Source organism: Sander lucioperca, chromosome 5, assembly GCF_008315115.2.
Source record: "Sander lucioperca isolate FBNREF2018 chromosome 5, SLUC_FBN_1.2, whole genome shotgun sequence".
NCBI lineage: Eukaryota > Metazoa > Chordata > Actinopteri > Perciformes > Percidae > Sander > Sander lucioperca.
In genome coordinates this window covers 7,436,323-7,575,008 of record NC_050177.1, presented here as the reverse complement: position 1 = coordinate 7,575,008, position 138,686 = coordinate 7,436,323, and the positions used below count along the sequence as shown (strand labels likewise).

Here is a 138,686-nt window from a genome sequence, read left to right as displayed (position 1 = left end):
GGTGTATTTACAAAAAGTTGTTGTGGGAAACAAGAAGCATGAATCGTGTTCTCCGTATAGAAGCGTGTGCTTTGCAGCCGTTGTCCTGCCGCATGCTGCTCCTTTTTGAATCAACCTCCTGAATGAATCTCATCTCTACCTGCCACTTGGGCCGGGTTAAATCAGCTTTACACTAGGGGTGCAAGATATATCGACTCAATATCGTTATCGCAATATATCGAAAGTGTCGCAATAAGTATGCAATATTTTGTGGAGCGCTGCGTCCCGTCCGTTGGCTGTGTGACTTAGTTGTGTTCGATTTAGAGCTCGCTTGAAACGCTATAATGATCATGTTTCATTGGCCAGTTAACGTGCCACTTGCCCATGTTAATGCACGTCAGCGCACGGGTCCACTACGTGCCAAACCTATGTTGTGTACCACGTGTGTGCAAATTTCGACAGAGTGACAGTGTAAGTGAAGAAATAGATAGAGACAACAAAACGGAATGAATCAGAGAAGCAAAAGAAAAGTTGTGTCCTGTTCTCTTTATTTATTTATTTTATACTGTACAACCAGTGAAACATGTCCTGTTCTGTAGACATGGTCCTTATTTATTTATTCATCTTGTACCAGTCCAATATGACTTTATGAAAATAAACCTTGTGTTGTAAGAAAACTTTAATTGTTTGTTTAATTTGTTATGAATCTATTTTGATGTTTTCCCGTAACTTTTGTAATTTTACATATGTTTAAAAATATTGAAATTAATATCGATATCGCAATATTCATAATCAATATCGCAATATCACATTTTGTCAATATCGTGCAACCCTACTTTACACAAACATGCCCCCTTATGTGTCATATCAGTTCTGACCCTTATCAAAACTAATCACATAACTTGCTGAAACTTCCAACACAGGACAGAGATGCAGGAGGACCTCCAGAAAATGCCACCAGGTTTCCCTCGCGGTGCAGTGCCCCAGCCTCCATTCCCCCCACTGGCCCCTATTATGGGCCAAATGCACACTCTCATGCCCACACAGAGCTTGCAGCCCACGCAGCAGCTGGAGTACAAGGTACAGTCAGTTGGGTTAGATTGTGGGGACTTTTAATTAGCGTTAGAACACTTCTGAAAGTCATCAGTTAATTTGCAGAAACCTGGATATGGAGGGTCTGAATATCACCCAATCTGAATTCCATTGTCTGCTGATACACCAGGAGCAGTCGTTGCTGCAGCCACCCACCCTGCAGCTGCTTAACGGCATGGGGCCTCTTGGTCGAAGAGCTTCCGACGGTGGGGCCAACATTCAGCTACACGCTCAGCTCCTCAAGAGGCCCCGGGGGCCCTCACCACTTGTCACCAGCCCGGTGAGGATCTGGATTTCTGCATGTGTGCAATTTTTATATTCTCCCCTCATATAAACTGTAGTAGTGATGACTGGTAAACTCTTTGCCTCTCTTAGCACCCTATCCCTGCAGTAGCTCCAGTGGATGAGGAGGGTTCAGACGGAGAGCCAGACCAAGAGGCAGTACAGAGGTAACCCACGATGACAGTGTTTGGTGAAGGGGTATACTGTACAGGGGTGCTGTCTAAACTGGATACTCTGGAGGGCCCATAACCTGTGACAACAGGTCGGTGGGTTCTGTATGAATGTTGAAATAAGAATTTGACTAGCTTAATAGTAATTATTTCAATGCATCACTTTTGATACATTTTGTATTATTATGTACTATACTATGTAATCAAACCTTTTTTACAAGCATAACATACATTGAGCTAGTGACATGCAGGATGTTTCTTGTAGCAAAAGCTTAGTCAGCAAATTTTAGAGTAGGAAGGATATGCCAAATCCAGTTACATGAATAACTTTTTGAATACAAAAAAAGCAAAAACACTGGGCTTACCCAACATCACTAGAACCACACAGTGGAGGTTAATAGTAGGGATGCACCAAATCCAGATTTTTGGGGTTCGGCCGAATACCGAATCCACTGGTTAAGATTCTGCCGAATCTGAAACTGAATACCGAATCCTACTCTTATCCTCAGTCCATTAACACAGTAAACACATTAATGAAGTAAACAACTAAAATAGTTAAATATAACAACTTAATGTTGAATTCACATCGTAGGAAAGCACATTGCTATCGCCAGATGAGTGACAATTTAGTTTGGCAAATTTTCACTAACCAGTGTATGATGAAGGCATGTTCGGTGGGTGAAATTAGAAAGCTAACGTTAGCTAACGAGCAGCAGCCGGCTGTTCGGTTGCTCCGCTCCCACTGTAGGGACACTAATTTGCTGAGAGAACAGCCGACAGCCCGGGAGAGGCACTGTCTGGTTAACACAAGTTTTTAGCTGTGACTGTCCTTCCTTTGCCGTACCTGGGGTTGCTGCGTTTTGGCTGCTGTCTGTGGATTCCCTCATGCGCAGGTGTTTTGGCAGCGGCGATGTTGTGTGTTGTTTGGGTTCCTTGCCGCCGCGGGACAGGTCGGCATTGCGTGTTGAACGTGTGGCTCTGCTTGGGTCGCCTCGCCTTCTTTTGGCAGGGGGTGCTTTTTCTGCTTGCGAGTTCCATTTTCACTTTCTCACAGCCTACTGCATTGAACGGTCAACCTACATTATGTCGACCAGTGTAGCGCGCGCAGTGCAAGCGTAGGGTTCGGTGAAAAAAAAATTCTGAGGTTGGGCACAAACCGAACCACGTCAAAAAGCCCAATATTCAGCCGAATCCGAACCTGAATCCTGGATTCGGTGCATCCCTAGTTAATAATTAATAATATTTATGCAAAAAGTCCGAAAAATTGTCCAAAATAAGAGCTTTGACATAGAAGGAGATGAAATCAGGCCAGGGTAAGGATAGGCACATGTTTAGTATATGTAGTTGTGATTGCTTGTTGTTGGAAGTCCAGGTTAGGGTTTACCAGCTGGTCCTCTTTAGACAGCATCTTCTGTACACTTTGCTGGTGTCCTGGGTTGCTGGGAGGGAGTGCCTCTCGGTTGCTTTGCTTTTTACCACGGGAGGTGGCCACTCTGCTGTGGTGCTTACCCCATCTCTCCTCCTTTCTCCATCGCGCAATTGCCTTCTGCCACAGTTCCAAACTTAATCTGCCACCAAATCCATGTCTTTCAAACTCTTTGGCCAAGAGCTTCTTTATCTCTTTTATTTCAGTAAGTGCCAAATTATTCTCTGGACTTCCTCACTCTTTCTCACACAGCTTTGCTAACTCTAAAGCTTGCAAAATCAATGATTTAAAAAAAAAAATGGCATCCAGTCCAATCCTTAAAATGGGTGGTTGTGGGATACCCATAAGCTATAACATCCATCTATGGTGTAATTTTATTTAATGTTTTTCTGATTGGCTAAGATGATATGAATGATGGCACCCATTGGCAGAAGTGGGAAGGGGCGGGCCTTTCCCCCCGTCTCCATTAGCCAATGAGGACAGAGAGCTGACCAGCGCTACTTCCTGTCTCCCACCCTCACCCCCGTCCTCCCCCCTCCCTGCGGCCCAGGTACCTGGCGAACCGCTCCAAGCGGCACACGACGCACGTGCTCACGAGCACATCGCATGGCGAGCCCTCGGCAGAGTCGCAGCGGCTCCAGGGCCTCCGCCAGAGGGGGGGCTGGGCCCCCGACACACACACCCGGTGAGGGGACACGCCCGCTCCGAGCTGTATATGCACAAACACACACAGACTCACAATTAATGAGGGGCATATTAAGCCTTACTCTTTCTCTCTCTTTCTCAAACACACACACACAAACACTCACTCACTCACACACAGCTGATTTCACACACACTTTGGTGAGGATGAACTCTTACCAGGTGAAGGTTATGCACCTTCTGAAAACAAAGGATATTTTGTCAGTAGTGGTGTTTGAGTTGGAGCGTGGGGCATATATTTATATCTATATATATATATCTCCACATCACAAGTAAACCACAATTCAAAATAACTTTTTCTTTTCCCATAAACCTGGTAAAGCAGGTATGTGACCGGTTCAGATTTAGCAGATTGTTCGTGTATGAGTAATTTCTCTTTAATAGCAGTCATATTTTTGTGTTTTGGTATTGTTCAATTCAAGCTGTTGTCCCCCAAAAGTATCATCTTCCTCCAACACAGATTATTGAAAATTATATATTATATATATATATATATATTATTGAAATACTAGGAAAGCATTTTGCAGTGCTTAGAAAAGAGCTCATTTGTTGAAAAAAATCCTCAAGAACCTTTTTTTAACGTCCTATATTGGCAGTGTTGCCTTTAGATGAACTTCCATTAACAATGGTATGTATATAATGTAACTTACCTTTTAGTCTGATTATCAGCTGTGGCATTTATTATCCTGAAAGATTTAGTCTCATTGACTGCTAATGAGGTGCAATGACCTCTGAGACAATGTGCCAAGGGTTCACAAGTGATATGTCCAACTCTCAAAAAAAGTAGGACCAGCTTCCAAACACTTTAGTTGCATCCAATTATGCACAATTCCTCTTCAAAGTTCCCTCCATAACCTGTCTCCTCTTCTGTCATGATTGACAGGATGGATGACATCATTTAAAGGATGACTGCTGGATTATGTTTGACGTATGAGTTTTGTGAATTTTGGGCTACCAATGTATTCCTACACTCAATATATCACTGTCAGATACTTTTAACTTGTAATATTTTGTGCAGGTTTAAAGAGCTCAAGCTTCTCATGTATCTGTTTCTGTGTCTGTATGACTGAATGTGTGTCGATGTGTTTGTGTTATCTGTCATGCTGTGAATTTGCGTGTGTGTGGGTGCGTGTGTACACACATGTTTGTGTCTGCTCCCTGTGGTCCCCTCCTCAGATCCAGCTATAAGGACTGTAACACCCTTCATCTCCCCATGGAGCGCTTCTCACCTGTCAGACGGTTTTCTGATGGCGCAGCCACCATCCAGGCCTTCAAGGCTCATCTAGAGAACAGCAGCCTCATTAAACAACTCAAACAGGTTTATCACCCTACTTCAAATTTATTAATATCATCTGCTTTTTTCTTGCTTGCATAGCTTTATGAAAAGATACATTGAGTTATTTTTTTCTCAGTGTCTGGAGGAGAAAATAAGGCAGCATTTCTGTGGAGGATCAATAGCGTTATTGATCAATACCAATGACTCTGCTAAGATTTCAGAAATTCCCCTCTGGTCTGTACTCTGCTATGCCCTAACCCCCCTGCCTTTTCAAATGCTCATAAAAGGAAGGCTGCTTGGCGCTTGCAAACAGTGACGCACATTTGGCTCTCAAGGCAAAAAGTGCAGAAATAGTGATACATTGCAGCTAGTCTGATGCAATTGGGACACTTTTGGGAACACAAACCAAAGTCCCCTGGCACTGCAAATCTGCTTTAAAAGCTGAGGTCAATTCAGTGATGCAGCAGTTGGTGTAATAGCAATCACCCCCTTGAGGTGGACTACTGTGATGAGTACCACCCCCCCACCCCCATTGGTTGACTGTTGCATTCTGCCTCCTCTGGTCTCGGCTACCATTTCAGTGCAGAACAGTCATGCTACAGTAAGAAGCTATTGGTCATGGATTTCAAATAGATCTACAGTGCTTAGTGCCGTTATTCATCTGCGTTTGCTCCTGGAGTTCAGACCAGGTCTTCAGGAGCTTCTGGTGTCCTAGCATCAGTAATAAAGTCTCTTACCCTGTGAGCTGCATGGTGATGGTACACTAAGATTAGAGCAGGGGTTAACAAAGTGGGAGGTAAAACAGGGTCATGACAGGAGGAAAGTCCATTGTCCAGCAATGCTACACAAGAGACCAGGATCGACTTTAAGTAGTAAAATTGGACAGGATATGATGGTCAGATCTGGGGACGGAAGATTAGGATATTAGGGCAATGGTCACAGAAGAGTATGTATGATTAATTGTGTGGTGAGACCAAGCAACAAAGTAGCTACAGAGCAGGGACCTAGCTTTTGGGAGTTTTGATAGAAATGGTGGTCAACAGGGAAGGAAAGTGACAAATAGAAAATGTCTGTTCTTTTTCAGTAGGCAAGTATTATCCAATACAAAACATAACCCCTCTTGCTTGAGCAGTCACCATATAGGGACAACTGTCATATGTTGAGAGATGTGCAGTATTTCTTTTTCTTTTTTTACAAATTTACATATTTGTTAGCACTTAAAATACATTGTAAAATGAAAGAGATTTGTCCTACGGTGTCTGAAACACTACCACCCATACAATTTTTTTCCTTCAAATAAGGGCAAGTGTCTGATGATCCTGATTAAAAAAGGCCTAGAGATACAGCAAGAATTTTGTCACATTTTATCCAGATGTCACTTGACTAATCTTCATCCTACTTTTCCTGTTAGTAATAAAGTGATGTCCAAAGTGTAAACTTGGCGAACCAATCTGAGCAGTGTTATTAAACACTGATACAATTTAGACTTCCTGTAATCTTGAAGCATAGTCTTTCCTAAGTCTTACCTGAGTTTTTCACCTGTGAAAACCCCAAGCTGTAATGGGATTACCTCACCCAGTAGGAGGGTTAGGTAGGGAGGATAATCATCATGTTCAGTCAGTGCTTCATTTTAGGCATGCACTGACGTGCTGGGATTATCATTGCAAGTGTTAAGATGGTTAATATGGGCAGAGAAGAAGTTAACACACACATGACCCAATGGACCCCTAATGACATAACGTGAGTAAACAAGTGCAGGGGCGATTACATGACCTCACAGTACATCATATATGTTGTAGCTGGTCATACAAGCATGTTGTTTTCATGAGTTTGGACTTCACAAAGTGCTTTGAGACAATAGGTTGTAACATCTCACTTGCATGTAGCAGAAAGTTGGTTTGGACTTTAGCTTTTTGCAGTACAATTAGTTTTGTTAACTAAATGTGATTAATATCATTAAACAAAGCATTAGCTTACTTGTATGAGTGCACCAGTGTTGTAATAACACTTCCACTGGGAGATGTAAAGTATATGAAAGTGTTGCCTTTAAACACTAAACACCATGGGCTAATTGATCACAAAGCATAAATTAGCATAGAAACTGTTTTGATATAGCTGGTAAATGCTAAGGTTTACTACAGTTATTATTGCTAGCAAGATGGGGATTTCTTACAAATATAACATAACAAAGGTTACATATTGCCACTTGCTGTTGATGAAGTCAATAATTACTGTTGATATTTTTGACTCTGGCAAGACAAGAATGACATGCAGTAGATTTTGTTATTTATTAATCAGCTATTTCTAGTGAGCTGAGAAAAACTAAATTGCAGCCTTTGTTGGAACCCTTTTTCCCTAAAGTGTTGGCTACTTTTCTAGATCCAACACATTACCATCAGTTGAAATGACTCCTTTGTTGGCATGTAAATGTAATATTTGGGGACCATTTCTGTGTTTCCAATAGGAGTGTGAGCAACTCCAGAAAATGTATGCTGCCCAGCAGGATGAGCGATTCCTGGAGCACACCCAGCAACAGCATATCCTCTACCAGCAAGAGCAACAAATCCTCCACCAGCAAATCCAGGTATTTGAAGCTAACAAATTAGCACTTAGCTTACGGCAACTTTTACATCATGCATGCATTATGTTGAACTACGCAGGTATCTATAAATCATAGATGTAAGCTTTGTAGAAAGTGCTATTAATTTGGTTCACCTGAGTCTGGGCCTTCCTGCGCTGTGGCCTCATGTTTCTCTTCAAATTGATTCCTTTCTTTGGGACATGCACACTCCATTGCTGACGCTTCAGAATCAGAAAGGAGTTTATTGCCACAGTAGTTATCCCACGTGGAATTTGCCTTGGTGATAGGTGCATACATACACAAACAAACCTATTAAACATTAATGAGAAATAAACAATAACTACGGAAACAGAAACTAATGTATACAAAATAGCTGTTTAGTATAAGAAAGGAGGCTGAATGGGTTTAGTGCAGAATGCTAAGAAATATATAGTATGTGCAATGGGCAGATGTATAGTCCAGGATGAAGGTTAGTGCAAAGTGTAAGCTTTGAGTCAAAATGAATTTCTTTTTACCTGCAGAGTCTGTCTTTAGGCCATGGAGAGAACCAGCCCAGTCACCTAACCCACCAGCTTCAGAGGTGAAAGCGCGCACACACACACACACACACACACACACACTACTCGTCAGCTATTGAACGGTGAACAATGAATCTTGATACTGTGGTGCAGTGCTATCGACTGAAGTGTTACATCATTGTCGTTTCTCTCTCTTCTCTTCTCCTACTCTGTCCCGTCCTCCCTCAGGTTGCGTATCCAGCCCTCCAGCCCTCCGCCAACACATCCCAGCAACCACCTCTTCAGACAGCCCAACCAGAGCCCTCCGCCTGGCTCGGCAGGCATAATGCAAGGGCATGGTTAGTAATACTATGGCTAGAGTGTTTAAAATGCTTCTTACCTTGTAACTGAACTGTAGACGTGGTGGCTAGAAATAGATAGATCCATCTTCCTCTAATCATACTCTTCTGACAGATTTTATACATTGATGACCGTTTATGACTGTTCCGTCACATTTTACCTTACATTTGTTATTAATGGTTATATGACGGTTGACTTATTTGTGTTTTGAAATGGACACTTGGCTTCAGACTACTGTAGCTGGGGGTGTAATTACTCTTAATTACTCACTGGCTTTTGTCATCTGTACACAAACACTGACATACATTCATTCTTGACATTGTGTTATGAATGATGTACTAGAAGGTCTAGTTTATGCTGACTCATGGGACATGTTTTTTCAAGTGTGATCCGGGGCAGCAGGTGAGTAAACACGTCAGTCATCAAAAACACAATAACCTGTGATTACTGTGTTAAGATAACAAGTGATCTTATTCACTCATTGTAACAGTGCCATTAGTTATGGTGCCAGTCAGGACCAATCCTAACAATTAATTGAAAAGTAGTATTACAAATTTACAGCTGAACTATGGAAACTTCACAAATAAAATTAAGCAAGGGTTTATAAATCGATCCATGCAAGATTTTGAACTTGCTCAGGTTAAACGTTCCGTTGGGGAAAACTTAATTTTTCCCTCTTTGTAAAAGTCTGCTCTCATTGCCAGAGGGATTTTGGTGGGTGAAAGAAAGTTTGGCCAGAGATTTTGCCCTCATGACTCCTCTCCTCTCCTAGGAGGTCCGTCACCGGTGCAGTACCAGCACGGTTCTCCAGCGCTCTATCAGGGCCAGAGTGGCAGCCCGCCTTCCACAGGCCTGCCTCAACAAGCAGCATCTGCTCGCCCATTGGCACAGGGTGTACCTCAACAACAGCAGGTGACTGCTAAGAGCCAATCAAATTGTCTCTCTGCTGATGGTTACATATATTGTTTTTAAATATATTCTCTGAAGGTGAAGGTCTAAAGGTGATACTCTGATCAATAATGAATATTATCGTTGACTGTTTGTACAGGTGACCATTCAGGTTCAGGAAGTGGAGCTGGGAGGTGTAGCGCAGAGACAGGGCGGCTTTTTGTCCACACCAGGGCACAGAGTCCTGGGGAAGCAGCTTAGCGCAGACAACGCCGAGACGCACAGGTGACCCCACCCATCCTGTCACCACGTCCCCTGATGCCGGCCAAACCCTCCCAACAATATCAATGGACTGTTTCTGTGTCTTCTTCCGTTTTTTTGTTTTGTTTTGTTTTTTTTGTTTGTTTTTTTAATTTTTAGTTCCATAACTCTCCATGACCTTGCCGCTCTGAACAGACACTTTCATGCTATTTGCTGTAATTTTATGTTCATCATTGTATGTTTCTCACTGTTTTGTTGGTGTTTGGTGTTTCTGCCATGTATTTTGAAACTTGGACAGTAATACAGTTTGCTCAGGCCAGAGATCTTGTGTGTGAGATTACAGACTTTGAGAACTTTATTTGTTAACAGTATTTAAAAATAAATGTAAATCCCCCATCGACTTTGCTGAGATGACATCCTCAACAATTCTCCACCTCAGTGTAGCTGGGTGAGTGATTGGATGTAAGTGTTTTAGAAGTATATGCAGGGGTCAGTTGAAGTAGGAGATTAGTGATCCTGTGATCCCTGATATCATCCTATAAACAGTCCTCTGTAACCAGGACTGTCTCCACTGAGAGAACATGTAACAATCTTTAAATGCACACTTAATCAAAATGTATCCTTTTGGAAATGTTTTTACACCTCTCAGTGAATACTTAAACCTGGACTTGAGCTGTGTTTGCTAGGCCGTCTGTGTGCTGTGATTTAATGAAGGCCTTCTGTAGATTGTTGAAAGCTAAAAGCAAATACATCACTATTTGCACTGTGTATAAAGGTTTGGGAGCATGTTGATGTTAGACAACAAGTAGCTAATTATCTTCTGTATTTCCTCCTATCTAGTCGCAGCCTTGGCCGCTTCACATCGGGCTATGACCAGGCTCAGTTCAATCCCCACCTCTTCTCTGGCGACGCTGCCTCCCGGGGCACCTCCGGAGTGGTCGGCTCCTACAGCCACTACCTGCAGGGAACTTCCCTCAATGTCCCTGGCCTGGAGGATTACCAGAGCGGGGTGATAGGGACCAGCAGCTACGGTACCCCCTCTACACTACAGCAGGCCCTGCTCTCCCCGACTCCTTTGGACTACCGCCCTCCCCAACAGCACGTCACTCCCACCCTGCAGGGCCTTCTGTCCCCACGCCACTCCTTAACAGGCCACGCCGACCCCAGGCTGCCGCCCCCAGACCTGGCTGCCTTGCTGAAGAGGCAGAGCCCCCGGCCGTGCCCAGCAACCCCCACACCACCCAGCGGTGCACCCCAAGAGTATGGAGAGATGCTGCTTCTCCACCAGATGAGCCAGGGTGAGAGCTTGGAGCCACCGACACCGCAGGGTGCCTCTGGAGGCCAACACTACCACCACCACCACCACCACCACCACCTCCTCCAGATTCGACCACCGGAGGTCCAGCCACAGCAGCACCCGGCCCAGACACCTTGCCCCAGCTTACCTCACTCGGAGAGCATGGAGGAGGATGATGCACCCGCTAGCTACCACCACCCACACGAAGGCCTGCTGGCCAAGGCAGGAGAAGGTCATGAGCTCCTGGGGCCTCCCCGAGGAGGCACCCCGCCCTACAGCTCCCCTACACACAGGCATGGTGCCTTCATAAGGAATGCTCCAGCAACTAGAGGTAAGACCTGTTTACGCAGCCGTTATAAAACTGGCTACAGACATTTACAGTGTCTGTCTTTACTGACTGACTTTTTGTTTACCTTTTGTCTTTGCGTTGCTGGCTTACATTAGAAGATCTCAGACATTAAGAATAGCATCAGAGCAGTTTATTTTTTTACTTTTCTTGGAAAAACCATTACACAGTACAATTTATTCAGTGTCCACATATACTACACATACATTTTTTTTTTTTTTTACTATTAGAATCTGAGCATGTGGAGTGCAGGCCCCAAGGGCAGGCCATGGAGGTGCCTGATCATAATGGTGTGGGCTATTCGCGAGGTCCCCAGGGTGACGCCTATAGGTCCCGTGGACAGCTACAGCGCCACCACACCATCCAGACCTGTGACGATGCCTATGTGAGTAAAACTTTGCTGCTAGTTTCTACAGACCATGCTGATCACACTTTGCTATTAGCTGTAGATAAGCCTGCAGCATATATGATAAAAATGGGATTTTCAGTGTACTATGAGTATGATACTTTGCAAAAGGGATGGTAGGAACAATCTCACATTTGTATCTCATATTAATATTGGCTGGGTTTATTTTAGAGAGTATAATGTATCCGCTCATCTTGCTTGCCAGTGCAGTGCTGGAGAGAGCCTGGTTAGTAGATTTATAGCTGAAGGCAGAAAGCAAATGTCTGCATGACTGAATGAGCCTAAAAGTCCTATTTGTTTAGATGTTTTTGGGGGCATCGACACACTATAAGCTAGGGCTGCTTGATTATGGAAAAAAATCATAATCACAATTATAAGAGGTTGCATTTATTGAACTTTAAAAAAAACAGTGAAACAGTTAAGCAAATCAACAGTGAAACCACCTGAAATTTCCATTCATTATCTTCCCATTGAAGTTTTTGAATTCCCCTTCAGAACACAAGACAAAAGAAGAGTTTACTTGCAAAATGTAATGTGCAAAATAATATAATAATTTTATATAATAATTTTCTTGATGATGATGTTATGATTGTTAGGAACCAAAATCGCGATCAAAATTTGATTAATTGCACAGCCCTGCTATAAGCATACCAAGTCTTCGACTCTTTATGACTCATCACAGCTGCTAAAAGCCACTCGTTAAGTATCAGTACGCTTTTTTTTTTCTGTCTAAAACTGTTTTTTTACTTCCTGTCCAGGATCAGGCAGAGCCCATGTCGGGGATGAGCCTGTTGGCCGGGAAGGCACTAAGCTCCGCTCGCATGTCGGACATTCTCAGCCAGACGTCACTGACCGGAAGCCAGCAGCTGCACCAGCGGGAAGAATTGGGTCAGTAGGAGACATGCATTCGTCTACCTGAAAATACACCTTTTATATATGCTTGTACATATTGGTAAAATATGTGATGTTTCTCATGCAGTGTGTGATGTCGAAGAGGAGCTCCATGCAGCAGCCTGCTACCCATCTTCCTGCACCAGTGACATGCTCCTCAGCTACAAGCCCCCTGACCTGCAGTACAGCATGGAGCAGGCCGGGGTCTAGCACAGGTACACACACACACACACACACACACACACACACAGAGAGTAAAGGCTTGGTAATGGGAGATTATCTTCAAATTCTGTCCAGGAATCATTTAAATAGCTATGAACGCATTTAACAGTCGCATTGCAAATATTTTTCCATATCTTTAAGGCCATTGTGTGGCCCCAAGCTGTATCACCTTTTTAATCCTAAATGAGCAGGATAACAGCCAAAGATTGTCCAACAGGTTCCTTCTGGCACCCCATAAATGACTTTGTGGAACTCATTTTAATAGTTTATAAAATTACGTACCACGTAGTAAGTGCTCTTGACCTTGCCTTTATGGTTTACTTAACATTTAGTACCTGTCTTTTTTTCCGCATTTGTCCATTTTATCTGTTTATGTTAACTCATTTGCACATTTTTATGTGTGAAAAGTGACAATGTCTATAAAAAATGAATCCCTCCCTATCAATAATCTAAGGATTTAAAGGAAGTACAATTAAGTTATAGTGGAGGCCAGATGATTCGAAATATTAATTGTTTCTTCTTTCCCTCTGTCTCCTTTAAGGAAGGGGTGTATCCTGTGTACAGCGGTCCATATCAGCCATCCTGAGTTGTGTAGACTTGAGTTGAGCAGCATCACGCCAAACCACCGTTCTCTACCCAAACAGGGAGGGGGGGGGGGGGCTCTACGTCCATATGTCTGTCTCCATCTGTCCTTGGGAGGGCAATCTGCGCAAGAGAAGGGGAGTGCGGGTGGGTGTAGACATTAGAGGGCTTGGGGTCACAGGTGGGGCCTTGGGATTCAAAGGTCAATGTGCCAGCATTTTCTGCACAGACATCCAGCATTCATTGCCGCAGGTCGTCTCCTCTTTTCACCTCCCATCATGGGTAGATTGGGGTTCCACTCCTCCCTCTTTCGACTCAACCTCTCTCACCCCCTCCCCCTACAAACCTGCCCCCCACGCCCACCTGATGCCCTGACTTAATCCTCCCCTTTCACCCTTCGTCTTCTCTTAACTGTTGGCATACTTCATTATGTGCCTTTTTGGCCAACGCATTGATACAGTCATAGTTGCAAGAACATAGAGTCCAACAACACAAATAAACATACACAATGCTGCCACAAACCCAAAGTATTCACATTAGGTGTGTGTGTGTGTGTGTGTGTGTGTGTGTGTGTGTGTGTGTGTGTGTGTGTGTGTGTGTGTGTGTGTGTGTGTGTGTGTGTGTGTGTGTGTGTGTGTGTGTGTGTGTGTGTGTGTGTGTGTGTGTGTGTGTGTGCATGACTGAGATCAAGAGGTGAGCAGAGGAGAAAGGTGTCTTCGAGGTTCAGTCTGCTCCTCCATCTCTCCCCTCTCTTGCTGTCCTGCAGCAGATCATTCCGGAGCGGCCTGGAATCTCATCAGCGGCGCCCCCTTCATGGCCGGGTGGCGGGTGTTTAGGGTCAGGCTCCAACCGTGCAACAAAATCCGCTCTCTCCAAAGATGGAGCTCAGTGACATCGCACAGGACAAACAGCTCTCTCATTGTGTTTTTTTTTCTTTCTTTCTTGTTCTAGCATTCATTTTCTTTTTTTCTTTTCTTTTAAAATTCATTTTTACGGCTAATCTTTTATTGTTATAACTGTTTTCTGTAAAAGAGGTTTTATTATAATGCTTATTATTATTATTATTATTATTATTAAAGGAAAAACAGTTCTGTGTTGCAAGGAAGACAACATTGTTCTTTGATTACTTAAGTAATTCTGCACTTTCGGTTAAAGCTATCCTCTCTCCGTCTGTTTCCACCCCTCTTCGCAGTTCCTCGCTCTGTCATGCTGTTACCCTGCTTTTCTAATCCTGCCTCTCCTCCTCCAGCCCTAATGTTCCCCATCTTGGGTTCCTGCTTCCTCCTATCCCATGTCAGTGACAATGTATTGCATTGTGGGTAGTTTTAACAGACATTCGCTCCTTTCCTTATACAGTTACGGCATGTATAGAACGCTATTGCAATTTCTGTATCATCTTTTTTGTTTTGTTTTTAGATGTTGGGGAGGTTTTTATATTGGTATTGTTTATCATTTGTATTTTTGGATGTCAAAATGTTTTCCTTTTGTCTTTGTTTTATGAATCTTGAGATTTCTAGCCAAAAGAGGACAGAGAGGAAACAGACAGTGCTTTCTATCTGTCTCGTAAAAAGAGATTGTTCTTATTTGTTTAAATATTATTATATCAAGACACTTGAATAAGAAGAGAGTAATTATTTTGTTGCTTTTTTAAAGTATCATTTCAATTGATGTTGTGACTGTCATTCTTGTTGTTAGGCCTGTTTTCTGTTAATGGGTTAGTTGTGGCAGGCTATACAGGGTCAGGCTTTGTCTTTGTCTGGGTTGGTTCGGGTGCTACAGAGACTTGCTTCTCTAAAAATAAAATAAAAAAAATAAAAAAGAGAGACACAAGAACGAGGGAATAACTTGTAATATAGCTGACATATCATCCTAAACCTTCCCAAATGTGTGGAGACGGACAAACCCACTTCTCTTTCTCGCAGCCCTACCTATCTGCTGTGATCCTCCCAACCACGTTTTACTACAACGGCTTCTGATTGGATGACACCTTAGGGACACATAGGCTACGCTTGATACTATGCCGACCAAGGAGGAAACTACAACTACTATTACTCGACCCCCTCTCCCCCTTTTTTGTTTTCTTTAACTCTTGTATCAGCTTTGCCCCTCCCAATCCTGGAAGTGGAGGAGACGATGGCTGCGTTTCATGAACAGTCAATGGATCTTGTTGTAGTTGGATACACCTGGACACACCTCCAAACCATAAAAAGGGATACATTTCAGGAGGTGACCACAGGAAGGAATAGCTTGAAATGGCCTTTTACAGCAGAGGAATACAAGGTTGTGGCCAGAGTGGGGGCGGGGTGTGCCCACCTTAAACATATCTACCAAGGCGTGTGCCCTAAGCTGAGTTGGGCTCAAGCACAGCCAGATGGAGGCTACAGCACACTAGGGACCACAGCAGAAGATCGAACCTCCCTTTTTTTTATTTATTGTTTGATGTCTATTTATCCTCTAATACACAATACCCCTGAGTCTATATTGGGCCTGCAAGAGACTGTGGAGAAAAAGCTCCACTTGTATGTGTTCATGCTGGCCAAATTTCACAATACTTGGCTGCACGGTTGACTTTTCATATGCTATATACATCTTGAGAGCTGTAGATGGTGTCATGCAGTGCCTGTGCTCTCCATTTGCACCATGTCACTTCCTGTTTACCAACATTCGCTCCCCTTCAGAGCAGATGGGATCAGCTTTAGCGGTAAATCAAAATCTCTGAAACCATACAGAGTGCATACAGAAGTTAACGGTGAAGTAGGTTGGATTCATGAAATTAATTGTTTTGTTTCTTCCCAAACTTCCCAGTCAGTGTCTCATTGGGCAGACAGCTTGTTTTCATTCCATCTCAGTATTCCCCCATAGCTCTCATTCATTCCTCTTGTAGCTCTTTCCTCCTGTTTTTCTTTCATAGTTTACACCAAGTCAAAAGTGAGATCTGGAAGAGAAAGAATGGACTACTTGGCAGGTATCGTAGAGGAAACAGCTGGAATGGAAGACATTGCATGGTTGGTGTGCCGTGCCAGGATAGAAACTGTAAAATTAAGACCAGAGGCGCCACCTTGTCTAATATTGTGACCAGAGCTGTTGTTTCAGATCTGTGTTAATGGAGGGAAAGAGCAGAGGCACACAGGAAGAGACCGCTCGAGTGAATGGAAAGCACTACAGATGATTGAGAGCTGCTTCACACACATCTTCTGCCTGATCAGACTGACCTTTCTCCCCTACTTTTTTCTGTCTTAACTCTTCCATCCCTCCCCTCCTGTCTTTTAGCTCCACCCCAGCCTCCCTCCTCAGCAAGATAGCTCTGCTCTACTTCTGTTTCTTAGGTTCATTTTATTTTCTGTTGGTTCATTTTGTCCTTTTGTTTTTATGTTTATTTCTGTTGAGTACAAAAATACTAAAGTGCAACAACAGTGATTAAAAAGAATATCAACCAAACTGAGATGAATAAATAAATATATATAAATAAATAAATTTAAAAGGTCATGACTTGTGTGTCTTTGTTATCTACTACAAGCCTATATGGAGTCACGATAGAGCATTGTAGTAGAAGTACTTCAAAAGTTACTGAGACAAATTTAAGCAGTCACAATATTACTGGAAGACCACAAAGTACAATGCCATGTTGTAACCCATAAGTCATGTTTTTATAATAAATTTATATTTTTTTTCCAGGCAACTGTTCATTTAGTTTGTTAGACTTCGCAATTAACATGTCTCGTTTCACAGTTGTTGAACTCATTGATTAATCTGCCTATTTTTTTTTTTTCCCGATGTATTGATTTACAGTATCTGTGATCAATAGAATGTTGGAAAATTCTAACAAAAATGTCTGTCAGATTTCCCAAAGATACTCTGTTTATTATCGCATACGAAAAAGAAATGCAGCAAATCCTCACAGTTGAGAAGCTGGAACAAAGACATGTTGGGCTTTTTTTTTTTGCTTAAAGAAATATTGATGATTAATAAACGGAACAGTTCCTGATGAAGTTCCTGTCGATTGACAAATCGATTAATCAACGTATCACTCCATCTCTCACACTCATCTCGTGATGATGCAGTTGAAAGTGCACATTGATTTGCAGATTTACCACTCAGAGTAGTTTTTGCACAGGTAACAAAACACTAATGTAAAAAAAACTATGTCATGGTGACGGTTTCTGAATTACTGCAAACCTATTATGGCATTTCTGTAATGCAATTTCCTGTTAGCCAATTTATCGGCTGGCATATACACTGATATTGATTTATCTCCAATAAGCTAATCAGCTCATATCTCTGCCTGGCCGATTTATCGTCTAGCTCTTGTCGCAATGTGATGCTTTTTATTACACAGCTGAGGTTCCGTCCATCAGATGGAGACAGAAAGTAATTTTAAATCTTTGGAGATGCAAAAGATTTTCCCATCACCACAGCTTGGTTGTAATAGGATGTACAGAAATAATAGGAAAAACAATAATTAATTGTCCTTGAAACATACTGTAACTGTAGGCTAGATCAAATTTGTTTGCACGTTTGCAGTGGTGGAATAGCAGTTTTTATTATGAGGGAATGGGATTAAAAGTAAAATTACCTGAAGAGTAATTCCAGTTTAAATGTCATTAGCGCAGAACATATAGCGTAGTTCTATGAGCTTGTTTCTTTTGTCTGCCTTTTGGCTGCAGTGCTCTGCATGGCACTGCTCAGGTCTGTACAGCTGCACTGCAGAGGATTTTCAGTCTGAAGTAATTGAGCTCAGACACTGTGAGCCATGTAGAGTGTCTGGGTTTGTATATCAGGGGTTACTTTAACATGCCTGATGACGGAGAGAAATGATGGATGACAGGAAGGGATCTGTTTATCCCTCTGAACTGACAGTTTACTCTCTATCCACCACAGTCCCATGTAGTAGATTGTTAAAGATTGATGTTTTGCACTGAGCTCCTCTTGTTTTCAAGCCTGTACTGTATATTCTCCTCTCCCACATCAGCTCTTTATTCTTCCCTCACGACTCTGTGCCCACTCTCCTCTCCCTCTCTCTCTGCATCCTCTGCTCCTTTCCTTTTCTCCCACCCTTGTTTCTCTCCATCTCCTCATCTGCCCGCTTCCCCCCCTCCCTCTCATCCACTCCTTTCCCTTCCCACTCTCTCCTCCTGACTGCCTGCGTCAGCCTGCTCCTGCTAGCAAGTGAACGCTGCTACTGGAGCTGCTGTACCCTGCAGAGAGCCGTGTGTGTGTGTTTAAATGTATGAGTGTACGCAGATGGGAAAGCAACTGAGTCAGGGAGAGCTGCCTCGCATCTCTACTCTGTTATCACCATCCTTCACTCTCCCTCCTCTCCACCTCCGCTGCCATGGAGCTCCAGCAGGCTGAATCACAACAGCATCTACAGAAAGGGCTGAGGTAATACTGTGTGTGTGTGTGTGTGTGTGTGTGTTGTAGAGGGATTTTGTTCTGCAATTGAGTGCACACATCTGCAAATGCCTGCATGCAGCCTTACAAAGTGCAGTATCGGGTCTACAGTGTAATGTGTATAGCCCCTTGTTTTTATTGTCAGTGCAATCCCAGCATATTCAACCTGGGGGCAAAGAGCCACATCTTCCATCATGCGTGTTAAAAAGAAGGTTCTTGGTCGTCTCCATATGTGTAATGGGATTATGAGTGTTTCCTTGATAGCTCAGTTTCTGCTTTCGTCAGGTGCGCACACATATCACATGACCCAGACTGCAAGCAAGCACTAGACATTACTCATTCCTCACACTCTGTGCATGTGCACAGTCAACCTTGATCCAAGCAGGCCTGTGAATGTGTGTATTGTTGTGATGGGCTAAGTCTGCAAATCAAAGCTAACCAGGCAGTGAATTATTGAAGAGTAAGCGGCATATGACAAGTCTTGTGTCCTGTGTTTTTGTCTTTAATGCATTGCATTGAAAGTTTCATTTCAGTAGCTCTGTCTGCTTCTTTACAATCCTTCCAAACAAGAATATATGTCTTAAAGGGGTAATTCACCAGAAACCAAAAACCTTTGTCCTCATGTACCCCCAATGGAATTTAGCCATGTAGAGTTGTCCACACATGTACTGTATGTAACTATGTCCACATTTCTCCTCAAAGCAGGTAGATGTGTATGCGTGTGCTGTGCCCCATTGGGCCAGTATGGAGTGTGTGTGTCTGAGAAGGTGGGCATCAGGCTCTGCTGTCATCTTCCTTCACACACTGGCCTTATCTTGGACAGGTAAGGCACACTGCAACTGTAACCTATATGACCTGTTCCTTTTGCTTAATTAGAATTCAAACTAAAATGACCCCAAGGTTAATGCACTGCACCTATTTTAATGACAGTGTTGTTAATAATAGGTCATAAAGCTTCAAACGGTTAGCTTGGCTCTGTCCTGGAGTCTCTCCTTGGTTTTTGTATGGATTAAACAAATGAAATATAAGGTGTTAATTAGTGAACTTTAGATGTGTTCGTATGAGGATTTAGTTCATTTAGACAGAGCCATGCTAGCTGATTTGCCCCTGCTCCCAGTCTCTGGGCTAAGCTAACTGCTTCAACTTCATAGTTAAAAAAGTATTTGACCACTGGAAAAAATGGTTCATACATTCATAAAGCTGGGCTATCTTTGCAGTAACAAGGCATAGATATTTTTGAAATGGGTGCTACATCACCAGAAAAAAGAGAGAAAAGGGGCTGTGGTATTCCCTATTCCCTTTTAGAAAACCTACAACAACCAAAATGTTTATTTTTGGCCTCTGTGAAATTTGCTGCAGCACAGCGACTTCACTTTTTCCATCAGTGTACCAGCACCTATGGGCAGCACATATGAAAAACTGAGCTGGCATTCTCAGTCAGTGACACTAATCACTAATTGAGGAATTTCAAACAGGAATGTGGGCGAGGTGTTTCACACAGTTGAGAATAAATGCTGACTGTGGGAGAGACAGCTTCATTTAGAGTGAAATGTGTTTTTTTTTGTACTTTATACATCTATTATATACACAAACTATATACTATACTACTATATACTATACATTATATAAACACACTGTAAGATGGAAAAAATCCAAAAAAGCATAATAGGGGCTCTTTAAAATATTGTTTATTTGCAACTACTATCCACATTGTAATGATACAAAGCTGGGTGAAAGTCAGCAAAGTTTCCCTTTAAATAACAAATATTAGTAGTATCAATAATTTCATGTAACTCTGCAAGAAAAGTTTATTTCCCAAATTCCTTTAACTTTTAATATTTGTGTGAGGTGAAAGGTTACGTATAAAGTCATACATATATAGAAATACTATATATACTATACTATTTTTGCTACCTTTTCAGTCAGGCTAGGTAAAGGTTGTTTTACCTTTTGTTAAATGTTTAAATTTTGCCCACAGTGTCCTATTATATCCACATCAACTAATCCTTTAATTGCAGGTGCAATTGAGCCCGCCCCCAAAATTGACGGACAGCACCGGGCAGCTGTGACACTGCAGGAGAACATGACACACTGGTTCAACTGCCAATCAGACGGCTGGGATCCCCGTGCCCCTCCCTTGCTAACATGGTACCTGAATGGGGAGCAGCAGAGAGAGCCACCGCCCAACCATGGGCGCCTGGTGATGACGTCGCAGGAAGGTTCTGAAGTCGTGAGACCGGGGACCAATCACAACAGCACCTTCTCTCTGCGGGCCAGGAAGTGGGACAGGGAGCTGGTGTGTGTCGCATCAAACCCCAGGACAGGAGAGAGCTACAATGCCACGGTCACACTCAATATCCAGTGTGAGTATCTGTGACATATTTCAGGACTGTGGACCCAGCTATTTTCTGTTTATACAGGGAGTAAAGTTATTCCTCTCCTCTGTCTCCCAGTTCAGCCAGAGATCCTCAGGCTGAACGCCCACTACAGTGAAACCTCAGACCCTGGCCTCTCCCTGGTCCTCTTTGCCTTGGTACGGTCCAACCCGCCTGCCACCATCACCTTCGTGGACCAGTCCGGCCAGCTGGTGGCCAACACCTCAGACTTCCTCATCCTGGACTCAAGGAGCTACCCCTGGCTGACCAATCACACGCTGAAGGTCACGCTCGGTAGCCTATCAGGGAATATCTCGCTGAACGTCAGCAACAGTGTGGGAACGGTGCAGAGCAACCTCACACTGGCAGGTTGGTGATGGCAAATGGCAAAAGGAAACTGAGAACTCTTATGCTAAGCTCACTGTGTCCTAGCTAGCTTCATCTTTACCATACAGACGTGAGAGTAGTATTAATCATCGCGTCTAACTTTCGAAGCGAATAAGCATAATTCCCAAATGTTGAACTATTCCTTTAACTCTCTCTCCAGAGTTCCTGCAGTCTCGTGTGGAGGTACCTATGCTGGGAATAGTGACTGGGGGAGCCATGGCCTTCATGGCCCTCCTTGTCCTCAGTCTGATTGTTCTCTGCCTCATGCAAAAAAACAAGAGCAAGTCCTTTGGTAAGACCAGAGTGTGTCTGTGTGTGAAGTGAGCAAGTCAGCTAGAAAATGTGTGACTCTAGCATTGTGGTATATAACACTAATTCAGCAGGATAATACATATCCTTGTATGATGTTACAGATGAGCCAGTGGAGATTCTGATGACCAAGAAAAGGTAAATAAATGAGTCAGACTTCTGTCAGTGAAATCAGAATGGAAAGCAAGTAAAGCAGGCCAACAGGATGGGTTGAAATCCAGTAGATCAATATGTTTTGGTAGACATTGTCTTTTTTTTACCACCAAGTGGTGATAAGTAGGGTTGGGTATCGTTTTGGATTTTTACGATTCCGATACCAAACCGGTACTTTTAAAACGATTCTGATTCCTAAACCGATTCTTGAAAAACTGAAAAATGACATCAAATAAAGGCTCTTTTATAGAGTTTTTTTATTTATTTATTTTTTTTATTTATTATTTAAATTTAACAGTATATTAACATTTATGGTAGCTAGCTAATGGTAGACTACAGAGAAAGTGTGATATTTTTACGTCCGTTTCAGAGCGAAAGAGGGAAAATATTTCAGTCGACACATTAAGTGGAACCGAAATGAGGAACCAAAATGTGCGTTCTAATCCTTTCCGATAGTGGAACCGGGTTTCGGTACCCAACCCTAGTCATAAGTGGTGAAAGTGTCCACTGTAATTGATATCAGATATGTGGCTTCCGTAAGGAAAAAGGTGAAATAAGTGCAGGTCTGATCCTGTTAATTGGTCAAATTAAAGTCATAAGACTGACTAATGGAAGAAAATTGATTTTGTTCAAAAAATGTCACTGTCTCTCATTCTCTATAAGTAATAGATTTATCTAATATGTTAATTTGCAACTTAATATTAACTGTCCTTGGAGGCTCATTTAAAGGAATTAATTGACATCTTGGGGAATCCATTTATTGCCTTTTTTGCTGCGAGTCAGAGGAGAAGATCAACACCACTAATGTCTATACTGTAAGTATGGAGCTACAGCCAGTGGCCAGTTAGCTTAGCTTAGCATAAACACTGGAAACAGGGGTTAATAGCTAGCCTGTCTGTGTCCAAAGGTAACAAAATCTCCCTGCCCTGAAGGAAATGTGACTGCGCCAGGTCAAGAAATTATCTGGCACATGAACCCCGTAAAATGTACAACTTCATTTCATTGTACAATCCTGTATTGTGTAATGACAGTAATAAATCCTTGAATCCTTTTTGTACAGATTAAACAAACAATATATAAAGTGTTACGTAGCACGCTTTAGAGGAGCTGGTAGGTGGATTTTGTTACCATTGGACAAAGCCAGGCTAGCTGTTTCCCCCTGTTACCAGTCTTTGTTAACAGTTAGTTAACAAGCTGCTAGCAGTAGCTTCATATCAACATTCAGCAAGAAAGTGAATAAGCAAATTTCCCCAAACTGTTGAATTATTCCTTTAAAGCGTCATATATTCAGTCATGACGCTGCGGAGCGGAGGAGGGTCTGGCTTCTCCACATAGCATACCGGGATGGGAGGAAAAGTGCTCTGGTTTATTGCCATTTCTTTAAACCAATCACAACTGTCATGGGCGGCGCTAAGCTTCGCACGGAGCCGCTGTAAAATAGTTGTGCGAGAGAAAACTCAGATTTGACAGATAGTCTAGCTAGCTGTTTCAATTTACCCTGCAGAGATCTGTGGAGCAGTTAACCATAGTCCTCATAAATCCACCAGAGTTTAAAATTACAACACAATGAAAGCGAAAAGGAAACGTACATCGGCGAAAACACATGCATCCAGCGGAATTTCATGCGGCACCGGAGCAATCCCGGAAGTGGAACGTCAAGGATATAGACTACATTACACATAATCCACTGTTAGAGAATGGAAACTTGTTTGAGGGTTAAGACTTTTATGTTAGGTAAGGGTTTGTAACAAGTGCGATATCCCCAATCTGCTTTTATAATCACTACATTACCTCTCTTTTATTGACACTACACTGGCACTGTATCACACACTTATCTAATAATTTCCATCTCAGCATCATTAGTGGATTGAAAGTAAAACACTGATGAAAGCATTTTTGTGCTCTTATGAATATTTGATGTCCATCCTGCCGACCAATAATAACATGTCTAATCCAAGTTGATATCTCTCCTCCATATTTCCTTCACAGCAGCTCAGCCAATCTAAAGACCGATAAGACCTCCATCCCCAGAGAGAACATGTCTCTGCCTTCCAACATGCAGCTCAACGACCTCAACACTTTGAGAAAAGGTACAAATTTATGGAGATTAAAAAGACCCTCACCTCATACACAGATAAGTGGAGCTTTAGGGGCGACAGACATTGGCCTAGTACAGTATATATTAAGATACACTTTAGTATCTTTAGTATCTATATCATATGTGACACTGACAATTTAGAAGTACGTTTTAAGCCATAAATACATTTAGTGAACTTGCAAACTCATGAGATGGTACAGTATGCTAGTTTTGCTGAGTTTAAATAATATGTCACAAGATGGCAAAAGTCTGGAGGTAAGCTCAATTAAAAGTCAGTCAAAAAACACCACTCAATACAAATATTTTAGTTCTTTCAACAATCAGTGCTCAATGCTAAAGGTTGGCAAAATGGAGCCTTTTACAATAGGGTGCCTTGCATGCTGAACTATAGAGGGAACGTCAATCGTTTTGTTGTAAAATGCGATAAATTGCTGCCCAAGTTTCTTACGAGCAAGCAAGTTATTACTTCCATATTTCCTACAGGTCTTAAATGCAGCATAAAATGGCTGTTTACAGTATGACAGTGGGTCCCAGACTCTCAGGGGCCCAATTCACTGTGCTTCAGTAGTTTGTGCTAATGTTTTAGCTCCCTGGCCCCCTAGTGGGTAAATCCAGTCATGCTTGTAGAAAGGAACAACCTTTATCAGAGAAGAAAGATTGATAAACATGGATTCAAAATATTTTTCTTGTTAAACCCTGCATTTAGAATAGTAATAAAGCATAAGTACAAATGTATTCAGTGTGAAGTATAAAAAAATTAATAACATAAAAATGTGTAATTATGAAGCATATTAATGTTGTACTTAACTACTTCATAGACTGCTGTTGAATGGGTTCTGTTTTTAGTCATATGAGAATAATGTGAAATTAATTAAAAGTATCACAGAATAGAAATACTCATGCAAAGTATTATTCAAAAATCACACTGAAGAACGGGCTGCTTGAGTACTTGTACTGTATGTACTTCTACAGCTCTATTAAATTCATAATTTGATAATAATTTCCCTTGAAAATAACTGACATGTTATTGTAAATTCATAAGGGAGTGTTCCTGGAAGGAACTGTAAAATTGAATTACAATTATAGTGGATTGCTTGCTAGTGTAACCAATAGAGTCTTTTAGTCAGTGTATATATCTACTGAATATTCAAATATGTAAAATGTGTCCACAGGCAAGCATGATATTCAACATAAATGCAGAGTAACATTTCAGATACAACAGATATATAGAGACCTCAGAAGTTGTACTGCATGGCAATGATAAATCTGATTGTCATCAAATGGGATTTAATGATGCACTAAGTCCAAACACTATGTTCTTATTCTAAAAATAACCATGTTGGGATCACATGGATGTGAGGAATGATACATATGGTTTCACTAGGGGCTGGATAAATGCCTCATGAACAGCTTTTACTCCTAAATAGTTAAACATTTTGAGAAACACCCTTATTTACTTTCTTGCCCAGAGTTAGTTGAGAAGATAGATACCACTCTCTGAAATTAGATTTGTATCAATCTTCTCAATCTTCTCATTTTACCAGCAGCAAGAAAGATTAAGTGTATTTCCCAAGAACTGTCCCTGCAAACTAATCCACATACATTTCTTTTTGCATTCTGCTGTGTATCCATTCTTTTTGCATCACATCTTGTAGCCCGAGAGGCTGCCCAGCAGAGCATTGTGGGAGAGAAGAAGGAGGAGGAGGAGGAGGAAGATCTGTCTTTAGCCTATGCTGCCAGAGGTCAGGCAAATACACTCCGATACTGTTGATTTTTTTTGTAATTCTTATTTATACTTTAGATTCAGTGCGGAGGAACAGCAGTGAGTATTTTATCAAAATGCTTCTACCCCCCCTCCCCCTTATGATTCTCAGGTTTTGCCAGATATCCGATGGTGGGCTACATCTATAAGGTGAACAGCACAAGCAGTGAAGAGATCTGGCTCTGACTGACCTCAAAGTCACACACACACACACACACACACACACACACACACACACACACACACACACACACACACACACACAGTACGTGCATGTGTAGCTACTTCCAACAGTGCAGCTGTCTAAGAGAAGACCCAGAGCAACTGCCATTCAGTCATTGAACCAATCATCAGTCACCTTTAAGCTGGACCAGTATGACTACTATCTCTAGTAGTCTAGTAGAAACTATCTCTGTCTATCTGGGCCTCATACAGTACCAACACACTTTGTTTGTCAAGTTCATACATGAACTTGAATTTCTTGTTCACAAAACAAAACTGTCTATGTTTTTTTGTCTCTCTGAATCAAGTGCTCCGGTCTATACACCCCTGGTGTGATGTCTCAACAATGCAATGCAATGAATTCTACATAAAAATGCTCATATTCTGTATGTTTCGACATGATTTACACCTGTAACCACATGCTCATGATGTCCTCCTCCCTGTTGCATTTATGGAATGCATTAATTGTTCTATACTAACACCAGAATGTCCAAGATAATCTACTGTACGTGCGATTTTACATTTTGACCAATAATATTCAAATAAGATGGTACATATTTAAGGAGTACGTATTTGTATATGGACATTTAACATGTCATGTACTGTATATTTGTATGCATATGTATATGTGTATAAAAGAGGACATCTAATAAAGATAATATCGAAATTGTATGAAGTAAATGCTGGGCTTGCTGTGGGTTTTCAGGCGCTCACCAGGGGGTGCTCTAAGATACGTTATATGATGGGAAAAAAAATGGAGGATAGTCATGAGCGTGATGTGTGTTTTTGAGTGTGTTGTGTGGTGGTGAAAGCATTGCTGCATTTGGTGATGAAGAAATTTGATACTCTGCTTCTTTTTTGAACAGGTGCAGGAGACAAATAATGCATGTTTGACTTTGTGTGTATGTGTGTGTGTGTGTGTGTGTGTGTGTGTGTGTGTGTGTGTGTGTGTGTGTGTGTGTGTGTGTGTGTGTGTGTGCGCCAGGTGTTAGCTCTAGGTCACAGGTTGTTGTGGCTTTTCTTCAGACAGGAAGCAGAGTTGTGTTGTGGGAGCATCTCTTTGCTTTCTCTCTCTGCTGCTTCTGTGCCGAACAGGGAATGTATTCTGCTACACACAGTGGGACAAACACTCACAACAAGCAGGGAATTAAAATATTAATCTGAACACACATGGTTGTGTTCATGTCTTTGTTTTACCAGCTGGAGCTGCTCTCCGCATCGCACACAAAAACAATCAAAGAGCAAGTAGCATTCAGAGTTAATCAGTCAGTTCAGTTAATATATGGCTGGTAGTGACTTTACTTTCATTGTCAATGTGAAGACTTTCCTTCACAGATTGCTACGCATGTCTTTTGGAAAATGTGGAAGCTGCTTTGACAAAATGAATTATGGCATAAGGGTAAAATCTACAGTGAAATCAATCACAAGTTTCCACAATGGTGATACATTTTAAATCCCTGAACATGCATAACAATAATATAAAGTCCTGTTCAGTGGTTGATAGAGAATTAATTAACAATTCACTGCAGTTTTCCTGGTGCCAATGTAGTAAATATTACAGACCAGGTTCATTTAAATCCACTAACAGTACATCCTGACATCAGCAGTGGAGAAAATAATGAGATCCTTTACTTGACTAAAAGTAGCTGTAAACACACTCCATTACCAAATAAAAGTCCTGCAGTACGTGAGTACAAGCACATATTGTAACACGGAAGAAAAAATGCTCAATTCAGAAAACAAGTCCCCTGTTGATTGCTATTGCTGGTGAAATAATGTAGTAATGTAGCACTTCATTGTTGCAGTTAGTCAATTTGGAGCTAGTTTTAATTATCTTTAATAACGTTTGCATATCTAAAACAGAGCCTCATGTGATGAAACATGTTTTTGTATGTAAAATTAATTAAATATGAACTATTACTGTAGTATAGCTGTCAAACAAATATATTGGAGTAAAAAGTCCAATATTTCCCTCTGAATTCTGGTGGAGAAGAAGAATAAAGTGGCATGAAATGGAAATACTCAAGCAAAGAACTAGTACTTCAGTAAATGTTACTTAGATATACCACCAGTGTCATTTGCTGGAAGTTACAGAGACACAGAGTCCCCAAGATGTAGAAATCAACAAAGCCTGCTGGGACGGAAAATAAACCAATCACACTCACTTCCTTCTCACACGCACACACACACACAGTCGCACACACACACACACACACACACACACACACACACACACACACAGCAACACTTCAACAGACGGAGACTGGATGCTTTGACAACAGGGACACGGCAGCTCTTTACTTTCTCTAGGTCAGTACTTTTCAAATTTCCTGTGGATATCATATTGTATTTTTAATTAATCTCAGATTGTGTTGCGCACCAGTGTATGCTTTGATGGGGACCAAATATTACAATTCATTGTAGTAAAATCATCTAAACCCCAAATCTGAAATCTAATTATAGATTAGCTAATATTACTGTCTTGCAATAGCAATTTAAAAATATTTTTTGTCCGTCATCATCAGTTATCTGTTATAATAGTTTGAACAAAATGGATGACAGGGAGCAGAAAATGGCGCCCTTCCTGTTTTCTGTTGCATGTTCTCTCTGAAATATCTCCTTCTGTCATCAGCAGAACTCAGAGGAGTAAACACACGATGAAATGTCAATTAGTTTTGCCAGCCTGTTTGCTGCTGCTTTGGACACTGACAGGTAGGTCTTGTTTTAATGACATGAAATCAAAATGAGGAGAAACTGTGCTCAAACATCTTACATCAATTGGGTTTTTAAGAAAAAAATACCATTTTATTATTTTAATGGTAGCAAATTGTTCGCCAATTTTATTAAAGTAAATGTGTTTATGTTTTTTTACTCCATCAGCATCTGTCAGTTGTAAAGGTAAGACGACTGCTTTAACAGTTTTATTGAGTTGCATAATAGCAACTAGCAAAATGCCTGAACCTATGTTTAAATCTCTCTTTTTTCCTCACAGATGTTAAGATTACAGTGAAAGATGTCTCTAATCAGTTTACGTTGGCTTGTGGGGACAACCTTAATATAACATTTAACGAACAGTACATGGACAAACCCGTGCCATACGACGATGTGTACACAGGGGAGTACACATGCATCAGTGCAGATAACAAAGAAGAATCAAAGATCTATGTGAAATTTCGGAGTAAGTTCTGCAGCAAGACTTTTTTTGTTAGCTTTATGTGTACTTTTATACTTTTGTTTTATTACTTGTATTTACACTGTATCAAACACAGTTTTTTTATAGTAATCATGCTTACAAAATGTCAGATTCTCAAGCCACCGGTACTATGTGTGTGTGTGTGTGTGTGTGTGTGTGTGTGTGTGTGTGTGTGCGTGTGTGTGTGTGTGTGTGTCCAGCCTGTAACAACTGCATAGAGCTCGACGTGCCTTCAATAGTGGGAATAGTCATTGGAAACGTGGCAGCTACGATTGTGATAGGAGTGGCTGTCTATCTCACTGCATCTCAGAACCGGATCGGTCCAAACACTGCTCACAAGAAAAGTAATATCTATCTATCTATCTATCTATCTATCTATCTATCTATCTATCTATCTCTCTATCTAACTATCTATCTATCTATCTATCTATCTATCTATCTATCTATCTATCTCTCTATCTCTCTATCTATCTATCTATCTATCTATCTATCTATCTATCTATCTATCTATCTATCTATCTATCTATCATTCATTCATCCTTTAGTAAAAGTAGCAATAACACATACACAAAAAGCAAGAAAAAGTCATGCATTCACAATTTATTAACTTAAATAAAATAACAAATCAAAATGTGTTTGTAACTTAACCCCGTTTGTTGATTTGTTATATTGATATTATCAATACATCTATCCTCAGATCCTGATAGACCGCAATCTGGTCCACATGAACCAAGCAGCAGAGCTCCCTATCAGCCTTACGAGGTAAGCTGAAATGTGAAGGTATATCCATTGCCATTATGCGATTATCACATTTTAAAAAAAAATGAAATGATAAACAAGTCTTTTGGTCTTTACCCCACTGTTCCTCAGCGTCTGCAACATCATCAGAAAGACGAGTATGATAAACTTAATAACAGAAAATAAAAGGCGATCTGGCTCGCAGCCTGGGATGCAAACCCCCCAACCGCCCAGCTGACAACATACTCTCCATGTTTTCCTTTGCAACTCAAACATCTGCAGGAGGGAAAAGTCTGGTATCTGGGATGGGTGTTGCTCCTCCCTAATGTAATTTGCGCTGTATAAAACTGTTTTAGCTTTTTTTCTTATCATTTAGCTTCACCATGCCTGTAAGACATTGCTCTTAAATAAAAGACCACTCACATAATGAGTAACTGTTAACCTTCTGTATGTAATAGTTCAGTGTTTCAGTCTTTGTTCTTGTTTTGGTAGTATTTTATTCAATGTTGTATTTTCATTCATTATCTATGTTTTTTTCTCTTTCTGTACTGTAAGTAGGGCTACAGCCACCTCATATCATGACTTAAAAATAAAGTGTTTATTGTTATGATGCAAAATAAAGAATTGAGGAAAAAAAGTGTGCTGTCTTGTCATGCTGGTAGCTATAACCAGTGTTGGAAAGTAACCAAGTACATTTAATGTAAACTTTACTCAAGAACTGTACTTAGATAAGGTTTTGAGGTACTTACTTGCTACTTCTGATATATTGTGCTTTTTAGTGTTATATATATTTTGTTTACTTACTTTTCAGATTAAGATTTTACTCGACGCAAAGATTTTAAAATATATGATAATCTTATAAAAAATAACACACTGTTTAAAAACTGATTAAACCAATGGCTCCCACCTTGTTTGGCTTGTGACCCCTTATAAAGCAGCTGTGTCTACTTGGGGCCCCACAAAAGAGACATTTCCCCTCTAAACCACTCAGATGGTTTCTTTTAAATAATTGCTTGAGGCTTAAAGAGGTCGAATATCCAATATTTCACAGGGAGGGAACAAAACTCCCCCTGCCATAACATACCGTTTTCAGGCAGGGACCGGTATCTACGGCCAGATGGATGCAGTGTAAAAGCTGTTTTATGCTTCTGCGTCAACTCTACGCCATAGCTACGGCGTCGCTCCTACGGCGTTGTGACCCTTTTGGAGTTCTGCGTCGGGGTTGCTTTGCATCGCGGTGCATTTCACCGCCATAACGCTAGGGGGTGCGTGTGGCGGTGTCGCCTGTGTCTGTGTCGCCTGTGTCTGTGTTGCTCACCACCGAAACAGTACTCAGAATGGCAAACCCCGTGCTAAAATATTAATCTTATTTGTTTGGCCTTTGCTTGCTTAGATCTTGTAAAAAGTATTGAGAAATAGACAGTAAAATCCATTGACCTAGTTACTGTAACCAGAAATTAAGTCTGAGGTTATTTGCGAGGTGTCTGCCAGCCAGTTTATGTTATGTTAGCAAGCAAACTTTAGCACAACTGCCCACAAAGTACTGTTTGCTGGCGAAGTGCTAATTTCAAAACGTTACTGACATATAGACACTTTACAAATGGATACGTCATTGTAACCAAAATATGTCTGAGTTTATTTGCAAAGCTTATGTCAGTGAACTAGCATGTTGCTACTCCCCACAGTAGGCTGCTTGAAACACCGACTATCAACACACAGGACGAGTTGACCAATCACAGTCCTTGCGGTCTGCATCGCCTCGACGCAAAGTTACAAATTTTTGGAGGTGCACGTCGAGCTACGGCAGAGGGCTCGGAGGGGGGTTCGCAGCGACGCAGGGGGGTCTGCAGGGGTACGCCGTCGATTTGACACAGAAGCATAAAACAACCTTTAAGAATGGGTTGAGGATGTGCTATGATGTGAGCTCTGCGTGTGATGGCTCTGCTGTTGAGGTCTGAGAGGTTAGGGGTTGGGAGGCCAATAACTGGGAAGTGTGTTATGATTGATTTTTTTATAGTAAAAGTCATTAAATGTATTTACATTCAAGAGTTACCTCGCTATATCGTAGTTTTCATTTTCAGTGTTGGAGTGTGCCATTTCCACCCTGGATTTTGACATGCATAAGTCCAGTGTTACTGATTGTAACATTATCTCATTGATGTCAGCCTCACTGTTTACTGTTCACTCACCTACAGCTGTATCAGAGCTGCATTAAGTTACCTGTAGTTTCAAACCGACCTCTTTCTTACCACCAGTAACTACAGGTGTTGCCAAATAAAGAAGTACATTTTAGTTACAATACTGTACTTTTATTCTTTCATTTAGGGCATTTACTTATAGTGGAGTATTTTTACATTGTTGTATTTGTAGTTTTACTAAAGGTTCTGAAAATGTCTTCCATCACTTGCTATTGCTGCTGTATTTCATTACCATCTTTTAAGGGTGATAATGTTTCAGAAGTCCATTTAAGTCTGCTTTCACCATATAAATAGGTGAAAATATAGAGCGACAACAAGAGATAGAAAGTATTACACAACAAGGGTGAAGAGGAAAGCAGAGAGGAAGAGGGCAGAGACAGAAAGGTTAAAATAGTAACAAAGAAGAGGAGGACAGACTATCTGAGAGGAAGAGGAAGCCCCCTCATGTCAGATAATCCTATAGTTTAAATTCTTTGATCACTGCTCAGATTTTTTCACTTTCTTCTTGGCATTGCTGTGACAAAGCTACAAACTGCTGTTTTCTACCCGAGGAAGAGGGTAGAGATCAAACAACGAAACTTAGACAGCTCCACTCAGATACACAACCCTGATCAACCACACACGCATGCATGCATGCGCACGCACACACACACACACACACACACACACACACACACACACACACACACACACACACACACACACACACTAAACCAATGCCTCAATGCATGTGCACACACTTTTACACACATGTTAATGTACGTTCGTGCACAGCTGTTCGCTCATGCAAGCACATACACTTGTTGAGCAGATGTAGGTCTGTGTGGGAACGGTTTGACTCGGTTTAAGACATTGTCTACAACCCCCCCCACCCCGCCACCCCCCTTACTCTACCTCTTTGTTTCTCTCTCACACATACAGTTGATGTTAGATGAAGATAACTGAGCAGTAAGTGTGGGTGTGTTTCCACTTAACACTACACCTTGGGGCTGCACGCAGTATGCTAGAATTATTCATCATTGTAGAAGAATAAATATTACATCATGTTTCCCACTTTCATTTCCATCAGTACAGTCACTGCTGGGAAAAACACATTCGTACGGATAGAAGGGCAAAACTTGACACAACATTTCCATTGTGCGCCCTATGGGTATAACGTATGTTTATGCATTGAGACAAGTTTCAGAGATATATGTTTCCAAAGACAGCATGTCATGTTACTCACAGCAAGAGAGGCTCTATACTGATGAAAACATACTGATGGTGATTGTGTGCATGTGGGTGTGCTACGGATATATGGGCTGCGGTTCATGAATTGCATACAGTTATATTTGTAGAACCATCTCAGTATTGTTTCCGGCCATGAACAAAAAAGAAACAGAACACTGCTGACTGTGGTTTATTCATCAGTGACACATGTGTGTCCATTGCAGTAACAAGATTAACACAACAGATTAGATCGGAAAAGCAGAAAAGCAAACGCAGTAAGCGAGTTGATGTGACGAGCAAACTGAGTTTGTGCAGAAATGTTTTACATGTCTGACAACATAACATAAACATATATGTACAGAAAACATGTATTCGGGTATCTCTATTTGACATGACAGTGTGATTTTTTATCTATGACACTAAATTAGACTCTCGGCCAACGCTGTATATTACACAAAAACATATACTGTATAGACTCAGTGATCATTTTATTTGGGTACACCTGTACAATCTAATGAAATCCAGCAGCTCTGCTTTACAACGCTGATAATGTTACATTTTTGGGACGTTGAAAATGTGTTAAGTCAATTATGTTTATTAGTGAGGTCCTAGGTTAAATTACACTTTTTTGTCCTACATACATGAGAAGGGAAGGATATTAGAAACACCTCTGAATATAATGCAGTCCAGTATAACAGCACTTTTAACTATGATCTCAGTGCTTCATCATATCATTTAAGGCCAACACCAGTATGACAATATCAAAAGAACAGAACATTATCTGTACATTATGTATATTAAGCACTCTTAGGTTGGGAAATACTAATGTATGGCAACACACAGAAACAAAACATACCTGTTTCTCAGAATAATCCACTATATACAATGTCAACAGTTTTCATGTGGACTATTTCTTTGGAAGAAAGTAGTCACTAAGTAATTTTTTTATGTATTTTTAATTTTTACTACTGTGAGGATCCCAAACTAAATTCCATTCAGCTCTGTTGTACCACGGTGGTGGCAGCATACCTGGACAACTTAAACCTGAACTACATTGCCTGGCTATGTAATACCAGGCTTAAGTGAGAATTTTTTTTTTTTTTTGCCATTTGGGTCAAGCGACCCTTTAAATCCAAGAGAGCAAAAGCCAGTGTATGCATGCTAGTGGGAGCATGCCTGATGTTCGTGTATTTATTTTATGAATGTCGCATTCGCATGAGCAGCCTTTTAACCAGTGACCCAGAGCAGACAGATGACTTGTCTTTATCCATTCCTGTTCACGACATCATAAGCATCCTGGGCGCGAGTGTGAAGATTCAGTGGCTGCCAAAAAAAACAACATAAACAACATTAGGTCCATCATAGAGTCATATAATTCCATACATTTGGGAAATGTTTTGTTTTAAGTAGGGCTGTCAGCATTAACGCGTTAATCGAGATGCGATTAAGGGCCGAGCATAATGCGTTAATGTTTTTTAATTGTATTAATCGCATGCCGCCATTTATTAATTTATTTTCACTTCACTCGGCTTTGCGTCGTGCCTAACAGGCTACTATTTTGCCTTACTTCCTCGTAACACATCCTGCTGCTGCAGGAATAGCAACGCGGATGTCGGTGCCTCATTCTGGTGCCACTGATATGTCTGCACTTCTCTCTGATGCTCTGAAACAGACGTTACAGGCAACAGAAACATTGCTGCACATGATGCTAGTTAACACTATACTCGACAGCAGCTAACGTTAGCCTACCACTAGCTAGTAGCTGGATTAAACACGGTTACAATGCTGACAGCTAACGCTAAATGGTGTAAAGTTTGTCTGTATTTCACTGTAGAGGATTCTGACACCGGGATGTAACAATCTGCAGCTGCTGCTGTTGTCGGAAAAACACAGACGGTGCGTTCAATGAAACTGGTAATTTACAGCCTTATGGTGCATTCAAAGTTGTTGTTAAATTCAAATGTGTGACTAGATTAAATATATAATAAACAAATACAAATCTTAAAATCAAGTTCATGAAGTCACTTTCTTTGCATTCATTTGATTCCCAATCAAGATACACTGGTAAGAATGGCTTTCCATTGTTAATATGTACTTAAAAACAGTTCTGAAATGCAATTTTAATCATGTGATAAAACATGCGATTAATCGCGATTAACTATATAGCAATTCAACGATTAATCAATTTTAAGATGGTTAATCACAGTACACAATACAACCATTAATCACAGTCACACATGGCTTCCAGGGACATTTGTAAACGTCGTCAGAAAGTATTTTTAATAAGTAGTTTTTAAAATGATATTGAGTATATTAAAGGTCCAATGTGTGGGAATTTCTCCCATCTAGCGTTGAGATCATATATCGCAATCAACTCTGTCGCGCCACGCAGTTCAAAGTACGTATTACAGCTACTATGTCCCCTACCGGCTAATGTATTTCAAGATGGCACATGAATATGGAGCGTCTACCCCAGTTCATGCAAATGCAAATGTAAAATTTCAAGCCAAAAGGAATACTTGGAATTGATGGTGGAGGTAAATATTCATAAAAAAAGACAAGTTTGTGAACGGGCAACACAGATTTTGATAATGAACAACTAAACACGTTACACACTGGACCTTTAACTTAGAAAATGAAATTGTTTTACTTCAAGAAACAGTTTGACATTTTTGGAAATTTTCTTTTTTAGTTTTAGCTTCTTTTTTTTTTAGTTAGATGAGAAGATTTTTAAATTGTATGATGGGTTAAAAAAAGTGGGTACCTATACAACTAAACTGCATTCTCAATTACGTGTTGAGGGAAATGTATTTTCTCCTGGATTACTTTTGTTTCAACATGTCTTCGTCCAGTACCAGCGTATGTTTTGAACAGCTGCAGTTTTACACACATGGTTCACGTTGTTTATTAAAACAAAACTACTTTGTTAGATTCAGGAAAAGATCGTAGTTTGGATTAAAATGAGAAACCTACGTTTGTTACGTAGCTTAAGTTATGTACATACGTTAAGTACGTTATGTAGGCTATGTGACGTAAATTACAGTAAGTATGTTAGGTAAGTACCTTACGTAAAATAAGTCAATGTTTACGTTTTACGCAGGACATGAACAATAGAGTCCTGGGTGAAAGTCTTGTGTTTGTTTTAGGCCTACTCATCCTTCAACCCCGACTTCCAACCATACGCAGACTTTGAACGCCGACTTGTAGAAACGTATTTGTGATATGTCAAAAACAAACTAATCTGGGACAAAATACATGTCCCTTGCGTAATTAAGAATGCAGTTTATTTGTATGGCAACATAATTTTGGGGAGACAAGTCTGTCTCATCAAACTCTCAGTGAGAGAGAATATTAATGTATTTCTCAAAATAATTATTCCTTTAAGTTTTTAAAAATGAATAGACAAAAATCACCCTGTCTAACCTCAACTAATTTTATTTTTCCATTATTTTTTTTGTATGGACACAAGAATCCGTGTATCATTCATTCTCAATTTTCAAAATAAAACCAAAAAGCAAAAAATGACTTGTTTTCTCAATACTCGTTTCCAAAACCAAAATTTTAACCCTTTAAATACAACCCTCCCTCGAGTGTAATGTCATATTATTGATACTTCAGTGATGCTTACTGGCCGCGTCTTCTGACAGTCATTTCCGACCATCTTGGGACACCTAAACGTTACTGCTGCAGTGGAAATCTCTGCGTTTTGCCATCGCCAAAAAACTGCATAATTATGACAGAATATTCCTCCAGTCCTGGACAATGATGTTACTTTTTCTTTTTTTCTTAGTTTGTTTTGTGTGCTATATCTGATAGCAAAGCCCGTCTACGGAAAGCCATTCCACTCCCTATTCAGCCTCATTGTACCGAATTTGGTTGCAGTTCCACCAGAGTTCCACTGGGGGTGATCGCGGTCCAGTGCAAAATTAATGGGACTCTACGTAGCTAGACGGCTAAATTTGTCTCTTTCGCCTGATTGTCGTTGAGAAATCTCAGATTTGATTGTAGTTTTTGCAAGTTCAACATGGATTATAGGTTGAAAGTTGAATGAACGAGTACTTATGTCCTTTCGATTTCTTACAGGTTGAGTCGTTGTTGCCCATAACACGCTAGCATTCTGCTAATGAATGCTGATTGGTCAGTGAAGGACTGATTACGATCGGAGATCCCGCTTGACGGCATCCGAAGCAGAACCAGAATGTCAGAGTGAATATTTCGGCGTGGTCTTTAAAACATTAGCAAACCTCTTTCTAGCACGTGTATTGACAGGGAGAGTCTAACCTGTCAGCTGTGTTGTCGATGCTTCGAGAGAACAAAGGAAGCGACTCAGAGCTTGCCATAAAGCAGTATCTCCGGCCGTATATGTGTATGACGTCATTGACATTTTAAAAGGCTTTTTAGAACAAAAAAGCCACTTTAAAAAAATCTAACACCCAGCAGTGTGTATTTTCTTAGCCTCCCCTTTCAAATGCAACATTCAAATTACTAGACAACAAATTATATCCTGAGAAAAGTGGATTTTGAGGGGTATAGCTCCATAGCGTCCCATTCATTCTGCACTGGCTTGTGAGCGCCCCCTGTATGGAACTCTGGTGGAACTGCAACCAGTTCAGAGCCGGAAGTAATGAGAGAGTGGAACTTCTTCCCTTATTAGAAATTCTTTGCTGATAGTGTTCTAGCAGAGATCACTTCCGGGTCACTCAATTTGCGTCAGTTGAAAATATCAAAATTCAACGAAACTCTCGTCATCCGTTTTTTTTCTTCATTTCAGAACAAAATCGAAATTGGAAAAACGAGTCATTGTCTGTTTTTTTATTTTGGTTTTGAAAAAGAGTATTGACAAAACAAGTAATTTTTTGCTTTTTGGTTTTATTTTGAAAAATGATTATGTTTGGCGATTTACAAACTCTGGTTGAAACATGATTACCAATTACTGCTGCCCTCATTTTAACTAGACATGGAAAGGACAATCTTTTGAATGCAACAAATGCAAAAGTAAAATGCATCTGAAAATGAAATGCACAATACCTACCTCATAGTCAACAGGTGGGGCAGATGGAGCCTGGTGGCGGCCTGCTGAACGAGCAGGAGCTAAAAGATAATGACAGAGATGTGTGATATTTCCAATCACTTGTGCTATCAGACTTTACTTAAAACAAATGATTTGTCGTTGATTGTGCATGCAGCTAAATTATGCATTGCCTCACCAGTAAAGTGAGTCCCTACCCAGACAGTCTAACAGAATAGGTCTACTTAAAAATAACTGCAAAAGCTGCATCAGCTGCATAAGTATACTAGATGTACAATTCTATTTCCCAATTGCTGATAGGTCTCACAGAAAAGTCAGCATGTATCAAAACTAAAAGATGCATGAAAAGTGCATCGTTCCAAGGGACATAGGTAAACTTTTACTCAACTAAGACATGTAAAGTAGTTAAACGCTGTGTTCTTTGTGAACTGCTTGAGTGCATACCTTTGGAAGCTTGACTAAGTCCAGCTGAGTATTTCTTCTTGGTGTACCTGTAAATGACCATCATCACAAATGCTGTCCCCAACACGTCCACAACAATGGCCAGCCCAACCACATACGAGTCCAGCTCAAAGCAGTTTTTACACGCTAGAGGACAAAAAACAGCAGTAAACGAGTGAAAGCTCAGTAAGGATAACTAACACAGATAAAACATTGTGATAAATCATGATTTTTTTTTACTCACCCTTCCCCTTCACGTAGAAATAATATTTCTTGGATTCACTTCCTTCACCATCAGTGTATTCACAGTGGTATAAGCCCTTGGATTTGGTATCATAATTTTGTGTGTATGTCTCTCCAATATAATCACTCTCTTTTGCTTCCCTGAACCATTTCCCATTTTCAGGACAGGTCATTGTGAATGTTTCTCTCCAGAATGTTACTCCTCCTGTAATAGGACAGATATTACGTTAATTTCAGTGTACTGGCTTTAGTTTGTCATTTCACCAGGACCCCTCTTCCTCATTACTTTTCAGGGAGAAATGAGTATGATCAGACAGCTAAGGTGTGTTTCCAAGACTCAACTCACTTCAGACTCAAATTATGGGTTTTTTCTTGTGTTACTGTGCATTACATTATGCTAATGTCTTACTGTATATACACAGAGATTGAAATATTTCCAATACGTAACAAAAATACAACTAGTGATCAAATTAAAATGTATCCAAAGTTATATACTTTTCAGGCAACTACACTACAAATAAGTAGTAGACCACCAAGTAGAATACTAGTAAATCAGAATGAAAGAACACAGTACAGTGGGGTGAAACAAACAAAAATAAATACATCACTTTTTAACATAGCAGTTAGAGCAATTAAGGCGCAGAAATGAAATGAAGCAAATTTTAAAAGTTGCTCTCATATGTCCCAAAAATAGTATGTTAAATAAAATACAATGGAATGAACTACTGATATTTACCTTCAGCAGCCTTCACAGTAGCTATGAACAGTAGGAGGACGGCGAGCGTGGCCCGAACACCCATGCTGTTCATTTTCTTAAGACAAACTCTGTTTTTTGGACTGTGTTTCTTGAGCTTTTTACTCTATAGATCAGGTTTGTGAATGTATTCACTACGAGATATTAAAAAACACTACGCTGCTTGTTCAATAAGACTAACAGATTGAAAGGAGTAGACGTGGTGGTTCTCCCTCTGACTCGCTCTCTCTATAGCACACACGCACACACACACACACACACACACACACACACACACACACACACACACACACACACACACACACACACACACACACACACACACACACACACACACACACACACACACAAACACACGCCCCACAGGAAGCATTTTTTTGAAGATGATTTCACGGTTAAACCTCAAACTGAGTATGGTGCATAGAAATACTCCTTTATGTGAGTCCTGATGGATTTTTTTTTGCCAGAAACTCAAAATGCATAACACAGTGCTTTGTATCTGTGAAATCAAGCTGGACTTGACTTTATGATTTGATTCAGTAATAATTCTTATGGCTCATTTTTGTAGTGTTGAGGTAAAACTGCATTTGTACGGGTTTTATATGCATTTCCCTTAGGGGTGTAACGGTCCGTGTATTCGTACCGGACCGTTTCGGTACAGGGCTTTCGGTGCGGTGCGCATGTGCACCGAATGCAATCTTTTGTGTGCGGAACATAGGTCAATTTTCGTGTTTCCACACGAACATATTAAGTGGCGGAAGTCTCCGCGTTCAGCGCAAATCCCGCCCTGCAGCTGATTCTAAAGTTTTCATTGGTCATGTCAATATGTCAATCACTGTACAGATTGCCTACACCAAACACTGATCTCTAAACCTACCCACTGTCACTGTAACCTAAACCAATGAAATCGACTGCAGGGCGGGATTTCCGCTGAAGTGGTTTGGGGAAAAAAATTAAAATCACACACCGCGCGCTGTACAACAACATACACGGCACGCTTTAGCCCAGCCTCTCGCTAGCTAGCGTCATGGCCAATGCAGACAAGCCCATAGACAGTACGGACAAGCCGGAGCTTGAAGAGCCACCCATATCATTAAGGTCTCCTGTTTGGGAACACTTCGGTTTCCCAGTGAAATACGTCAATGGACAAAGACTAGTTGATAAGACGAAAGCAGTGTGCCGACGTTGCTAACGCACTTGAAAAGCCATCACGCGAGTGTGAACATCACTACTACAAGGAAAAAAACGACCGTAATTCAAACGCAGCTCCCGTTGGCATTTAAACAGACCTTTGCTGGTAATTCCGATCGGGCCAACGCAATAACGAAAGCAATTGGTGTTTTTATAGCAGCTGATCTACGACCATACTCGGTTGTTGACAAGCTGGGATTGGTAATGCTGCACTGTAATCCATAGTTATTTATTTATATTCTTTATTATATTTTATTATGTGATATTGGTTTGAGACTGAGAGTATTTTATTTGGTGGAGAACTTTGCAGCAGTATTTTATTTCTTATTCTTTATTTTATATATATTTTATTTATTATATTTTATTAAAAAGTGTTTAAAAAAGTGTAAACAAATTGTTAAAAAAAGTTTATAGTAATAAACAACCTGCAGTTTAATGTTTGCATTTATTTCCCTTACTGTACCGAAAATGAACCGAACCGTGACTTTAAAATCGAGGTACGTACCGAACCGTGACTTTAAAACCGAGGTACGTACCGAACCATGATTTTTGCGTACCGTTACACCCCTAATTTCCCTTAATACATCTACACAGTAGTCTACAGTAGGTGATAAGAATCAAGAACTGAGTGTTACTGTAAATAATACGTAATACACTGATGTCGAGGCTGTTAAGCTTTGTACGGTAGAACTGATTTTGATAATTTAACTTTTGCATGAATAGTATGTGTAGGCTATTTAAAATGTTTATGAAGGCGGCCTTATTTGAAAGTGATACCACATGCTGATTGATCATTTTACTGCTTATTTTTCAGTTCATCATTTTATGACACCGCTCATGAACTTACATGTTTGCTAGTTATAAAGCTGACATGTAGCAGCCATATGTAATAAGGTCAAAAACGAGATGCCCATGAATGTGGCCGATCTGATTTTTAGAGTTTTAGGCCACAACTAAAGTTGTTAAAAAATGTCTTTACAACGTTGTCTAGGTTGACTATTGAGATTCTACATTGATTATACACCTTTGTGAAGTCAGCGTAATATTAAATGCACTTGTCATTTCACAGTTACACATTTTTACTCAGTGACATTTAACTTCCAACTTTAATAAAACATGTCAGCCATAAAAGTTGAGACCTAAATACCATTGATCTTTTACTGGCAGGCTTCAGCCTAGAACTACAGAGGTAGTGTACATCAGAGTGCAGCTCTGCCACCATGTGGTTCAAACCGGTAATCAGTCAGTTCACTGGGTTATTATTACATTTTTTTAATTGGTAAAGGGAATTTCTATTTAACCATGTTGTTTTTCTGACGAATGGTGATTAAAGTCAAAACAATTATGAATACAATTTGATCCAGTAGGTCTCAACATAGATTACACATAAAATGTCAAAACCATACCATATCCCACAATATGAAGTCATAATATGTCACATCACAAAGAGGCATAAGTGCCTTAAATGTTTTATTAGGGAGACCGGGGTTGGTTGTCACACTTTTTACTCTTTTTTAAATTGCTCATCATTAAAACGGCTTTCAATAGTCATTCCTACATTGAATGAAAGCCTAATATCTTGCCTTGAAATTAGTATCCCTTTTACTTTCACAACCTATTGTAACAAGAAGTAATTAACCATCAAAGACACTCTGACACATTGAGACAACCAACCCCATCGCGGGGTTGGTTGTCCCTATTGTTATGAATGGGATTTCAGTAAAACATGTTTTTTTTTTTTTATATATGAACACCAAAACAGTTTTGAAAAGGATACCCCATCTATAATACTACTCATCAATGCCCCTTGTGTTTACCATGCATTTGAACCAGGTAATTATTTGTTTGAATTATTCTCTGTAATGATGAGTAAAATAAAGGAATTCACAGTGCTGGCAAAATCTAGCCTTTTAAATTAAAGCCATTGTTTCATAACAATTCATCATGAATATAAATTAAATAAAGCAGTGAGATTGAAATAGATTAATCTCCACCATTGGCGATTTTAGACCCTTTTTATTATTTCATCTCAGCCCCCCTAAAAATTATAATAATAAAAAAACTTGTCTGTTAGTGGCAGTTGGCAAAGGACAAACAATTACAGGTTCAAAGGGCTTGAAACAGGTTTAATATCCTGTGTGTGATGCTATGCACCTATAACCCCATCAAGGAAAGGGTTAACAGAAACATAGTGTTGGCCAATCGGAGGTGGTTGTGCCAGACTCCCGCCTTTGGCTGAGTCTCTATCTAATCTGTCAGAGGGAGAGCAGGAGATGGTTGTGAAGTTTAACATTGGTAGTCCCCAGAGAAGAAGTTGGTCATTTCATGGTGAAGATTAGAACCCAAATTGAAACGTAAGCAACTAAAATTACTGAATGTTAGAACATTGTGTCAAATTGGTCGTTTACTGTGACTTATAAAGTGTCAGGTTAGGTCCATCATAGTGTTAATAGTGTCAAAAAACGTTAGCTGACGTTGTTGTTCAGTAGCTAGCTCAGAGATTACTGGCTAATAATATTACTGATTTAGCGGGGTGGGGGGTTAACACTTTTGCAAGGTACTGTATCCGTGTCACATTCTCATCAGGGGCTGAGCCCCCCTAAAGGTCTGATCCTAGAATCGCCCCTGATCTCCACATATGTGACAACCAACCCCCAGAGCAGTGAGACAACCATCCCCAACCGACCTCTTGACAAACATGTTAAGCTAGCTACCACATTGCTTTAGCTTGCTAGCTTGATGTTGACTCAAATTAAAGCTATACACTTCAACTTTTTAATACGTTTTTAATGACTAATGACCTACATCCTACAAGAAAAAATACTCTGACACATAAAAATTAAAAAAATATCTCCTCACCTTAATGGTTTGTGTGTGTTCCACAAAATGACCAGTGGAAAATGAGCAGGATGGCAGGACAACGGTTTAATATCAAATACATTGTCACAGTGCCCTCTAGTTGAGCTGTAATGAGCAGTGTGACAACCAACCCCGGTCTCCCTACTAGCAGAGCGTGGCTATACATTTCAAATTGTAATTTGTGTCCTGAAACATCAGATTACAAAACATTAGATCATAATTAGATTATGCAATGGTATCTACACACCCTACAACACGAATGTGTTTGCGCAATAGCTTTGGTATGGAACTACAAATGTGAACGTGTTTTACGCAGCAGCAGAACAGGTTCTGTGAGCCTCAAAGATGTATGTTTGGGTTTAACATGTGAGAGAGACAGACAAGAAGGCGGCCAGGAGAGTGGATGACTTTGTTACTCCGCCCGAAAATGTGGTGGGAGGGTGCTGAAACGAAATGTATGAGGGCAGCGGCGAGTTGGGACTCGTCTTTGGAGAGACAAGGTGGAGGAGAGGACAGCGTAACTTTATGTTTTTTATCCCTCTCAAAAGGGGATTCAAAGACGTATCGGCCGGGGTTCCAGTCATTGTGAGTCTCAGTGGGTTAGTTGACTCCTGGTCTCTTGGTCATCGGACAGCCTGCCGTCCATCCAATGTGCGTAAAAGGGGTCTATTTCCTCACCGTCCTGTCTGGACTCGCAGCTTCAGGTGAGAATCCAGTTTAATGTGAGTGGATAAACCGAGGGAAAAGGTGATCTTTAGTTATTGTGGGGTGTTGTTCAACTCTTTATTTGCATTTGACATGATACAGTGTATTGTGATGTATCCAAGCTATAGTCTATATTTTTAATTTTTACGTTTTGTAATCAATCGTCAATGATCCTCATCAGTAACACATTGATTGCTATATCCTCCTGAGAGCCTTACTTAAATACAGTCTCCAACAATTAAAAACAATGAGATTGCATCTTAAAACTAGCCTATAACTGCTATTTTAGATCTGGGTTTTCCAAAAGTACTGTTCATTGCCAGTACTTTTTCACATCATAGAGTGACCTTAAGACACAACAGGATGGTCGTTTAGAGACGCTCCCGACAATTGAGTTTCAAAGTAAAAGAAAACATCCTGATTGTCCATTAGTAAAAGCTCCGCCGGGACCCCTAACTTCCATTTCTGCGCGCCCGTCGTGCGTCATTGTGAAGTAGAGAACTTGGCTCTGGCACCGTGAAGAACTCCTGTAAAAACTATAAAACAGTCTTACGCGGGCGACCACTTCTAATGACTTTGCAGTAAGCTATTACCGGCGTCAATTCCTGGCCGCATTGTGTTTTGCTTTTATGCAACCTTCACTCCTTTCCTGCCTATTAATGTGCATCCGTGCTTACGTTTACAGAGACTGTGAAGTGGCCTGCTGAACGCAGATAAATCCGCCTGCTTTCCGTATACGAGGTCCAGGATATGCCCGTTGAACTTGTCAGATAAACACAGCCATGGGAATAAACACTAATAGATATCCGATTGTTATAGCTGCTCACATCTAAATGCTGTAATGGCACGGCTAATGGAACATGTTTTAATATCACGAATTGGCATATCAGTGGCAATTCATTCAACAGACGCCAGGTTGTTTAACCTTGAAGTAATCTGTGTCCATCCCAGTTAAGTGGATTATATTGATTGAACATGCCCATCAACTGCCAAAGCACCATGAGGGATTCCCTATAGTAGCAAGCTTATGTTTACAAGGAGCATGTGCATGCAGATCAGTCATAAGTTATAACACAGTCAAAGGCTGACGCAGGCAGAGCAGGAGGATGACTGAATATACTGTGTGGATATAGAGGGATAGACAATCAAATAACCGCATGCGGGGAAGACATGTTGGACCTGATTACAGCTAAGCAGCATCTGCTATCTGTTATGCTGCAATCACTTCTATTGCCTTTGGCTTTATTGTGTTGGCAAAACGGCACGGCGAGATGAAACAAGCCAGCAGACTCATCACAATTTCATGGGAAGGAATTGGTAAGAGAGAATCGTGAATCAGAGTTACAATAACTCTGATTCACGATTCTCTCTTACCAATTCTTCCTCCCTTCAGGTACACTAAAGCAGCACACCATATTTACCCATCAGCCCTCCACTGTTTTTGACATTGCTCTGATAAAAAAACAGTTAGTGTTAATTTTGCATACTTGCTGCTTATTTTTTAAGGAGATAGGATACATACCAAACAGAATAATCTCTCCCCTCCTGCTGATCCAAATATAATCGCAAACAAGCGTTGCAGTGGTTAAAATCCTTCATTGATTTTGAAGATACCACTCTTAGATAGGTAGATAGATAGATAGATAGATAGATAGATAGATAGATAGATAGATAGACATTTAGGCTTTTGACTTTTCAGAAAAGTAAATCAGTTAATTCATGATTTAACTATTAATTGCTAATTACAAAAATGTACTGTTGCTGCCGGTGTCTAATGTCAGTTGTGTGGTTTGGTCTGTCTCCTCCAGCTTACATTTAAACATATCACTTAGATACAAAATATCCAGAAGCAAAATAACAACTCATACACACACTGGTTAATTAGAAAAGGAAACACACTGAAAATAAATACTAGATTAGTTTAAACAACTTAGACCAGATTACTTTCATTTCTCCATCAAACACAGACAGGAGGCTAAAAATCTTTTCTTAAACATGTTTTCATCCCCTGCTGTTGATGATAAATTCATCTTTTTATTGTTGGGTTTTACTTTAATTCCCTTTGTCCTCCTCTAACATTTTCTTCTTCAAGCACAAGTCTAAATGCTCACATGTTGACGTGTGACAACCTGTCCTGACTTACAGGTTTAGGATACACACTTAGACACACACCAGGGACGTACGCTGCTTGTTTATGCTTCAGTTGAACTCTATCAGGTTTACAGTAGACAAGCAACCTCTTGTATCTGTTTTTCTGGGATCTCTCTGCCACTGCATCTCTAATCTTGCTACAATAATAAGTCAATGTAAAAAAGCATGGCTGCCATGACGCGCTGTACTGTGTTGACACAATTAGGAGGACGCCTGGCCCTAATGTTGGGTTGACAGGATTGCCTAGGGTGTGTAGAGTTTTTTTTTCACCTTTATTTTTTCAGGCAAGTCATTAAGAACAGGTTCTTATATACAATTGCGGCCTGATAAGTGACAAAGCCACTTAGGGAAAGGGAAGGAGGGCTAGAAAATAAAATACATTAGAAATGCATACCGTTTAAATGACAAAACACAATTTGAAATACAACACAGACAGCAGTACACATATACCAAGAGGAACACACAGGTACATGGGTGAGTAAGAGAGGGAGAAACCATACAAATACTTAACAATGACGCACTTGTATGCAAACACACACCAATCCCTGAGACAGTGGGCTTAGGGAACATCTGTGAAGTGTTTGAGTGTGATGGCAAGGCATTCCCTGTGTAATGTTTAGACCAGAAGACTGTGCTCCAAGTGTTAACAGGGATTTGAAATATTCATATTTCTCACTAAATTGAAAATGTTTGCAGGTTCATCCGAGGTTTGAGTCCATGTGCACACTCACATGTTCAATGTTTATCTGAAGCTGTGCAAATGCAATTACTGCATATTTGTGAGCATGGGTTTCTGTTTGTGTAGTCACATTCTTACACACTCTGTTGGCTAGTCACTCGTTCTCAAAACTGTTTAGAGTTACAGTAAACACGTAGATCTTCCAGCTAAAGCAACACCTCCTCTAGGTTTACGGAATACGGGATAAATCAACAGAATATCAGCTGTTCTTTCTAAGTCATCTGATCTGCAGGAAGCCAATTTTATAATTATTTGCCATCAGTTAAATCATGTGTGATTATATGCAGAGTCATGATGAGAGAATTAATTTCCTTTTTCTTGTTTAGTAGGCTACCTTTCATATGTACTCAGGTATATCCAGCCATTGTTATTTAAAATGCTTAAATACATTTACTCTACTGTATATTGAAAGAGTCGGAGAGGCAACTACTTATCCTATTTTACTCACTATTTATCTGACGCTGACTGTACTTAGCAATTTAAATGAATGAGAGTGTAAATTGAATAGAGAAGGGGTGGGGCTAGTGGTTGGGGCAGGTGAAGGACAGGATGTCTGGTCCAACTTGTAAATTTGAATGTTCCCTCTCATTCATTTCAATTGAAGCCTGTGTAACTAACATACAGTATACAACTTTTCTGGTTTCAGTGTGAGTTCAGGCTACCTCTGGCACATTTGCACATATAGTGCAGCAGTCCAATGTCTAGCCAGTTTCTGTCTTTGGTTATATAAAGTAGCTACATAGGGAAGGAATACGAAGAAAGTTACTACAAGTGGGATTCTTAATAAACAGTAGTGAGCAGCATGGAGGCCAGTTACGGTGGTTACTTTTTTAAAATATTTGTTACCTATTCGCAGTGTCCGACTGCGTCCTGCTGCGTCCAACCGCGTCCACCCAGGCTGCTGTGCCACACTACACCCCGTAACGCCCTGCTGTACCCTACTATGACATGAACTACTATGACTACCATTGTGATCACTGTTTCACTATCTTTATTATGACTATTATTGCCACCATTCACCACTCCCCCAACTGGTGCCGTCAGACACCGCCTACCAAGAGTCTGGGTCTGTCCGAGGTTTCTTCCTAACAAAAAAGGGAGTTTTTCCTTGCCACTGTCGCAATAGCTACTGCTAATGCTTGCTCTTGAGGCAACCACTGTAATAGTTGGGGCTTCGTAAACTACAGAGTTTGGTCTAGACCTACTCTATCTGTAAAGTGTCTCGAGATAACTCTTGTTATGATTTGATACTATAAATAAAATTGAATTGAAATTGAATTGAATTATTCCGTCGCTGACTAATTTGGAATTTAGAGAGCAGTCACAAAATCTGTGAACTAACTTAATAATTTCCATTACAGTTACACAGCAATATCTATCTAAAGTTTGTATAAGTGTACATTAGCCACTAAAAGCTACTGGTCATTGGGTCATACAAGACCTGCGGCAGTAGCAGCAAAACCCCTAACACCATGTCTACACAGGAGGTGTAGCATGTGCAGCAGCAGAGCAGCAGCAGAGTGGCAGCAGCTTAAGTGCTCCATCTGTGTCTACACAGGATGTGTTCAGGTGCAGGATTGAGTGTAAATCACCCACATTTTGGCAGCGATCGGAGCTCAGCGCACAATCACTGCAGTTACACATGTAAAACAGAAGAACATAGACTTGAAGTGAAAAACAATACGCTCTGGGTTGTATTTACACGTGTAGCACAAATGAAATGTAAGCTGTTACGCTGCCTTTATCGACAGCTGGATTGATTTAGACTAAAGTGAGATAAACGACTGAAAATGTGGCACACAGTTAGTGTATAGATAAAGGGTGTGTTTAATAATACAACTTGGCAATCATGGAAAAATGTGTTGTTTTGTCTTCCAAAAGTTGTAGCCTTGCTTTAAAAAAGCTTCCTTCAGAGTCACAGATGAAATTACACAATTGTTTTACAGGCAGGTAGAATGTTTTGTAAACTGATCTTTATTTGTGAAATTGGTAGCGTGCCCCTTTAAGGTGGAAAGCAAAGAGCAGAGGCCTGTACCTCCTTCACAGTGTTTCTGGCCTGTGTATGTCATTTGCTAACTATTCATCTGCTCAGGAACAGAGGTGGAAGTCACAGTGGGACTGGATTCAGTTTGACTCATACCATTGCAGGACACTAAACATACGGCTAGACTAGCTTTGTAGCAAATATGTGGTTGTCTTTTGAGGGTTGGACCGTCCTTACAACAGAAGCCTGTGGGTGTGTTGAATCGAAACGTACACGTTAGACCCCCCCTCAGGAGTTTGTAATCCCAGGGAGAAGTTGTTGAGTCAGCTGTGAGGTGGGAGTGGAAGAGGTTTGATGGATTAAACTCTTATCCTCACTCACCCACTAAACATTTCCTCTGGTCGCCTGATGAATTACAATTGGCCTGGAGGAAGCAGGAGGGGGGCAAAAGAAGCAGAGGAAGAAAGAGTTAGAAAAAGAGATTGATGCTTCTGTGTTTGGACTGACATTTAGAGTGTATTCAAACCCATTTTTGTAGTTTTCTACTAAACTAAAAAGTTTGTTACCGTTCATTTGTCTATAGGGTTAAAAGCAGATTAAGAATAATAAATGCAGTATCTACATAGCAATTTGTGACATTGTCATACATTAAATGTTTTTTTTGCCTTTATTAACAAAGAGTGATTCCCCATAAATCAAGTTAATGAAAGCTTTTAGATTTGCTGTTCCAAACACTCGGTGTCTGGTACATCTCTCTGGTAGTGAATTAAACATTTCATACTTCAGCTTCATTTGGAGTAGTAGGCATGAGCAAAGATAGTCGCCACGGATGAAATAAAACAGCGCCACCTGCAGAAAATCAAACTCCTTTAACAGAACCAACCCGTCCTCATTGCCAACATCGTCACATACTGACGCCTAAAAATGATAAAATCAGAAAGCAGCGATTTTACAGATAAGTTCTAAATGTAGTGTTAAGAGAAGAGAGCGAGAGTTAGTACTTATGCTCTGGTATGCGCACGTATTAACTTTCATCGTACAGTGCCTTGCGAAAGTATTCGGCCCCCTTGAACTTTTCGACCTTTTGCCACATTTCAGGCTTCAAACATAAAGATATAAAAATGTAATTTTTTGTGAAGAATCAACAACAAGTGGGACACAATCATGAAGTGGAACGAAATTTATTGGATATTTCAAACTTTTTTAACAAATAAAAAAACTGAAAAATTGGGCGTGCAAAATTATTCAGCCCCTTTACTTTCAGTGCAGCAAACACTCTCCAGAAGTTCAGTGAGGATCTCTGAATGATCCAATGTTGACCTAAATGACTAATGATGATAAATAGAATCCACCTGCATCCATGCACCTGCTCTGTGATAGTCTCAGAGGTCTGTTTAAAGCGCAGAGAGCATCATGAAGAACAAGGAACACACCAGGCAGGTCCGAGATACTGTTGTGGAGAAGTTTAAAGCTGGATTTGGATACAAAAAGATTTCCCAAGCTTTAAACATCCCAAGGAGCACTGTGCAAGTGATAATATTGAAATGGAAGGCGTATCAGACCACTGCAAATCTACGAAGACCCGGCCGTCCCTCTAAACTTTCAGCTCATACAAGGGGAAGACTGATCAGAGATGCAGCCAAGAGGCCCATGATCACTCTGGATGAACTGCAGAGATCTACAGCTGAGGTGGGAGACTCTGTCCATAGGACAACAATCAGTCGTATACTGCACAAATCTGGCCTTTATGGAAGAGTGGCAAGAAGAAAGCCATTTCTTAAAGATATCCATAAAAAGTGTCGTTTAAAGTTTGCCACAAGCCACCTGGGAGACACACCAAGCATGTGGAAGAAGGTGCTCTGGTCAGATGAAACCAAAATCAAACTTTTTGGCAACAATGCAAAACGTTATGTTTGGCGTAAAAGCAACACAGCTCATCACCGTGAACACACCATCCCCACTGTCAAACATGGTGGTGGCAGCATCATGGTTTGGGCCTGCTTTTCTTCAGCAGGGACAGGGAAGATGGTTAAAATTAATGGGAAGATGGATGGAGCCAAATACAGGACCATTCTGGAAGAAAACCTGATGGAGTCTGCAAAAGACCTGAGACTGGGACGGAGATTTGTCTTCCAACAAGACAATTATCCAAAACATAAAGCAAAATCTACAATGGAATGGTTCACAAATAAACATATCCAGGTGTTAGAATGGCCAAGTCAAAGTCCAGACCTGAATCCAATCGAGAATCTGTGGAAAGAACTAAAAAACTGCTGTTCACAAACGCTCTCCATCCAACCTCACTGAGCTCGAGCTGTTTTGCAAGAAGGAATGGGCAAAAATTTCAGTCTCTCGATGTGCAAAACTGATAGAGACATACCCCAAGCGGCTTACAGCTGTAATCGCAGCAAAAGGTGGTGCTACAAAGTATTAACTTAAGGGGGCCGAATAATTTTGCATGCCCAATTTTTCAGTTTTTTATTTGTAAGTTTGAAATATCCAATAAATTTTGTTCCACTTCATGATTGTGTCCCACTTCTTGTTGATTCTTCACAAAAAATTACATTTTTATATCTTTATGTTTGAAGCCTGAAATGTGGCAAAAGGTCAAAGTTCAAGGGGGCCGAATACTTTCGCAAGGCACTGTATATTACATGGCCACAATGTGGATATCTGAATATTACTCCTATATGTGATAGCTTGCAAAAAATGTGTGCATAAATCTACTCCTTTAACAGCCAGTGGTGTTGGATGATATGGCCTGGTTTGCAGTCGGTCTTCAACCCAAAGGCTCTGTGCAGTACTGTCAATTTCTTCTTGGGGAAACCATTTCATTATGAACCTGGCTTTGTGCACTAATGCATCGTCATGTTGAAACAGGAAAAGACCTTCCCCAAACTGTTGACACAAGCAAACTATTGTACTCATTTAATGTTATGCTGTAGCATAAATATTTCCTTAAACTAGGACTAAGGGGCCCAAACCGTGTAAACAACGGTGTTTGGTGTTTTAAGCTCCCAACGTCGTCTTCCAGGCAGCGCTGCCTGGAAGGCACTAGGATTAGGCAATGGTTAGGGTTAGGTGCCTTGAAGTCGACGGTCACAGTGCTGCCTTGAAGTTGACGTTGGGGGCTTAAAACACCATTGAGCGAAAACAACCCCAGAACAAAAGCACAAAAAACATACCTTTGGCCGGACATTGTATTTGCTTTTTGGACCACTGCATGCTTGCAGCAAGCTGAGTGGAATGAACAGGAACTGGCATAGAGAAAATGTGCAGCATGGTATGTTACATACAGTTGTGTCCATTTCAGGGGTTCCCTCCATTTACACCACTCAACACTTACACTCCTCAATTCTGTGTCCTCCTCCTCTGTGAATACACTGTTACCTGAACCTGCTATTCCCAGCCCTCAGTCCAGCCCTGCATGAAAGACAGGCCTTGTTTATAAGAAAACCAAACGGGGCTTATGAAACCTCTCACAAAGGAGAGAAGAGGCTCTTTGTAACTCACTGAGCTCTTTGTGTGTTTGGTCCTTTTCCTAAGTGTTTCCTCCAAAACCGGTGCAACAGAGAATCAGGTTTCCTTCGGTGGTCCCTTTGTTTCAGAGCCATAATGAAGAGAGGAAAGGCACAAACACACACCGTCTAGGAAATAATGTAATGGAACCAATTTCCTGATTCAGAGTCTTGCCAACTGCTTGATTTCTCCTGCAGTGTTTCCTCCATTCTCTTAAAGTCAAAGAAGACATCCTCTTGGCCAATGGAAAGACCAGGTCTACACTAAAGGACTTAAACAGTGATTGGTATTCCCATGGATGAACTGTCCGATCATTGATATTAATACTTTTGACTAAAAACAGCTCGGTTCCCTCTGCTGTCCCTTTGCTGTTTATAAATATAAATATGTATGAGCAACTGCGTCAAAAATCCCTCAAGACGAGTCAACAGGAAAACATTGACAAAGATTTGGATTTTTCAATAAGGCAATCATAGTTTGTTCATTCTGTGGATTGTTTTTAAGATATTCAAAAAAATATTTACAATTATGACAAGAGTTCAGTGAACCAAGCATGCCTCTCTGCAGTGTGAAACACACCCAGACTGGCCTGAAAATGCTATGGTTTTAGAAAAACCACCATTGGCAACGATAATGAATCTGATGAGACAGTTCTGTTTGTTGTTGTTTAAGAGATTTTAGTAAAGTGTGGTTTAAAGGTAGGTCATTGTCCGAAGAAGAAATTATTATTGTTTGATGCAGAACATATCCGAGGATTGGAGGGTGCTTCTTTTTTTTACCTTTCTAAAACCAAAAACACAAAAGCAAAAGTGTAAGTAACAGAATTAACAGTGTGTTTATTTGATCTAACATGAGCTGCTAGCGTTAGCATGTTCGGCTAAGTAGCTTACTACATACAGATGTAACTGAGTGTCACTTTTAAGGCCAAGGAGCATTTCATTAACTAATTTGTGGGGCTACAGGTTGTGCCCTGTTAACTATAGCACATCCACTGTTAGTATTCGCCCAGTGTGTGAAAGCTGGTTCTGGATGCTATTAGACTTAGCAGCTCTGCACTTTTGTGGATATGGGGAAGTTTATACTCCAACAACACCAAACAAACTCGTTACCTGAGATACACACATTCCTCATCTTGAAGCCTTTTCTCTTGTAATGTTAGAAGTGAAAACATACTGTTTGAAAATGCAAACAATAAAACATCAATATAACCTCTGTTTAACTTCTGCCAAGCATTTTTCCTTATCATACATATACTACTAACTAGCTGTACATTGTAAAGCAAGAACATTGCTGGATTAACATTGCTGTATTACCATTCTTCATGGATCATAAACTGGGATGGATGACGACTTTCTACCTGGGACCTCTCCTGGGGTCTTTTAGCACAATATCATGTATCTAGCCATCAAGTGCACAATTAAGACCTTTTTACAGGATTCTTGTTTTAAAACAAGACAGCTGAAATATTAAAAAAAAAATAGCCATCAGCACATGCATAAATACACTACATCTGGCAACGTGAGACTATAGAGACTATAAAGCATGGTAGAGGTTATGCAGTTTTAAACCTGCCTTGCCTGCACTCTTTGACATTGCGTGAAATATTATGTGGGCAGGTCAAACACTGCTTGATATTTTTGTGCCTCTTTGGCTTTTATATAATCTTGGGATGACTGCCAAGCCAAGCAAACCTAATCACACTTGAGTGGGCTTGGTTTAATTATTTTACAGTAGTTGAAAGTATTTTCCCTCTTTGGCTTCAGACGGGCCAGTGGACCAGTGCAGATTGTACCAAATAGTGTTGACAGATAGAAACAAGTGCATTAAAGGTTCAGCAAGTTCACTTTATTGTGATATATTGGACATATTGACAGATATTATGGACTAATGCCAACACCGGTAGTACATCAAATAAAAAATGTGTGTCTGGACTTGTGCCAACAGCGAGTACCCTGTGCATGTGCACATATTTGAAACATAATTAGGATGAACTCATATATTTGTATGCACTCTGGCCCTTCCCTTTTCTGTAGGGTACATAGCTCCATCTTAACAAGCCATGAAAGCTCTCTCTGTGTCTGGATGCTGGGTGTGGTCAGCATAGTCCGGCAGGATGTTTAGACATAAACAAACAAGCGACTTGGACTAGACAGACAGACATGCCAGAGTAGAAGAATGGACAGACAAACAAGCAAACAACACTATTATCTTATCTCCTCCTTACATAAAGCAATCGTGTGGAGAAATACATTTCTCATCATTTTGGTATTCTCTTGCTCCATCCATACGGCACTCAGTCCTTCATCTACTCAATCATTCTGCTCTTGGTCTTTCATCACTTCACTCACTCTCTCATTTCTGCTTGTTTATCTCTTGTCTCTCTTTCTCTAAATGAGTAAAATTCTGCACTTCACTCATGTAACGGCATGCATCCTCCTCAGCAATTAGTGCCTGCTAATGACCGATTAAATAGTGATCATGTACTTTTAGCCGCAGGGACAAATTAGTACTGTAATTGAGTCACTGTACATAGCCCTAAATGTTCTGTCGTTCTGCTAATAGTCATTCTGCCTTCAAAAAGGCCTAATTAACCTTAATTTTTAATCAGCTCAGCTTGCATCAAAGGACAGTGTAGTTGAAAGCGTTTTAATTGTATTGTTGTTGAAAGGAGCCTTGCAACGCCTATTTAAATTGCTGTAATGTACTGTACAATAAATTGGAAGAAATTTGGAAATGAGGTGTTATGGCCTGGAGGATTTGCTTTCTCTCCTGATGTATAATGAATCATTTCAGCATGCTGTTTAAACAGGCATTTAGACATATTGTTAAGCTAACCTTCCATGTGCACTATACCGAAATCAGATACAAATCAACTATTTTATCAAGTAAAAATAGTGTGATTTGCCATGGGGCACACACTCTACTGGGTGGGTTAGAGGTCGGCACCCCAATGACAGTGTTAACATTGTATAATATATAATATTGTAATATATAATTAAAAAAAATATATTTACCATGTTCCCTTTCTTAATTTAGCATGTTCGCATGATAACATTTATTAATTAGCACTAAACAAAAGTACAGCTGAGGCTGATGGGAAGTAGTTTTGCAGCTATTTAATGTGATATACATTAATGTGACAATGATGCTAGATGAAAAGTTTAGGGATTACCAAAGTGATTACAAGTTTTTGGACCATGGATGTCTGAACCAAATGGGGTTGCCATCAAGCTAATAGTTGATAAGACATAACACTCAAAACCTACTCATTGTGGTGCTAGATGAAATGTCGAGGAATCACCGTTTGATTTTCTGGGGACCATGAATGTCTGTACAAAACTTCATGGGAATGCAGCCAACAGTTTTTGACCACAGTGAGGAATCTATCGACTGACCAACACTGCTATTCTAAATTAAAAAAAATTTATTCCTAGTTTGAAATAGGGCACATGTTTGTTATCAGGAGTGGTGGTCATTTTTGTGAGACATGCAATTGAAACACTTTCTTCTTCAACTCTTCCTCCCCTCCTCCATTCCCCCTCTTTCTCTTTGTCAACCTTCATATGAAATATGGAGTATAAGACTTTTACCTGGTGGCTCGGACTCCTCGGCTTTGTTTTCACACACACACAAACACACACGCACACACACACACACACACACACACACACACACACACACACACACACACACGCTCAGTCAAACCGGGGAGGGAGTTATTACTGGCTGTACTGATACAGCCAGCACTGATGTTATCTGCATAATGAATATCCTAAACACAGGCAGTTTAATCCACTAACATCAGTGTTTCCATACACTCCGCAAGGTAGAGGAGAAAGCGAGAGAAAGGTTTCAGAGGAGACTTGTTCCCTTTGAGGTCCATCCATCAAAGCATTATTCTGTAATATAAAAAGTGTTGTTTATCAATGCAAGTTGAGGCTTATTTTCAAGATACCGATGCAGAAAACCTCCAAAACAAGCATATCCTGCAATCTCATTGCAATAACGTGTGTTTTCATTCAATAAAAATACAGTTTTCTGTCGGAAAAAAGACCAGACAATTTTGAAAGATGGACATTTCTTGTAGTGTACTCTGTCTCTATTGCTTACTCCTTCCAGGTGTCATCAGGCTCATTTAAAATACATTAGGCTGTTAGAGTGCTGTCAGGGCCCAGCGATGAGAGAGAGAGGCCTGTCTGTTTTTTAATGTTGTGTGTGTGTGTGTGTGTGTGTGTGTGTGTGTGTGTGTGTGTGGGAGGGGGGGGAGGGGGGGGGGCTCTGGTCACCCCTCTCTCTCATCCCAGCCCACAGGAAACTCTCTCGTGATAAGGAACAGAACATGCCGTCTAGGAGCCAAGCCCCCGCTGACATTTTCCCATTGTAACGTTATGGTTCAATTTTCCATCCTTGAACTTTTCTTACTCCTATGCCTGAAGCCTTTTACTGCCATTCAGTAGAGGGCAAACCCACCTCAAGTCACTTAATTTACATTTTAAATAGCAGAAAAAGGCTTAATCCATCTTTTTAGGGTTTAAAATCATTTAAAATCCTAAATATTTATGATATAATTCAATCATAGTAAGCTATGGGAAATGGCTACAAGTATTGAGTCCATTAATAATTGACAGCTAGAGGTTACATCTCATGCATTTTACATCAGACTACAGCATAATCCTGATGCTAGTGATTGCATCAACAAAAACAAATTATTTCATATATAAAACTGAGGCCTGGGATGAGGCGTGCACTCAGGTGATCCATCGAGCCACAGACAGCTCCTCTGTCAGATTGAAATATCCAGGTCTCTCATCAAGTGTTTTGCTCGTTCTGCAGGGTGCTCATATGCAGTGTGCAGGACAAGTCTTTGCTACACTTGAGCACTGTGGCTACAGTCTGACAGTCTGCTGTGTGCGTGGGCATTGGCTTTTAATAAGGCTAGACATGGCTCCTGATATTACTAGGGTATATAGAGTCTATTTTTTAAATAGACCAGGTAATGTTGGACTAGACAGCCTGTACATAAACTTCCACAGAGACTTGCTTTAGAATAAGGTTGGATCTACCTCGATAAACAAGAGTCTGCAATCTCGTGACGAGGGAGACGTGATTGGCTGGTTCTTGATGTGATGCTGACCGGCTGCCAGACAGGAACTCAGCATCAAGCATGTCTCTGTCTTAGACAGTGTATGTGTGTGCCGGTGCATGGTATGTGTGTGTGTCAGCGCTAACTCCATTCTGGGGAACTCCATCCATCATTCTGTTGAAGAGCCAAATCGTTGCCAATATCCCTCTCTGCTCTTCCAGTCCATTCATTTTCCATCTAATAGCTCTACCATGTACTGTAAAGATTGATATAGTCCATATCTATATAATATACAGCAGACTCTCAATTTCAGCCCTGTCTCAGCTGCAATACTGTAGCTTAAGTGGCTATTATTCATTAAATGTTACAGATTTGTTCTACTGATCTAAAATCAGTTTGGACTTTCAGGATGTAATAAAACAGATGTTCACTTACTGACTCACTCCCAGATCAAATCTCATACTTTCAGCATTTGGACCAATCTGTGGGATTTTAGCATAAACTGTAATATATGTATATAATACAGTTAGAGTGACAACATAGTGATTGTTCTTGCAGCAGCACTGCGTAGGCAGAGGTAGGGTCACTGGGTGCATTGTATTCACTCACTAGGCAGGAATTTACTGATGAAGGTGAATTCATACTATGTCTGTTGCATTGCATTTTTGTATATGTATGTTTGTTTCAAAAAACATTGATCTAAGTATTGATTTGGCTCTGTATGCCATGCATTCTGCTTTTTAAAATAAACTCTGCTGCTGTGCCATATGTTTTAAATGTTGCAGGCGTGCTGCAGGTTCGCGGGATGCGTATATACACATCTGGGAATGTGGAGGCAGTCAACGGGACGGATATTCGTCTGAAGTGCACATTCCAGAGTTCCTCTCCCATCAACCCCAACAACATCGTCATCTCATGGAGCTTCAGACCCCTCAATCTAGACCAAGAAGAGTCGGTGAGTGTGTGTGTGTGTCTGTGTGTTTGCGAGAAAGTGGAATCAAACCTCAAACCTCCCTCATTGTGTCAGGGAGCATCCACCCCCATAGCCAACAGAGAGAGGAGTCTATGAGTCATGCGACTCATTACAGAGCGTCTGAGCCAGCCTATGTGTGTGTGTGTGTGTGTGTGTGTGTGTGTGTATGTGTGTGTGTGTGTGTGTGTGTGCATATGGGGCACAAAGAGAAAAAGATGCAGCAGGCCGGGGTTTATGTCTTGTCTTTCTTTCTCTGTGAGAATAAAATACTTTCTTTCTCCAGACTCAGTTGGGTATGGCTTTCTATCTCTGACAATACAACCAATCAAATCCATTATTGCTCCAACCAAATCTACCCATCAATTTTCACTTTTAGGTGTTCCACTATCAGCAGAAACCATACCCTCCTTTAGAGGGCCCTTTCAGGAAACGTGTTGTTTGGGCCGGTGATGTCATGGGCCGTGACGCCTCCATCATACTTCAACAGGTCAAGTTCACCTACAACGGCACTTACATCTGCCAGGTCAAGAATCCGCCGGATGTCCACGGCATGGTTGGAAAAATTCGGCTCTGTGTCGTCACCACAGGTCAGCATTTTGATTGTCAGACAAAATATTTCTTTGTATACTGTATCATGAATATATTAGTGTTTTTTTCTGTGCCTCTAAAAAAATCCACATCATTCATTCATCATTTCAACACTTGCTGAAACGCCAAATAAGAGAGGACAGCAAAGTACATGAAGCAAAGGAAAATATGTTTACATTTCAGTGAAACTCCTTGATAATATTCAATTGAAGGACATTATTCTTAGAACGTATGTTGTTTGCTATGAAAGTTACTAAACTAAATAATGCAAATGTTCCAGACATATTGAATAATCAAATCAAATCAATATTACTGATTATGAGATGTATTATTTAGATAGTTTACTCTGGCTTCCTGGGTGACCCAGACAATCAGAACTATTGACCAGAGCTACTTATTTTATACATTGTCTTTTCGTATAACTGTTGAAACAGGCAACATGTGAACAAGACTAAGAGTCTACAGTAAGCTGATGCCTCTGTGAGGCTATACTTAGGCACAGTGAAGCTTTGAGCTAAATGGTCATGTCAGCATGCTCATATTTATCAGTTATAATGTTTACTATGTTCACCCTATTAGATTAGCGTGTTAGCATGCTAATATTTGCTAATTAGCGCTAAGCATAAAGTGCTGTTGAGGCTAATGATATTGGACAAATAACATTTTTGACCTGATAATGGCACTACAGGAAGGTTTTTACAAATAATCCTGTGTGGGACATGAATCATTGTACCAGTTGATTGCAATCCATCCAATAATCAATACTCAATCAATAGTCATTGAGTCATTTTATTGAAACTCACAGTTAGGATTAGGATACATCCTATGGGAACCATGGCTATTTAGTACCAATTCATCCAGCAGATGATGAGATATTTCACAGGATAAGTGGAAACTTAGACCCACTGCAGGCACTACAGGAAAAGTCAGGGAATCAACACATCAGTAGGATTTAGCCTCTGGGTACCACAAATGTTTTTTGTTTTTGTTTTGTTTTTACAACATTTTCATTCCATCTAATAGTTCTTGAAATATTTCAAACCATAAATGTGAAATTCAAGGTGGCAAGTTGGTAGGATTCATCTTCTGGGGACCATGTATATCTGTTCTAAATATCATGGCAATCCATGTGGTAGTTGTAAAAAACATTTCACTAAAAGCCAAAATGTTAGGTGATGAAGGTTAAGCTTTCACCAAAATCATCCTTATCCCCTGGGGACCATGAATATCTGCTGTCTGACAGCCAGACTGACTTGCCATCCCTATGCCCACACCAATGACATCTCTAAAGATGAAAATATGCTTTTGTAATAATAATAGCTTACAACAGACACACAGTTACAAATGCACAATGCCTTTGAGCAGTGTTGATATTTTGGGTTTTACCAAGCAAGCACACTCAGTCTGCATTCCTGTATGTCCTTCTCACCCACAGCCTCTTTCTCCGAACTTCTCCTTCTGGTGTTGGCCATCGGGGGCGGTATTGCCGCTGTGGTCATCCTCCTCATCATCATTGTGTCCTGCAGGCGGTGCAAGAAGAGGAGACAGGGAGAGCGGGAAGGGAATGAAGAGGCTCCCCGCAAAGAGAGAAAAGACCCCACTGTGTGGTAAGACCAAGAGAAAGACAGAGGGAGACGAACAGGGGGATGAGAGGAACAGAAGAATCACACACTTCCTCTCTTGCTCTCCTTTTAACTCTGGGGTTTGGGGCATGTGGCGCTCCTTCTTGGGACCAGCTCTTTTTCTACTGGACGTTTCACTTCCTCCTTCCTCTCCACCGCAGTCTTTGAATCCCAAACCTTGACTAGTTGATGGGCAGCTGTCATTAACCAGAGATAAATTGGGAATGTGTCTTTGTATAGGAAGCTGTAGATATAGAACTTTAGCCAGACTACTGTGTAGCTTTTATGATATCACTGTGCCTTTCATTTCTGGAGAGAAACAACAGTTTTATCAGTTCATCTTTTCCTGTTCACCTAAATGGGCTTCCAAGCACATTTCCTGTTTAGAGTAAATGTTTTGATGATGTAGAGGTCGAACAATGGTGTATTCCTGCTGTTTACTTGTCTACTAATACATTTCAAACCCAAACATACCACAGCAGTACAAGCCACATGTTTGATATATTGCTTCAACAAACAATAGAAACTGTGGAACAATGAATGAGCACCTCCCTAACTTCCATTGAAAATTTGTTACCACATGATGGAAACATTATGAAACCCCATACATGTCGGGGATCTGTATCTATCAACCCTCATCTACTTTACTGTGGTTCTTCTGAATCCACAGGAGGATGCTGGTGTGCCTTTCTTTTTTTCTTTTTTTCACTACTGAAGTTATATTGCTGTATTTCTGAGAATATGTGCTGTTATTAACCTGATGTTGAAACAGAACTAATCAAGGTGCTATCAAATAATCAAAACCTGATGGAGAGCACTTGGTAGAAACAAACATTTCATACAGTACTTACATACAATATCAATTCTAAATTTCATTGACAAAGTGGCAAATATTTTTACCAACCCATAGCCAATGGCCAATGTTTGTTTTGAACAATAAGCTGTTTTGTCAAAAGTTGGGTTTTCAGATCTCTCTGTAATAGGTGCCATAACTAGTTACTGTCACCACAGTGTTGCAATACTGTAACTCACTGTATTCACCAGACGTTAAAAGCCAAGCTCCTCAAGGAAAAGTTGACTGTTTTGCTTTCATCTTGGTCGATCAGATTCATTCAGACTTCAAACTGAAGCTTGTCATTGAAAAAGTTGGCATATTTTTACCCCAATCAATCTTCGCTCTCAACTTAAACATGTGTGACACTAACCCTCGTCCCTGCTGCTGTGTTTGTGTTGTCTATTCGTCTTTGTCCTGTCCCCATTGTGTGTGACTTATGCACATGCATACACATAAATAATTCATGACTGTGTCATGCATGAATTAAAATCCTGCTCCCATGTGTTTGTGCTATGTTGCTCCCCCTGGTGCATGTCTCCCTCTTCTCTCTGTGTACGTGTGTGTCCCAGCCACCCATTAAGGGCCTGGATCATTGATTGGAACATTTACTTATAAAAATCTTCTTCCTGAATAGGGTTGGGTACCGAAATCCGGTACTAATACGGCACCAGTGCCTTAACGACCTGTATCTACTGGACCGAATAGCAACACGGATTTCGGCGCCACTGATATGTCTGCGCTTCTCTCTGATGTTCTAAAACAGATGTTACAGGCAACAGAAACATCGCCACACGTGACGCTAGTTAACACTATACTCGACAGCAGCTAACATTAGCCTACCACTAGCTAGTAGCTGGATTAAACCTAAACACGGTTAAAATACTGACAGCAAACGGTAAACAGTGTAAAGTTTGACTGTATTTCACTGTAGAGGATTCAACACCGGGATGTAACAATCTGCAGCTGCCGTTGTTGGAAAAACACAGACTGGTAACGAAATGAAACTTCATGGTAATGAAACTGGTAACCTATGGCCTTGTGGTGCATTCAAAGTTATTGTTAAATGCCCTTTTCCCATCTGGTGGTTGTTTTTGTCATTCAACAGCAATTTAATAGTGAAATAAGTAATTGTTATAGTTATTACATTATTATTAAATAATTTATTAATTAATGACCATTTATTAATTTTGACCATATGGCCTTAGCAATAAACAAGCCGTTCTTTAATGTATGTTGCCGACTGTTGTTTAGTACCCTTCTTTTTTTTCTTCTTTTTTTTTAAAAGTACCGCTTTAGCACCGGTATCGGAAAAAACCCAAACGATACCCAACCCTATTCCTGAAGCAATTTTGAATTTATTTCCTCAGCATATTAGGTCATATTATTGATTGTTATGGCCATTATTTGAACAGTGAAAATAATAATAATAATTCATAATAATAATTTTTTAACTTTAATGTCACTAATGCTGATTATTCATTGATTCATTTGAATTGAAATATTTAAAATACTTTCACAGCAAAAATTATATATGTGATTAATTTAGATTAATTAATCACAGAGTATGTAATTAATTAGATTACATTTTTTAATCGATTGACAGCCCTAGAAAAACGTGCTACTACTGCTGCTGCTGTGTCAAAAACAAGCACATTGATCAAGAATGGGAGAAAAACTGAAAGAAAGTTTGTTTCAAAGTTTTCAAATAAGAACAGAGAGATTAGAGCGATGATGATCAAGTCTTTGAAACAGGTCAACATCAAAAGTAGTGTAACTTTACTTTTGCGAGAGCCCAGAAATATCCATATAAGGGGAGGAAATGTTCAATTTAACCTGCAGGGCTTCTGAAAAGAGAGGCATTGTCATCCAGAAGCTGACTTGGCTACTGTCCTGAAGGGACAGTGGGACAGTTTGTGCTAAATAACTCTCTGTTGTCTTAGACATGGACCTTGTTAGGTGTGCGAAGTCAGTAGCAAAATCAGCTGCAACATGCAACTGAATGAGGAAGTTTTCTATCTGGCTATCACCAGACCAAGCTCAATCTTTTAAGATTGAACATCAGTCTGGGGAGTCTGCTCTGTATTTTCTACTGCACAAGAGGCGTGATCAACGGGCATAGTTCAAATGACTCTGTACGCAATTGGATAGTCCTTCAACCAATCAGACCAACGACCCAGGTGAAGTAGCAGCGACAGCGTCATCAATGTTGAATGTAAACAAGAAGCTGCTTGGTTGCTTTTCTATCGTCATTGTGTTAAACCCGCCAATAGCGCGGCAGGTGGATAAGCCAGTTTGTTATTGGTTCCCGCAAATTTGTAACGGAAGCAAGATAGATAAACGTACAGGTTTAAATCAAATTGCCGGCAGATCGGGCTAGGTTTACCCGGTCTAGAAGTTTTGTGTCATTATGAGCCATATAAAGACCTATTTTTGAGAGTGCCTAACTTTTGCAAACCCTTCTCAAAACGATTTCACACAGTATCAACGTGTAGAATCTGTGGGATCATCTTTCATATAGTTTTACAATTCAATGTCATTAAGGATAATGTAGGTCTTGCATTTCAATCAGTTATGCACAGCCATAATACCTACCCGTCTTAGAGCACTTGTTAAAAGCAGTTTTATCCTCCAACTGAAGGCTGAGGGGCTTATGTCACATCAGATTACTTGGATAAAAAAGCATAAATGTGATGTTGCTGTCATTAAGTCTGAAGGCCAAATATTTGACCAATTAGCGAGCAACCACATGCATGCACCTGTCTTGAGTGTTGTGTTGGCGCGCACAGTCAGATCTGAAAACCCTTTGATTACAAAATGTCCTTGAGAGCATGTTTTCTCTCTGTGTGTCTGCGAAGGCATCATGTCTACTAACAGTTGATTGTAACACCTGTTTTTTTTACGTTTTATGACAGAATTTTGTACTTGTGATGTAATACTGAGCAATATGTTTATAGATTATTATTTTTTTATTTGTTAGATAATGCCACACATTGTTTCAAATGTCACTGTATGTGTTTGTTATAGAGCTTTTATATAATGAAAAAGATTTTCTAATAAAAATGCCTTTAAATGTTTACTGCATTGGGTCACGTCAAAATTTCACCACACAAAGGTAATCTGGGCAGACACTAGCTGGCCAATGAAATAATACAAACAAATAATCACACGTAACTTGAAAATATTTGAGAAAACTCATCTATTATGTAAGTAAGGAATCTTGTCATCCATCATTTATTATGCATCATTATCTTTAATGCACTGCCTCCAGCTGTCTGCTTATGGTGTGCGTGTCTGCATAGTTATTCACTTGTTTACCTGTAAGCATTACTGCAGTAGACTTAGACTTAGACTTCTCTTTATTGATCCTTTTGGGATGACTCCCGCAAGGAAATTAGATTTCCAGCAGCAGATTTCAGCAGCTTACAAAACACTCTTTTAATAAAGAGGTATAAAAAAAATACAGTATAGAAAAAATACAGTATAAGAATAACAATAACAATAAACTTTTAGCTAAATATTTTTTACAAAAAGTAAACAAACAGTAAAAAACAATAAACTACAGATAAATAAAGATAAATATATAAGATTGTGTTATTATACAGTTAATAAATAAATTACATTTAGCATAAATTAGCAGTTAAGAGCAGTTAGAGTGTCCAGGTATGTATGTGAGTAGATTATGAATTTATTGCACAGTGAATGAGTGAGTGGCTACCACTCCTTCCCTTCCTTCCTGTTCTGTTCTGTCCTCTTTACCCTATTTCCTCCTCCCCCCGAGTGAAGAGTTGTAGAGTATGATGGCATGAGGGACAAAGGAGTTCTTGAGTCTGTTGGTCCTACACTTGGGAAGGAGCAGCCTTCCACTGAACAGGCTCCTCTGGTTGCTGATGACGGTGTGCAGGGGGTGACTGGCATTGTCAGTAATGTCCAGCAGTTTGTCCAGTGTCCTCCTCTCTGCCACCGTCACCAGTGAGTCCAGCTTCATGCCGACCACAGAGCCGGCCCACCTGATCAGTTTATCCAGTCTGGAGGTGTCCTTCTTGGATATGCTGCCCCCCCAGCACACCACAGTGTAGAAGAGGACGCTGGTAACCACAGACTGGTAAAACATCAACAGCAGTTTGCTGCAGATGTTGAAAGGCTGCAGTCTCCTCAGGAAGTAGAACCTGCTTTGTGTCTTTCTGTACAGGTGGCTGGTGTGTGTTGTCCAGTCCAGTTTATTATCCAGCCACAGCCCGAGGTATTTGTATGATTGCACAGCCTCCACCTCAGCTCCCTCTAGCAGGACTGGTTGCGGTCTTGGTCTGGACCTCCCAAAGTCAATGACCAGCTCCTTCGTCTAGAGGTGTTGAGCTGTAGGCAGTTAGTGTGACACCAGAGAGCAAAATCCCCCACCAGACTCCGATACTCCTCCTCTCTGTCACCCCTGATACACCCAACGATGGCTGTGTCATCGGCGTACTTCTGTATGTGACACAGCTCCGAGTTCTAACAGAAGTCCGAGGTGTAGAGGGTGAAGAGAAGAGGAGCCAGCACTGTGCCCTGGGGGGGCTCCAGTGCTGCTTACCACAGATGTGGTGTCCTTTAGCCTGACGTACTGTGGCCTGTCAGTGAGGTAATCCTTGATCCAGTCTACCAGATAGGGGTCCACTCCTATTCTGTTCAGTTTGTCCTGAAGTATAGGGGGCCGAATGGTATTGAAGGCATTGGAGAAGTCCAAGAAAAGGATCCTCACTGTGCCGCTTCCCTCATCCAGATGGGAGTGGACTCGGTGTAGCATGTAGAGGATGGCATCCTCCACACCAACATTTGGCTGGTACGCAAACTGCAGCCGGTCCTGGGCATGTTGTATCTGAGGTCTGAGGAGGCTGAGGAAGAGCCGCTCCAACGTCTTCATCAGGTGTGAAGTGAGTGCCACCGGTCGGAAGTCGTTCAGCTCGCTGGGCCTGTTGTTCTTGGGAACCGGAACGATGCAGGATGTCTTCCAGTAAATCATTGTTTAATTTATTGCCGGTCTAAAGTGCTTATGCCTGCCTTCGTGACTGCAGTCTGGGTTTGCTTGTTTGTTGGATGAGAATGTTCATGACAATGAATATGTTATACTCTATCTATCTGTGTGTGTGTGTGTGTGTGTGTGGGGGGGGGGGCTATTTGTGTGCATTGATCAAAGTCTATCCCTGTGGGTGCAGCTTTAGTTACTGACTGACAGACCTAAAATGTGTGTCTGTGTGTGTGTGTGTGTGTGTGTCTGTGTGTGTGTGTGTGTGTGTGTGAGAGAGAGGCATGCGTGCGTGCGTGCATGCATGTGTGCGTGCGTGGTAGAGGGCAGTGCATGGTTGACTAACACTAAAAAGAGGGACAGGGTGGGTGGGAGACAGAGTCTGTTTATCCAAGCTAATTAATTACATTTTGTTGTAGAGAAAGACCACTAGTGTTGAACTGATAAAACAACAGTGGTGTCTTTAGATAATCTTGTTTATATCACCAAAGTGTCTGTTAATCAATCTTTGCAGAGCTTAGACATTGGCCCCAAAATAATTCTGCCACTTCAGTAATTCTGGGTGTGGAAATAACCATGTTCACGGCTTATTTTATAAGCGATTATAACTGTAGAGGTTGTTATACTCCCAGAATCAGAATCAGAATCAGAAAGGGCTTTATTGCCAAGTACGTTGCACATACAAGGAATTTGTCATGGTGTTGTTGGAGCATGTCACACATTCAAATATAAGAAGGATAAAAAGAATATAAACAATATAAGTATAAACATATACACACATTATGTATTAATAACGATAAAATAAATTTAAATAAATAGTAAAATAAGTTAAACAGTAGAAAAAAGGAACGCTACAGCAGAGTAGGTACAGTGGCATGAGGAGCCAGAGGTGTAGTATGGAGAGAGTCAGGGTGGTTTCCGGGCCTTGTTTAGAAGGCTAGTGGCGGAGGGGAAAAAACTGTTTATGTGGCGTGAGGTTTTGGTCCTAATGGACCTCATCCTCCTGCCAGAGGGGAGTGGCTCAAAGAGCTTGTGTCCGGGGTGGGAGGGGTCAGCCACAATCTTTCCAGCATGCTTCAGAGTCCTGGTGGCGTATAGGTCCTGGAGCGGCGGCAGATTGCAGTCAATCACCTTCTCAGATGACCGAATGACACGCTGCAGCCTGCCCTTGTCCTTGGCAGTGGCAGCAGCGTACCAGATGGTGATGGACGATGTGAGGATGGACTCAATGATGGCTGTGTAGAAGTGCACCATCATTGTCTTTGGCAGGTTGAATTTCTTCAGCTGCCACAGAAAGTACATCCTCTGTTGTGCTTTCTTCACGAGGGAGCTGATGTTCAGCTCCCACTTGAGATCTTGGGAGATGGTAGTTCCCAGGAAGTGGAATGACTCCACAGTGTCAATTGTGGAGCCACAGAGGGTGATGGGGGCAGGTGAGGCTGGGTTCTTCCTGAAGTCCACAACCATCTCCACTGTCTTTAGAGCGTTGAGCTCTAGATTGTTTTGCTTGCACCAGGTCACCAGGTGGTCAGCCTCCCACCTGTAGGCGGACTCGTCTCCATCAGAGATGAGTCCGTTGAGGGAGGTGTCGTCCGCAAACTTCAGAAGCTTGACAGACTGGTGACTGGAGGTGCAGCTGTTGGTGTACAGGGAGAAGAGCAGAGGAGAAAGAACGCAGCCCTGGGGGGATCCGGTGCTGATGGTCTGTGAGTCGGAGACGTGTTTCCCCAGCTTCACATGCTGCTTCCTGTCAGACAGGAAGTCAGTGATCCACCTGCAGGTGGAGTCAGGCACGCCTAGCTGGGAGAGCTTCTCCTGAAGCAGAGCCGGGATGATGGTGTTGAAGGCAGAGCTGAAGTCCACAAACAGGATCCTGGCGTAGGTTCCTGCGGAGTCCAGGTGCCGGAGGATGTAGTGGAGGGCCAAATTGACTGCATCATCTACAGACCTATTGGCTCTGTAGGCAAACTGCAGGGGGTCCAGGAGGGGGTCGGTGATGGCTTTGAGGTGTGAAAGCACAAGGCGCTCAAAGGACTTCATAACCACAGAGGTCAGGGCGACGGGTCTGAAGTCATTAAGTCCTGTGGTCCTTGGCTTCTTGGGGACAGGGATTATGGCTGAGGTCTTGAAGCAGGCTGGCACGTGACATGTCTCCAGTGAGGTGTTAAAAATGTCTGTGAACACTGGAGACAGCTGGTCAGCGCAGTGCTTCAAGCTGGATGGGGAGACAGCATCCGGTCCAGCAGCTTTCCTGGGATTCTGTCTCCTAAAGAGTCTGTTGACGTCCCTCTCGTGAATGGAGAGAGTCGTCACTGAGGTGGGAGGGGGGGGTGGAGGTGGAGGGGACCTTTAAGGAGGGCATTGGTGGGAGGGCCCAGGACCCTGTTGAGGTGGGGTAGGTGGAGGTGATGCACAGTGGCTGTAGCTGTAGGGAGGTGTCGTTGGGGATGGTGTCAAGACTGTCCTTTTGTCTTTCAAATCGACAGTAGAACTCGTTCAGGTCGTTGGCTAGGTGTCGGTCATTGAAGGAGTGGGGGGTTTTAGGCTTGTAGTTGGTGATCTGCCTAAGTCCTCTCCAGACAATCGCAGAGTCGTTAGCTGAGAACTGGCGTTGGAGCTTCTCAGAGTACCGACGTTTAGCCTCCTTCACTGCCTTGCTAAATTTGTACTTTGACTCTTTAAATCTGTCTTTGTCCCCACTCCTGAACAAGTCTTCCTCAGAAACAATATGATAGTCACATATGGTAAAGTAACATTTTTTAAATGTAATGTGACAAAGATTGTTTCAGCACAGCCTAGAAATGAATTTGATTTCTATCTTAAACATCTAATCATCAGACTTTTGCAATGTAGAAAAAAGCAGATATGCTATTTTCTCCAGTGACAGCATCGTGAATAGACCAGAACACACACAACACCTTTTTCATTTGGAGGAATGTTTTCTTGACTGTAGCTATGCTATCAGCACTGCTATTCCTCTCTCCACCCAGACAAAAGGAACCACATCTGCATCCTCAAAGTTCATGCTCGTTCTCTGGTGGTTGCCAAAAGGCAAACGTAGGAAGGTATAGGGGGAAAAAAAGGAAATAAACATTCGATGCAGCGGAGCAATCAGCTGAAACACCAGGCATATATTTGCTGTTGTTCCCAACACCTCCACCTCCTCCTGCTTATGGGTTTAGCACTTTTCCAAATAAAAAAAGAAACACATTGAATGTTGAACATAACTGAATGAAGAATTTTCTGCATGAGTCCAGACTGACTTGTTTGTGGAGATGTACTAAATTCCTTTATGCATACTTACTTACTTACTTACTTACATACACTGATTTACACTGATATACACTTGGGGTTCAGTGTCTTGCTCAGGGACACTTCACATTAAAGGACGACCCGCTCTATCTCCTGAGCCACAACCGCCCCAACAAAAGTGGAGAGTCAGCTTTATTTGCCTCAGTGTACAGTATAGAGTAGGGCCTATGGGCATATAAACTGATGAAAAGACAAAAGGACTCTCACGTTTTTGGCTGTAAGATAATGGTTACATACACCGTCTGGCCCCAACAATTTAAATCACCTTATGTAATTAGCCCCCTTCAGTGTTGACAACAGAAGAAGAGGTCTCTTGTTGACCAGAGTCGCCAGAAAGCCAGTAAATGGGGAAAGCCTTCATCGTGAATGAAAAGATTTCAACTGAAACTGAGACCACACTACTGTACCCAGACAGAGAGACCCTGTATTCACACACACACACACACACACACACACACACACAATACATGTACAATACAATACGTGTGTGTGTGTGTGTGTGTGTGTGTGTGTGTGTGTGTGTGCGCGTGTGTGTGTGTGTGTGTGTGTGTGTGAAAGTACCCAGGTACAGTAAAAGGCATTAAACTTTATCTTCCAACAGAGCATTGAGAGCCGCCATCAAACTCAAGCAGATTATATAATATATTCACACACAATACAACAATGTGGAATGCATAAATTCTGAAAGCTCCCAGGTAAAGCAAGTCTTTTAACTCAGCATCTATTCACAAAAGGAATTGGTATCCCTGCCTCAGAGTGAGAACTGTTATACTTTATTGTTAACAGATACAATACTGAACAGATACAACACTACTTGTGAATGGATGCAACACATGGTGTGCAGTAAATTAGAGGTTAGTTATGCAGTAAATCACACAGAGTAATTTCTATTAATTGTATAACAACCCTACTTTTCACAGTCCCTTATTAGAAAGCTCTAAGCATGGCTGCGTTTTCATTTTAATCAAATTAGGGTGCAATATTCATCTCAAGGAATAAGCATTTTCCTCAAACTCCTTTACATCAAATTGTTTTTTGCAATATGATGAGATTTTTTCACAGTACACAGGAATATGTTTAGAAAACGTTTTTTAATATGCCGCCATGCTGTATGTATATAAAACGTCCATCTATATAGGTTGTAATTCTGTCAAAAACGGAATCAGATTATGGCACACTTCTGATACATACACAGTGTATTTGAGGGCTCAAGACCCAGAGTAACAGAGGATGCTGCTCTCATTTGATATCCTCTGATGTGTCATGAAATAAAATGGGATTATGCAACACAACTACAGCATCTCTGTTGTCAGGATGGAGGAAACGCTCCTGGCAGACCAGATGGATGTAAAGATGTAACTGACAATCCGGACCAAATTAAGGCATAAATAAACTTCAAAAGGACTCTGTATAAACATGTAGTGGAGAGATACAGCATTACATCAGAGTGAAACTGAATCAGCAAAGGCTAGAAAAACAAATACCTTCTTCCATAGAGATTATTACAACAGTAAAGACAGGAGATCGGGGACAGGGATAGTGGATAAATATGCCTAGAAATAGCAGGGGAATCCCACTAGACTAGAGCATCCATGGTTTTATACAGAAGCTGGGGAGATAAGGGACAAACTGCCAAACTGACTAACATTATCCTCGCTACTATACATTTCTCCCAGCATTCGTCCAGTAACATATGGTTTGGCTATGATCTAGTTGTCAAGTTATTGTAAAAAAATAAATAAATAAAGATAGGCAATTGTTACACTCAGTCCCTTTCACACATTTTACAACGTATGGCTGATAACTTTAAGCGTCTCTTTATCGTATAGACTATCTTTTAGTGGGTTATTAAAATAGTTGATATAATATGACAATGTGATATAAACTCGCAGATTTAACACACTTCAGTCACATACGAACATTTAAGCTTAAAGTTGGATGTTGTTCCCAATGCTCTAACAGCCACTTCCTGATACACCTGTTTGTCAGGTAGGATAATCAGCCCGCAGTCTGCCGACGCGACGGAGAGACTGAGTCATGACAAAATAGATTATGGACGGAATTTTTCCAAAGCTTTGATGCAATTTGGACCTTTTTTAATCGTCATGCGAGTGAACCCGTTTTCACAACTTAAAATGCGTCGACCGCGTCAAGGGAATACCGCTCTGAATGTCGTCTTGCTGCTGTATTTGATCGGCTTTTTCGGTGAGTAAACTAGACAGAACTCCGTTTTCATGTCGCTGTGTTTCAACACAAGTTAGCTTACAACAGAGACAAACTCTGTCTACGTCTGGCTTAATATTTGTTCTAGGAGTAACAGGCTAACTATTTTCCGATAACAATGTCGAAATATTTAATAGTAGCCTACACGTTTCATTTCCAGGCCTACATGAAAAATGTTGCTCTGTAAACACTATCAAACGCCATGAAAAGACTGCCCACGTTCTATTTTAAAGTGGTTAACGCATCACTCCTGCTTGAGGCAGTCGTTTAATGGACACATACATAGACTTCCCATGAGAATATAGTTAACATTATCATAAAGTCGTAGTGAACTTCAACGTTACCTCAGACACATTCAAAGTAATATATGTTCGTCTATTAATTGTGTAGTCCAAATAGCCCATTTAAATCTTACATTTTAAGTTATCTGCCACATGGGGATACAGTAACAGGCTAGTGTAAAAAGCCATGCTCAGAGGGATTCTGACAACTGGTATGAAGTGAGTTAAGAGCATTGTCTTTTTGCCAATTCCATTACAAACATGGCTCTGAACTGCGGGCAGTTGTTTGCCTCACTCTGAAATCATCTGACTTGTTTATGAAGTAATACAAATTTAGGGTGACCAGATTTCCTGGAACTAAAACCGGGACACTTTGCGCGTGACCGTAGTGCTCGTGCACGCACACGCTTTTTAACGTGAACATGTGCCAGCCCAGGTCAGACACAGACCGATTAGACACAATTTTGCCAACATCCCACGTAGGCCCATTGCTCACAACATAATGGGGTATCTCAGTTAATATTCATGTATTTTCTTGGTATGTAGCCTACATATCTAAGAAATAATATTAAAAGACATTGAGTGAGTTTCGTGTGGGACCAACTTTATTTTTCAGAATTAAAGCATTCTTTTGGAAAAATGCACCCACTGAACTTGTGAAAAGATATATATCATTGCATGGCACTAAACGAATGAATATGTGGAACTGCTGCCACAGGCTTGAACTAAAGTTATGGTAACACTTTACGGTAAGGGTACATGAATTATGAATTCATGATTTGTGCATTACTTCATTCCTTTATATCTTATGAATCATCAGGAATTGACATGATTTCATAGCCTCTCATTCATGACCCCATGTACATGCATGAACAACACATCAACTAAAGCATTAGGTAAGGTGGGTTCAAATCAGAATTTGCGCAGTGATGACCACATTTTTTTGCAGAAAACTAATCATGATCATGCTTAAGAAATAATTCATAATGATGTGCCCACGTACCTAATGCTTTAGTTGTGTTGTTCATGTATGAGGTCACGAATGACAGACTATGAACACGTCAATTCCTGATGATTCATGGGATATTAAGGAATGCAGTAAAACGTAAATCATTGATTACATAATGCATAATAATACATAGCCTACATCAATTAATTCATGCATGAATTCATGCTAATTCATGTATCCTTACTGTAAAGTGTTACCAGTATTATTCTAACCAACAACACACACACACACACACACACACACACACACACACACAAATGTAATCTCATTTGATAGAGCAGATAGCTTCCCTATTGGAAACATTCATTCCGTATATTTGTTAGAGGAGTGAATTTGCTGAAGAATCAATTTGTTGGCTGAAAGCATACTGTGAAATTGCGCACAGGTGTTAGCAAAATTGGCCCGTGTGACGAGCAGCGTCTTTAAGGTGGGAATGGTCATGCGGTTCCTCTCGTCAGTCCATGTGGTGTTCATGAGTGAAAAGATCCGCTCAACGGGAGCATTTGTGCCCGGTAGACACATGGCGAACTGACAAAGGAGACCTACATTTTTGAACGGAATCTCCCTGCTTTTGAAATGCGCGAACATTTCCACCCAGCGCTCGTCCGCTGACTTTCCAGCGGACCTGGAGTGACTGGTTAAAACGAGACAGATAAGAAGAGGCATTGCAACAACGTTTACAAATATACATTATAACGCTGAACGCTTCTTTCTACATGGGTTTAGTTAATGATCGGGCTATAATAAGACCACGTCGGCTATGTAATCGCTGACAACCGGGACAATTGCATAGTGGTTGGTGTAAACCAGGACATTTTAGCGTCCCAACAGGCTTTTGTCGGGACACGCAACTCAGAATCGGGACGTCTGGTCAACCTATACAAATTAGATCTGTGTACAATAATAGATACTGTATCTTATTCAGAACACAGAAAACATGCAGATTACTATCATTATGGTTTCTTTTTTTCATTACACTTAGTATGTTGGGCTACATTTGTCCCCAGAGCACATTGTCTGCCAATATATACACATTAGGGGTGGAACGGTACACAGAAGTCATGGTTCGGTTCATACCTCGCTTCAGACATCACGGTTTGGTACGAGTTCGGTACAATGGAGAGAAAAGCAAAACAAAAAAGCAGAAGGCAAAATCTTTTTTTTTTTATTGTGCATGTCGAGTGTTTCCCACAGATTCGAAAGCAATTTGTGGTGGGGGGGGTGTCAGAGTAAAAAATGACATAACATTATTTATTATACGTTTATTTGATTCACAGCTGCTACATATAGTGTTTTGACCTCGACAACCCAACTGCATTTTACCGCAAACTTGCGACTAGTTAACTTTCTAAAGCAGGCACAGTCGCTTGTTTGCTAAGAGTCGGGTCAGTGATTGTGAATGTGTGATTGTGTAAAGGTGTTCACGAGATAGATACCAACCTTTAGTGAACTTGTGAATTTTGCCAGCCGTCTTCTCTCCTTTATGGAGACAGACGCTGTGTGCACGGTGGTCTCGATGGTGTTTTAAGCCTCCAGTGTCACCTTACAGGCAGCTAACATAACTTCTTTGACGTAACCATCGCCGCGCTGCCTGGAAGGCGACATTGAGGGCTAAAAACACCAAACGCCGCACGGTGGGAGGAGCTGTGTGTCTGTATGTGAGCGAGACACAAGTGACAGAGAGACGGAGGAGAGCAGGGAAAGGAAATGCAGAAGAACGTGTTTTAAGTAGCGAAACGCAATGTGTGGCGGCCGGTGTTGATAGTGAGGCGCACCGCCACACATTAGTCTATGTGTGGGAAACACTGATGTCTCAGGCTGTACCACCTAGTGTCATTCAGTCTCTCCCCTGAGCTAGCTGCAACAGCCTGAAGTGTGTAAAGTACGGTGTAAACAATAAGTACCCCAAATCTTCTCCAGACTCCATCTGTAACTAAACAAAATAAGACAATCAGCTATAAAACAGAAAATACAGCATCTCTATTCTCTGCAAAGACTAACTAAATTACCTGATTAATGCAACTTTCTCACGAAGTCTCCCGGCCATTTTTCACCGCAGAAAGCTACTCCCTGCCTGGCTAAAGCTAATATAGTTAGCCTAAAGAAACAAGGCGTTTGTCCCAACTAACGTTACGGTTCGGAGCTGCGACGCTGGAAAAGTACCACTAATCTACAACAGCAGTCTTATCCACCACTCTCTTGCCTGTACTGCTGTAACTGCAGGTTCTGGTTCAGGCTCTAGTCATCTCACGTCTAGACTACTGCAACTCCCTCCTGATTGGCCTGCCTGCATGTGCCATCCGACCCCTGCAGCTCATTCAGAACGCAGCAGCTCGGCTTGTCTTCAACCTCCCCAAGTTCTCTCACACTACACCGCTCCTCCGCTCTCTTCACTGGTTACCAATTGCGGCCCGCATCCGCTTCAAGACACTAGTACTTACATACAGGGCCACGAACGGATCAGCACCCGCTTACATCCAGGACGTGGTCAAACCATATACCCCAACCCGCCCACTTCGTTCTGCATCAGCCAAACTGCTGGCTGCTCCCTCACAGCGAGGGAGAACTAATCACTCAACGAAATCCCGACTGTTCACTGTTCTGGCTCCCAAATGGTGGAACGAGCTCCCCATCAGGATGGCCGAAAGCCTACACATCTTCCGCCGAAAGCTAAAAACACATCTCTTCCGACTACACCTTGGATAAAAAAAACAAAAAAAAAAAAACATTCTTGAACCTGCACTTTCATATGTCTCTTTGTAGCTTTGCTTATTTAAAGCTAATGTACTTGCACTTACTACTTGTTGTCTGGAGTTTGAACCTTCACAGTTGAAAGCACTTAATTTTAAGTCGCTTTGGATAAAAGCGTCAGCTAAATGACATGTAATGTAATAACATAGGCAGAGATCGGCTACATAGGCAGCGCGCCAATCAGCTTCAGAGCTAAGGCGGGGCTACAGATTAGGTGTCCCTAAAGAACCCGCATATCTAACCGTAGTTCCGCATTACATTAGTTCCACATTACATTAATTAATTTGCACACAAGTTTAATTTATTTTTATACCGTGTATTCTCCGTGTAAATTCATGCACCCAACCGTGACGCCCGTACCGTTTCGGTTCAATACGAATACATGTACCGTTACACTCCTAATACACATGTACCTAGTTCTTTCTGCCTGGGTCACATCAAGACAGCTATGTTGTCTACTCGCTCACCCCAGGGTCTTGTAGGTAAATCTGGCTGATGGCAGGATATCGTGTATACTCCTTAGTGTAAGATGAACTTACTCTAGCGCCACCAGCAGGTCACAGCTCTCCTTTATTTACTGAAATAGCTTGATGTCGACTAGATGGATTGGCCCAAAATTTGTACGGATTGTCTGTGCTGTGTTGTGGATGAAAGGGGGGTGAATTCATCTTTGTTTGGTTGTGATGCCTTCCTGGCATGCTTGGCTCTTACACCTCTAGAGTTGTTAAGGAGATGAACTGAACCCAACATTTAGCAATTAAAACAGCACTAATGACTCAAGGTTACAAAATAATTGAAGGTTCTCTTTCAAAGCAGAATAATTCAGCTCTTCAATATCATTCATTGCAGACATTGCTCTGGCTGGCCTCCCTTGGCATTCTCAATGAAGTGATAACAATGAAAACACATTTAGAGATACATGAATATGACCGATAGATGTGTAGCCTGTCTGTCAGAAACAACAACAGAGTCTGTTGAGAAACTTTGTGTGAGAATGTCTCTCAATTCAGTGTCTATCAGGAGAAATTTGCTGTGCTAACACTTTCATGCCACCACAATGTGGGCATATCTGTAGATGCTATCAGGTTGTTTATTCACTAGTGTGCTTACAGTAAGTAAAATGTCCCCCTCCACTCCCTTTTGTTCATTCATTTTGAACACCTAAACATGTAATTCTGCTCACATTTTTCCTTTTTATTTTTCATCCCTGTCCCTCTAACATCATCTTTTTTCTGCTCCTTTCTACTATTTCACCTCAAGCACCTTGCCTAGTCTCCTCCATTACAGTGAGTACCCCAGCCGAGCTCCATGCATCTAAAGGGGATACTGTCACATTGTCCTGCACCTATACTTCCACCAGTAGGCCGACCAGTAAGATGACTGTCGACTGGTCTTATAGGCCCCAAAGTGGAGGGCTGCCACTGACAGTGAGTATATATATTTTATCTGAATAACTGAAAAAAATTTTTTTCTGTTGCTGCACTGGATTACACTACTGTATCAAAAATAGGCTTGATAAAACGATTAGTCGAATAATTTTTTAGTCGATTGAGGATTGTGACATTATGACGATCGATTTTTGAAACAGAAATGACCAGAAAAATCAAAGCTTAAGCTCAAATAAACCTAGTATTAATAGGTAAAAGTTGTACCTGCAAACAAATAATATCTGACATTTTATAGACTAAATATATAAAGATAATCGAGACAATAACCTGCAGATTGTTCAACAAAAATATAAATGATATAATGTGTGTGGAACTTCAGGCATTACTAAGTTATTTCCATTTACTTTTTAAGACGTCACACACACCATGTTCATGGTACAGGTATGTGACTTCCATTGCTCAATCTGTACAAACATGGCTTGTTTGAATATCTGGCTGCTTTATTTGCATTCTTGACCAGCATGACTTCTCTTGATATCTGAACCTACATGAACACCTTCACCCTAAAGCAAAATCAGGTCAGTCTTGGTTTCAAGCTAATTACTGTGTGTACAAATAAGATTTTTTTATTCATTAGTATCACTGTTGAGCTAATGTCCAGGTTTTACCCATTCACATTCCAGCCCAGCTTTTATGTCTTCAAGAAGCCTCACCAAGAAAACCCCGGCTGGTCAGCTACCATAATACCCCTTCCGATGTGGTGGTCTCGTGGTATTGTTCGAAATGCATTTAGATGTATCCATCTCAACCCATAACTGCACTCAGCCTTCTAACCCCGCACAATTCGGGTTCAGTTTCAGCGACCAATCCACTAAAAATCCACCATTGTACTTGAAGATAGCCATCAAGTGTGGTTCTATGTAATTGGATTTGGACCATTGGAATCCATAGTGTGGTAGCTGCAACCCTATATGCCATCATTTCCTATAGGAGCTCTCAGAGTTAAGTGGAGGCTAATGTTTTGTGCCTCTGCTGATGGTTTAGTCATTAAGATCCAGTTGTCTGGTCTAAAAGTGTGTAGGGGGAGGAGAAGAAGAAGAACTTGGTACATATTGTGTTATGTGTGTATGCATGTGTGCGTCAGTCAGCAGATAGCATAGTATTACCTCACGAAACTGCACAGGTATTAGAAAAAAAAGGTGTGCCAGCTGCTACCTAAAAAAAAAAACACCACACCAGTGCCTGTTTTCCTTTGACTCATTTGTTGTCTTTATCACAGATAAATAATGTTTGGCAGTTTCCTGATTCGGCCCATAGATGGAATCAAGTCTGGAAGTTTTTAATTTCTATTTCTAAGCCTTCATTGACTTTCCATCCAATTTCATTAGCAGTTTTGGCTGCTTTGTTGGCCTGTGTGTCCCCAGTCGTATATCACACTGGGAAAGACCATGACTAAGCATGTGAAAAGCTCCATCAGAAAATATAATTTTGCAGCCAAAGCTTTAGTGTCAATCTGAATTGCTGCAGTGCTTCAGTGAATTGCATAATTACCTCAGTCCTGATGAGAATTAATTTTGTAGATTGGAGAAGAGAGGCTGAATGTTCAGTCAAATATCAGTGAAAGCTGATGTAATTGGAGGAGTTGGCAATTGAATTCTGCTGAGTAATGCTAAAAATAAATCTATTGAGATGATCTTTATTTAGGCACTGTTTTTAATTTGCCAAGTCAGTGGAAGATTCTGTCTAAATTGTCATACAGATGTGTCCTTGTCTCAAGATTTGACCGTGAGAATATTTGGCCCCAGAATCCAAATGTCCTTGGCCGCATTGCCGCATTTCTCACAAGTTTAAAAGGATCATCGGGTTTAATGTTTGTTTCCGGACTGAGCAGACTCTTATGTAGTCAGTGACTTCAAGCTGCTCTTATGTAGGCTGAGCTCTACGAAGTCCTCAAATCATCAGTCAGGCCTACAATCAGTCTCTTAGAAAAATGCAGCTGATAAATGCACTAAACCATGTCGTAAAACCATAAAACTGTATCAGTGTCAGTAATTGTTCAGGTGATTCTGTGTTTGCTTTTGCTTTTTTTGCCTCAGTTTATTGAAAGGCCATACACAGTTATCCATGTTGACATTATTCCTAGTGTGTACACTTTTAGGCAGTAAATATGCTCTCTTCACACACAGGGGCGTAGCACAAAATTCTGGGCCCTGTAGAAAGGCATTTTCTATGGGCCCCTCCCCGCATCCACAGCTATTCATTCTAGCATCTTTTTGGGCCCTAGCATCTCAGTCCCCTCCCCCCTCCCAGTCCGACGCCCCTGTTCACACAAGGCATACATTTTTGCATGATCTTGACTTGGGCTGCACCGTTACGTGGTGAACTGGTATAAAACATTTTTTTGCAAGCACAACATTCTAAATAAGATGGAAGTCTGCTTATTTTATACATGCATACATACATACACTGATACTTTTAGTTGTTAATGTTATCTAGTATTATATGCCAGAAAGAAATAGTGTTTCAGCAATTATTAGAGATTTGATTGTGGTAAATTGTAGAAATTAATGGATACTTGTGAAGCTGTGGATTTTATTGTGTATCTTTATAAATACTTACCTACATTTTAACTGATTTCTTGCCTGAATTTAGTTGCGTGAGACTTGAAGAATTGATTTAATTAATTGTATAAAACACTGGGCCTGGCATTGCCAGAGATATTCAGTCTTCTGAGTGCCATTTAGTCTTTAATGATGAAATACTGAAAAACATGGTTTATATTACAAATTTATTTTAAAGCTGTGCAAAGAGTCACTATAATAGTGTTTTAGGGCGTTTTCACACCTGCCTTTTTTAGTTTGGTTGAATTGAATCCTGGAGCGTTTACCTCCAAAACAACCGGACCAAGACTTGTTCCAGTTACAAACAAACTCTGGTACGCTTTGTTTGTGGTGAGAATGTGACCCAACCCAACTACCAGATGTACTCTGCAAGTTTGAGCTAAATGGCTCCTGTCAGGTCTGCCTGCAATCTGGGATGCGGCAGAGCATGCAAACTGTAGCAGCTTGTGTAGTAGTAGCAGCAGCTAGCCAGAGAATGGCATAGCAATGTTTCTTTCACAGATGTATACTGCAGTAAAGCTAGCCGTCACTCGCATCTCCGTTGTCAAACCAGACTACAGGTAATTTTCCTGTATTTACTTTCTTGCTCCCACCCCAGACACGTCTGACTAATAAGCAAAGTCAACATTCTTGCGTGGTTTGTGGTGATGCATTTCGGTTCACTTGGATCTTTCTCTGTGTGAAAAGAAACCAAACCAACTGGAAAACACTCAAGTTTACAAACTTATGAACTGATTCGGACCAGAGCAAATGAAATATAGGTGTGAAAACGCCCATAAGTTAGGATAATATCTCAAAGAGGCTCAGACACTCACATTTGTCATAAAACACTCTATATAGTTACTATCTTCAGATAAAGAAACACCCTGATGTGACACAACCTGAAATAGATTGTCCCCGATTTCTGAAACATTTGCAAAACCTGTTAATTGTGATTGGAAAAATGTGAAGATAGTCACATCCTGAATGGCATTGGCTCTCCCAGTGCTGCCCATGGTTGTAAATTTTGGACAAAAATCCAGGACCCTCCAGTTAATGATAGTAAGGTGGTGGAGCGATAAGGGCATTATTCTACTAGGATTTGATGTTCTCTATTAAATCGAGCGGCTTTGTACCTTTTTAGAACACTTTGGTTCCTATTTTGATGGCAGCTTAACAACCAGCGCAGGCAGCACTCTGACCATTTGGTAATTTACTGACTTTGAAATGTGCTTTGCCCGCATTGTGTTGATGTGATCGTATGAACTGCTTTACCAGACATTTTTTTTATTTGCTTCTATCATCATTGAATTAACAATTAACTGCTAAAAAACCCACACCATCTGCCTCTGGCTGCAGATTTGTTGTGCTGTGTGTTCACATTGTAGAGAAGCACATTTTTCATTTGTTAAGCTGTTGTCGTCATGCGTCACTGTGATTGGCACAGCTGTGCAGAGCAATGAGACCGGTGATGTGACTGGCTGTTATTGTATTTGTTAATTACAACACCCTGTCATTTATATTCCACTCCAAATGTCCCTTTAGCACTTTGCACTGCCTCACCTACTTTGTACATGAACCAAAATAGCAGGTGTGCTTGGGGTGGTAATAAAAAATACAGACATTGGTTGATGGAGCAGTTCAGAAGTCGTGTGTGTGTGTGTGTGTGTGTGTGTGTGTGTGTGTGTGTGTGTGTGTGTGTGTGTGTGTGTGTGTGTGTGTGTGTGTGTGTGTGTGTGTGTGTGTGTGTGTGTGTGTGTGTGTGTGTGTGTGTGTGTGTGTTTGAAACGTACCGTATATGCAAAAGACGTCACATGCAGCACGCTGTTGCGAGGCTCTGTACAGCACCGGGGGCGGGGCGTTGCTACATCCTTTGACGGCTCATTGATTAGAGTATTGTCCGGCGACGTGATGTCATTCCCTCTTGCGGCCGCCACAGTCACCTCTCTGTCACTTCTGACTGAGGAGCAGCAGCAAGCCTACGGGCGTGTTATGTGGGGGCCAGCGCCTTGCATGGCAGCTCCGTCACCATTGGTGTATTTGAATGGGTGAATGAGAGGCAAATTGTGAAGTGCTTTGTGCGGTAAGGTAGAAAGGCGCTATATAAATGCAATCCATTTACCATTGGATGAGCTGTTCTCACGAATTATGTGTTCTATTGTGTCACATGTTGTTTGTGAGAATTTACACAATAAAGTTTTGGGAAAAAAACAACAACCAAGCAGTCAGCTCGTTCCAAACAGGCACACCCTCCAAACGGGCCCTGCACTAGTAATCTAAAAGCCTCTGTCTTCATGTTCCTTATCCGACTCAACCATCTCAGTACAAAACATGCCACCCACACTCACACTTACATTATTTATTTATCTTAATGTAAGAGTTTCTTTTCTGGTCCTGTAACAAGTTGTGTCCTTTTTATCATTCAAGTTGGTGACGTTTAAAACACTTCAATCAACAATTTCTATTGACAAATCAGTTCAAATGTATTTTTCTCATTCTCACTGTGTTGGGTGAATTGCAAGTTCAGCAGTCCAGATTTTTACATTCATTCATGCCAGTGTATATATAGATGGATTAAATATAGTATTCAGCTCTACCTGAATCTTGAGTCAGTTCCACTTTCAATTGTTTTTGCTTGTCTTTTTTTTTTACTTTGTCACAGTTTTCTTTCAGCTTTCATTAAAATAAGATGTATAGAAAATGATGTGGTCAAATGACAACATAAGACTTAATGCAGCACACAAACAGTGGCTAAGACTAATAGAGGAAAGATGAAAGCAAGTTTATTCAGAATTAACCTCTCTGTCTCCTTGTAACTCCACCAAATCTACTGTCAATTTTCTGTTTGTGTTTTGATGTTTTTACCTTCAGATTTGTTCCGTCCAAGTCTCTGGTTACTAGTGACTAACCAGGTTGTCATAAAACGTATTAAAACACAAACCCTTAGTTTCCTTTGTGAAAAACATATTGTATTTTCACATTTTCATTTCCCCTTCTCCACCCACACACACGCACAACACACTCATACTCGGATGTCATGTTGTGGAGAGGTCTGGGTCAGCTTGACGTGGGAGTAATGACGAGATGGAGTTTGCTGTTGAAAACATACTTATGTGGTAAATGTTTAACTGAAAGGAAAATTTAGTTTTGGAGACACCTGTAGTTCAGATTTTCCACTTTTATTCTCTTGGCCCTGTGCTCGATCAGATTTATATTCATATTTCTTAGACTGAAGAGACTGGCTTCTTCACTCTGCTATCAACAATATTGCCAAAAAAAAAGTCCCACCACCATCTGTCCTACCACCTGTTGCTCCAGAAACGTTCCCTAAGGCAAAAAAACTGATACGTTAGATTCAGGAGTGTTGATTCATATTATATGCTCTCTGAAGAAGAGAACCAATCATTATTGATTTCCATTTTATTTAGTTGTTGCTTTCCAGGTGAGACTGTTGTTCATGCATAATACATCACTGTTCGTCAACATTTATATTGTCTTCCTAAATCTTCTATATCAAGTTGTGTTAGTCACTAAGGCCATGCACTTAGAGTTCATTTCTCCTTCCTCCAAGCACTGAAAGACTTACTGTAGATATCATTTTACATCCTTGCCCATGGCACACTCTATTTGACCACACCCATCTGTTTCATGCAAATGAAATATCATTTTCTTTTTACTCTCCAGTTTTTCCACTTCTCCTCACGGGCGTTTCCTCCACTTGACGGTCAGTTTAGTGGTCGAATCCTGTGGCAGGGAACCCCGTCACGCGGGGATGCCTCCATCTCTCTGATCAATGCCACGTTGAAAGACAATGGGACCTACACATGCTCCGTCAGAAACCCCCCTGATGTCCACGGGTCCCCGACTGCTCACACTGTGCTTACTGTCACACCAAAAGGTAAGATGGTGAACAAACACGGTGCAATAGTAACCACGCCAGACCCATTTCCTCACGTCAAAATTCTTTTCTTGCATATTTAGCCTTGTGCATTTGGACTTCTAACTAATTGTGTGCACACTTAAACACGTTACTTAACGGTATTGAAATATGGACTCGTATGTCCCCATCTAGATGTACTTTTTTGATGAAAAATCATTATCTTCTCAGAAATGCATGATTTTAAATCATCAGTGCTTGTCCATATTTCACCTCAAGCGTCTAGATTTGGCTTTTCTCACAATAAATTGTATACTGTGTATATGCAGACACAGGGCTGAGAGGAGGTAGTTTAAAATTCCGCTGCCAGCCACATAGTTTTTAGATAGCAGCCTAATCCAAACGTATGTAATGTTTGAGTTAGCCTGTCATGATGTTAGCCATATTGGCTCATACAAACTAGTCGATGGTTAGAGGCAGGGATGTAGTGGAGGGTTACTCATCAGATCTAAGTTACTGAATTTTACAGACATCTAAATGTTTTTTTACCTACATTTATAGTTGTCATTCTACTAAGAATAATTTAACTAATCTAAGATCGAAGTGTTTTTTTTTTTAAAAGCAATAGTTGTTTTTTCACAGATTAACAAACAAGATATAGTGTGTTAAATAATCAGCGTTAGACAGAGCCAAGCTAGCTGTTTCCCTCTGGTTTCAGTCTTTATGTTAAGCTAAGCTAACCGGTTGCTGGCATATTTCCCCAAATGTTGAACTATAAAATATTTGTTTTTTCATAATTCACAATAGTTTTCTTCTTTTAAGTGATTGCCATATTTTCACTACTCAATTGGTAAGAAGTGATTTTCTGCTATTGTGGAGAACTGTGTATATACTGTATGTGCTGTATATAGTGTACATGTACAGTATATGTCTGTGAAATTAATGCTTTTGTAAGTGAAATGTGGCCGGCATGATGTCATGGGTCTGTGTGGTCATAAACAGCTTGTTAATGTGTTTCTTATGACCTCACATCCTCCTCCACAGTGCCCAGCATTCGTTTCTCTGATGTTGCGGTCCTCCTCGCTTTCGTCCTCCTCCCCTCCGCTACCATCACCCTCATTCTGATTGGACGGATGCTCTGTCCCAAGAAACAGCGCAACCAATCAAAGGCCTACAGATCGCCCATAGAGGTCACAGAGGGGTGAGTAGATTTATTCAACCAATCACTGCTGTGGGTCTCCTGGGGGTAATGATAGTCATTGCAGGCTTGGATGGTTATAAATGGGCTTCTGGATTGCTAATTTGATGAAGGTTAAACAAGAATTTAAGATCAAACTAAAGGTTTGATTTCAGTTGGTCTGCTTGTTGTCAAAAGGTGCTGTGCATCAGTAAGGATGAGCGATGTATTACAGGAATATAAATGGTAAACAAGCCAGTGCTAATTTGTAATACATGTTTAACAGATTGCATAAATAACATGGACAAGATTATGTCAACAATGAGCAGCAACTCATAGTCCCATTATTTTTGTTTTTGATTATTCAAAAAAAGTATTTGTTTTGACCATTCTTTTTGACCATTTAGTGTAGGTATTTATTGAGGTACTGTGATCTGATCTAATCTCCAGCACTATCAGAATCTTTTTTTTTTCTTCATTTTCTTTCCATTGTTCTCCTCACTTGGAATTTCCAAAATCATAAAAAAGATGACCCTATTTACTGTACAATGCACTGAAGTATCTTCTTCAGGAAACGGAACACATGTTTAAGAGTTTTGGCTGGCTAGCATAGCTTAGCATAAATCTTTAGAGCATACATTACATTGTCAAAATGTAACAGGCAGGCTTATTCATGGCAATTGTGAGTGTGATTATTGTCATTACTAACCGTCTTTGCTGTCCATTCTGCATTCATTAGAGAGGAGTATGGCATCCACCCACCGGAGGCCAAAGAAAAGAGGGCCTCATGCTGTGTCCTATATCTGATGGTACAGTACAGAACGTTTCATTATACGACACTGTCTTCCAACCCATAAATAACTTAATGAGACATGTCTGGCAGATCCATTTCATGTTTAATTTTACATGCCCTCTATGTCTGACAACAGGACTTGAGGGTTTATGAAATATTGAATTTTCCAATGTAATTGTTCTGTGTCTGGGTCTGTATATGTGTGTGTGTGTGTGTGTGTGTGTGTGTATATCTGTCTGTATGGTATTTTATCTGTCTTGTTTTCTGGTCTGCCCAGGACTCGGAGGATGAAGATGGGTATTACAACCTAAAAAAGAAGCCTCCTGTGGATGAAGGCTATGCTGAGTCTCAGTGCTAGAGAACCCTGCTGGTATGGAGATGTAATTGCAACATCTAGACCTACAAGTGCCTTACATGTGGGAGGTATTGAATGGAAATGAATGCTGGATCCATGTCTTCTTTGCCACAGTCAACCACTTATTCAGTCACTTTGGTGATGTTTACTTTTTGAGGTGACTCCTTTGGAATAATACTTTTATCTTTGTCTTGAGATAATCTGAATTATGCATCTCCAGCATTATATGTACACAATAAAGGATGTCAATAATTTCATTTACCTGTTGCCTACAAGCTTCTAAATTTCCAAAGCCAAACAAGAGGGCTTAACTTCTAAATTTCAGAGCTTGTAGTCTTGATGAGATATTATATGTTTGTAAGTAATCAGCTAGTGTCATTCTGCCAGTCAGGTACCAACTGACTCTGTACATGCAAACAAAAACGCATAGACGAGCACTGTATCTATTTTTATATCTTAAGGATTTATGTGTCTCTTTCTTAGTGTGAAGGAGATAGTCTAATTTATTGCCTGTGTCAGAGCGGCTGTATAAAATCTGTCTTTGATGAGTTGTAGTGGAACCTTTCTGTTATACCCTTTAATATTTTGGACAGAAAATATATAGTTTGATTTTGAATGTCAACTGTGACCACCTAGTACTATTTATATACTACATGTCCTAAATTTTCTGTGTGTGTGTGTGTACTATACTGAGTAGTGACCTTACTACTTGGGGACTTCTGAGTTTGGATGTGGTTATCTTATGTAATGTACAGTGACAGGATTTAGTCTTTGTTTAGGATGCACAGTTTTGCTTTGTTGTTGATTTTTTTTTTTTTTTTTTGCTAAATAAATAGTTTAAGAGCAGATTGTTTTGGCTTTGTGAGGGAATGGACATGACATTTTTAAAAGGTGCTTCCAGCAAGTTAATACAAATACTTTGTTCAATGTATTGATGCATCACCGAACATAGACAATTTGTTGGTAAAGCTGATAGCATACAGCCACCATTTTCTCCTTTGCTCTCTCTTTGTTTGGTTCTTTTGTACTATTCATGAATGTTCTTGAACATTCCTCTAAAAACTCTAAAGACAGGCTGGAGACTCATATATTCACTCACAAATTGCAGCAGCATCTGTTTCATCTACATGCTGCAGTTGTGGGACTTGAGTCATAAAAAGACCTAATAAAAACCCACCAATGAAACACAGAAAATAAGTCCTCAGTCTGTCTCATTTCTTTCTCTATTTCTCATTTAGCTCATTCATGCCCTCTAGGTTTTAATAATTCATACACTGCTATAGTGAAACAATTATCATTCCTGTTTCATCTGAACTACCATGGCAACAGCTTATTCATGTCGGCCAGCAAAAAACAAAATGTTATAACAAGTCTTAACAGTGATACAATACTCTTTTAAACAGCAGCATCCAAAATAAGTCAGACCCACCAACGATGGCTAAACCTCAAACCAGCTCCATCCCCGCCATAGGAAGTGTACTGATTAGTGATGTCAACAGGTGCATAATAGCTAGGTAAGTAGCATCATATTCAGATTGAATGACCTTAACTTTTACTTATCTATCCAGTCTTCGAGTCTGATGGACTGAAAAAAGTGTGTTTCCTCAGGCAACAAGTTACCAGTATGGATCAATGTATTCCTTAACCCAGTGGTTCCCAAACTGTGGGTCAGGACTCCATGAGGGGGTCACAGGATCCATCTATCTGAGGCCTAGTCACTGAAAACAGATCTTTTGGAAAAGTCATGGCTTTCAGGCCAGGGCTATATCATCGCCTGTTTGTTTGGCATGGTCTTGACAGCTCTTCAATGTGTTTTTACGTTTTCATTTGGACGAAGATCTTTTTAAAATGATGCTTTTGTGGATGGGATTTGTTTGAGAACTAAGGAGGGGAAACAATTGTAAAAATACCCGTGTACATGTGAACTAGGCCTGATTTTGTGTAATACTCGCGACTTGTATCTCTTCAGGCTTCTAAAAACCCTTCAAATGGAACAATTTGAGAACAAAAACTCCCTTTTTGGTTGAACTGTTTTCAAGTCAAGGCCACACTGAGCCTTCAACATGTGATTAGCATTCACAAGCAGACTTTGTTTCATTTTAAGGGTGTTAAGCCAAAAAGGTGTGGAGCCACTGCCCTAGCCATACTAAGTTCAACACTACAAACTTGAGAACAAGGCACTAGAAATCACCAGCTTGAAAATGTAAATACAAAAAAAGCACAAGTCAGTATCAAGTGACCTTGTGTTTATGAAGTTGTGGTTGTATCTCCTGCTGTACTGCAAGTTGCCACCTTACCATTTTAGTGATTCAAATTCTCCCCCTTTTCTTTGTCATTATGTGCCACAGTACAAATAAGAAAGTAAAAACTATTGAGAGAAGTTTGGTGTATAATTTCTACTACAAATCGTTGCTGTGTCTTGATGGAAAAACACCTGTGTGACCTGTGTGAGTGTAGCTGTGTCAGATGAAGTCACGTCCCAGCTCAGAAGTGGACACCTGGTCCACTTTTATTTAATTACAGCTGGTGGAAAACCTTTGATTTCCATCCTCTAGGTCACTGTCCTCTGCTGTCTTGGATCATACTGAGGGAAGAGAGGAAGAAGAGCTAGTGAGCAACTAAAATGATTTTAAAAGTAGTTATGGCTAAACTAAATGCTCAACACTTTGAGGATGGATGGACAAACTTAAAAATTACATTTGTGCATCATGGAACATTGTGCAATATACTCTATCACGTGTATGCATGTGCAACAAGTGACCCCAAAAGAAACAAATAGTAATTCAAAATAAAATGCCTTTATGTTTATGTTGGTGTCTACAGATAGATATTAGCGGTATAGCAAATACTTCTGAAAGGATAACAATGCACTGACACAATGTATCTGCTTCCTGATGACTAAGTAATAAATACAGGAGTTTTGAATGTTTGTTGAATAGTCTAGCACAGAGGTCTTCAATATTTTTTAGGCCAAGAACCCCTTAGCTGAAAGAGAGACGGAGCAGGGACCCCACACAACATATTGTATAAAATTGAGTTGCATATTAAACTGGGCCTACAATAACGTGTAGGGCGGCCTGATGCCTTCATACCTTTTTTTATACAATACAAAGCTATTAAAATAATAATGATTGACATTTATACATCATGTTTTAATGTTAAACAAACATGTAGCACAGTGAATCCTTAGGATAACTGTACAAAAAAAATTAAAAATCACAAATAGGCCGATTTATCTTTGCTAATAATATGTTGGACTCATGTTTATGCATATTTTCATACATATTAACTTTTGAAAAAAAAAAAAATAATAATTAACAATAACTTGGGGCCCCCCTGCAGTAACTCTGAGGACCCGAAGATCTCTGGTCTAGCATGAACAATTTAGACAGGACAGGAAGTCAAATACTTGATCCTCACATTGACCATCAGGTCAGCATTCAACACAGCCCAAACAAGAGGATGCAGTGAATATGTATTTATCCAGAGAGCTGGAGCATTTGGGGGTTTTGGGAAGAAATGTATAGATACTTCACACTTAAATCTAATGGACAAATGGGCTGAATCTACTGTATGATATAAACTTTACTTCAACTTCAATAAGTAAACATTTATTTAAAAAAGAATAAAGGTGCAAAAAAGATATATTGGTGGAATGAATCCAAAATGGAATGAATATTTCACTGAAAATGAATCATTTTATTGTGTTCCTGGTTAGATGGCCAGTTGAGTGTTTCAGTATAATTTAATGCTGTGGCTTATGGCTTTGGATAGAGTCACGTAGGAATTTGTACGCTACAAAAATCCTGATTGGTTTGAAAATAAGAAAACTTAGTAGAGCCAGCGAGCATTAGTTACGTGCATGAATACATTTATGAATATTTTATATAATTGTATAGTAGAGAGACATTTTCTAGGTATTATATGCAAAACCACTGTGTGTATGTTTGTCTGTGTGTAGATGTTATGTTATAAAATCCTTTCCATGTATCTGTTCTTATACACTCAACTGGCAAATGTTTAATTGTCATATTATATCAGCCAGGCATTCACATCTTAGCAATAGCTTCATTGTGATGCTTCCTTTTTGACATTTAGTGTAATCAAACTCCTGCTCATTGATTGTAGATTGTAGTTCCTCTCCAATGATCAACATTTTCTTCTTGCATCTTCTTAGGTGACATTTTGGCAGCTTCCATTAAATCCCTTCTCACTGTTATCCACGTTTAGCCATAATAACAGCCAGTATGTATCAACTAGCATGACTTTGTGGGTAATGTGTAGTGCAAAAAGGTCACTTGTGGTAACAAGTGTCATCAAACACCAGACAGAGCTGCGACTTCTGAGCTTTAGACTTTTTAAACAGGTGCCTACGGCTGCAATACTATCTTGGTATTTTGTGTTACATTTTCATACCTCTTCTACAGATGTTTCAGTTTGCAATAATGCAATAATGAGCTGGTTTGCTAACTTCTATGGGGAATATTTGATGTCAGATATAGGGCAGCATGATCTGTGTTGTAGATCTTTGATGCTCCAGCAATTATTTGCCCACCAAAAGAATCTGAAAAGATTACTTATTGCCCCTTGAAGATCACCCATCATTTAAAACATATCAAGGTTTCATTACATCTATGGAGGAATAAATTGCCTTTTCAATCAAAATTTTAAAAAGCTTTCTGTATATCTTAAGCTCAATGCTGTAGTAACGTGATTGGTTCCACAGCAAGCGTAAGGTGAGTCATTTGAGTTTTGGCATTTGTGGTAGGAAATATTTGTAAAAATCCAGATAAGATCCTAAGAAACACAGTATTCTACATTTATATAACAGTTAATTGATTGTAATGGTTATGGTAAATTTGTATTTGGCTTACTTATTTGTATTTTATCTTAATATTTCTAGATTATTTTCAGTTGGTAGATTGCATGCAAATCTCATTGTCTTTCACAGATGCAGTGACCTTTCATTGTGCAAATGAGGGGCTTCACCACTGTCACTCTGAAAGGACAGATTGCGTTGTTGATGTATAATGCAACAAACAATGTATTCAAACGTGCACTTGGCAATATTTACATGCAGCAATAGTGTTGTCTCATATATGTATAAGCACCGAGTTTAGTTTTAAACAAATGAAGAACAAGATGATTAATGTGAACGTCAGTGTGTTAATAGCATTGTAACATGATTAAGGTCTGCACCATACCTCCATTCTAGGGTGTGTTTTGCCACCTGTAAGGATACACAGTTGGCAGTGGTGCAATACTTGATAATCAACACTTACAGTATGCTTTATTTAAATATAAATAGTTTACAATAAAGACAACTAACTATGCTCCAAAGAGAAGCACACACAAATAAACTGGCTTTAGCTGATGATGAGTCAACATGGAAAAATGATTACACATGGGTGTCCCATTTTGAAACTACATTGTAATCATGAAAACGGACTGCTTCTTGATACTGACAAGACAGCGTGAAATTATTGATCTCTGTGGTCAGTACAGCAGCAGATTCAGCTGCTTAACGTAATCAAATAACTGGACATAGATTAGCATACTAAGAAGGTAAGAATGCAAGATGAGGAGCAACTACTTTAGGCTTGGTCAGCCAACCTGCTGCAATTGCAGATGGATTGTTTTCAAAGACCATCCCACACACTCTCGCTCTGTTTCTTTAGCTACCAGCGCCCCGGCATCAGCTTGATTTGGCTCTTGGGGATTTGTGAATATGAAGCTGAAAAACGGGATCTCAGACAACTAAAAAAGTCTGTTCCCTTGAGCAAGACACTTATCTCCTAGTTATTTCAGTGAAGTGACCCAGTAGGGGACTGTGAACTGGCAGCTGTATGAATGTGCATAGCTGTATAAAAGTAAAGCAGGGCAGTGCCGAGAAAGACCATGCCTACTCAGCAGAACTCTACATTATTACAGTGTCTGTGTCATCTGGACTGCTACAGAACATGATGACACATAGTGATGATGTAGTGCAGCCAAGTAATGGTGCTAGATTTCCCTGTGTGGCAGCAGCGACCACCGGGAAGGCTGTGGCTCAGTATCGCAGGTTAATGATTTCCCCCTCAGTGAACTGGATGTGGAATAATCCTGTAAAAGAGAAGAATAGCAGAGCACAACCCCTCAGGACTCTTTCTCCTCCTCTCCATTCCATCCATCCCTCTCTCTGTCTATCCTCCTGTTCTCCATCCCTCCCTCCCTCCATCTTTATTGTGTCTGTAGCATCTGCTGGTGCTCGCCGGTGTCAGAGCGGGGGTGGGGACTTTTCTGACACTACAGTGTGTGTGTGTGTGTGTGTGTGCGTGTGTGTGTGTGTGTGTGTGTGTGTGTGTGTGTGTAATATGAAAGACAAATACAGAGTGTGGGTGTTTGCATGAGCATACGCGCCTCACTGTACGGTAATGGTTATAATTGTAGTTGTGGGGATAATGCATGTGTTGTGTCCTGTCATTAAACCACACTGTACAAATGTGGGCACAGAGGGAGAAAAAAGGGGGAGGGAGAGGGAATGAGAGGCAGTTTGCCTCACTTGCCTTGTCTGCCACACCCGGCCCACTTGCCTCCTCCTCCTATCTTCATCCCTTTCTCTCCCTCCATCTCTCTCTCACACACTCCTCCTCCTCTGCTCTTCTAGTCTATCTGCTGGTGTTTCCATGAGAACAGAGCGTGCTGGGTATGGGGGGTGGGTGGGTTGGTGGTGCGGGTGACGTGTCCTAAGAGCATAGTGTGTGTGTGTGTGTGTGTGTGTGTGTGTGTGCATGTGCGTGTGTGTGTGTGCATGTGCATGCACCTTGCGATCATCACTGCTATCTTTCACACGTCTCTCCTGGCAAGAGATGCTCCTGGCTGTGCCAGAAAACATGCTTTTGGCATCGCCGTGGCAATTTGGACACAGAGCTCACAGGCTCATCACTGATCAGAGATCCAGAGAATGTATAATACACAGTCTGAGAGAGAGCCTGAGCAATCAGACGAGGCGACTTCCATTTGGGAGCTTCTTTTTCAAAGAAAAAGACACCTCCTTATGTGTGTGGATGATGGGTGATAAAACAGAGGGGTATAGGGAGAAACAAAAATACAGCACAATAAAAAAAAACAATCTATCAGAGCAAAAATTGGAGGTATCCAGTCAGTCATTAAGCAAGTCTTTTTAGGGTGGGGCCGCAGCTTTTGCTGGAGCCAGGCTAAAAGGGAAGAGGAGGAGGGTGAGAAGATGTAGACGAGAGGAGTGCTGATCTAGAAGAGGTGGGGGGGTTCATCACTATGAGCAAAAAGAGGAGGAGAAGGAGAAAGAGAAGGAGGAGGGGGATAGTGTGAAGGTAAGAGGGGAGGAGAGAGGGATAGAGGGAGAGAGGGGAAGGGAGGGGTTTAAAGGGTGGGCTTGTAGTTATTGTCAGGCAGCGAGTAAGAGAGAGAGAGAGAGAGAGAGAGGTGCGCCCAGGCAGACCGACTGAAGAGCGTGTGTGCAAACTAGGATGAGTAAATGCACTAGGCGGCTTAGCTGTTGATACAGCCAGAGAGAGAGAGAGAGAGTGAGTGTGTGTGTGCACGAAAGCGAGAGAGAGAGCACACGAGAGAGAGAGAGAGAGAGGGTGAGAGAGAAGAAGTGAAAGGGAGAAAAAAGGGAAGAAAGAAGCAGAGAACAAAAAAGGGAGGATACAACTACAACTATGCTGTGCTGCATAAGAAGAACCAAACCGGTAAACTGCTCTGATTTGCTTTAACAATATTTTCAGCTCTTTCATAATGACAAAATTATGTATCTCAACTCTGAACTTTGTGACTGTTGGTTTGTAGTCAGATCAGGGTACTTGAGGAGAGATTAGAGAAAATTGTTGGTGTAATTTGCTTTGACTCTGGGCCTGACTTGTCTTTGTAGAAGTCTATCCATAGAGCCCAGACACGCCTAGTTAATGTGATTATCCCGCATGAATGAATGTCACCACAATGCCTCTTAGACCTCACACTGTACTTGCAGAGAGAGGCACGCGACTGTAACTCGATCTTGGGCAGCCCGGCATTCCCTCTTATTGATCATGCACTTGAAAAAAGTAAAAGATTATTGAAAGGCACTTGATAGATTCTGTATTGTCTCTGAAAGTCTCCCTCATTTGTTTAGGGGCTCTACTGAACTCCTCTAATCCACCATTGTTAATGGTGATTCATTAATTAGACCAACCTATGTGCTTTTAATTGATGTCTTAAATACGGGTTTTAGTGTCTTTTGTACTTCTGTTATCTTCAGCAGAAATGGGTGACACAGGAAAGTAGATTTCCACAGAGAAGAAAAAAAGGGTGGGGTACAGACTGAGTGAGCAGCACCATCATGTCAGTGGCCTCGGGGGAATACAATGGGAATAAATGAGTCTAAATGGATTATCAAAGCCCTCCAGCTTTATAAGTGGATGCTGTCAATTGAGGGTTATATGAAGTGTGCACTTATTTAAAGGGTGTAAAAGGCTGATGTTGGGTAGTTTATAATAACCCATGGTTATCCTCAGTGGCAGAGAATAATAAAAGAAAAAAGGTTTTGCATGGAAGCGGGTGGGTCTTGACGGTGGAGAAAAAGGTGGCACTCTCCTGTGCTTAATTTCAGCAGCTATCAGGGTGGTTTTGTGCCTGATCAGGGCCGGTTTCCTGCTGCTATCTAAAAACTGATTGTGATTTTATCGGACTCATAACGCACTGGATTCCGATGCCACTTGATTGCTTCTTAAATGTTACCCGGTATGAGTCATATTAGCTCTGGCAGGGAGGAGAGAGAGAGAGAGCGAGAGAGAAAGGAAGCAAGGCTTGCCAGTTGAAAGACATGCAGGAAGAGCAGGATGCAGAGCGACATGCAGGCAGGGAGAGAATGAGCGGTGGGGTAGAGTGTAGCTGGTGCACATGGAGGTAGATAGAAGGTGGAAAAAGATGCAAGATGAGGTAGAGAGTGAAGGGAACTTGGTTGGCAGAGGAATAGCGGTGGGTAAAAAAAGGATTGAGACAGGGAGGGAGGTTGCAAGGTATGGGGGAAGGTAGGGAGAGGCAGGCATGCAGCAAATAGGAAACGAAACTGGATGGTGGCTACAACCGGCAGGAAATGTGGTAGCGACAGAGTCAGGGATGATGGTTGGAGGAGGTGAGCAGGCGCAAAGGTGAGAAAGATCAAAAGAAAGGAAGCCGGCGTGCTGCACACTGCAGCCATGTGGGTGAGGCACCGGCTCATCCCAGTGTTGCTGCCTCAAGCGTTCGTGTCTCAGCACAAGGGAAAGAAAACCACCCGGCCTACAAGCACTTATTCTCCTGCCTCCTGTTTTTGAGGAGCAGAGGCATAAATTAATCCAGACATACTCAGTGGTCTTCATGGATGGATGAGCAAAGAGCATGGTTTGCTGCTTTAAACATGGCAGTATTGCTGTGGATCCTGCCACTGTGGAGTGTTAAGTGCTGTTGCAACATCTTCACCATGGGAGTGGCTACTAGCACTTCATTTAAGTCTCCTCAGTAGCCCCAGTCCCTAGTTTTATATTTAGTTTCATGCAGTTTTGAAGCATAATTCACCACCCTCAAAATTGCCCTAGCCTTAGGATCAAGGATCAAGTTCTTCCAGGTCCTTCAGGTACTTAAAATCCCACCCATATATGCTATACTATGTCCAATCTCCATCCCTAGTTATCCTCCTAGCACCAGGACCATACCTGTCCTGCCCTCACTTGAGGGCTTGAGCCTCAATCAATCTAGACCAAAATCAAGACCCAGTCAGCTACCTTAAAGATGATCGTCTCCTCCCATACAGTCACTCTGTCATGCACTCAAAGCCCCTTTCCCCTGAGCCTGGCTTTAGCCAAAGCACCAGCCACAGCCCATATTTCCATATTGCTCCAGTCCAACCCTAGCCCCTTTCCTTCAGCTCCTCTTAACTTCCACTTGCCCCTCTCCTCAGCCCCACTGCCCCTCTCCCCATCCTCATCCCCCTATGAGATCAGTGGTGATTGCCGAGCCTTTGTTCAGGCAGAGAGTCGGTGTAATTGAATTAAAGGCTGCTCCAGAGGATGTAATGACGCTGGTATATGGCCGCTCATTAGTTGCTGCGGAGCCTCTTTTTCCGGGCCATTGTAAAAGAAACAGTGCATCCTTTAACATCGCTCATCAATTCATCGTCAAAGGATGAGAGAGGGAGAGAGAGAGGAAGAGAGAGATGGCGAGCGGCAGCTGTGGCAGTCACCACCTGAGCCCCCTTCTCCTCATCTGCAGGAGATAGCTGGCTAAAAGGGTGTGGTGCTCCGCTGTGTCTGTATATGTGTGTGTGCATTTGTGTGTGTGTGTGTGTGTGTGTGTGTGAGAGAGAGAGAGAAAATGAGTGGGTAGCACTTTGCTTAGTGAGAAAGAGAGTGAAAGACGACAGAAAGAGAAAGAAGGAGCGGGAGATATCCAGCAGTTGTAGACAGCAGCTATGTATTGGCTCTTTGGTGTCTGGATAGTTCCTGCAGAAAAGCAGACAGCCATTGAAATCATGCTGGGATTTTCAGGAGAGAGGTGCCATTGCAGGAAGTATGTGTGCCACCAGCAGGGTGGGTAACATCTCGCTGCCTGCTTGGGAACTGTGGTAATATGACAAATGTTTAGGGAGTTTTTCCATTTTATTTAAATTAGCTAAGGTACCATATATTATATTACTTACGATATCTGGTTTAATATACATAAATCTTCAATAATTACACAATAAAGTGACTTGGATCAAATAAATTCAGCAGCTGCACCTGTTGTGTTTGTGATAAAAGGGCCTCTGCAAAGCTCCACAATTATAAATTCAAATATTACCTTTAATATTTCTCTCCCCTCTTGCTAGAGGCATTCGATCCAAGGCTGGGAGGAGCAGCGAGGTGAAAAGGAAGTCTCCCACTTGAATGGATCAGAATAAAAAAACAAAACTTGATTATATGCGCGCCTAGTGTGTGCATTAGCGAGAGCTGTGGTTCTGTGGTAATCAACCATCATAACCCCCCCATCATGAAACAAGTCCCTAATGGCACTGGCAATGAGGCAGTGGGAAGGTGGTGGATTGTTACTGTGTGTCACCATTGGGGGATGGTGTGTGTGTGTGTGTGTGTGTGTGTGTGTGTGTGTTTGTGTGTGTCCATTGGGGGATGGTGTGTGTGTGTGTGTGTGTGTGTGTGTGGTTATGGTCCTGTCGGTAAAGCCATTGACTCTCGGGTGTGGTTCTCACGACAGCAGGTGCCCACTCAAGGACAGAGACAGACAGGGAGAGAGCATAGACTGCAGCTGATAGGCAAAGCTATAATTGACACATCCAGCTGTTGGCTAGTATATTGAACACATTTTAGCATGGCCATTTATTACTTTACAGACAGAAAAGACAGAGGCTATGTGCTAGGCTATTGTACATTGAAATTCTGAACATGAAGATGCACTCATTATTTGTCACCTACACATGGCAAACTGTCCTCCAGCAAGCTTTTAATGTTGCTAGATTATCTTTTAGCTGTTATAATTGCAGGATTGCATAATATGTTTCACAACCATGCAAGAAAACATCATTTTTTTGCTGGATAATGATATCAGTTTAAAGTGGGTAATGAAGAGTATCTATGGCAACCTGAAAGACCATGTTCAAAGAGGAAACACTGCAGACGAATTGTAATAAGTAATTTGATTAACCTGATAACGCAAATATGTTGCCTCACTGCAAATTAATCAACGAAGAATTTAAATGGTCATGCAGTCTCTGTGTGAAGATTTAAAGGTAGTGTACCTTGTGGTGTGCTTTACCTTTGGGAGGTGCTGCTGTATTTATGAATGAAAACGTGTGCTGCACAGACACCGAGTGGAATAGCGGCTGCAGGAGGGTACGCGACCAGGGTTCAGTTAGCAGTGAAGATGCAATCCTTAAAGGATTTGCAATAATGTTTCCATTGACATAATTAAAGATTTTAATGTAGCCACTATCTCAGTCATTAACCACTGGTACATTGTATATGACAGCATACTATGTTTGATATGACAGGTCAAAGTAGCTCAGTACTGAATCTTATGGTCCATGAAAACAGACAACAGCAGTCAAAAAATCACAGCGCAGCACTTTTGAGGGTAATGCACAGACACATATCAATAATTCAAATGATGATGCTATAATATTTGTGGTCAAACCATGATGGTAATATTTCTTCCTCATCTTCACACACTGATATGAGATCACCTGGCACTCTGATGGTATTTTATTACATTTGCACTCAAACGTACCCAGATCTCTAAAGTGAATGACATACCCTCCGTTCCAACAATGATGTCATACCCCCATATTCTCTCACACCCTCATCCATCGCTTTCTCTCTCTGTCTGACTCACTGTATGCAGCCAGTAAGTAATTCTATTTAGAGTTAAGTGCTTAGGTCAAATTTTTGGCAATTGTAAGCACCCATGAGATCAGACATAGTAAAAGCCCAATAAGTCACCGGAGACCTGCATATTATTAAGAGCATAGGGTGTGCCAATGGTACTTTGTCTGTCTCCACGTTGGCAATCTGTTCTAATAGCAGGACATTTGCTAAAGTTAATTTCCACATGTCCACAAAAATCACTATATTTGAGAAGCAGTGTAAAATCCCTGCAATTCTACTATCCCGGTCACAGCCAGCAGTATCAGGCTGTTTTTTTTTAATAATACATTGCACAAAATTGCTTCAGGAAGATGGTGTATATTAAGAATTGCAGGAAGGGCCCGAGGCAGGATTTACACCCTGAACCCTGGGGATGGCATGTGAATAAAGGTGGAGGAGGAGGTGAATATACCAACACAGCTGCACCTTGGCCTCTCTGCTCCAATATTGGACTGACACACTGACCCTGAAGAAGACATGTTGGTTTAGGGCCTCTGGCTCTTAAATCATGTCACGCAGATGTGATTTCTCACACAGGCAGCTGTCCAAGTCAAACCTTGTATCCAATATAATGACACTATTAGAGCCAGTAGGTATCAGGAAATAGGCTGATGGATGTAGCTACTGAGAATCTTGAAAATCATTTCCACTCAAATTCACTGACCTTAAAGACGATGCTACTGCTCAGTGATATAGACCGCCAGCATTGATACATATAACCCTTTTGGCCCCCCAACCGGCCCTGCACCGCACCCTCCCACATCACACACAACCCTTCCTTAGCCATGCTGATTGCTCCGCCTGATTTACAAGTTCCCATTGGCCCGCTCCCCTGAGGGGTCAGGAGCACTGCCAATCAGGGTGACATATAGTCTTTCATAGCACCAACCAGCAGATAGTGCCGTGATGAGTTAGCACTCTGGTTGTCAAGGTAACCTTTGATGGTTGGGAGGGGTATGGCAGTGAATGCTGAGGAGATTCTAGCAGGCAGCTCGTTCCCCAGCAGCCAGAGATGGCTGTCGAAAGACGAAAGCTACTGTACCTAGAGAATAGCAGATTGGCTCAGTATTTTGGAGAAAAAGCCTCAATTTTGAATGCTTGAATTTTTCTGGTTACAATTTTGAAGATATCATTAGCAGTGAATCCAACGGGAAATTAATGAATGCCATGGAGAGGTTCTACATTTAAGTGTAATTATTCACTATATCCATTTCAGCACCATTATCAAGAGGACAATATCAACCTCATGCCTGGATTGAATAACCACAATAAATGCCTTGAGTAATTTGACGTGCCACATATCCCAGTGTATCCAATTTATTATGTGGTGACAATCGACCCACAGACACATTTGGTATTCTCATGATTCACAGTGCCACTAAATCGCCTCTTTCCAGCACATTAAATGACAAAATTTGGTAGATCAAATGAAACACTGGATCCTGACAGACTTGATACCTGGAAGGACAAAAACACAGATTCTGCAGTTTTAAACATCTTTATATTTTGGCTAACTGATGCTGCACTGCCTGCATGCTCTTTGTTTTGCTTCATGTTGCTTATTCACATTCATTTGAGGTGCACATTTACAGCTTTTGATTGGTTAAACTTTGGCTATAGAGAATATTTTACCTTGATTTGTTTGCCTATTCATTTTGAATGTACTGATTCATTTTGTTTGCCACTTTCAGTGCTCATTATTCATTCATTTATTTGATTTGATTTCTTTTCATTAGATTTATATGACTCATAGCACAACCCACTATTTGATGGACAGCTATGGATCCAGTTACAGAAGGTAATATCATGGAACCCCTTTCAATATTACATTGTGTACTGTCCTATTCCTAACCCTGTTCCTCATCCAGTCCTACACTTGTACTCAATTTTAAACCAGTCCTGAAACTCTAACCCAACTTTTCCCAGCCTAAAATTCTCCAGCAATGGCTATAAATTCCTCAATTCATAAATTAACTAATAAATAATCTCTCATAACATATACCTTTGTCTTTTTCTGACTTCTGACCTTTCAACTTTGCCAGCATGATATTTTCGAACCAGCAACCTCAAGCTAAATACCCCCACAGTAGAGGGATTATTTGCAAGTGTGTAGCATTGCAACCAATACCTTCCCTTGCTGGTTTCCAGTGGACCTACTTGATGGCTTACAGTAGAGTTTAACTTGCTATATTTTCTCTTGGCTACCAGGTGGAGAAGAATGAGGAGGCGGACCAGAAGATTGAACAGGATGGCACCACCAACAAACCCGAGGACAAGGCCCACAAGGCTGCCACCAAAATACAGGCCAGCTTCCGTGGACACATAACTCGGAAAAAGATGAAAGACGGAGAGGAAGAGAAGGAGGGAGACAGTCCTGCTGCTGCAGAGGAGGCGACAGAGGGAGGAGAGGAGGCAAAGAAAGCAGAGGGAGAGGAGGCACCCGCAAAGGAGGAAAAAGCTGCAGGAGAGGAGGCCAAGAAGGAGGAGGAGACGAGCCAAGCCAAAAGCCCAGTGGCAGACAAGCCAGCTAACTCTCCGGCAGCTGCTGCTGCCTCTCCAGTAGGCACAGCGACATCTCCTGTAGCTGCAGCACCGGCAGCTGCTGCCTCTCCTACAGCCACCACAGCACCCTCTGAGCCCCAGAAAGAGGAGCCAAAGGTAGAGGAAAAAGCAGAGGAGAAGCCCAAAGAGGTGGAGGCCCCAGCGGCGGCAGCCAAAAGTCCTACCACAGCCACAGCTGAGGAGAAGAAGGAGGAGGAGAGTGAAGAGAAAAAGGAGGAGCCCAGACAAGCCGATGTGCCTGCTGCTGTCAGCCCGGCAGCTGAAGCAGAGAAGGAGGAGCCTAACCAAACAAAAGAAAAACAAGGTAATTACACTAAAGCTTTTAACTTCAATTCATTACAGTATGATTCATTTAAAAACCCATGCACATAAGCACATGCCAAATAAAGCAAATCCCACTTGGATAGAACCAACAAGAAGGTTTACTTAGGTGTGCACGTTTGCGAGGGCACTGAGTTCAAAGACAAAAATAATTCCAGACACACTCACCAATCAAAAAGCAATTACTTGCTGTAAAAAACTAATAACGGGGAATAGGTAGGCTCCACCTTCCCGTCGTCTTCTTGGCAGCCACCGCAGGAATTAACTGCTTGTTGAGTCTTTGGGATTTAAAGATCTTTGGCAGTACTCCACCTTTCACTGGTTAACACAGAAACACAGCTCAATATTAGATTAGACAGTCTTGTATCTCAGCCTCTGCAAGATGGAAACTCCATACTGAGGCGGAGATTGGGATAGAAATGCAGGGTTGGAAATGATTAAGCGCTGGTCAGGAACAATGTTCTAAAATGGGCTTGTGTTATGTGTTATGCTAGTTTATTGTTATGAAGCAGGTTGTATTATTTGCCTAATTAGAAAGCATCATGTTTTTGTGAGTCATAAAGGTTCATCAACCATCAACCAAGACCAACATATTGACGTGGCTGCGTGTCATTTTTTAAATTAAATCACAAATAAACACATTAAATCCTCTTTACACATTGCATCAGGTCAAAAATATTTGATAATATCCAACTCCAGCTAATAGATTTGAAAACAAACCACCATTTGACATCCAATTATGGTGGAAACGTATACTAGAGAAGAGCCTGGAAGGCCATGAAATTACATTATAACATTGATATAAAAGAATCTTGACATGAACTCATATTTCTGGTCCAAGGACTCTCAGACTGGGTCAGACAGGTAGTTAATGGAACATGCTCACTCTGGAGTAGGTGGGGGTGTGAGGTAGGAAACTCACACACACCCACTGGAGAACTACATGGAAACTAGGTCACCTAGGCCGCACTGTCTCCCTGTTGTCATAGTTACCACCTCGATGGAATGGCTGCCCTGCATGGAGCAGAGCGGGGATAACAGGTGCTCTGATTTCAATGAATGATTAATGATCCTTACTGGTCACGATCCGCACCGGGGAAGCCTGTCACAAACAAACACAACTTGACAAAGAACTGCTAATTAAGAATCCACTGCTGGCCACAATCTGCTTCACCAACTTCAAATTAATATTTATAACTAAGTTACTTGGCTAAGGTTGGTCAGCGCACAGACCGGAGTCACATGCACAAGGACGCCAGGTACTCTGATCTGACTAAATAATTTATGAGGGTATGATCCAGATTCTTTACCTAGGGTAGTCTGTGTCACTGGCTTCACTTAGTTACATCTGACTTTCATACAAGAAATACAGATCAAAGTGCAGACAATTTAAACAACAGTTAAAATGATGCAACACATTTAAAAATACAATAAAAAGAGGAATATAAAATAATAAATTATAATTGCATAAACAGCAGCAATGAGCGCTACCATAACCACTTCCAGCCCTCTAAGATTGAGCAGTACTGGCGATAATCAAGATATGGTGGTAATAACATCATAACAGCTTAGAGGAAGGCAAGGCTAAAAAGGGGAGACTTTAACAGTCACTCAAATGCTTTAATTTCAGACTCGGATCCAAAACCACAGAAAGCAGCTTGACCACATGTCTTTGGTATGCTGAGCAGCAGAGGGTCTATTAATCTGAGAGATCTTCCAGGGAGATATCTTTGCATCATGTCATATTATGTTCTCAGGGGCAAGTCCATAATTAAATGTATACACAGGTAAGTGGGAGCCAGTGCAGAGACTTCATAACAGAAGTGACGTGATCTCAAGGGAGTTTTCAAGGGGAGTAAATAGGGTCAACAGCTATAGAGTTGGGTGTCATCTGCAGTGTTCATCCATACTACTGCTAACAAACACAAAGAAGCAGACCCAGAACAAAGCCTTGCGGACCTCCATATGAAATGTCTGTTCTTTGAATTGAGACATTTTTTTTGCCACATGCCTTATGTTAAAAACAAAATTACAAATGTAAATGGAAGTGGGGAAAAGTAGATAATGTGCATCCAAAATGCCAATCACGTCATGATTGACGCCAGTTCTAATGCTTCCTTCAAATTCAGCTCTACTTCATATCTGAGTTACAAGTTCCACAATAAACTATGTGTCATGCTCTCATTACATTGTTTACTGAAAAATTCAGTGAAAACAATGGGCAGAATCGCAAAACAAGACAAAAATCAATGTTTTCCCATCTCCAACTCTTATTTGCAAATGCATAGAAAAACTAAACTAGCATTTTAGTCACCATCACCATGGTAGACAGCTGAGGTGCTACTGATGGTAGAATACCAGAATGTATGTGCTTTGACTCTGTGAAGTGGCTGTAATTGCATTTGCATCACACAGTTCAGTGTCTTTAGAGAGAAAGGCACTCTCATGTCTGTCATACTCGCTAACAATCTAATTATTTCTTACCTGGAAGATCATGCTCTCTTGAGTCACACACTTACACATTAGTGCAAGAACTAACACAGACATGATCGCCCCACTCCCCTGTCTTTCTCTCTGCCTTGCCCTCATGCACACATACACACACACCTACACACCCATACACTCCATCACCCCAATCGCCAATGCAATGATGTCATTCTTTGATGTCTCCTCTTTCTATTAAAAGAGTATGAGATCATCATGGTATGAGATCACCGCTCTCAGGGCACTTGGATAATAGGCTCTGTCTGAAACAATAAAATAAAGGTCCCAAAATCATTGCAGCCCCTATACTGTATGACAAGAAATGTTTTTACTTTTGATTTTATAGACATAGACATATACAATAATAATAATTTATTAGCAGCAAAATAGCCTTCAGCACAGGAATAATATAAAGAAAAATATGAAGCATCAGGGCAGTATTATTCTAAAAACTTGATTAGTAATGGCTCAGTGATGTATCATGGATCGTTATTCAGCAGTATTCGCTTCTTAGTAAGCCACCACTGGATGTTGTTACATAGCAGTACACTGTGGGCATCACACAGTATTCGATGTGACAGGCCGAGATGCTGCTGTTAGCGTTATAATGTCAGTTCAAATGCTTCATGGGTCCATTAGGCACTCTCTCTTCCTTTATTATTTACAGAGCCAATGTGGGATTTCAGACATTAGATTGCATCTTCTGACTGACATGCTCTCAGTTTTAGTAGAGTTGACATGTTTTGAACAACATGAATTACAGTTTCTTCTGTGCATTTTTAAATCTACATTTTCATAGTTTTTGAATGTTACTGTATGCTTTTTCATACTGAGAACCTTCTGAGGTGAAATATTTAAAACATTAAACTAGCAGCTCATACTGTATGTGATATATTTGATACTCAGTAGTTCAGAAGAGCCAGGTAGAGCTTTATTATTCCAACCTCACAATGTAAAACCTCTCCACAGGCTAATTTTCTCTCTTCCTCTCTCCTCTCCTCTCCCCGACTAACCTTTTAATCTATCATGTCCCCCTTCTCTCCACCCTTACATCTAATTTTCCTCCTCTCACTTTGCCTTTTTCTCTTTACCCTTCTCCGTCCCTCCACCCAGATGCTGCAGAGGAGTCTAAAGCAGTGGAGGCCACCCCGGCAGATGCAGCAGCGGAGGGCACCGAGTCCAAGGATGACTAAGGCAAAGTCTAACCTAAAGAAAGCAGAATTAAGAGTATGAAGAATAACACAAAAACAAAAATCTAAAAAGGTTGCTCTTTGCCTTTCTAATGTGAAGGCAGTCCGTTTCTATTTGTTTGTCATTTTTTGTGTGGCAATGATTTTCTCATGTTGGGGGAGTTTCCAGCGTTACGTTTTTTGGCTCAAGCTAATACTATGAGGAAGTGGTGTTGATGATAATTATAAGATTGTGATTATGAAAAATGATTGTTACCTTGATGATAATGATGATGAGGAGGAGGATTTAAACTTCACTATCTATTATAAGTGAATCAGTGGTGAAATGAACGCTCCCAACTGGATATTTCCACATGTAAAATGCATTGTGAATGCACGATACTTTATTTGCATTACAATGCACTTTCTTTAAACACATTTTGCAAATAAAATCTGTACTTCTGCAAATGCACGCACAAAAACAAGCTGGTTTAAAATGCAACTCTAGTTTTCAACACAGTACAAGTGTATTGAGAACACAGCAAATAGTGACACATCGGATGAAGAATAGAATGTATAATTAAATGTGTGACATTTCCAGTTGGGCAGCTTTATCCTGAATCCAAAAAACAAATATAGGACTATTACTCTCTCTTTATTCAGCTTGAGTCATTCAAGCTTGGTTTACACCCCTTTTACAAACTCCATGTTTACTCACATTTACAGTAAAGGACCTGTTGTCATTTAAATGACATAAGCATATAATAAACTACAGGAGTCAGCTATATTACTGGTGTAACTGGCTCTTACATGACGATTTGTGTTCTGCCAACCAAACCTGAGAACAGTAGCATGAACCATCGAACCAGATGCATGATGGGAACTCTCCCTCTGAGAGGAACTTTTTCGCAGTCACAAAAACTTAAGAGGTGTGGCGGCTTCTTTTTGATGTCTTTGGTGTTGTTATGACAGTTTATATGAATTGGAAAAAATACTCTTGCACTGATGTTACGCAAAAAAAGGTAAAAAGAAAAATCTAACAAATGAGCAAAGAAAAAATACTTTCCCCATGTTTCAGTGAGTGCAATGTCCAGTTTCAACCTTATCAAGGAGTTCAAACTTGTGAGAAAAAAATAAAAATGGTTTCAATGTCTGTTTTCAAAATAAAGCAAATGTGCCAATTACCATCATAAACTGTGGAGTCTTGTTTAAAGCCATGTTAAAATTTGCTGTTAATTTAGAGGGTAGAATATATCTGGGGGCCAGACTGTCCATTTGGCAATAGGCTTTTTGCTTTCTTGCCGAGAGTTAAAGCATAACTCTCGCCAAAATGCAACCTAGGTCTTTTTGTGAATGTACCCGAGTCAAACTTTCGTTTAAAAGCATAAATAGGACGGAAGCGCCACTTTTAAGATTGACCGTATTTTTGTTTTCGGTCAAATGGCCTTTTGAATGGGAGTGCTAGGGGCGCTACTATGATCGCATCAAAATCGCTATTTTTAAAACACTAAGAAGGCTCGACACAACATGAAACATTGCTTGAAGTATCACCAGGGGCTCTACATATGAACTCGAGCATTGAGAACATTGTTTGTGTACACAGAGTTTACGAAAAAGAAAGGTTTTGAACAATTCACTTTAGTAGTTGGTTTTTCCGCTGGCCAGTCAAAAAGTGTCAATCTCTGAATGCAACAGGGAGGAGAGTAAAGATGGAAAGCTCCTAAAGCTTAGGTCCATTTATACCATGGTCTGGGTGAATACTCGATTATGATTGGCTGCAGGGTGTCCATAAAAAAGTGATGTAGGACACCTACTAAAGGAGTTCTGGTGAAACTGACTGTTTACTGTTCTAAATTAATGCGCTACATTAAAACAAAAAGGAAATGTGAATCTGTTATTTTTAATAGCTAGCTTGCCTTGTTGTTCAACATATTGTCAGGTTATTTTTACTAATTGCCAACTGTACACAATGTGATTGACTTCAGATCTTGCTAGCATAGCGTTAGCTTTCTGACTTGTAGCTGAGCAGACTATAAATAGCTACCGTTGCTAAGGGAGGCAAGTCGTATCTAAGGTCCTTTCTATTTCCTGGAGGAGTGAACAACGTTTGCATTGCATAAGAACCTTATAGGATGGGAATGATTGTTCCAAGTATTAGTCAAACTGTCAGGCGTAACCAGGGAAACGTAGTTATTGTTTGTAAAAACTTTAGATTTCTATTGTAAAGCTAATTAAAATATAAACTTATGTTTTAAAAATATGTTATTTGGCAAGTGACCATGGTATAAGTAGGTTAATGCCCTTCGAGGTGTCCATTGTCAGGTATTAATGGTCTTCGGCGGAGGCAACTGGTTTACGCCTCACCGTCGTCCATTAATACCTGACAATGGACACCTTGTCAGGCATTAACCCTTACATAAATGCACAGATAATTCGTTGTTTTGTCGTTAGTGAAAAACAATATTGACCTTGTAGTTGAAAAAGGAGCCTCATATAAGAAACAATACTAAAATCAATAGATGCGTTCATTCGCCTTCGGAGATCGACAATAATCTAAAAAAAAGTCATCGTATAGTATGTTGAAACAAGTCATAAAAAAGTCATAGTATAGTATGTCAAAAAAAAACATAAAAAGTCATAGTATAGTATGTTGAAAAAAGTCGTAAAAAAAGTCATAGTATAGCATGTCGAAAAAATGTCATAGTATATCGAAAAAAGTAGTAAAAAAAGTCATAGTATAGCATGTCGAAAAAATGTCATAGTATGTCGAAAAAATGTCATAGTATGTCGAAAAAAGTGAGAAAAAGTCATAGTATAGTATGTCAAAAAAAGTCATAAAAAGGTTGTAGTATAGTATATCGAAAAAAGTCATAAGATAGTGTGTAAAAAAAGTCATTAAAAAGTCATAGTATACCATGTCGAAAATAGTCATAAAATTCATAGTATAGTATGTCGACAAAAGTCATAGTATAGTATGTCGACAAAAGTCATGAAAAAGTCATAGTATAGTATGTCGAATGAAGTCATATAAAAGTCATAGTTAGGCATGTCAGAAAATGACAGAAAATGACAGAAAATGATACTCAGGGTATAGCATGTTGAAAAAAGTCCTAAAACGCCATAGTACAGTATGTCGAAGAAGTCATAAAAAAGTCATTGTATAGTAAGTCGAAAAAAGTCATAGAATAGTATTTCGAAAAAAGTCATATAAAAGTCATAGTATAGTAAGACGAAAAAAATCATAGAAAAGTCACAGTATAGTAAGCCGAAAAAAGTCATATAAAAGTCATAGTATAGCATGTCGAAAAAAAGTCATAGTATTGTATGTTGAAAAAGTCATAAAAAAGTCATAGTATAGCATGTTGAAAAAAGACCTAAAAACGCCATAATATAGTATGTCAAAAAAAGACATTAAAAATGTATAGTATAGTATGTCAAAGAAGTGATAAAAAAGTAATAGTATAGTATGTCAAAGACGTCATTAAAAAGTCATAGTATAGTATGTCGAAAAAAGTAATAGTATAGCATGTTGCAAAAAGTCATAAAAACAGTCATAGTATATAGTATGTCGAGGAAGTCATACAAAAGTCATATTATACTATGTCGAAAAAAGTCATAGAATAGTATTTCTAAAAAAGTCATATAAAAGTCATAGTATAGCATTTTGAAAAAAAGTCCCATGGCAAATGGCGCCTTCAAACAGCGTTATATCACACTGGCCCATCTTATCTGACACTCTCATCATTGTTTTGTGGCATATTTTACTTTTTCATTTTGGGTTTTAGCATAGTATAGGATGTCGAAAAAAGTTATAAAAAAGTCATAGTATAGCGTGTCAAAAAAGTCAAAATACTTTTTCATTTTGGGTTTTAGACCTTAAAAAACAATGTTCCTCACAGGTTTTGAACGCACAAGCTTGAACTTTCAGACATATCACCAGGTATTTATTTTAATTTAATAATATTTTATTTAATTGTTCCACATTATTGAGGACAGAAAATGAAAAACTCTGAAGACAGACGTTTTATGACGTTTTTTTGACTTACTATAATCATACTTTTATAACTTTTTTAACCTACTATACTATGACATTTTAATAACTTTTTCGACATACTATACTATGACTTTTTATAAATATATATATATATTTGACTTCTTTATTTTGATTTTAAGACCTGGAAATGTATTGCCCTTTAAAGGGTTTGAACACACAACCTTCAATCTTTAGGCTGATCACCCGTTATTTATGGCTGGAAGTCATTGTTTTGACGTTGTATTTATTATTTAGACGTTTTATGACATACTATAATCACACTTTTATGACTTACTATACTACGACATTTGAATAACTTTTTCGACTATGACTTTTTATATATAAACATATATATTTGACTTCTTTATTTTAAGTCCTTGAAATTCATTGCTCTTCAATGGGTTTGAAAACACAACCTTCAATCTTTAGGCAGATCATCTGTCATTTATCACACTGAGCGATAGGTTAAACTTAGAAGACTTTGGTTTGGTGTTGTATTTATTCTTCAATATAACAGAGGCGAGAAAATGACAGTCATAGTATAGCATGTCGAAAAAAGTCCTAAAAACGCCATAGTATAGTATGTCGAAGAAGTCATGAAAAAGTCATAGTATAGGATGTCGAAAAAAGTTATAAAAAAGTCATAGTATAGCGTGTCAAAAAAGTCAAAATACTTTTTCATTTTGGGTTTTAGACCTTAAAATACAATGTTCCTCACAGGTTTTGAACGCACAAGCTTGAACTTTCAGACATATCACCAGGTATTTATTTTAATTTAATAATATTTTATTTAATTGTTCCACATTATTGAGGACAGAAAATGAAAAACTCTGAAGACAGACGTTTTATGACGTTTTTTGACTTACTATAATCATACTTTTATAACTTTTTTAACCTACTATACTATGACATTTTAATAACTTTTTCGACATACTATACTATGACTTTTTATAAATATATATTTGACTTCTTTATTTTGATTTTAAGACCTGGAAATGTATTGCCCTTTAAAGGGTTTGAACACACAACCTTCAATCTTTAGGCTGATCACCCGTTATTTATGGCTGGAAGTCATTGTTTTGACGTTGTATTTATTCTTCAATATAACTGAGGACAGAAAATGATAGTCATAGTATAGCATGTCAAAAAAAGTCAATAAAAAATCATAGTATAGAATGTCGAAAAAAGTCATAAAAAAGTCATAGTATCGTATGTCGAAAAACGTCATAATATAGCATGTCAAAAAAAGTCTTCTTGTAGTATGTCGAAGAAGTCATAAAAAAGTCATTGTGTAGTATGTCAAAAAAAGTAATAGAATAGTATTTCAAAAAAAGTCATATGAAAGTCACGGTATAGCATGTCAACAAAAGTCATAAAAAGTCATAGAACGACATAGTATAGTATGTCAAAAAAGAAACGCAAAAGTCATAGTATAGTACGTTTAAAACAAGCTTGAAAAAGTCATGGTACAGCATGTTGAAAAAAGTCATAAAAAGTCATAGTATAGCATGTCGAAAATTTTTATAAAAAGTCATAGTATAGCACGTCGAAAAAAAAGTCATAAAAAGTCATAGTATAGTATGTCGAAAAAGAAATGCAAAAGTCATAGTATAGTACGTTTAAAACAGACATAAAAAAGTCACAGTAAAGCATGTCGAAAAAAGTCATAAAAAGTCATAGTATAGTATGTCGAAAAAGAAACGCAAAAGTCATAGTATAGTACGTTTAAAACAGACATAAAAAAGTCACAGTAAAGCATGTCGAAAAAAGTCATGAAAAAGTCATAGTATAGTATGTCGAAAAAAGTCATAAAAAGTCATAGTATAGTATGTCGAAAAAAGTCATAGTACAGTATATCGAAAAAAGTAATAGTATGCTTTGTTGAAAACAGTCATAGTATAGTATGTTGAAAATAGTTTTAGTAGCCTATAGTATGTCGAAAAAAGTAATAAAAAAGTCACAGTATAGTATGTCGATAAAAGTCAGAAAAAAGTCATGGTATAGTATATTGAAACAAGTAATAGTGTAGTATGTCAAAAAAAAGTCATAAAAAGTTATAGTATATTATTTTTAAAAAGTCATATTATAGTTTGCTGAAAAAAGTTATACAAAAGTCATAGTAGAGTATGTTGAAAAAAGTAAAAACAGTCATAATATAGTATGTTGAAAAAGGTCATCAAAAAGTCATAGTATCATATTCTTAGTATTCATACCATACTAGTCTTAGTATGGTATGTCGAAAAAAGTCTTAGTATAGTATGTTAAAAAGTCTGAACATGCCATAAAATGCAGATAAAAACATTGTGTCCATTCATAAAAATGCCAGTAAACAAAGAAAAAATAAACTGTTTATGTATTCCTAAACAAAAAAATAAAAATACATGTTTGTTTCTGTGATTATGTTACTGATTTACTTCATTTTACTACTCTTCTCTAAATGAAGTTGTTTGTACCAATGCTGGTAGCAAGAAGGTCTTGAACCCAACACGGGCACCTTATGTGCCAAGAACAAACCTACCGCGCCACAAACAGAATTACGCTTGGAACTGTTCTCTTGGTATATTTGACCTCTTCATTTTGGGTGTTTGGGTGTGTTTTTTAATGTTTCGTAAACCTCAGATGTCGGATTGTCTTTGTCATTTTTGTAGTATTGTTTATTTTTTGTATTGTTATTGTCGACTTCTGTCATTGTCATTTCTGTAGTATTGTTATTCTCTTCTCTATACATGTTTATTGGTATGTCTGTTGTGTCTATATGTTTAGAGAATATGTTGTGACAAGGGCCGTAATGAATGACCACATGAATTTCCCTTTGTGGGATAAAAAAGTTTGTCTTGACCTTGAAACCTCAAAACAAACAGACCATAATCAGGTTGGAATCCATGGCCAATGTTTTTTTTAAACAGCATTATAGCACACTGACCCATCTTATCTGACACTCTCATCATTGTTTTGTGGCATATTTGACTTTTTCATTTTGGGTTTTAGACCTTAAAATACAATGCTCCTCAAAGAGTTTGAACACACAACCTTGAATCTGCAGGTATATCACCAGGCATTTATCACACTGAGCTATTTGTAAAGTTTGAACTCCAGTGGTTTGACGTTATATTTATTGTTCCACATTACTGAGGACAGACAATGAAAAATGCTGAAGACATAGTTGGGTTTAGACGTTTTATGACATACTATAATCACACTTTTATGACTTACTATACTACGACATTTGAATAACTTTTTCGACTATGACTTTTTATATATAAACATATATATTTGACTTCTTTATTTTAAGTCCTTGAAATTCATTGCTCTTCAATGGGTTTGAAAACACAACCTTCAATCTTTAGGCAGATCATCTGTCATTTATCACACTGAGCTATAGGTTAAGCTTAGAAGACTTTGGTTTGGTGTTGTATTTATTCTTCAATATAACAGAGGCGAGAAAATGACAGTCATAGTATAGCATGTCGAAAAAAGTCCTAAAAACGCCATAGTATAGTATGTCGAAGAAGTCATGAAAAAGTCATAGTATAGGATGTCGAAAAAAGTTATAAAAAAGTCATAGTATAGCGTGTCAAAAAAATTCATAAAAAGTCATAGTATAGTATGTTGAGAAAAGTAATAGTACAGTATATCGAAAAAAACGTCAAGGTTTAGTATGTCGTAAAAAAGTCTTAGAATAGTATGTCGAAGAAAGGGATAAAAAGTCGTAGTATAGTATGTAGAAAAGAGTCATAGTATAGTATGTTGAAAAAAATAAAGAAGTAATAAATAAATTATATCATGTTGAAAAAGTTGAAAAAAGTAACAGTATAGTATGTCAAAAAAGTGATTAAAAAGTCGTAGTATAGTATGTAGAAAAGAGTCATAGTATAGTATGTTGAAAAAAATCATAAAGAAGTAATAAATAAATTATATTATAAATTATATATATAATATATATTTATATTATACATTATATATACATTTATTTATATTATAAATTATATACAATGTATATTATAAATTATATATTTATAAATTATAGATTATAAATAATAAATAACAAATAAAAAATCAAAGAATAGAAAAACAATTTCATGTCGAAAAAAAGTCTGTATACTGTGTCAAAAAAGTGCTAAAAAAGTCCTAATATAGTATGTCAAAAAAGTCTTAGTAAAGCATGTCGAACAAAGTCATAAAAAATTCAAAATAGCATGTCAAAAAAAATGAATAGTCATAGTACACTATGACACTATGACTATTTTATCATTTTTTTCTGAAAAAGTCATAGTATAGTATGTTACGACATACTAACTATTACATTTACAATGACATTTTTTTATGACGTAAAAATAAGTGCAAAGCTTGAAAAAAACTGAGTTGGACTTTGATTCAATAGCTTAGACCAGGGGTGGCGAACCTGTGGCTCATGAGCCGTATGCGGCTCTTTGCCTGCTCCTGTGAGGCTCTTACTGTGTGGCTGGGGGCTGTGTCATTGGTTGATTGTTGTTTTTAACTTTTCTGAAACATACAGTATTTCAGATAAGTAAAAAAAAAAAACACATTTGAATGCATCTGCCAATACTGCCAATACATTTGCCAATTATTTTAAAATGGAAAATAATGCAGCAGAGTTTTGAGGACAGATTCTGCAACCTGAGGAAAAACAGCGGCCACAGATCACCTTCCTCATTAACCCTTTCACTGCTGAATCCGACTGTTTGAAAGCCCCTCTAGTGACAAATGAGTGAGAGAGTTGCTTCGAGTGGCCACAACCGAGTTCAAGCAAGACCTGAAAAGGATTGTGGATAACAAAGACTGTCAGGTTTCCCACTGAGTCAATCTAAGTGAGAAAAAAAAACTATGAAAACTGCTATGTATCATTAGATCTGGAAGACACTGTTGCTGTTGTAGTGTGTACGTGCATGTGTTGTGTGGCTTTTTGCTATGGTGCGTTTTTTTTTTTGTGGCTCTTTATACCTAACTGGTTGGCCACCCCTGGCTTAGACTGTTAGAAGACAGGTTGGAGAGTCTGAAGTCTGGGTTTGATCTCCATCAAGGTTGAATTTTGAAGAACAGTGGTCAAAGCAAACAGTGAAACGGTTCCAGTTCTAGCCTGGAGATTTAATGCTTGGTGGTGTGCTGGGATTGTCCACGGCAGTAAAGTGCAGGGTTTGAAACCGGCCACTGGGTCACTAGGTCTGGGTTTCAAATCTTCCATGTTAACCGTACCTTCTGAACACGTTTTTATGGCATTTTTTATTACACACTATATACTATGACTTTATCAATGGCATACTATACAATGGCATTTTACTTCGGGTTGTTGGAAGACAGCTTGGAGAGTCTGAGGTCTTTTGTGACATTTTATAACTACTATACTATTACTTTTTAATGACTTTTTATGGCAAACTATACAATGACTCTTTCATGACATACTATACTATAGCACTTTAGAATGACTTTTTTTGTATGACATCTCATACTATGACATTTTTATAGCATCATTTACTGACTTTTTATGACATATAATACTATGATATTTTTAAATACATAAATGTTTTATGGCACACTATACTATTACTTTTTATGACATGTTATGACTATTATACTATAACATGTGTTATCACATTTCTATGGCATACAATACTATGGCATTTTTATGGCATACTTTTTTATGACATACTATACGATGACATTTCATAGCATACTATACTTTTACCCCTCTAAGTGTGTGTGTGTATATATATATATATATATATATATATATATATAGATCTACTTTCAGCCACCGAGCAGCATTGAATAAATGAGCGCTTCTCATTTGCTTTCCGCACCCACATTTTACCAGCTGGTGTGGGGGTTTGAGCAGAAAACTGGGCAGCTACAGGCATGTTTTCCTAACCTTTGACACGGCTACATTCCCTGTTAATTTTCATAGTCAAAGTGCTAATAATGATTCAGAATAATGTGTTTCTGTCCTCATTCTGCCAAATCCCACAACACACTGGGGGCATAATTTGGTTTGTTATGACATCTTGTGGTGAAACATTTTATTGCAACAGTGATGTGGTATAAAGAGCCTGTGCCATGTTGTCATTAATGTATGTGTTGTGGTAATACCACCATGCTTATGCAAAAAAGTGAAACTGGAAACATTCCCTTGTTGACAAGCTGAGTCTCAGTTGTATTTCTCACACTTTCCGAGGACAAAATGTCTTCCAGAGAGAATACAACAATACATATATTATTTTATTTGCATGTTACATGGCGATTAACACAATTGTACCATTAAGATTCTGTGTTCCAAGCTGACCCGGCATCTCAAGTCACATTCAAATACAGAACATTGAATTCAAACAACTTAATTTTGTGTTATGAACATGTTCTCATATACCTTTATTACATATCATTTTTTTAAACTGACTGCAATTACCTTATGCCATAATAAAGTAAAATAAAACAGAAACAAAAAAACGGGACACTGCTGTGTCATAATCCATGATTGAATCTTAATTTCCCATGTCAAAGGGAAGGGAAGTACAAACATGATAGTTACATTTGCTGTTTAAATCTTTATATGTTGAGTTTTATAAACACGACCTTATGGATTTGCTGACTTTACAGCATTCTAGTGTAGAAACAACACACTGTATATACACTCCGAGGAAAAAAATATTCTAAACTTAAAATATAAGGTTACCACTGTAAACTCAACAGAATTAGAAAGTTAGCTGTTTGGCCAACTTGTCATGTATCTCATGCCTTATGTTAACTTCTCAGGTAAGTTAATAATAATGGACAGAATCAGAATCAGAGTACACACGCGCACACACATAAGCCAGTTTTGTACAGTGAAGCGATGGTGATGTTTTGAGGCAATGCTCAACTAGATAGCTGTATCTACAGTCTTCAGTAGAATCCAGGTTGGTCTACAGGGAGGTTGGTGCTTTGTCCGTAGGCTGGCTGTTGGTCTCTATGAGCAATGAAAGGACAGTATTCCGTATCTCTTTCTGCTTTATGGATAAGACAGCGCTCCATGGCTTTTACATAAGTGGTCTTGGTATCAGTCAGTGCTTATTGGCTGGTTTTAACCTGCAAGGACACACTTGGACATGAAGTCACCCGAATGGTAGAAAGTTTAAACCATGACAGTCAATTTATTGTAGAATCCTTTAAAATAAGCTTCCTCTACCCATCTTGCATTCCAAGCAGGTTAAAATGGCACAATTTGGAGATATTTGAGCCAGCTCTGGTAGTCTGTCAGGGCCTCCTCCAGCAAATAAACACATTTTAGTTTTCTAAGAGTCTACCCAAGGCCAGCCTTGCTCTGCCCTGAGTATTTTTTATTTTTTTTGGACGACTCATGAGTGAGACAGACTTACTGAAATAGACATGTAGCACAGACTACTCTCATGCAAACTGATTATGAGGAACTATTTCACCATAGCTTTCAGATCATTCACTTCTTCCTACAGTAACTAGATAATTGTTGCTTACAAACTAGCATCCTCAAGTATGAGCTAGCCAGAGGCTAAAAAGCAGGAAGAGTCTGCAGAAATACCAATGTAGTAGAAAAACAACAGGGGTCAAGTTACTCCAAGTTAAAGTGGATACACCAGAGTTGTTCAGTCGTAGAAAATCAACAAAAAAAAAGCATGTGTGAGATGATGACAGAATAAAGCAGCTTTCTTATTACTTCCTAGACTGGAAAATCTGAGTGTAAGATATTGTTTGTGTTGTGACTGATAAAGATGAGAGAAAAGTTGTTTTAACTGTTTAAATGCTTCAGCTTTGAGTCACTTTACAGCTCTGCCTCCACTGTTTTACCCACATAAAAATTAGATTGGATCAGATGGCATTACCAACGCTACAAAGTCACACAGCCATGGCCTCAAAAGCATATACAATGAAAACACCAGGGACAATTTCTTTAATGCATGACAAAGATGACATTAATTACATGTGTGTTTTACAGTACTAGTACTATCTCGGCTTGGTTGTTAGAAGAGCGGAGACATGTACACACTTCCAGTCAAGGAGCTGAGCTGGGTGCTGGAGTCCGTACACTATTAGTCACCTTACAGTAGGTCAAACTAAATGGAAAAAGGCAGCTAATAGTGCACCAATTTCAGCAATTCTCGTCACAACAGGAATGACCTCTGAGCTGTTTCCTGAAATAATCACTGTTTGAAAGGTCTTCTTTCACAAAATATTGACACATGTAGTAATCATTTAACGATTTTGTTCATAAAGAAATAAATTCATCGATTGGAGATGTGTGATGAGAACATTTCCTATATGACATGTAAGATGCCCATCAGCACATTGGCTTTGGTGGCCATTAAGGGAAAGAAGCATTCAGTATTCATTTGTTTGCTAAACATAATATTCCATTTCCTACAATCATCTCAAGGATAGGTACAATAATAACTGCACAAAACAATCTTCTCTTTGTTTTTGTTTTAAAACATCATTTTTCTAATGGGCTTCGGTTCACTTGATAGAACAGGGTTGCCAGTTCAAGAGATCTACAAGTTATTCATCCTCAACAAATCGCTACCCTATTCAGAAACATGGACACATACAATTTGCCTTTTCATAATAGTATAAGGACATTGGATTCAAGTATATATATATATATATATATATATACACACACACACACACACAACTAAAATTAATGAGGTAAAGACAGGAAAAATAACCTCAATATCAATATGTTATGAATTTGTCTGTATCAGTTCATATTAAAACACACATACTTATTGAAAGAGAAAAACTAAAAAGTCATTCATCGGTGTCAGACATTTTTATCCAAATTCCAGCAGTATAGAAGATTGATCCTAAAACTCATAAACTAAAAGCGAACCCTGTATGTGGTACAATATATGCAGCTAAATGTGTGCAGCCTGCTGTGGAGCAGGGACAAACTGCACAGTATGGTTGGTTGGTTGGTCGTCAAACAAGCAACATAAACTGCAACAATTTCTCTGTTTCCTGTTGTTACAGTGGCAGAACAAGTTGTCTTATCATAGAGAAATACAAAATTTTACTATGTACAGTACGCATCATTATAACCTACTGTGTTTTCTTTTCCTGCTGCAAAATAAAAGAGGGATTCTTTTGGAAAAAAGGCTTGTGGTTGCAAAGCCACTGAATGAAGATATAGGTATCCCTCACCAGATATACTAATTTCCATAGGGTTGTACTTCGCATGGTTTAGCCGAGTAGGATCAAGTCGATTCTATTCACTGCATCCTCAATTTCTGGGCTCGAAAGCAACAACCCAAGTGACTGCTGCATCTAGAAACAATGTCATTGATAGGAGAGATATCCGGCTAATGCTCTATGTCTGTGTTTCACTCTATTAGCATCAGATTATGGTAGTAAAGACTTTAATATCAAGCTTTAATCTCATTATAGAAGACAGCTGCAGTATTTTCCCTTTGATTTGTGTATGTGTTAGTTTCAAATCTATATGGATATTTGGCAGATACTTTGCATGTTGCTCGTTAATGCACTGGTTAAACACTCGGTTAAATCTACAATTTAAGTTAACATAATTAATCTATGGGAGTAAGAACAAATATACCTTATGTCTTCAGTACTTCTAGAGACAAATGATTGTTGGCATCCCTGTGAGAGGGTGCCCCTCTGTTTTCCCATGAAGACAAAAATACAACAAACCCTAAACCCGATCCAGACCCCGAAGACAAGATATAGCAGAAATAAAGAAGTGCATACAAATTAAAAAGAACAATGCAATTCTTTAAAGAGCACTGTTTGCTTGTTCTGTCCTTCATTTCATTGTTGTTGTTGTTGTTCTTCTTATAACATTTTACTCATAACCCATCGTTTTTTGTAATATCTGTAAGCAGTGCTTAAGGTTTTTGTATAATGATGCAAACAGTCTGGGTGGAGGCGGTAAAGTTGGTAATAAGGTAGCAATAAGGATGTCGGTGAGTTGGAGAGAAGGAAGAGGAGAGAGAGGAAGGAAGGCCAGAGGGGGAAAAGGAGGAGGGCAGCGGTATTAACACTTGAAGAAAAGGCAGGCGAAGCAGGCCAGCAGGAGCCACAGTGATTGAGATACACAGGCAGAGCCGTTGATATCTCGACCTGTTCCGGGTCCTGCACAGAGAGAGACAGAGAGCGGGAGAGAGGAGTGTTAATGTAGAGTTACTGCCAGAGAGCTCACTCAGATTGGCACAACCATCACCTTCAGGAAAACCTAATGCCACTATTTACATTTTATCTAGAAAATGGATGACAAAATATTTGGATATCCACCATTATGGTTTTCTTCATATTCACTCAGATAATATTGATATTTTTGAGGGTACTGTAGAGGTACATATTTACATATGCACAGGTGTTTGGTGACATCTCGTGGCCTTGTTGTGCTATTGCCTCCATGCTGAGATGGAAGCTCAAGCGCAAATCATGCTTCAGAGAGCACAGAAAAGGTAGCCTGGGTAAACCCTTACGAACTTCTGGCAAATTTGAGATTACAACTGAGAAGGGTCTGGTGTCAACCAGGCTAATGAAAAGGCATAAACTGGGAAACATATGGTGATCCTGAAGCTCAATGCACTGCAACTTGCAAATACATAAAAAAACAACCAAATACAAAAATGCTTCAAGTCGCACAGAACAATTAGGTTTGTTCTGCATTTGGTTGTGATTTCTATATTTGCAGCATTTTTATTTTTTTTTTCTAAATAAAAAGCACTGTCAAATTGATGAAGATGTGTTCTTAATTTGCTTTTGTTTTGTTGCACGTCTTTTTTGAAAAGAAAATAGACATTGCATCGCAGGTTAAAAAAAGCTGTGGTTGCACTGATCTTTAACAAAATTACTACAAAGCAAGTTTTAGTTTTCATACTAGCATCCCATTATTCAGCTGTTGCAGTGAAGCTTAAAAAAAGCACACCCAGCTACAGTGAGTTTCCTTCCTGCTGTAATTCAATCTCATTTTAGATTCAAAGCGTGAGCCATAGCAAATGCTGCAGTGTATATACTCACTATAGAGGAAAAGACTGGCATTCTGGACGCCCAGTCGGTTCGAGGCCACGCAGGTATAGTTTCCATAATCCTCTTCGGTGACGTTGGCAATCATGAGAATTGTGGTAGTGCCAAGAATCTGAATATTAATGCCCTGGGCATTGGACAGCCTGGAGAGGAGAGACAGACAGAAGTGGTCATTCTAGCTAAATTGCAAAGTAATGAAAATCAGTGGTTTTTAAGCCAGAAGGGAGTTAGTGACATTTTGAGCAAAATAATAGTCTGCAGTGTCTGTGCAGGTAAAGGAGATGGTAGAATTTAATTAACCAACTAAATATGTAGATTCTTTACTGAAAGAGAATACACACTTTGAGGTTTTCTGAATAATATGTTAAACTTTTGGTTTAAACATAGGTTAGATTATCAGCCTAACAGCAACATGGCACTTTTCACAAAATGGCAGCTGTTTTCTGACTGTGGTGTGACATCCCAGAGGAACACTACTAGTATACTGCTGCCTGTAGAACAAAAACTACACACTGAAGGCTGTGAATAAGCCTTTGGAACAAACCTTTTTCATTAACAGTCTGACACTGCATTTAACAGAAACCAATCCTCGACCTTTGGATTATGTGGTGAGCAAATCATTTTTTTCTGTTTAAAGGACCAGTGTGGTCCTGTAATATTCACAACTATATTTTCATTAGTGTATAATCACCTGAAACTAAAACGCTTTGTCTTTTCGTTAGCTTAAAATGACCCTTCATATAGAGCAGGGGTCTCAAACTCCCGGCCCGGGGGCCAATTGAGGCCCGCGGGCTGATATTTTGTGGCCCCCCTACTTGACATCAAAGTTTAGTGTCAGTGCGGCCCGCGCGTTGTTCTGAAACGCACCTTTTTGCTAAGTTGTTGCGTGTGCCGCGCTTGCCACGCTTTTATTTTATTTGTTTAGCACTTACGGGCTACCATAGCTAGTCTCGTGACTGCGGTGTTTGTTGTCAACGGTTGTCAAGCTAGCCAACCGTGAAGTACCTGGGGAAGTATCAACGTTAGTCACTTGGTTGAAACGTGTTCCAGAGTGACGGAAAATATATGCCATCACACAGTTCCAGTCATGTCTCTCTCAAAACGTGCTGTGAAGAGAAAGATTGGCGACGAGCACAGGCAATTTAAGTGAAAGTGGGAGACGGAATATTTTTTCTATCGAGCACAGGGGCACCCCTACGTGTCTCATATGCACAGAGAAAGTTGCGGTGTACAAGGAATATGACATCAGACGTCATTACTCAACTAGAAATGCTGAGGAGTATACAAAATACCAGGGAGATGAGAGAAAGAACCGGGTCGCCAATCTTAAAAAATGAGGCAACAAGATTTATTTAAGAAAGCAAACAAAGAATACTTTTGTTGAATACTTGACGCAGCCCAGCCTGACCCACACTCTGCCTCGAGCGGCCCCCAGGTAAATTGAGTTTGAGACCCCTGATATAGAGGGTCCTCTTCCATGGAATCAGCCATGTTGCACTGCCATGTGGTAGTCCAGAACAGACAAACCAAACACTGGCTCTAAAGAGGGCCTTTCACATTTTTACATAATCTAAAGGCCACCGTAGATTCTGTGCAACCTCACCGCTATACGCCACTAAATCCTTCATAAAGTTTGCAGAAATGGAACAACTTGTAAAAAACAGCAAAGTGTAAATGTGACATAAACAATTCTTAGTAAATATGTTTGTATGGATATTTGCTGTGCAGTATGTCAATGTGTTCTTCATTGTTGTCTTTTATGTATTTTGTTGTCATTAAAACAAACAGGATCATCGCTATCCCATTTTTCGGATGAAAGATTAGTATGCTGGTGCAGTCCTTCCCTGCACTTCTGGGTTTCTTAATGACCACCAAACTTCTGCCAATCAATTATGACAACCTTGAATCCCTTTCAGCACAAATTAATCAATACAATTTGCTGACTCAGACTGTGTACCTCGCTGATGAACTGTTCCTTACATCATCACAACCAAATAAAACTCTTTTAATAACACAGTACGCATAATGGATTCTTCTTGTTCTTGAGCTGATTGAGCCCTTTCGTATCATGAATGAGGTGCAGTTCATTTAAGGCGCCTCAACTTAATCCTGCTTAAGTCTGGGTAATGTGGTAATCGGAATTGCAGCGGGGAAGCGAGAGGTTTGTGCTGACACATACTTGGCTGATAGAAAGTATTAACATAAAAAGGAAAACGCACATCATGGCACAGCATAATTTGGCTCACTGGGGAACGGGGAATTGATAAAGTGCTGAGGTCCTTCCCATAGGAGACACCTTGGGAATGGTGGCAGTGTGTGTGTGTCTAAAAGCAGGAGAGCGAGAACTAAGGGAGGACAAGTGCACCAGCAGTGTCTCTACTTCATCTAAAAGCAAACCCCACTCCCACGATAAGGCCAGCAGCAGATATATTCTCCAGTGTGTCTTCATGAGAGGTGACTGCACTATTAAAAAGGCCTGCCTGCCCACAGAGCATGCTGAGAGACCCAGATAATAATATACACAGCACTTCAGGGAGCTGAAAGCAAACAGCTATTTTTACTATAGATTGCAGCGCATGATTGTAATGCAGCAGCAGGGGAATAAACTGACCTAAACAGGTCAAAAGAGATAGAACTCTCGTTTGTTTCCACAGTGAAGGTTTCAGGATTTTGTTTTCTTTGCACACATGCTGTGAGTTTAAATATCCAGCAGCAGAAAACTGGAGCGTAGAGAACCGTAGAGCACAGGAAACTGGATCTCTGGCCCCCAAAGCGCATCTCCTTTTTCTATTAGCATTTATTGAGTTTGACATTTCTGCTGCCCATTTTAACTTTTAACACGTTTGGCACACGCACATCTGCAGCCGGTAACTTCTCTCACTTTTTCAAGTTTATTTTCAAATATGCCTGTGTCTCTGCCAGCTTCTTCATCTGGCATAATAGATTGGAATACATTATCAGAGAAGTTGGCAGAAATTGTGAAGTTTATCAAGTGTTCTCATCATTACTGTATCATACTGGATGTCATTCCTCGCAGGCAGAGGGCAGCAGTGCTCCAGTGGATATTTTCAGTGATCACTTCTTGATGCACAGAGTCCACTCGGTTACATTAAAGCCTAGATTGAAATGATTTGACCCCTCTATTTGGCAGAGGGCATGCAGTGTGTGTGCAGGGCTGTGGTCGCAGGCCGGTAGAGATGAAAGACCAGAGCGAATCATCAGATGGACAGATTTGATTCTGTAGTGTGTGGGAGCATCTAAAGTAGGTTATCACTGCCAGAGAAAGTGACAGGCCTGTTATGATTCAAGGCCGATGATGAATGAAATCAAGTAGAGAGCCCTGCTGAGACTTGTAACCCAGTGATGATTGAAAGCGGTCTGGTGTCTGTGACAGCCATGCATCAGCTGACAAAATAACAAAAATATCTGTCTATCATGTTAGCTTACAGCTCACGTAGGATTTTCTCACGCTGGGTGATTTACTGCACAAATAGCACAAGCATTTAAAATATGTTTTAGTAGATAGACACTGGTTGATTCTACAAACTCAATTATAAAGTACAGTAATGAATTATGGGGTTCATAAGAGCTACTGCATAAAACTGGACATTATTTTCTATGTGCACCATCAGATTTGTAGTTTCGCCTTTAGGGACCTCTGCCAAGGCATGCCCTATCTCACAATTTTAATGTAGTGGGAACTTTCCCAGTCGGGAACACATTTTTCAGATTATTCAGACACCACATGAATGCAGCACAAATGCCCTATCTGGCAATGTTAATGGAAGTGTAAACTAATGTGTGTTCCCTTGATTCATATCCACTATAGAATACAATGGGTTCTTGGCCCATGCTACACCCTTCCACCAAGTTTGATGAAAATCAGGCCAGTAGTTTTTCTGTAATCCTGCTGACAGGCAAACAAACAAACAAACCAACAGACAGACAGACAGACAGACCAAGCTGAAAACATGTCCTCCTTGGCGGAGGTAAAAAAAAAACAAGGCTGAAGGGGCAGGCAATTTACAGTTTGATCCAAATTCCATCAAGGACAGCAAGTGAGAAGAGACAAAAGGAGCAGGGAGGGTCATGACAGCCAGGTAGTAATATTTTTCAGTTATGAACTTCTGGCCAGCTGCATTCAGATCATGATGTATCGGTCTATACTGAGGCTAATTGGGTGTCTAACACCATGGAGACTCTCAGATCCTGGATGCTGTGAAGCAATGATTCATTTATGTGAGGAGGTCTTCATGTGGATATTAAGACTGGCAGAGGATGGATATGCACACGGAAAGGCGAGTTGCTGTAAGCCTCTCTAGTCAGAGGAGGAGAGAGGACTTGGCTCTGCAGCCCAGAATGTGTTTACCAGTTGTGCCAAGCAGTTTGTTCAAACTCTGAAATCTTTACTGCTTCAGTTTGGCTTGTTTGGGCAGGTGAGAGCAATGCTTTTCAAACTTGGCACTAGATAACTAGAGCAAAATAAATGTGTGCCTTGATCCTATTCCAAAAGAGCTGCTGTGTGATTTGTTTGGTGTAACATAACCCACCAAGAGGAAAATAAAAGTTGGAAGTTAACAAACTGAACAGGTCTGACCAAGAAGCAAGGATTTATGAGCTTGTCACAGTATTAATAAAACATGAACACACTTTACTATACTTGGGTATAGGAACAGTTTTAACACTAACTTTCCTCCCGACATCAACAAATCCAAAACAAAATATATTAAAGATATAACAAGGGATTTAAGAAAACAATTAATCAATGTCAAATATAATGAGGCTTTGCAAAGATAAATCCTACATCTGACGGGTATCAGTAATTAAAATATGAAACATGACAGTGTAGTTTGTTTGTCAAAATATAGTAAAGGAAGGGATTAAAGAAGGCTTAATTCAACAAGGAACCAAAGCTAATTAGAAAACTCCAGTAAAACTTAACTGTACTTCTAAAAAAATTTTGAAATGAACAAAGTACAGTGTATGTGTTTGAGGCTGAAATAATGAGGTGAAAATTCAAAACCATCAGTTCTAACATGTTTCCCTGTCTCCTTACACACAACCACACCTCTGGATTGTTCTGTTTTGCCGGAAAAGTGATGTTTTGACTCACTTCACTGCTGACATGATAACCCTGGGAAAACAGCAGATTCTAAAATATCACTTATGTAGCCATCCAGTGCATATTTAAACCCTAGTTTTCAGGGTTCTTGGGTATAAAACGAGTCAGGAACATTAAAAAGTCATGGAGTTGCAAAATATCAACATTTGCCAGCTAAAAATGAAAAGACTGCTGTTGTTTGACTCTGTTTGAAACAAAGAAACCACCCCAAAAATTACAACAAATTTCAAGTGGTAATTCAAGTGGTCAATTGGTCCCTGGTGCGAGAATCTGAAGCAACAGTACCAACAACATCTTGATTCACATGCAGATTTCAGGGTGTCCACTGCCAACCTGTGTTGATGAGGTTAAACTGATTAAGTGCAGGAGCAATACCTTAACAATCAGGTCAATAAGACACAACAGGCCACAGTGCATTAGCTTTGATTTTTGGGTAGGGGACTATGAAATTAACTAGTCAAGCAAGGATAAATGATATTATTATGGTGCATTAACATCATCATCATCCAAGGAGAAAGTGCAATAACACTTTCCTCTGGCGCAGAGGGAGAAGGGGACCATGAACAGGCACATTGCCAAAATCCTCCAGGGGACAAAACAACTGAGATAGATGGCGGTTGGAAACAACAGATAATGCAAAAATATTTCAACAACCATAAATCTTTCTTTTCGAGCACTGGCGTGATAGGCCTATTACTTTAGAGACCATATCTGTGATAACACTCCCAATCTTCCATGAACTTTTAGTGCTGTAGTTTGGGTGGGAGTGAAATGGCAGATCATGATGCTTTGCATGTGCAATTCTCCAATCATTTTTTTTTTTTTCATTCAAACTCCTCTGTTTCCAAACTGACTCGGGTGGTGAGTTTACTGCAGAGAGAGGACGGATTCTCTCGGGTTATTAAATGAGAAGTGATAAAATCGAGGGACTGGGTTGTCGTTGCTTTTGAATGTTATTACACTTTGATCCTCTTCAAGTGTTTTCCAGACACATGCATGGCACTTAAATTGATCGCTTTCCAATGAACATCTGTGTCTGGTCACATGGTTTGCACTTTCACAGGAGACAGTAGTACAGAGAAAGCTGATTTCCATTTTAGTGGAATTACTTGTGGTATGAGAAAAGGGTTATTAAGATTTTCAGTGACTATGGTATACACATTGCATGCAGGAGCACACCCGATCTGTTCTCCTTTTTCTCTTCTCAAAAGAACATCACAGAATCCGCTGCAGTCTCACGCAGCTATGTTACATTAACAACGGAATAACAGCCTAGTGAGTAATTAAGTGGGTGATTAGTCTTTATCAAACTACACAGATGATGTCATCAAATTAACATTGGGATGTGTCAATGGGACCACTGTGAGGGCAGATTTGACAAAGGGATCAAAGAGATCCATTATAACCAGTGAGTAAAATGATACGGAGCGTGCCTGGCACAGAGAATAAAGTGATGAAGCTGGTGTCACATTTGGGAGATGAAGAGAAAACTACTCTGGAGAGAGCATGTCAAGGGTTGTGTCATTACAAAAAAAAAAGCTGCTCCTTGAAAGACCTCAGTATAGTCCTATTGTTGGAAGACCGATTGATGCTGATACAGTACAGCATTCCCCACATACTCGCATAGAGAACATTGTTCAAAATTATTTTTTATTTTAGAAAACCATGCTATTCAATAATTGCCCTTTAATTGTGCTCACAACAGTAAACAGCCTCTTACAGCTGTCATGGCCATGCACGGGTAAATTCAATGTAAATCTCATTATTTTGGCTCATTATTTTATTTGGAATGGTGGCATAATAAATCAAGTTGGCTCATTGCCTCCAGGCAAGTCAGGCCAAGTCAATGTAAGGTTATTTCTTTCTTTCACCTATCATCACATGCATGTCACCAGCAGGAGCTAATTATCAATCATCACAAATCAGAATGTTTTAATACATAATCCACCTTAATAAACCATGAGGACAGTACACATAATAAGCTCTGGTACACAAACCTTCCCAAACCTTTTAATGCATAGTAAAAACTTTTGTTGTGAAGGCTTTCCTCAAATATTTTGTTGTTTCTAGTTATCTGACATGTTTTCCATCCTGGAAACATTACAGGAGATAATAACAGAAATAAAAGAGCGTCAGAGCACGAGGGGTGCCAGCCTTGGTGGATCTGGTCTTCCAGTAGATATGGTTGTTTGTGATAAAGGAAACTAATGGCTTTTGCTCTATTTAATGGCTTGTTTGACTGGTTGTATACACCAGGGAACTTCAACAGGGGGTCCAGACCTCAGAATCAATCCAGGGGGGCCTCCAAATTATTGTTAATTTTTGAAAGTTTTTTCAAAAGTTAAAAAGTCCTAACATGAATCCAACATATTATTAGCAAATATAACTCCCTACTGCTTACTGGCCTATAGGTAAGGTAGTTACTAAGATAGCCATCCAGAGATTCTGTTAATGCTAAGAATTCACTGTGCCGCATGAATGTTTAACATTAAAACACGGTTTATATAATCATGGCAACAATTATTAGGCTATTTGAATAGCTTAGTATTCTATGCAAAAAAAGGTATTTATAAAGGCTTTAGGCCACCCTACACGTTATTGTAGGCCCACTTTAATATGCAACTTCATTTCATACAATGTGTAGTAGGGGGTCCCTGCTCCGCCTCTCTTTCAGTTAAGGGGTCCTTGGCTTAAATAACATTGAAGACCCCTGGTATACTCTGTATCTATTTAGCTCTCTTAGCCCTTGATGGGATAAAGCATAACAGCTGCACAGACTGAGCTTGCAACATCATCTTGAATCAGTGTGTTAGTTATACTTGATCTATAACTAGTGACTGCCAAGTGTTACTACCTGTTTTTCATTGTTATTTGATATTGAAGTGTCCTACAGTAGTACAGAATAAAGTATTCAGAAATTGTCCAAGTGTTATCCGACCATCATGTATGCAGTGTTGTACAAGTGTCTATTGTGTCTGTGACAGTGATGTGGTGGTGATAGTGTAAATGTGTGTCAAGATTTACCTTTTTTCGTCTCTGAACCATTCAAACTCTGGTGTGGGCACAGCCGTGGCATCACACTGCAGTGTCCCCATGCGGCCCACCGGAGTCTCTGAGCTCTGGGTTTTCTTTATTGTTGGAGGGTCTGCAGAGTCACACAATGTTAAAGTAAGTTACATCTGTAAACCAATAACCAAACCAAACTCTAATGTACTGCACAGTCAAGTGTTTTGCTCCTCAATAAAATCACTTTATGTGGCACTTGTGTTTTTTTTTCCAATTCTTGATTGAAATGCTCAGATTTCAGTTTCCTAAAAAGTGAAAAGTTAAATGTACTGTGTCAAGTATGTCTGAATGGGGTCATTGATATAAGCCTGCGACAGAAGACAAGCCCTTTCAAATAATAAAAAAAATGCTCTGTATTAAACCTCACTGAAAAAAAGCAAGCAAACAAATATCTTGGAAATTAAAGTTTCTTCTACATGCCATATTTTGTAAAATGTAATTCTTCTTTTAGGCCTTCAAGCCCTGAGAACCAATGTAAGATACATTATTTGGGGCTTGATTTAGAAAAGTGATAAGTACAAAAACTTAATCAAGTTTATTAACATTGATAATACACACATTTCTAAAAACATCACAACCGTCCAGAACTATGTCCTATGTGGATTAATGCCCGTTTTGCATTTAGGATTAAACACTAAGAAACATAGAAATCTTCATAATTTCATTCAGACACTTAGACTTGGCTAAAGTACAAATTAGGCAACCAGCCATACGTGATTTGTTCAGATAAAAGAGAATTCTATAACTCCTTTGGGGTGAGTTGGTTTGTGATGTCTCAGGAGCTGTTCATCAGTCCAATGTATGCATTACACTTGTCAGATCTAACATGGACCCCTGACAAGATGTAATTAGGTGATCTTGTTTTGAAATGCTAAGTGTCGTGAGAATTACCATGCAAACGACAGTTGCAATCAAAGCTAGAGATCTTTCTATTTCTGAAGACTGAAGGGTGCTCCAAAACTTTCAAGAAGAGCCATCGCTCTCTGCCACACTATATTCTCCACGTCTCCACACGTAATTCCAATCTTGACTTTTATATGCTTTTATCTGTTGAGTGTATCATCTTGTGAAATTTCTGACATGAAACGTGGTAAGCATATTGATCTTTGTTCAGTTTGGAGTATAGCAAGCGCTGCAATGTGTGTGGTTACTTACAGCTGACAACCACATTGACATATTTGACGTCAGGCGTGGCGACGTCATTACTGGCCTTGCATTCATAACGACCCGCTTGGTTTCGCATGATACCTATAATGTCCAGGTACTCTTCTCCGTCCAACGGCTCTGCTGCACAGAGATAGAAAGTGAAGTGAAGAAGGGGTTGAGGGATGCAAGAGGGAGAGGAACAAAGAGATAAACAAAAGAAAGGGGAGAAAGAAGGAAGTGGGATGAAGACAAAGTTAATGTTTGAACCCTGTTCCGGAATAACAATATTTCCATTTCCTTTTAATCTCCACTATTACTTTTCCCACTGACTCAAAACCAGCATAATTTACTTACCATTAGTTCAAATAGAAGAGAAACTAACAGGTAGATTTTCGCTGGATGATCATGTTTAACAACAATTGAATGCAGGTGATAACGAAAAACACTTATTTGCTTTCTAGTCGAGTGTTAGGCAAAAAGATTCATACCACTCTCATATCTTTCCGTTTGTTATTGCTACAACAAGCAACCGGTTAGCTTAGCATTGGACTGGACTAGCACTGGAAACGGGGAAACAGCTAGCCGGTCTTTGTCTGAAGGTAAAATAACAAAAACAAAAAAAAAAAGAAAATACCTACCACTGCAAAAAGCTGCATGGAGTCACATTTTTTTACATTCCAATCCACAACACTGTATACAATATTAATCTGCTGTATGCACTTTGTTTAAAGTGCTCATATTATGCTTTTTGGCTTTTCCCCTTTCCTTTTTTTTTCCCCAAAGGGACTTACCATCTCCAACAGAAAACACTGTTCACAAACTGCTCCAAACAGCTCAATGGTAGTCCAGCCTTTACTTCAGAGACAAACGTGCGTCACTTTGTAACATGTACTAATGCTCGCCTAGCTGCTAGCATGCCACACCCTCATGCTCTGCAACTGACTAGCTAGCAGTGCTTACCTAGCTACTGCACATGTGCGACTCCCAACAAAGATGGAACAGAAGTGAGATGCCTCACTCTGTAGCTAAAACAGAGAGCTCAACACACAGGGTGAAAAGAGGAGCTGCAGCAACGTGCAGTACAACAAAAATATGTTTTCTGAAAATTAAACCACATAAACCTATTCTGGTACAACCTCTAAATACAATTATGAACCTGAAAATGAGCATAATATGAGCACTTTAAACATACTCTGACTGAGTTTTATTGGAAGCAGGCATCTATACACTTTTTGTCAGAGATGAATGATTTGGATGTGTTATGTTTTTTATAGTCTATATCCACGACATTCCACTTCCGGGTTTGTTCAAGTGCCGCCGGAAATTCTGCCGGATGTCCCTCACCTTCCATTTTCTTAGTGTTGGCATTTTAAACTCCGGTTGATTTATGAGGACTATGGTTAACTGCTCCTCAGAACTCTGCAGGGTAAATCCAGACAGCTAGCTAGACTATCTGTCCAATCTGAGTTTTCTGTTGGACGACTAAAACAACCTTTTAACGTGCACATGTTCCACCCAAACAAGTTCCTTCCCGAGACAGTTTTGCAGCGGCACCGTTGCATCTTCCGGCGCTTAGCACTGCCGAAGACGATTGTGATTGGTTTAAAGAAATGCCAATAAACCAGAGCATGTTTTTCTCCCATCTGCTGTGTGGACTAGCCAGACCCTCCTCCGCAGTGCTGTGGAGGAAGGTCTGGCAATGCGAGACTATGTTTTATACTACTTCTGCTAATGCTATAGACACTGATATTTAATTTTAACTGCTTTTATTTTGCCACCCATGTCAGCTTGGCATGATGCTTTTCCACCATCCAACAAGCACTTGGTTTGATGTTAACTGAGGCAAAAATATAGTCTGCACATTAGATAATGCTCCAATGAACATAAATATCTTCAGACGTCTGATAAAGAGCTGGAGAAAAGCTTGACACTTTAAGGGCCCTATCTTGCACCCAGCGCAATTGACTTTGTAGACCGATGCATGTATCATTCCTATTTTGCACCCGACGCACAACGGACTTTTCCCTCCACAGACTCACGTCGGTAAATTAGGGAATGAACTTGCGCTCCCGGGGGCAGTTCAGCAAAAAAGAGGAGGCGAAAAGAATTCCACCACAGACCAGGAAAATCCTAGTCTAAAGTCAGTGGCGCGTTATTCAGATGCTATTTTAAGGGTGCATGCTTGGCCGTAATGTAGAGTGTGCACACCGCGCATACACTTTGCTTCTCTCATCTCACGGACCCAGCAGTTCCCATTTTTGCAAACCATACATAAATACAAGGAAAAATATGACCTTGTTTTACGCATTTCCATGAATCATGGATGTGTTAATGACATAAATGAGGAAATATTAGAGGACTTAAGGAGAAGTGATGTTGAACTGCATGTGCCGATGCCACTTAACCCAAATGCCCCAGCAGCAGCACGGGAGAGGAGAGACGGAAGAGCTGCATCGTCTATAGTGAGGTAATCTCGGTCTAATGTTAGACTACATTGCAAAAATATCACCATGCATTCATAACCTCGTGATTCAGTGAGAGTGAGCCCAAAACATCGGAAAGTATGGTTTAGTGACATTTCTTTATTCACATTTTGACAAAAAGAAAAATCAATAGCAAACGTCGGTCTCCTTGGCTGTAAACCGCTCCTGGCGTGCACCCATGGATGTATTAAGAGCGTGCGCCTAGCAAAAAATGGTTTATTGCATGTTACGCCCAAACCACACCTATGAGTAATGTAGCTACTTCAGACCAACCCATTTTAGATTTGCGTCGGGCGCAAGAGTCATTTATCCCGCCGGTATAATAGCAACAGTGCCCGAGATCCACCCACAAAGCTACTTGCGTTTGGCGTTTGATACTTGCGTTTCAGATCGTTAAAATAGGGCCCTAAACGTCACTTGGTGGTAATTAAATACATTTTCTTTTAAATGTTCTTCAGTCCAGTACCTAGTGTTTATTGACTGGATGTGCATGCTTTTGTAAAGATGTTAGCTTGAAGCATACTGAAACCTTTAAGTCCACTGAGACTTTCTTTGGATTAAGGGCTAAATAAATAAGCACTGGTTTGAACTACGGCATGCTTCCACACTCATATTCCACAATAGAGTTAATTCAAATTCACAGTCAAGTCATGCTGGAAAACTCAGATTGAATGACTACGATTGACTTTTAAACTAAAAGCGCATTTAATATTCAACAACTTGTTGAGCTGACTTTTATCAGTTGTTTGTCTGAAAGAGCTTCAATTAACAGAGGAATAATATCTGCAAATGTCAGACACACCCTCTGAACTGTGTGGAAGAAATCCACAGAAACTATTAGACAGATATCTCACTAATTGTTAGTGAGATATCTGCTAACAAGCAATCCAGCTAATTAGCCATGTAAAGAACACAGCAGCTCAGTGTTTCAGGAAATATCTGCTATGTCTTATTAAAGATCTGTAGGTGGGTCAGGAGGGGGAAATGGCAAATGATTTCATGTGCTGCCATGTTAATTGCGCTTCATCTTTTTATCACATCTGAAGATAGCATTGGTGCGAAGACCCTGAGCTATCATTATTGCACTATGGCAATTAATTTATTGGTGGGATATTGGAATTAATTGAAAAGAGGTGTGATAATTATTGCTGCCTATGATAATACCCTGTGTTTGCACACAATACACACACGTACAAGTTGTTCGTTTGACTAGAGCATCCACTTAACATACATTTCAAATTGATGTGAAATAAGATTATTGGAAATTGCAATAACTTAAAAAGTAATAATCTGCTTTTAGCCAGTACAGCAACAGTGCAGATCTCAGGATATTTCCTAAAAAGATACAATTATCTTCCTCCGAATGAAGGAAGGGAGTCTCCTAGGACCAAGCAAATGTAATAACTTCAATAACATCGACTGATTGTTTCCTTAATCTTAGAAAATAAGGAATGATGGAATCTTGGCAGTGAAAATAAATTGCACAGTGAAGATCTCTGGGGGCCTTAAGGAGATTCAGCCTCACCTCTTCTCTCTCTCTCTCTCTCTCTCTCCCCCCCTGCATGTGTTCATTCTCTTATCTGTGAATGATGTGCTTTAGTTTTGCTTCTTGTGTGTTTGTGTAGCCTGTCCTCTTTCCAAGTTACATGGTGGAGAGGAAGTTGTGTGGCTCAGGCTCTAGCTGCTTGACATCCTCCTGGATCCATCTGTATCCAGGAGTATGTATGTTGGTCTTTTCTGGACACAAACACCTATTGCATGTTGGAAGGATCCCTCCTACTCTTCTTCCATTTTTTTACCCTTATAGGTGTTTTTTGGGGGAGTTTTTCCTTGTTGAGGGTCGAAAAGGACAGAGGGTGTCGTATGGTGTAGTAAAAGCCCCTGAGGCAAATTTGTAATGATAGACTATATAAATAAAATAAACGGGAGTTGAAAATGCACTGTTTGTAACAACAGTTAAATGTCAGTAGTCTCAATTGTTGGCAAGTCCATGCTCATGTTACGAGTAAGGGGCTGCAGGCTCCGTGAGACTGAAGCGGCACAACCTGAGAAATGAACCGGAAACTTCAGGGACTCCGATAAGGCAGGTTAGTCAAAAACAGCTGTTCTGCTTCAGTGGACATACATAAATGTTGTGCCGTTTCATGCCATAAAGCTCAGAAAAACTCCAGATAACAACAAAACATCAGTCTAAATTGTATACATGCCTGGAGCTCAAATGCCAAAAACTGAGTCTGGCCCTCAGTTTTTGAAACAGAAAGAAACAAATAACTAAATCATCCAAATCAAGTGCATGATGGAGATGGAGGTCAGCTCATACAGTATTGTTTCATACTGATGGAAAGATAAAAAAGTATAAACCAGATCATATTCAGCTCTCCCTGGATAAACTGCCAGAGTACCGTGATTGGAAAGGTATGATTGAAAATCTGTTGCCATGGAAATTCTATTGATGCTCAATCTCTTCTTCAGTGCTTTGGTTTGGTAATGGATATATATATATATATATATAGATAGAGAGAGAGAGAGAGAGAGAGAGAGAAAGAGAGAAACCAGGTGACTGCAAAGATCAAAGAACAGAGAAAGAGGGAGCGAAAAATATGAAAATCAACCTTTTCAGGAAGCGACTTTTCTTTTAAGCGCAGCAATTAACTGTCAGTAATCTCACCTGGTCTGTATACAGAGCTCAACTGAATCATGATGATGAATGGAACGTGATGTATTGTCTAAAGAAAGAATTCATTACAATACAGCATCTTTGTCTGTGCCCACAGGAGAATACAGCTTCCTGCACATGAAGTGTGTGCTTCACATTATCAGTTTAATGAAGCGTTTGAGATTGGTTAATCTTGTCTAGAGGGAATTGATGAGTGTGTACAGTATATGTGTGCATGTGCACATGTGCCCACGCCTGTGTGCAGAGGAGTAATGTCTCTATAGTGAGTAGGACACATGCATGCATGAACTGGGATGAAGACACATTTCCTTAAAGGTTTTCAGGGAGCACAGAAAGCAGTAAGTGATTCAAAATGTTTATTAGAAAAGCCCCATGAATCCTGGCATTAGACTATACTATATCATCACCTTCTATGCTAATCTGAATAGAGGATGGAGAGTTGGTGACACAGAGGAAAAGAGTAGATTAAGTAGGGGAAGGACAAGGAATATTACTTTTTTTTTTCTTTTTTTGTTAAAGCTTTAGTGCGTAACTTTTAATATTATTATTATTAATGAACGTCCGTTACATTCAAGCTATTGCCAAATGAGTTGCTACAAAACTAATTAAGACTATCAGCTTCACAAACCTCTCTTTGTATTTCTCAGTATGGCTATGTTCAGAAGATTTTGTTGTCTGGTGACTTTCCTACGCAGAAATTTGAGTGAAGATAATTACCTCTTCTGAAGAATCCATCGTGTTTTTTTAATCCTCCGTGTCCTCATTGCATACTAGCAACTGCGTGGAGGAGCGGTGAGGGCGCGTGCACGATCACGGAAGGCTGTATCATGTGGATGCGCTGACAGTGTTGTTGTCATTAGCCTACTTGAATTCCTCATGGGGGAAACATAAACTACGCATTATAGCTTTAAATATAGTTCTTCCAGATAAATATAAGCATGCTTACATGCTAATATTTGCGTAAGAGGTACAGTATAATGTTAATATAGCATGCTAGCATGCTTACATTTCCTAAATAGCAATACAATAAATATACAGCTGATATCATTCATTTCAAAGGGGTTTGATAACAAACCAAAAGTATTGGACAAATTATAATTTGACCTGATAACAGCGCTTGTCGAAAAGTCAGGGTATCACCAAAGTTATTGGGATTCACCCTCATTCATGATTTACTTTACAGCCCTGAATCATGGAGGTCTCAAATAAGAGCTTTTAAGGTGAAATGCTTAAACTGATGATTTACTGTAATGTGTTTTAACTGGGAGATTCAAACAACTTAGTTCACTTTCCACTATTCTTTTGACATCAAGAACACACTCTTTTTTTACATAAAAAATGATACAGAGTGGTGTTCTTCCATCTCACAGAATAAATGAATAGATAGAAGAGATGAGTAAATATATCGACAATTGTCCATTGTAGTTGGTGTAATCAACAAGTGCCAACTTCCTGTAAACTTTCAGTTGCTGCAGCTTTTTTAAGACAGAGAGAATGTTAATTATGCAAATCCATCAACTCTTGCAATTTATAAATTGCATGCCTTCAAATTGCAATTTTGATGAAGAACAAAAAAATAAAATAAATAAATTGACAGATAGATAGACAGACAGGATATTTTTTTAACATTAACTCTGTTTTTTTTGGCTGTACAAACACCTATCACACATTCTTTCTCTCCTTATCTCGCTCACACATTCACATAAGTACACAAACTTGTGCTCCCTCCTTAACTTGTATATCTGCAGGTCAGAGTTCGAACTGTCTTTTCATTATATTTTCATGTTGCAAACATTTTTCTCCGACTTTTCTCCCACTATACTTGAAGTAGGCACACAGGCGTCAGTAGCCTTGAGCTACTCTCACAATGAGGAAAACAGAGCGAATAGGTGGCAAAATGCATTGTCTATTTTCAACCCAGAGAATAGCATTAACTGGAATAGAAACTTGTGGTCACAAAAAGTGTTTTGCACCACTGCACCAACTGTGTCACAACTGGGAAGCTGCAGCGGCATTCTAATTTGTTTTTATTTCAAGCGGTATAACCCATTTTAGGGGCTGCATATCTAATTTTCGAATAACAATATTCCATGATTATCACAAAGAAATGTATATCCAGTCCACAAAAATCCTAATCCACTAAATTACCTTTGCTGAGATGCTTAGTGATTATTAGTGTTATTTTTTTTTTTTTTTTTTTAGAAAGCATTGTTTTAAAAGCTGTTGCAAAGTAATACCTCCTATGTGGAAGTTTGAAATATTGTGGGTTTAACCCCTCAGAGTAAGAGATAGATGGAAAAGTCACTGTGCTCCAAAAGGATACTGTAAATGAAATCCATGTAATAACTAAGAATTACAGGTAACATGTGTGACTAATTAAGTTATACACTAAGCTGCATTACAGCTGCCTTCAGCTAAATGAAGAACTTCAGCCAGCTTGTCTTCCCTAGCCATTATTATTTGAAAGCTTATGGAGTTTGTTGCAAAACTAGATGAAACAGTCAAAGGTTTGTGACTATCCAAACTTCAAAACATGGAAGTATAAAAAAGCACATCAATTATTATTTAAAACTAAAAGAAACTGCTCTTTAAACCCACCTTTCACACCTTTTTGGACACCAAGCTTAAATTGCCATTCACTAATTTGCCAAGCTGCCTGGAGCTAGTTATGCTGAAAAGACATATACATGCATATAACTGCAGTCTTTTTTCACACATTATACTGTTGAAAGCCCTGCAGCTTTTGGGATATGCAACAGCAGGCTTTTGTAAGCGAGTTGGGAAGAGTTGAGAGGCCTGGAAGAAGTACACTCCCACAAATGCCTACTGGATACTGATTTGCATTGCACTGGCAATTTTAAGTTTGTGTGAACAACTCAAGTCTTCCATGTCAATGTCAAATACTCTGTAGGATTGAGGGACAGCAGTGGGATAGGAGCACCAGCACACATTCTGTAGGTGCATGCACACATGCCCCCTACCTTCCAGAAAGGGAGGGAGAGAGAGAGAGAGAAAGAGAGAGAGAGAGAGAGCGAGAGAGATGTGAACCACAAACCAGCAACTTCAGCTGGCAACTAGATAGCACTCATTTGCATATCCTCATGCATCATTCATCAGCATCACTTTACCACAGAGCGAAACATTACATTTATTTTGCAAATGCTAATTTATGTTAAGCAGCTGATTTGAGAAACTTCAGCGTTGACTAGCATAAAAGACCCTGCAACATTTATTTTCTTTTGTCTGCATGAGTGTGACAGTATGTGCACTGGTGTCTGTATACATGCACACACCCATCACACCCCTCTGGACCTCAACTCTGTGTGTATGTGTGTTTGTTCGAGCATGTGTGCATTTGTATTTGGACAGTTGGTCCTGGCTTTATCTAACGCAGCCACATGGCAGCTGTCTTCCTGTCAGGATTCGTTGTGATTTAAAAGATGG

The 138,686-nt window shown here is 40.1% G+C and overlaps 8 protein-coding genes across 17 annotated transcripts in view; 6 read left to right on the top strand and 2 right to left on the bottom strand.

Moving 5' to 3' along the window:
- Nucleotides 1-15,767, top strand: part of sik3 (SIK family kinase 3) — a 25,778-nt gene extending 10,011 nt beyond the window's left edge. Inside the window, exons 10-24 of one of the 2 annotated variants that reach the window (XM_031294970.2) lie at nucleotides 903-1,059; nucleotides 1,202-1,351; nucleotides 1,447-1,520; nucleotides 3,500-3,634; nucleotides 4,828-4,969; nucleotides 7,392-7,511; nucleotides 8,030-8,088; nucleotides 8,255-8,364; nucleotides 9,138-9,277; nucleotides 9,414-9,538; nucleotides 10,355-11,142; nucleotides 11,388-11,542; nucleotides 12,322-12,451; nucleotides 12,543-12,669; nucleotides 13,218-15,767. In XM_031294970.2, coding sequence (XP_031150830.1) covers nucleotides 903-1,059; nucleotides 1,202-1,351; nucleotides 1,447-1,520; nucleotides 3,500-3,634; nucleotides 4,828-4,969; nucleotides 7,392-7,511; nucleotides 8,030-8,088; nucleotides 8,255-8,364; nucleotides 9,138-9,277; nucleotides 9,414-9,538; nucleotides 10,355-11,142; nucleotides 11,388-11,542; nucleotides 12,322-12,451; nucleotides 12,543-12,664 — 2,407 coding nt within the window. In that variant the 3' untranslated portion in view covers nucleotides 12,665-12,669; nucleotides 13,218-15,767. The remainder of the gene's footprint in view (nucleotides 1-902; nucleotides 1,060-1,201; nucleotides 1,352-1,446; nucleotides 1,521-3,499; nucleotides 3,635-4,827; nucleotides 4,970-7,391; nucleotides 7,512-8,029; nucleotides 8,089-8,254; nucleotides 8,365-9,137; nucleotides 9,278-9,413; nucleotides 9,539-10,354; nucleotides 11,143-11,387; nucleotides 11,543-12,321; nucleotides 12,452-12,542; nucleotides 12,670-13,217) is intronic. The other variant, XM_031294971.2, reaches the window with a different exon arrangement.
- Nucleotides 15,768-18,318: 2,551 nt separating this feature from the next.
- On the top strand, nucleotides 18,319-40,019 carry LOC116046575 (transmembrane protein 25). Of its 4 annotated transcripts, XR_004897397.1 has the most exons (10): nucleotides 18,323-18,640; nucleotides 19,352-19,472; nucleotides 20,668-21,012; nucleotides 21,103-21,393; nucleotides 21,572-21,703; nucleotides 21,825-21,858; nucleotides 23,863-23,963; nucleotides 25,627-25,713; nucleotides 25,846-25,998; nucleotides 39,995-40,019. XR_004897397.1 is itself a non-coding variant. In XM_031294965.2 (9 exons), the coding sequence occupies exons 2-9, from the start codon at nucleotides 19,394-19,396 to the stop codon at nucleotides 25,917-25,919; spliced, it is 1,140 nt and encodes a 379-aa protein (XP_031150825.1). In that variant the 5' UTR covers nucleotides 18,319-18,640; nucleotides 19,352-19,393; the 3' UTR covers nucleotides 25,920-26,636. The 4 variants fall into 4 exon arrangements, 3 of the variants coding, with proteins under 3 accessions (XP_031150825.1, XP_031150824.1, XP_031150826.1); XM_031294965.2 differs by lacking the exon at nucleotides 39,995-40,019 and having other exon boundaries at nucleotides 18,319-18,640; nucleotides 23,866-23,963; nucleotides 25,846-26,636; XM_031294964.2 differs by lacking the exon at nucleotides 39,995-40,019 and having other exon boundaries at nucleotides 25,846-26,636.
- On the top strand, nucleotides 28,151-30,563 carry LOC116046578 (T-cell surface glycoprotein CD3 epsilon chain). Of its 2 annotated transcripts, none has more exons than XM_036001399.1 (7): nucleotides 28,151-28,265; nucleotides 28,588-28,667; nucleotides 28,836-28,853; nucleotides 28,948-29,133; nucleotides 29,349-29,492; nucleotides 29,846-29,910; nucleotides 30,019-30,563. In XM_036001399.1, exons 2-7 carry the CDS (start codon nucleotides 28,613-28,615, stop codon nucleotides 30,070-30,072), a joined length of 522 nt encoding a protein of 173 aa, XP_035857292.1. In that variant the 5' UTR covers nucleotides 28,151-28,265; nucleotides 28,588-28,612; the 3' UTR covers nucleotides 30,073-30,563. The 2 variants fall into 2 exon arrangements, with proteins under 2 accessions (XP_035857292.1, XP_031150828.2); XM_031294968.2 differs by having other exon boundaries at nucleotides 28,181-28,265; nucleotides 28,591-28,667.
- LOC116046577 (T-cell surface glycoprotein CD3 epsilon chain) lies at nucleotides 33,468-40,014 on the bottom strand. Of its 2 annotated transcripts, XM_031294967.2 has the most exons (6): nucleotides 39,911-40,013; nucleotides 39,743-39,879; nucleotides 39,008-39,211; nucleotides 38,767-38,910; nucleotides 38,326-38,384; nucleotides 34,440-34,616 (listed from the first exon to the last, which is right to left on the bottom strand). In XM_031294967.2, the coding sequence occupies exons 2-6, from the start codon at nucleotides 39,813-39,815 to the stop codon at nucleotides 34,557-34,559; spliced, it is 540 nt and encodes a 179-aa protein (XP_031150827.1). In that variant the 5' UTR covers nucleotides 39,816-39,879; nucleotides 39,911-40,013; the 3' UTR covers nucleotides 34,440-34,556. The 2 variants fall into 2 exon arrangements, with proteins under 2 accessions (XP_035857291.1, XP_031150827.1); XM_036001398.1 differs by having other exon boundaries at nucleotides 33,468-34,616; nucleotides 39,743-40,014.
- Nucleotides 40,020-44,243: 4,224 nt separating the features above from the next.
- LOC116046574 (myelin protein zero-like protein 2) lies at nucleotides 44,244-62,247 on the top strand. Its single transcript, XM_031294963.2, has 4 exons — nucleotides 44,244-44,514; nucleotides 58,777-58,946; nucleotides 59,341-59,551; nucleotides 60,988-62,247. Exons 1-4 carry the CDS (start codon nucleotides 44,460-44,462, stop codon nucleotides 61,161-61,163), a joined length of 612 nt encoding a protein of 203 aa, XP_031150823.1. The 5' UTR covers nucleotides 44,244-44,459; the 3' UTR covers nucleotides 61,164-62,247.
- A 10,016-nt stretch (nucleotides 62,248-72,263) lies between these two features.
- Nucleotides 72,264-87,971, top strand: mpzl3 (myelin protein zero-like 3). Of its 2 annotated transcripts, XR_004897340.1 has the most exons (7): nucleotides 72,264-72,525; nucleotides 77,845-78,011; nucleotides 84,257-84,470; nucleotides 85,494-85,650; nucleotides 86,366-86,435; nucleotides 86,697-86,848; nucleotides 86,903-87,971. XR_004897340.1 is itself a non-coding variant. In XM_031294962.2 (6 exons), the coding sequence occupies exons 1-6, from the start codon at nucleotides 72,399-72,401 to the stop codon at nucleotides 86,775-86,777; spliced, it is 816 nt and encodes a 271-aa protein (XP_031150822.1). In that variant the 5' UTR covers nucleotides 72,264-72,398; the 3' UTR covers nucleotides 86,778-87,971. The 2 variants fall into 2 exon arrangements, 1 of the variants encoding a protein (XP_031150822.1); XM_031294962.2 differs by having other exon boundaries at nucleotides 86,697-87,971.
- A 6,211-nt stretch (nucleotides 87,972-94,182) lies between these two features.
- On the top strand, nucleotides 94,183-106,896 carry gap43 (growth associated protein 43). The gene is made up of 3 exons (XM_031294961.2): nucleotides 94,183-94,486; nucleotides 101,375-102,032; nucleotides 105,647-106,896. The coding sequence occupies exons 1-3, from the start codon at nucleotides 94,457-94,459 to the stop codon at nucleotides 105,724-105,726; spliced, it is 768 nt and encodes a 255-aa protein (XP_031150821.1). The 5' UTR covers nucleotides 94,183-94,456; the 3' UTR covers nucleotides 105,727-106,896.
- A 9,052-nt stretch (nucleotides 106,897-115,948) lies between these two features.
- The window catches only part of LOC116046568 (limbic system associated membrane protein), a 782,424-nt gene continuing 759,686 nt past the window's right edge, over nucleotides 115,949-138,686 (bottom strand). For all 3 annotated transcript variants that reach the window (XM_036001580.1, XM_031294959.2, XM_031294958.2), the window contains 4 exons: nucleotides 130,092-130,223; nucleotides 128,895-129,015; nucleotides 120,743-120,891; nucleotides 115,949-119,848 (listed from right to left, as the gene is read on the bottom strand). In XM_036001580.1, coding sequence (XP_035857473.1) covers nucleotides 119,751-119,848; nucleotides 120,743-120,891; nucleotides 128,895-129,015; nucleotides 130,092-130,223 — 500 coding nt within the window. In that variant the 3' untranslated portion in view covers nucleotides 115,949-119,750. The remainder of the gene's footprint in view (nucleotides 119,849-120,742; nucleotides 120,892-128,894; nucleotides 129,016-130,091; nucleotides 130,224-138,686) is intronic.

Coding starts and splice junctions, on each gene's coding strand:
- LOC116046574 (XM_031294963.2), top strand. CDS start 44,460: ATGTGCGTAAAAGGGGTCTATTTCCTCACCGTCCTGTCTGGACTCGCA. Junction 44,515..58,776: donor GTCTGGACTCGCAGCTTCAG/GTGAGAATCCAG, acceptor TAAATGTTGCAG/GCGTGCTGCAGGTTCGCGGG. Junction 59,552..60,987: donor GCTCTGTGTCGTCACCACAG/GTCAGCATTTTG, acceptor TCTCACCCACAG/CCTCTTTCTCCGAACTTCTC.
- gap43 (XM_031294961.2), top strand. CDS start 94,457: ATGCTGTGCTGCATAAGAAGAACCAAACCG. Junction 94,487..101,374: donor GCATAAGAAGAACCAAACCG/GTAAACTGCTCT, acceptor CTTGGCTACCAG/GTGGAGAAGAATGAGGAGGC. Junction 102,033..105,646: donor CCAAACAAAAGAAAAACAAG/GTAATTACACTA, acceptor CCCTCCACCCAG/ATGCTGCAGAGGAGTCTAAA.
- LOC116046575 (XM_031294964.2), top strand. CDS start 19,394: ATGGAGTGTGTGTGTCTGAGAAGGTGGGCATCAGGCTCTGCTGTCATC. Junction 19,473..20,667: donor ACTGGCCTTATCTTGGACAG/GTAAGGCACACT, acceptor CTTTAATTGCAG/GTGCAATTGAGCCCGCCCCC. Junction 21,859..23,862: donor ATTCTGATGACCAAGAAAAG/GTAAATAAATGA, acceptor TTTCCTTCACAG/CAGCTCAGCCAATCTAAAGA.
- mpzl3 (XM_031294962.2), top strand. CDS start 72,399: ATGCAATTTGGACCTTTTTTAATCGTCATGCGAGTGAACCCGTTTTCA. Junction 84,471..85,493: donor GCTTACTGTCACACCAAAAG/GTAAGATGGTGA, acceptor CCTCCTCCACAG/TGCCCAGCATTCGTTTCTCT. Junction 85,651..86,365: donor CCCATAGAGGTCACAGAGGG/GTGAGTAGATTT, acceptor TGCATTCATTAG/AGAGGAGTATGGCATCCACC.
- LOC116046578 (XM_036001399.1), top strand. CDS start 28,613: ATGAAATGTCAATTAGTTTTGCCAGCCTGTTTGCTGCTGCTTTGGACA. Junction 29,134..29,348: donor GATCTATGTGAAATTTCGGA/GTAAGTTCTGCA, acceptor GTGTGTGTCCAG/CCTGTAACAACTGCATAGAG. Junction 29,493..29,845: donor AAACACTGCTCACAAGAAAA/GTAATATCTATC, acceptor ATCTATCCTCAG/ATCCTGATAGACCGCAATCT.
- LOC116046577 (XM_036001398.1), bottom strand. CDS start 39,815: ATGAACAGCATGGGTGTTCGGGCCACGCTCGCCGTCCTCCTACTGTTC. Junction 39,212..39,742: donor TACTGTGAAGGCTGCTGAAG/GTAAATATCAGT, acceptor GTCCTATTACAG/GAGGAGTAACATTCTGGAGA. Junction 38,911..39,007: donor TTTCTACGTGAAGGGGAAGG/GTGAGTAAAAAA, acceptor TTTGTCCTCTAG/CGTGTAAAAACTGCTTTGAG.